The 144,179-nt window shown below is 37.2% G+C and overlaps 1 protein-coding gene across 2 annotated transcripts; it reads right to left on the reverse strand.

Annotated features, from left to right (window-relative positions):
- Positions 1-32,373: 32,373 nt before the first annotated feature.
- Positions 32,374-97,516, reverse strand: GLRA3 (glycine receptor alpha 3). Of its 2 annotated transcripts, XM_088524621.1 has the most exons (9): positions 97,363-97,516; positions 90,197-90,264; positions 66,459-66,682; positions 63,727-63,809; positions 51,570-51,707; positions 42,426-42,640; positions 40,402-40,548; positions 36,389-36,508; positions 32,374-32,943 (listed from the first exon to the last, which is right to left on the reverse strand). In XM_088524621.1, the coding sequence occupies exons 1-9, from the start codon at positions 97,445-97,447 to the stop codon at positions 32,674-32,676; spliced, it is 1,350 nt and encodes a 449-aa protein (XP_088380747.1). In that variant the 5' UTR covers positions 97,448-97,516; the 3' UTR covers positions 32,374-32,673. The 2 variants fall into 2 exon arrangements, with proteins under 2 accessions (XP_088380747.1, XP_088380748.1); XM_088524622.1 differs by lacking the exon at positions 36,389-36,508.
- Positions 97,517-144,179: the final 46,663 nt, after the last annotated feature.

A 144,179-nucleotide genomic window follows, 5' to 3' on the forward strand; every position in this document is an offset into this window, starting at 1 on the left:
TTATTTGCTTGTTGTTTATTCATATTTACTCTTGTTTATAAAATTAGTGACTTATTTATGTGATTAATACTACATAGGAGTGGAAATAAAGAGATACTCTACACATATGCTCAACATTAGCAGATAAACTTTGTCACTGAACTAAGTTAATTAAACTTACACACAAAACATCCGTTTAATAGTTATTGCATATGGTTTTGTATGTGTGGTTGCCTCTCTTTAGTCAGAGCAAAGCTAAAGACATGAACCTGGGGAAAGTTTATTATCAGTAAGCAACTGAGAAATTAGCTTGGTTCCATGTTAGATTCTTGGAAGAGAAAAGGGACCTTATTAGTATTTACTAAACAGTATAGTTTCAGACTATGGATAGGAACCAGGCTGGGCAGCAGATTCATACTGTTACCAACTCCACGCAACCGCCACTCCACAAAACATAATTACGAAAACCCCAGTCTGGCTTTCGTTACTAAGGCAAGTAAGCTTATACTGCCAGGTAATTACTACAAACAGAACGCATGCAGTGGCAAGGAACTTTAATTTAGTAAATAAATATAAAGAAAAAGGAGATAAGCCAAAGGCATAGTGCTGACCCAGTCTGTTTTACCCAAAGGCAAAACTGAAGACTCTTGCCTTTACTGAACTCAGGATCAGTCTGCAACACTAGATGCAAACCAAACAAACCAAAACCACCACCATCAACAAAAATAATCTGCCAAACCACCATTTTCTAAAGTAATAAAACAAGAAATTATCTTTACGGAAAAAAAAAAAAAAAGGGAAGAAAAGGATTCTAGGAACATTGCATGTGTATGCTTCTTTTGGAAACTTGGATAAGTCACCTGAACCCTAGTTTAGATTAGATCACTGCAGTAATATAAAGTTGCTGATTCCTTGCCAGGAAACATTCTTTTGTTTGAAAAAACAGCAACAAACCCTACACGTTCGGTCTAATTTGCAAAGTTTGCAAGGAATGGTCAAATACACGGGACCAGTATTTGGGAGGGATCTTCTGACATCCCAGGGAAACATTACTAATGATTTATGTGCTAACAGTTTGACATAAATCCTTCTTTTGTAACACTGCCATGATAAAGATCACCAGACTATTCTCAATGTGATCATTACTAGACTTTGTTTTCAGATGAGACCTAATTTAGACGTGAGGTAAATAGAGGAGCTATCTCACACATCTTGTTTTCATTGAAGCATCAAGGTGTTCCCTATTCAGTTTAGCTAGCACATGATGATTAACATTACCAGAAAGAGGTAAAGTCCTCAGGAAGATAAATCAGATGATTGTGATTTCTGCATGAATTTGGAGATCACTTACTCCTGTGTCAAATTGCTAATGTGTGACATCTGCCAATGGCCTTGTCTTCATTAGGAATTTACTAGACATTTGTTACCACAGGTGAAGATATGCCTGATTTCCTTGTGAAGAAACATCCCCCATTAAAATGGCTTCTATGGGTGTAGAGGGTTTCCCTAGCTGCAAGTGGGTCATAAAGCAGGCATACGGAGTTTAGAGTCATTTGGACTGCTTGCCTGCTCCAAGTAAAGCAGTTCCTTAACTTAAAGCAAAGCCTGATGTCTTAAAGCCTGAATTTTTGAATTTGAGATTCCCCCCTCTCCCCACACCATCTGCTTGACAGTCAAGACTTCCAGAAAATGATGTTATGCAGCTCTGTTAAGCTTTGCTTACGAGATGGTATAAGGTATGTTTTAGTTTAAGCTAGCTAATAGTTTCCTGTTTAGTGAGGGGTTGCTTGGTTTTGCTTGTTCTAGGAGTGTTTTGTTTTGTTTTTTTGGAGGGGTGCAGGGGGTAAGTACATGTTGGTGGGAAAGTTTGCAGGGCCTAAAGAGCAAATATTAATAATGCCACAGGGGAGATAGAGAACATAGCCAGGAGTGTTACGAAAAGTGATAGGAGTCAGTATCTAAGCACTAACTAGTGGGTTTTGTCCATCTTTAAAAGAATGCTAACTGAAAACAAACTTAGCAGAGGGCAAGATGCCAAGTGCTTTAGCTAGAACATGTCATAATTAATCTTATAATATTTTCTGATGCGTGACAGATAATGACTCATTTTGCAATAGCTGTATAATACAGTGAATAATTTTTCTTTTTTTTTAATGCAAGACTGAAAACCTACGCTGTAGGGAAACACCATTTGACTATGTCTGTTATGACTGTGAAAAGGCAGGGGATCCCAAAAGGGATTAAAAATGAAGGTTACCACAGTTTGGACAGGAAGAAGGGCAAGTGCCTATGGCAGAAACTCTTACTCGAACTGCATCTTTTCTACGTCTGTTGTGTAGTGGCAACTTGGCCTGTTTGTTTCTGCTCAGTAAGAGTAATATTATTGACTTCTAACAAAGATTCCATTTAACAAATACATGCTGTACTGTACATGCTTACATACATGTACAAAATATATAGACATACACATATGTAAACAATAAAGTTCAAAAGATGTTGATATTTAGGTCATATATAGCCATTGTTTTTTCTACCAGCTGAATAGCAATCATTCAACATAAATAAATGTAGTATATTGGAAAAAGGGTGTTTTAAAAAACAATAGCTAAGTATTAAGCCACTAAATGAATTTAACAGCAATTGTTAATTTATTTCATATTCACTGTAAGAATATTCTACGGTCTTGAGATTAAATGAATTGATTTTTTTTCTTCTCTGTTCTTGCAGGCAATGTGTTATGAATTAGTGGTTGCATGACAGCAGGTCAGTCTTAATTATGCATAAAATTCCATTTTATTTAGTACTGTAACTATTATATGACATTGTGAAGGGATCTGTACTAGTTTTGATGTAGCTATCACGAAAAACTCTCACATTATTGGATTATGAATCATAGGGAATACAAGGCACAGTACACTTCTTCAAGAGTCAAACCTACTTATCTTGCATTTAATTTACCTTGCTACTAGAACATATTTGAGTTATTTCCTCTCTGTGATGATAAGGGAGGGCTTTTAACTCTAAGAATAAAGACAAGAAATGTGAAATACATGGAACACTTCAAGATAATCTAGATACAGATACAAAACATAAATATTTTATAAATCTAGATCATGAGGGTTATCCATGCAAAACTGGCAGAAGAGAGAATTTTGATACCACTGAAGATACTGTAGAAACTGAAGTGGATGTTTCCATGTGCATTCGAGCTGTAGAAATTCTGCCCTACAACAGAAAGAGGTGTGTGCTAAGATAGGGCTGTGAAGTTTGAGTTCATTTAATTCCCGTGACAAGATGTGGTCTAAGACCAGCTGTATAACCTGCTCTGACTTGTATAGGATGAAATAAGTTTTAAGCAAGATCTCTGCCATATCTTATTTTATGTATCAGTAAAATCTGGGTGATACCAACCATTCTGCTTCACATTATCTCTGGGAGGAGGATGCTTGTAGAACAGTAGGTGAACAGAATCTGACTTTCTTTTTGTCCATAGTTCTGCTGTCAGATGAGTAAAGGGGATTATTCAAAACCTATGCTGGGTTTATACAGAGCAGAATCAAGTAGTATAATATGTCATGTACTGTTTTGTCAAGTGCTAGTTTTGAAACTATGACTTTAATTTGAGAACTGCTTCCTTTCCACCTCCCTGTTGCCGTTGAAATGCCAGTTAAAATCTCAGTTAATGTCACTAAGGAATAAATCATGTTCTTAATGTGTTTTCTTATCTAAGTGATCTTCTTACCAGGCCTAATCAAAAGCAAAGGAGAAATTTAGGAATGAAAGCTGCAGCACTGACTGTAAGCGAGGTATAGTGCTGCAACAATAACTGTGCTATGGAATATTGTGGCCTCTTGTAGGCAAATGATGGGTACATCAAGTCTTGCAATTACATAAATTGATCAAATACTATCCAGTATTACTCTAGTTCAAATATTTTTACTGTGATACACCCCTTGTCTATGTTGTTTGGTCACAGAATACAAGCTCCATCTATTTAAAAGTGAGGTCAGGTCTGTCTGTGTGTGTTCTGTTTTTGTTTTTTAAACGTGGTTAGCAGGTAACAAAACAAAGCTGTCTGACTGAAAGCTGCCTGTATGAACTAATCATTAGAGGTGTCACTTAAGGAGAAAATGAAATTAAGCTAGAACAGGAGAACTTTTTTGAGCTATTTATGCATTCCTCTTTAGGAACATTGGATGCTGTACTGTTATCATGCTGATAAGGTCTAGATCATTCCTTGTAAAGGAAATGAGGATACAAACATTTCATTTTGGATTTGCCGTTCTGTGTAAAACAATGGTTTTATTTCACTGCAGATTTTTCTTGACATTTTTGAAAGTGTAGCACTACCAGCATTTTATGAAGAAAAATGAGAAGATTTATTTAGAATACGGAATTCTTCCACAGTTCTTGATTAAACTTATTTTGAAATATGTCTGAACACCTTATCTTATGTGGTCACACTGCCTGATAAGCAGGACTCTCCTATGTAGGAGGCTATGTTTATCTTCACATAGTCATCCCAGGTTGAAAAATGCAGCGTAATTATCTTGCTAGGGGAGATATGTCATCTCAGTGGTAGAGCCAGTGCTGTAAATTAAAGTTCTTTACCCAGTCTTCAAAAAAAACAGCTCATGTGATGCCCAGTAGTTTGGTTTGAGTAATGGCTAAATGCTAATATGAGTCTGAATTACTGGGGAATCTCTGGAAGGAGAGAGAAGGGAGTAGGAAAATAAATGGCGTATGGGGGGAGCCTTGCAATCTGCCCAGTAAGTTAGAGGATCAGAATTTGTGTGGGGTCAGATACACTTGTGACTCTGGGCTTTTGTTTGCTAGATGAACTGCACATGCCTCCGTTTGTTTTTAATGAAAGACTTGGAGAAAATCCTTGCTTTTAATGATATCTTTGGAATTTCAGCAAAGACTCATGAGGCTTGTTTGGCGGGTTTGTAACTGTATAAACAAACTCAAGGAGAAAAACGTATGTGATACTGACTTATCCGTGCTTTGGAGCCAGTATCTAAGACCTTATGTGACTTTCACAGATTGCTTCAGTAGCAATAACATTGCTGTATGAAACCCTGAACAGGGGAAAGGACCTGTGTATGTTTTGGCAGTTTTACAGATGATAAAGTCAGAACCTGGAGCATGCCTAGTAAATTCAGATAATTATGATCTTAGTGTCAATGGGAAGGGGTGTTTTTGGTTGTGTTCTTAAATGATTTTTAATGTATATAAGAGATAGGCCATATGCTTTTGTTTGAGAGGCTAACATTGGAAACCAGCCACAAAAACAAAGAATGAAGTGTTATAAGAAACAAATATTTTTGCTTGCAATATTTCACTTTTTTTCTGCCTTACAAAACAGAGTTGCCTTTATTGACAGGCAACTTTTAGGTTTGCAATGTTTCAGTAGCCAAAAGGCATATGGAAGATGTGTTAATACAGTTGGGGATGAAAAAAGTAACATTCTCCTTAAGGGAGGGAAAATCCTCTCATGCACAAAAACAGCTTGTAATCCCAACATGTGGTACTGCACTGATGCTACCTGAATGCTACCTAACAGCAATGGTGTGCGTTTAAGACATTAACAACAAAATGCAGTGCTATCAGATTTACACATGCTGGCTACCAAAATAATTGCACAGAATCCCTGCAGAATTTGTATCTTTCACTAGCACAATCCAAAGATGATGCTATATGTCTTTGCAGTTTTGCCCAGGTAACCCTAGAATTGGTACAGATAGAAAGGTGTGACCATCTTCCTAAAAGTCTCATTCTTATTTTGTAGTGATTTTAATACTCTTGGCTTGCAAATATTTGTAATAAGTGACCTGACAAACTTACAGAATGTTTGTTACTGTGTTTAGTATTTTTTACATCTGTGAATGTTAGGCAAGAAAATAAACACCAAACACATGTTTTATCATGAAAACAATCCGTTCTAAGAAATTTTGGTGTCTCAATCAGTCCTAACCCCTGAATCCCAATCAAAAAGGATTGTAATGCATTGTTAAGCCATGAGACTCCTATTGCCCTAGATACTAAGCTTTTCTCTGATCCAAGGGAAGCTTGGAAAAGCACAAAAGATAAAACTCTAGTGAGACTTTCTAAACATACAGAAACTGTCTAGAGCTTGGAGATTTTTTCAAACAATCGGACATCAAGAATGCTCACAAAATGTATGTTAGATGCTCTTCCTGTTCCTGCCCTTTCTCTGAGCACCTGCTATTGGCCCCCATCCCGGACTGACCTTTGAAATACATGCCCCTTTGGTCTACGCTACATCTGTATCCTCCTCTGCTTTTAAAAAAATTCGGTCTGTATTTTACATCATTTTCCATGGGTTTTCCGCTGTGGGTTCAAGTGAAACCTCAGGGGTAGACTTTCTACCATTTGTGTTATGCAGATAAAATTTATGCAAAAGGATGATTCTTATGTACAGAACTATGGTTATGGGTAGTCTAAAGAATAGAATAGTTGCACACGGCCCTACACAGCAATTTTCTCATGCTCATTTTGTTAGAAAATATTCCTCTTATTGAAAAATATTTTTTTAAAAAAATAAAAATAGCTTAGAACATGTTTTTTTCTCGTTCTGGGCCAGAAAGGTCTAACTATTCCCAGAGACAAGTTTCAGCTTCTAAGTGTAATTTAGAGAAACTTTTCTTGCTTCTTTAGAAGGAGAATATCTGTCTCTGGGTTAGAATCTTTTTCATGAATATTTGTTATGGTCTTTGGTAGTAGAACTAACTTCTGATCAATTATTATGTTAAGTTCATATGAAATTAATGAATTTATAACACAGAATTGAAGGATAGTGGTAATACAGATTGGTTATTATAGCTATTACTTCACATTTTCTCAGTCCCAGTAATCTTGAATTATGCTGTGTCCAAAGATGCCTTTAGTATGGATAGGCTCTCTTTTATGTCATTCTCTTGAAAACTTAATGCAATATTTCTTTGTTTTACATCTGCTTGCTTACTTCTATCTATCATGATAAAAATGTTTCATTTCTTTATCTAGTAATCACAAATCAGATATATAACACTTCAGGGAAAACTTCTCATTAATATTTTTTCAGAAGGAAAACAAAAGCAGGCAAACATTCTAATATCCTGTTTGTCAAGGCAGTAGCTTGACAGATTTCTAAGTCAACTGGAGAAACTCTTGGCAAATTTAAGTATAAATTTAACATGCAAAAATGAATTAACTGCACTTGCTTTCATACTATACAGAACAATATGTACAACACTAAATTTGCAAAATCTTGTGTGTATATTTGTAAATTTATATATACACACACTATATTCTTCCTCCCTTAGTTGAATTTTCAAGGAGAGTGGGTTCTCCATCTTAGACAATATGAAGAGCTAGATTTGTCAGAGATGGGATGGCTCTTTAGAGACACCAAAAACTGCCTCTGAAGTAGTTTTGAGGTCACAGGATCCATCTGTCTCCTGATAGGAAATGACAAGTAGCTCAATCAACCAGGAGGATCTGATTAAGGGAATAAACCAGGAGTAAATAGTTCAGGAGAAGAATGATCTGTATCTTACTTGACTAGCCATACTCAGTTTATTTCAATAACAACAAAAACAACTTGAAGAAACGAAGTAGCGTTCCTGTACTCCAGCAAGAGACTCTTAGGGGATCTGGGAAATACCAGCTCTGCAGTCAGTAAGAAGGGAGCTCATTCAGAGTTTCTTGGGATAAAATTAATGATTAAATGAAGCAAATAATTAAAAAGAAAATAGCATGTCAGTGCAAGTTCATGCTTTCTGGAGGAACATGCACTTTTCAAGGAACCAAGTTGGAGAATTCTGAATTACTCAGAGAAAATCATTTAAATATTCAAAAAATTCTAGTGACACAGAGTATTTGATCTATATGGTTGGTCTCTTTGTTTACTTTCCGCCCCTCTTACACAGTGACTGTTTGACATTTCATAGAGTACTGCAGTGAAGCAGTTTACTTGTCAGTACTGAATAATCTGAAGAGCAAGGACCAGAAGTGTGAGAAGCAAGATTTAAAACACTAAAGATCAAAAGCTCTTTACCAACACTGCATGAGTACTTTACTCAGCCATTTTGAGAAAAGAGCCCTTCTGCTTTTTTTTGACATAAAACACTCCAAAACATCTCCATTTTATCAGGATGTGAAAAGGAATGACTTTGAAATAAAAAATATTCATGAGACATTCACATATGAGTGTTGTAGTTAAGGGAGGCAGCAGCAAGCTCAGAATACAGCTAAAGATACTAGGAGAGAAAGAAGAGTAGAAGTCGTTAGCTTTGACTACGTTGATATTGTATGAGATGCAACTTCTAAGACTCACGTGTAGCTGGAAAGCTCGCCACTGACTACATATGAGAAAGGAACCAAAAGAAGCAGCTATTCTGGCTGCAGATATAATTTTACTCAAATTTGTGTTTTTTCTATATCTTTAAGATAAGAAATTACAGTTTTGAAGTTTAGTGTGATTCGGTGAAGGCGGGGAATGTTTTCCATTTGTGAAGGCATGATGGAAGAATTTCAGGCCACATGAAGCCTATAAAAGGAGCTATATATCTGCACTTTCCATGACTTTCCGCCAGCGTTGCTTATGAGCAAGTCATCAGTTCTGACTCGCAGCAAAGCACAACCATGTTTCCTCGGTGTGTATCTAGGCCTGGTGCTTTTCATCCCATCCCTTTCACAATAGGAAATATCTCAATGAAATAACTATGGAATTTGATACTAGAGAGCTTAGGGGGAAAAGGAAATGTATGGTACTCAGGTTTGATGATGATCTATCTGCTGAAGCACACAAACTTATCTTAATCTGTAGGCCCACAGGCTCTGATTGTAATGAGTGATTTTAGCACTCCAGATAGAGACAGCTTTTTATTCTTTGGCAAGCAACAGTCTTAAGTACAAGCAGTAACATTAAAAGGGAGAGCTAGAGTGGAAAACTGATGAGCCTGCCTTTGAATAAAGGCATACAGATGCTATATACAGTGCCTGTTGTGGGAGGAATGGTTTTATCAGTGAAATGAGAAAAATGCAGATAAATCAATGCAAGCTTACCTTGGAATTCATTCTGATTTGGTATGTAGGCAGCCTCTTAAATGGCTTTTAAAGCAGCATGTTGTTTTTTTTTTTTCCATTTGGGAGTTGGATAAAACTCTTTATGAAATGGAAATGAATATTTGTTATGGAGAATGAAATTTATGAAGGGTTTCCAAAAGCTGCTTTATAGAATGACACATGATCTATTGCTGGGATTGGTGTGATCTACTAATGTCCAACTAAGACTTATTTAAAACAGCACTTCCTGCTTCAGCTCCGGACTGAAAATGTTGTTTTAAAAGCCAGTGTTACTCCGTGCAAGGTAACTCTCTAGCGAGTCATTAGGAGGGTAATGGGAGGTTGTTTATAACTTACTGAGTTTTTTGCTGAATGTTCTGTTGGAAGGGGCTAAAAGTAAGCTGCTCTGGCTGATACCAGTAAGCACAAAAAAACACAGATGAAAGCAATTATATAAAACTTTACATGAAACCAGCATTTCTTGTGTTATTGCTGCATCGCTTAACATTTAGGATAGAGCTTGATGATGTTGTTGACTCAGTAGAAGATCTTGTGTTTTTTGATTTAGCGTGTGTTAATTTTAAAATAGCTTATCTTGTTGTTTATTCATGAAATTTACATTCTTTAAAAAACAAAACTCAAAACTTCTTCTGTCTCAAAGAAAAATAAAATACACACGAAGTTGTTCAATAATGTGGTGATAAGTACTGTAGAAAAGATTATGCAACCTAACTAAATAAAATTTTTTTAAAAAATGCATGCTAGAATGCAGAGAAATCTAAACTCTTTAGTGGTGATGGCCAGATGCTGGTTTGCAGTGACACTGGTTGCTCAGCTCAGGTTTAGCTGCCTGTCTGTGCCACATACAGCAAGGTGTCCTTCTTGCTCCTGAGCCTCATGTGAAGCTTCAGGCAGTGGCTCCTCATGACAAAGGTAGTAGGTTGACTAGAACTATCTTTGTGGGGAAAAGACCTTAATATATGCTATTAAACATTGAATGCCTAAGTCTAGATCATATGATTGTTTTCCAGTAGCAGCTCTGTGGATAGAAGAGTATGCCTTAGGCCTGGACATTCCTTAGACAATCCTGCCAGCCTAGTGCTCCATCAGCTCTGCTGGTATATCCGTTCCTGGGATCTTTTCAGACAGAAGGACCATGTTAAAATCCAAATGTTCAAACTACCCCAGCTTATTTGAAGCAAAAGAACTTAGAGATTTGAACCTGATAAAGGTTCAGTTGCCCAAGCCTCAGGCTCAGGCTAATTCTCATTAGAGAAGGGCCTGGAGCAGGGACTTTTTTGTCAGCCAATTCAACAAAAAGTGTGTTTTTGCTCTACAACACTGATTTCTCTTGTTCCTTGAAACATATTCATCAATCAAATACTGTTGCTTCTTTTGCTAGCTAGTCTAAATAAGCTTTCGTTATTAAGGAAGTGGTTGTTGGGATGAGTATAGAGTGCTTTGGTTCAGGCCTGTTTGTTCATGCAGCCTGGGAAACAAAACTTGGGAGTTGGTTTCCTTGTTTGTAGTGCTGTGTCTGTACTCTGTTCCCTAGTTCTAGTCCATTTGATTGTCCTCTGTTTTCCTTGCGACTGACACTTAACCTAAAAGAACAGTAAATGCATAAGCATCTTCCAAAATGGGATGTGTAAGCGATGCCAGCTATTTATGATTATTCAAAAATACGTATATCTTTAATAAACTCTGCATAAAGCAGGCAGCAAAATTAATGCTGTTGCTACAGGCTGAGGCATGAGAATTAAAGTAATAAAAGAAAACAAAGTAGGATAACAGATGTGATGCTAGGTAGGGTAAATGGCAGTAGGGTAAATGATTCTTGCCATTAATGGCACTCAAAAGTGTTTAGGAGCCATCAGATTATTTCTCTTTTGGTGTTAGAGAGGTAGGCATCTCGCTTCAAGCATCAAATTAGAAAAAGTTACAGTAATAAACATGCTTTATCTCCTTTTTCCATTTTTTTAAAAATATGATTTAACTGAATAAACATGTATTGCTAATTATTCTACCTTACAGCTTTAACTGAAAGCTGTCAGTGATTCTTACATAGAAAAATATCTAAATCATCTAGTTTCATTTAGAGTTTTGTAATGGCTCACATATGTAAACAGTGACTAGAGAATGAATCTTTTCCTGTATGTAGATAACAATAACTAGATGAATGGCTGTTTTAACCTAAGTAAACAATGCATAATACAATAGTTGATTAGTTATTTGTCATTAATATTAAATATACCTACCAAACCATGATTTTTGAGCTTGACTTAACACACCAACTTCTCACCAGTTTCCTGTCAGCACAAGGTATCCAATCTCAAGCAATTAAACAAAGCATTTTCTATATAGTCTTGCTCTTTCCTCTCCTTATGCAGAACAGAAATTCACTGATGCCACAGGTGTAATACTTTATCATGGATTTTGAAATATGGAAAGGATAGCTCAGCCATTCATTACTTATACATTATCACATACATGCATATTTCTACCTGGAATGTTTGAAATGTCTTCCAGACATTTCAGTCTAAAGATTTATAATTTATTAGTAAATAAATGCATCTTTGGTATTATCCTGGGTAAGTCATTTTCCCTTTTTGTACATGAGCATTCTGCCACAGTGGCTGCCCGTCACACAGACTTTTCATCTCTGGAAAATTGTAGATACAGTCTCAGACTACTAAAGCACTTTAACTTTTGATCCAAGGCTGCAAATGATGTTGTACTTTGTGTTCCTTCCTCTTGACTTTGGATTGTTTGAATTGACTCTACCTTTCCTGCTTCTTTTTGTTAAGACATGGTTTTCGGCTAAATGAATGAAATTGGCTTACAGAGCAGAGGGGCCACAGAACAGGTATGAAGGAGGGGTCAGGACTATGTCTGGGGACCTGGGAGGTGAGTGGAAGGAAAGAGATCACCCACCACTGATAAATTAGACTTTGTTTATTGTGCTGTTTAGAACTATGTGGTGCACAGCATATTAAGCAAGTCGGCACTCATTTCAGCAATTCCATCAACACTGCCTGAACTAATAGTGAGTAGTTTCTGTTTGGATTTCTTATGACTAGGTAGGAAATCTATGACAAAGCAGGAATTTTAAATATTCTCTCTCTCTTTCCTTCTCTCTCTCTCTCTCTCTCTCTCAAAAAAAAAAAAAAAGTGCCCTCATGAGTCATCTCTGATTACATACTGTTTTTCAGGTGTACTAAGGTACACTACATTCTAGCTAGTTCCTGGCAAAATATATTTGTTCTTGCTTCGCTGTTGCATTGTATTTATCTAAAATAAAAACTTTGTACAGCAGCTTAAACCAATAAAAATACTGACTCAGGGCTCTACACCCAAAGTACATAACTTGCTCTGCAGTGGCAAGAGGTTATGATGTGTAATTAGTAGCCAGCCTTTCACATATCTCTACTTACTGTTCACATGAATCCAGCCAGATTAAATACATAGTGTCATAGGCAAAATGCCTTATACAGTAATAGATATTCTCTGTATGCTAGAAGCTTCAGCTGTATATACATGTGTGTTTGCACAGCAGCAGAAACAAAGGATTGCAAGGAAATTGCTTGGTCATCAAGTAAAACCCTATTCTGCTGGAGGTGGTCACATCAGAGAGTCTCTTTCTTAAAAGAAGCTCCATTTTTTTTGGAAGGCTTTTGCCTCTACATGCTTTCACAGTCTATTCTAACACTTGAGTGATCTTTAGGTTAGAGTCACTTTTTGTTTTACTAGCCCATCTTTCATTGCTTAATGTTTGTCCTTTTGTTCTTGGGGTGCATCCAACTGCAAGATGCACTCCAAGAGCACAGGACTAGGAGGATTTGCGCAGTTTATAGGCATCAGTGACATGTGCTTTGCAGCCTCTGTTTCCAGATTAAAAAAAGTACTGCTCCTGTGAAAGAGAGGTTTCCTGCTCTCCTTGCAATCTCAATAGTCCTCCTATGAATGTTTCAGGGTTTTTGAACATATGTTTTAAGCTGTTGCAGGGTTGTTGAATGAGACCTATTTCTAATAAAAATAATAAAATTGCTGCTGCTTTGTAGCACTGCATTTACCTTTCTCACCTACAGTGCACACAGCAGTTTACCATCATCCTATAATCATCTTTAGGTCATTTTTCTTGGGCATTTGCAGCTGGCGAGCTCCCAGTTTATGTCTTATTTACTTTTCTTTCCATTTTGTACTACTCAATTTCTTTGCCCTTCCACTTGAGTACAAAGCATGATTTGCTTTTGTCATCATTGCAAGCCAGTGGTTTTCAAGGTTACTGTTTTTGCTGGCATCACTAAAAAATGTGTCAATTTTATGTGCAGTTTCTTCTGGCAGCTCTTTTGTATTCAGTGGATGGAATTATCTTGCCTCCCGCTTGGAGTGGAAGTACATGTGATTTCTTGAGTTTTACTCCAATAACTGCAATGTAAAAAATAAGATGTTTTTTAAAGTCGAACTTTTATTAGTTTCAATTTCTATGTTTGTATTCCTGTATTTGTCTTGCCTTCCTCTTCATAATCTATTATATCGGCCCTACTGAAAACAGAGGTTAATCCTTAATGAATCTGTAATCTGTAGTTTTTAATGTTAGTCACCTCCATAGATATCTAAGATATTTATGTATATTTATATAGGCATCTGAATAAACTTGCTGTGTCTGCAGTATACTGCCGCTTGGTTTGGGGGAACTTCATCCTTGTCCTAAGACATGGCTTTCATGTAGTCATCTTGCTTCCATTATGACTTTGTTCTCTTTGTGTTCCAGTTCAGTCTGTTTCATTTGTATTTTTGAGATGTTTATAGAAGCTGCTTTACATATTTCCCAATAGCTGCATTTAAAAGTTGTGAAATGAAATTTTAAGCCACATACTAATGGAGAATTGCAGAAACTGCTGTGATACACTCTGTCATGATGTTCTGGCATGCTGCCTTGTGCTTTTAGAAGTCAAAGGATTGACTGGGAACTGGCAGTAAAATGTAATTTAATTGACTGTATCTCCTTAGAGCTTTTGCTACCAGAATTATAGATGCATATGATTTGATAACAGCTATGGCATGACAGGAGCCTGCAAGCGCCTGGGGAATTTCCATGTTCAGAATAGTAGTTTTCTATTGAGGTTTCGCCCTTATGTGAAAACTCAGTCAGTTATGTGTCTCTAGTCTGCCTTTTATAGTTATTAAAAAAGAAAATAGCAAAAGATTGCTGTGAAGTTGCAATTGTTTCCCAGACCTGAGAGAGCCTTGCTTGGGGCAGTACCCTCTCTGGCCTTTGGCTAAAGGGTCTGTTCCAGACTAGTCCACAAGAACAACCTGCCCTTCTCTGTTAGCTTGTATTTGAGTAGTCCTTTATACAAAGCATAGAGCAAAGTCAAAATTGCAGCTGCTTGGATAAGGTATAAGTAAAGGCATGGATGTTGTGGATAAGGTACGAGTAAACACATGGAGGCTAGAGTGTATGTGTGCGAGTAAACACATGGAGGCTAGAGTGTATGTGTGGGAGACCCAGGAAGGGGAATGCTTTCTATCATATTTTATAATGTATTTTATTTGCGTTCCTTTCTCAAAGGAACAAGGTGTATTTTTCTGTGCTGTAGGTATAGCATTGCTCATTTGCCATGGCATCACCCAATCTGCCTCATAACTTAGTGTTATCTAGTAAATTGTGATAAAGCATTAGGCGTAAACCACAGTGTGTGCAGAAAGAGCTGTAGTTCTTTCTACAGCTCATCATAAGAGCCTCGTTAGGAAAATAAATTCAGGTGAAAAGAACCAATGAGTTTGCTTAAGACTTCCAAATTCTGAATGTGGTGCTCATGGCCAACTACTGTACTTCCCAGAGGATGCACAACATGATGCATAAATGCAATTTGTATGGAACAGGGAGGCAAAGGGATGATTTGTCTTCAATCAATATTTGATACCTTTTCTTTGGAAAGCACCTTTCAGAAGAAATATTCTGCTCCCAAAACCTGGTTCAGTGAAACTGAGGGAGCCGATACTAAGTCAGTCTCCAGCTGACACCAAAGAGCTTGCACTTGGTAGATGAAATACTTAGCCTCCCCACTTTTTAATTCTAAAATTGGTGTCCTATTGCTTACATGTTTTATAAAGCTAACAACTAGATTATATGAAAGACAGTGAGAATCAAGCCTAGCATCTTATGCTTTTAGTGCTGTAAGAGAAGCCCTTAACATTGGATTAATAACATTTCTCAGATGTTTGAAATTGTATCTGCTGGACACTTCAGGATTTTGGAAGGCTATCTAGGTTTTTTTTTCTTTTTCTTCCATGTGTTGTCTGAACTAACTGTAATAATTCTTGGCATGCTGAATACTTTGGCAAGTCCAAGGAAAAATGTCCTTTAAAAATAAGTATTGATTCTGGTCATGTTTTCCTTAGCAACAGGAAGGAGGGAAGAGAGTGGGGGAAGGACCTGTAGAAGTGTTGTAAACCCATCTGTAAGGATATTAAATTTTGTGCTGTATTGAATACATTTTAGCTTGCTGTACTTATTAAACTTCAATACCTTTAAAGTTATTTTTCACTACATTACTCTTACATAATAAGAGCTGTTTGTGGCATACTGCAAGCTTCCTGAATCCAGTCTCTGTGAAGGCTTCTCTGCTCAGCATGCCCAGATGTCTTTTCATAAATGTTGCTGAGTAGCATCTAGGCAAAGCTAGGGACCGTTGTCAGGAATCTTTCCCTTATGGGCTAATGGCTGGATTTCATTTGGAGGAAAGAGAGAGAGGCTACAACAGGGTGAGGTAATATTTCCTTGTCTTAGAGCAATTCTATGCATGTGAGCCTATGACACTTAAAAGCTATGCTTGGCTTGAGTATTAATTCATCTACCTGCTCCTCCAAGCAAAACTGCCCCAGAGCACATTAATCAAAGGGTGGTGAGATAGATGCTGGGTAGTATAGGCTGAAAGACTGGTTTATATTCTGTTCATCAACGCCCCCAAAGGAAAGAAAGCCATCCCAAAAATTCCTGATACATTTATTGCCAGGTTGCAGTAGGTCATGTGATGTAAATTAATTTGGTTCACTTGCAGTTGATTCTCCTGGAGCTTTGTCAAAATACTCGCAAGAAAATGGGCTAGCATATTGCTTTTTTGTTGGAAATTAGTATTTTCTGTTTTGAGATATGAAGATATCCATACTATCTTTATCCTGTAATGATGTGTTTCTCAGGCTCTTTAAGGACTAATTTCATTTATTTATATGAATCTCATTGCTTGTCACAAGTTAAACCATTTGGTTGCTATTTCATTAAGTCTTTTATTGCATCAAGCTCTCTCGTTAAGATATTTAAAGGTAGTTCTTAGACTGCTAGATGAAATCTTAAGTAGCCTCTGTAAGAGAACAAACTTCATTGAATTTTGTAACTATGGCCTCAGAAATTCATACAGTATACTTCAGAAAGTCTACATATTTTCAAGGAAAGAGCTAATATAATGATAGCTTGTACTATTCAGGGAATCCATCCTATGCTAGATCACGTAACTAGCCTTCATCAGAAGTTATCCTAATGCTAACTATGCTAGTTCAGGAAACACTGATACTTAACCTGTCCATCATTGGATCTTTGAAGATATTCTTCAGGAATTGTTTTTTCTTCTTTGTTAATTCAGGGATGAAAAGATCAGAAGCTTAACTGTTGAGGTAGAGAGAATTCAAAGAGTATGTTCAGAGAAAGGTGTGTATCTTTAGAGCAATAGGAGGAGGAAGAGGTTTTTACGTAGCGTCATTTGCAATGGTGGTGTTTCCATAAAACTAATAGATTCTGCTCTGATCTTGAGGTATCCTTTCTGAGAAATGATGAAAGAGATTTAGCAGCAGCAGAACATAGAAACTTCCCAATTATTCCATAGAAGTCACTGCTCTTCTTGTTAATGTTCTTATTGGTTTCCTTACTCAGGATTCCTCACACATTACCTGAAAGTAATCAGCCACAACAAGCTTGTAACTTTTATTTATTTGAAATTTGTGAATAATCCAACTCCTTTCAGATTAATGGAATGAGTACTAATTTGTTTTATTGCACTGTGACGCTGTAGTTTGAATCTCTCTGGCCTCTGAGACCACTCTCTGTGGTCTCCATACTTCAATTAAAATGAATAGTTTTACATGAACCCCTGTTGGAAGTGTTCTGAATAGCTATTACAGGTATCTTCCTTTGCTTCAAAATGGTGTTGCAATCATGTAGCTGAAATACTCTGGCATTGCACCTAAAATGTTCCTCCAACTTTTATCACAGTGTTTTTCCTTTCAACAACAAAGCCTTCTCCAGGCACCCATGATATCCTGAAAGTAGCTTAGCAAGACATGGACACCTAGAATACTGCATGCTATATGGTAAATTAGTTTGTGCTTGCAAATTGTTGCTTATTTTCTGAAACCAAAAAAAGTGTCAAGTTAATATTTACTAGAAATATTTTCTTTCTTAAAAGCACTATTATTACAACATATGAGTAATATCTAGCTCAGCCATGACAGGGACAGTTCTTTATTGAATGATGGGCACAGCTCTACTGACACTGACAGTCTTAAAATTTCTTCCCCAGCTTTACAAAAATATTTTAAGAGCACTTGTTCCTTGGAGTGGATTCAAATGACTTTGTTTTCACGTCACCTCACACTAGAAGTGAGAATGTTTTGCTCAAGTGAGCAAGATAACAGGTTAACTTGTATTTGTGCAGAAAAGGGGATCTGTGTATTAGTATGGCTTATGTGCTGAATATGAATCCACAGAGGCATGCTGTTATGAAAAGGAAAGTTATAAACAGAGTGCTAATATTCAAAATATATAGAATAATTGCTTTGCCCTACTTGGCAATAGAAGGGCTTTGGCTAGAGTGCTTTGTCCAGTTCTATGTTTTACTCTCTGAGATATGATGAGAACTGGCTAAAAGGCACGTAGAAAAGAAGATCTGAACTCTGGACTCTGGAAGGTGTGAGCTGAGAAAAGAATATGCGAAGTGGATTTTTTTGTCCTAAAGAAAAGTGTAAGGAAATATGGTGTGATAAAGGCATTTGGTACATCACCTATAGCAAAGAGGACAGGAGTATTGTATCTTCCTTGTTTGTTGTGGATAGATTGAAAATAGTAGCCTTAAATTGCAACAGGATGTTGTATTACGTATCTAGAAAAACTTCTTAGTAGTCAGAATAATGGAGCCCTGGAATAAAGCCTTGGGGTACTGTGGAGTTAAAATCATTCAAGTTCTTTAAAAACAGGTTTAACAAGTGTCTGTCCAGACATACATAGCTGATTCAATCTTAAAGCAGGAGTCCCTATTACCCCTGCGATTTTATCTTACAATGCAAATTTTAGGCATGGTGAATGAATATATAAATTTGCTTCTGATCATTTGAATGGTATTTTTCAGTTATGTATTTAGACATTTAGGTACTGTAAGTCGAATTTTGAGAGTTTCATTCTGTTTATTTCAAATAATTATTTGAAAACAAAGAAAATTACTTTTTTTTCCCAGTAAAACAGTTTACTCAAGGAATTTTTTAAAAAAATCCAACTAGTAGGATTTTTTCCAAATTTTGATCTGCGTAGCATTAAGAAAAACATTCACTTGAATGGATCTATTTCATATCAAACATTACATCTCTGAACATTCCTTAGTAAGCCAGGTTACTGAGCCTGCTAGTGCCTGTGTATGTGGGTGTGTGTTAAGAGCAGAATACATTTTGTACAGTGTAAAAAATGTATTTTAAGGAAATAGAGGATTTGGAAGAGGGAAACGAAAGGAATTTTTTGCAGCTCTCTATAGCTGAATTGAAGGAGGAGGAGGAATGTCTGGCTGTTTATTCCCCATTCTTCATGAGACACTCTGGCATTTCAGCTGCAGGGGTAATGAATCAGCACCAGCTTTGTGCAGGAGTAATCATCAGTTTGCTAATATGCAAATATTCCAATTCTTAATGTACAACAGAACAATACCACAATTATTCACCTACAACAGCATCATAGTATTGCTGCATGTGCAGCACCGGCCCATACCTTACTTTGTGTAGCCCACTCTGGCTTATTGCAGCACTGCTATTTATCGTTCCTTCCTCTCCTCCTGCTGGTTCTTTTTCCAGGAGCTTGGTTACTGTTTCTGTGCATGGTCAGTCCGCTCCTGCAGTTGTCAAAAGAACCCTCTGTAGAAAAGTAGCACTGTGGGGTGGAAGAAATAAGGTATGTCTTTCACTGAAGGCTATGTTGACAGCCCTCCAAGAGACAAGTGCTAGCTTCACTGAGGAGTGTGAGGTGGCTTGCCCTGAGAAAGGCAGAATCTTACCTTCAGCCTCCCCAAATAGCTCTGTCCTTTAGTGCCTTGAAATAAAGTTATTGGCATTGTGATATTTCTGTGATATGAGTCCTGTGGAAGATTCAGTACTTCACCTTCACTAGCATGCAACCAAAATACATAAGGCATGAAGCTGTGGAGGGAGAAGAAAAGCACCTTGACTTGAAGCCCTGTAATATTTTTGTTAGTAACCACATTATGGATGTGTCCCTAGGTCTGGAAAATAGCAATAGAATTATTTTTGAAATCAGAAATGGGCTTAAGTTATCCTCTCTTACTCCTTTATAATTCCAGTTATATCATGGGAGTTATCTCAAACAGGAAAGAGAATTTAGTACATCTCTTACCTACAGTTAGGTATATAGTATGTATGTATATGTAAAACACTAAGTATTCATAGAACTAGTGTTCTTGGTTCCACATGAAGAGACTCTGTTCATAGTTTCCTTATCACTCTGTAAATCACACTAACCTTTGCATCTTTGATCTCCATAAGTCAGAAATGACTTTCATTACATAATTTCAGAACGGAGCAAAAGTTCTTGTTGAATAAACACTTCTGTTTGATTTGCTGTCTTCAAAACCATGTAGGTGCGGCCATGGAGCCTGGCTAGCTGGGTTAGGACTCCAATTAACCACCCAAGCCTAATTACCTTTTATGACTTACTTGCATGGACAAAAGGATAGGAAATGCATCTGCATAATGTTCTTCTGCGTGTTTTTCCTTCTGAATTAACAAGACAAGCATAGCAGGAGTCTGTCTCATTTCCACAGTGTATCTATAGGCTGGTAAATCTGCTAAATTCCTCAGTCTAAATATACGATCTTAGGTACATCATTTTAATGCAGCCAATGGCTACAGATCTTGTATACATCAATTGGAAACAGCATGTAGAAAAACTGGTCAGAAACAAGGTTTCAAAGATTTTGCACATTTTTCCAGAAATGTGCAAGACCAAGTTTGCTTTATCACTTCTGTAAGTTTATTCCTGCTTGCTGTCACAAACTCTAGGGAGATGTTTTCGGACTCATTTCGACGCAACAGTAATACAGTTTGCTCTGTTTCTTGGTATGTCTGGAGGAGATCCATATTCTGAAGGTGTCCTCTTCCTCTTTCTTCCCTGAAGGCTTTAATAAAGATTACTTTTAACAGAGATTACTTTCTAGAGTTCTTTCTGGCCTCCCTAGGAAGGTATGAGCTGCTGTCTGGTGCTTGCCTTGAAATGCTGATAGAGAAAACTCCATTCTAGACCAGAAAGTGGGAAGGGAACAAAAGTCATAAACTGTTTGAAATGGCTATATAACCTCTTTGTGGTAGGAGAGAGAGAGATGATATATATATATATATCAGATCACTTGGAAATTCAAGGCATCTAAGACTAGAATATGCAAGTTCTGCTTTCCTTATTCCAAATTGTGTGTTAACTATTTTCTGTCCAGAAGTGGCACAGACGAAAGGACAGTCCTGTTCCATGGGTTTTTGTCCAAGCTTGGGAGATAAAGGAGGGTAGGTGGGTGTACAACGGAAGAAATATTTTTTAGTGTGTTTTTCCTAATGCTGCATAATTATAATCTTGCCATCTCTATGATATTTTCCCTTTTTACTATCAAAATATAGCATCATTTAGACTATCAATATTACATATGTTTGAGTAATGAATCTCAAGAAGCTTCTCCTAGCCACTGCTGAGTGCATTAGAAATACTTTTACTTCAGGCAGAGCAAGATTGGATTGCAGCAGAATTAACAATAGTGAGATGGTAAATATATTTCTAGAGATATTCAAGTTCAGTTCAGCTTAGATACTGCTGCTATGAAAGGAATTTATTTTAATATCTAATTCACAGCATACAGCTGCTATGAAAGGAATTTATTTTAATATCTAATTCACAGCATACAGCAATTAAACCATGGAAAGGACTCAGTCTACTTAACTCTTTAAGTTCCGATTGTTTGCTTAAAACCTGAAGCAAACTGAAATATTATAAAATTTCAATGTCAAAGGTAGTGATTCAAATACATTTAGAAAGTAGTAATTAAAGTTCTAGCTTCAATAAGATATATAACAGCCTTTTATTAGCGCTAGGTCAGCCTGATCCAAGTGCCTTGGACGTTTTTCTATTGACTTCAGATGCACTCATAGAACAAGACTATTGGGAACTACCCAGGCAGGCTTGACAGCAAATTCTTGCTCAAACCAGATTCACAGAAACTCCAGTCACTAAAACTGTATCAGGGATATTAGCTTCTGAATGTTGCAACATCAGAACAAATTGTCATTCACTGATCTGAAACTATTGTCTAGATGATTAGGAAAACTGAGGCCTCATGAGAGGCTTATATAGGTGTGTGATGTGTAGTATGTAATATGCATAAAATTTTAATAACTGATTTTAACTGTGATTTTCCTACTGAAAGATGAAATTAGGATGGTTTACTCCCCCCAAAACTTCTCTCTATCCTCAGATAGATTTATCATATGCAGTAATATTCAGAGTAAGAATAAGCTAAACACCTTTTGTGCTGCCCCAGACTTTCTTACCAAAAAAAAAAAAAAAAAGACAGGCCTCAAATAATAGCAAATCATCCTTTTCTCCTCTAATGGGTTAAGCACTGGTTAAGTCATTTTTAATGCTTTTTATAGTAAGGGCTAGCAGTAAGTCTAGTAGCATCTTCCTCAAGAAGTGCTTATTTAAAAATCTTTGAGATCATATTTGAAGAGTAAATGAAAAACTTTGGACACAATTATTTTACATTCTACATGTCCTACTGCAGGAGTGTTATGTGCGTGGACAAGTCTGTTGGAAAGTTATCCCTTTGTGGTGCATTACTCTTACTGGCACCTGGAGTATCAAATGAATATCCTTTGTGGGGGAAAAAAATAAAAAAACACTTACAGCACTTCAGTAAGGATGGTGTCTTGCAATACATGTTCCAAAGTTTGTCTTCATTCTTGTGACAAGCTCCATTTGCTCTAGACCTGGGTGGGCACATCCAAGGCACCAACACAGGTAATAAGTTTCAGATAAAACCTTGGAGAATTCCCCAGTATCATTTTTCCTGTGGCTGAGTAAGTTTTCCCAGTGCCTTTTATGGAAGATAGATCATGCTTTGACAAGACAGTCTAATGAAAATCAGTGGCAATGTAACCTTTTATACTGTCCTGTTTAATGTGAACATTTAAAAATAGCTTGTGAATTTGTACACTCAGTTTGTTTTCGTGGACAAAAATACCTTCATCTGGACTTGCAAAGCTGTGATGTGCAAGTAAATTGCTACTGAAACATAAAAGATCTTGTAGGAGCATGCAGCAAGTTGCACTTGCATGCTTACTAGCAAACGACATTTTTGAATGCTTAAATTTGACTCTGGATTAGAAGTTTTATACATGCAACAAACATACACACTTTCTATCATACTGGAAAAATATTTTTATTTTGAATGCTTCAGCACATATCAGAAGACTCACATAGAACACGTTGCTATGCTTCCACAAGAAAAACATTCTGTTTAGATTTTAAAATGGTTAAATAACCTTGGAAAAATTCATCAGTAAACATTGTGCCTTGAAATTGCTCTGTAGATATCTTTTAAGCATTACCAAGCACGGTATAGTTGCATGACAGCAAGCAGAAGTCCAGTAGAGGTAATGAGTGTGCAGGAACAGACAGTGTTTAAAAATTTCTGTGTTTACAGAGACTTCTGCATGGCCTCCCGACATGCAGAAAGAGCCATGCTGCTCAGCAGAAACAAGGGGAGGAATAAATACATTCTGAAGTCAGATATACTTTTAAGCTTTATCCTGGAAACTGTAGCATGAAGGTGCTTATTACTGAAAGCCTTTTAGGCACATTGGAAATGCTAATATTAAAAACAGAGCTTGAGTTTTTCGCAGGATTAGGTGCTGCAGGAAGGAAAGGAATGAGGAAGAGATTTAAATGCCTAAATTTCTGTGTAGGCCTTATCCCAAGTGATTGCTCAGGGTCTCAGAGAAGATAGATTTGCATCTTAACCAAGGGCCATGCTTTCTCTTTTGGGGATAGCCAGAGTGAGAGCACAAGCATGAACGTTATAGATGAAAGTAATGTATTGGGAATTTGTCTGAAAGACAATTTAACTGTACTATGTAACATACTAACTGTACATTTCAGAGCTGTGAAACTCTGAAATGTTGATGCTTATCTTCCAAAGTCTAATACACAGTTCAGTTTCAGAGATGGTGCAGCAATGTACAGTATCTTGAATCAAAGAAGCAGGCCCAAGATGTCAGTGAGAAACAAGAGCTTTAATAAAAGATATCAGTAAGCACAGGGCAGTACATAAGGGACTATTAAGAGGGAAGATCTGATGACATCAGGACCGTGTCTGAATGCTGAATTTTCTTTGCCACAGTAGCCCTGGTGAGACTGGAATTGTTAGGTGGAGTCTTTCAAGAAGGTCCCATACTACCAAATGGTCAGATTTGCTGTGAGATGCAATGTTAGTGGAAGAAAAGATAGAAATGGAGGGAGAAGAGGGACCTGTTAGCTTTTTTCAGTTCTCTCATCTAGCCTTTGCTTTGATACTGCCTTGAAACTCTTTGCAAAGTAAGTTTTTTGGCTTTAAGCAAGGCTGGGACTAGTGAAAAAGGGCTACAACACCTTCAAAAATGTTAATGGAATAGTGTATAGGTAACTTTTTAGTTATGACCCATTTTGTTCATGCAATTTTGAAATGGAATACTTCTGTGATGTTATTTTCTCAAAAACGTGTGGTAATACAAAATTTGTATACCTCTGACCATGTTTGTGTACAAATGAGGTTTTCCTCTGGAACACTTCATGTTTTGTTGCTGAGTTTTTATTGGCAATGCAATTACATATGAAGTTGGCTGCTACATAATGAGAACCTAGTTGAGTCACCACTTGGGAAAGCAAGCCTGGGGAAAGAATATAGCAAACGCAACATTCACTGCTTCATAACAGTTTTTACAACTTAAACCTTGAATATGGAATTCTTTATCATTCGGCAAGTAATTTATTGACAAATCTTACATTCAAAGTTAGTCTTCATCATGATCTTAGTCACCTTTTCCTTGATTTAGAGTCTTTACCTGTTTTTACCTTATGAGCAATTAGGGCTAAAAAATAAATGGGCATTACTGGTAGACTGCATCTTCATGGGATCATGCCAAAGTTCAGGGTAGTCTTACAGCTGTTTCCATATTGGTTTGGTGGATACATTGAAGGGTAAAGTCTGCAAGGAGAGGGCAGTGACACAACCAGTTATCGCAAAGTAAATTGAGTTAGACTTGCATAATTTGCCAATATTGAAGTATGTGATTGCTTCATCTTAGATATGACATGAAATAATATATATTTCAGTGAAAGCCATATGTTTTTTCTTTGTATTTATTATAGTTTTACTACATACACCCCGATACAAGAATGGAGTTCACCTTAGTGACTTCAGGAGCAGAGTCTCCTTTTCTATTTAAGAAATTCATAGCTGTAGCAATAAGTATTTGACAATCAGCTGATCCTTTAAAAAAGTAAATGATTGATTTCTGTTTTAAAATGGCATTTTTATCTAATGTCCAGATACACATAGTCATAATTCCCTTGATTATGATCTCAGTTTAAGAACTTGGCTAATTTTGTTTCTAAGACAATTGTGTCACTTTGAAGTGTTTGCATCATTTCCAAAAATGGAATGTTATTTTTAGAGTGAAAAGTAGCTATCCTTTATATATTTCTGCCTTCTATAGTGAGTGTCAGTGCTTGGAGTTTGTACATAAAAAATGCCTTTTGCTGAAGTTTATTTCCTTAAATAAAATGCAAACATCTGCAACGTCCTCTAATTCATATGAGAGGGAGCCATCTTGTGGTTCAGTTGACAGTTTCTTGAGAAACAAAATATTAGCATAATAAAGCAAAGAACTGTGTGTGGGAGGAAGGTGATGAAATTCCCGTTTCAAATATAAATAGTATTAAGTATGATGTGGAAGAATTTCCAATATTCTTCTTAAATAAGTTCAGCCTAATTCTAATGCAATATAGATTTACTCTGTCTTCATATGCCTTCATAAAGTTTACGTGAAAGGACACGCATGTTAAAGGCTTATGAGCTTTTAAAAAGTCATTTGAATGTCTATACCTACTAATTATGTGTGTTTTGAAAACAAGTCAGGTGTATTTGACGTAAGAGAGAAATTAAAACATTGTATGTAAACATTGACAAAAAGTTTAGTATGAAATATAGATGTTTGCTAAAGGTCTGAAAGTGTTTTATTTTGAAAATTTTGAAAAACTTTGATTTACTTGCAGTTTTTTTTCTCTCTGCTTCTATTTTTGCCACTTTGGTAGATTGTTTTCCAGGATTTTAAATTCACAGGGTAGTGCTTCTTTCATGGAAAGTGGCAGCTAGTGAACATAATTCTCACCATGCTTTTAGAGTAGGATATGAGAAATGAAATCCATTGTGTGGATGAAATGGAATTAAATGTTTATCTATTTATAATATGGATAGGTAACGTGATTAGGTAATGTGATTAGGCAAACTATATCTTCTTTCACAGAATGGTTGAGTTTGGAAGGGATTTTTGGAGACTCATATTCATGTTTTTACCTTAGCAATGTGAGTTTACTTTTGATATAATACCTGTATTTTTCCAGCATGTTGTATTGAAAGGGTGGCAGAGTTTATACAGCCTAGTCACATATTGATCGGTTTAAGATCTGTTGTTGCTTCCTTCTGTGCTTCTGGGATTGCCCTGCCTGGGAATTGCTGCCTTGTTTAGTTGCTTGTTCCCTATCTCAAATGGGCACCTTTGCAGTTTTCATGTTCTGGGAACTGTGCACGTCAGCATGAAAACATTGCTATTGTAGTAGTTTTATGCTTTTGTTGCTTGTGAATTTATATGACCAAGGCCAAAGGTACCAGGTTTTATTTCTTCTTGAGAAGAAATGATGGTAAACATCTGATAGAGCAACAACTGGCCTATGTAGCAGGGAGTTGAGTGCACAGTTACAGGACTTGTTCAGGGCTCTGCGAGGGTCTTACCGTGTGCTGCTTGCATTTGGCTGTTTGCCTAAATTACTGCCATTTCATAGGCTCCATCCAAAATGTTAAAGAGGATTATTGGTAGCTGGTGGTGGAAGCACTACTTATGAGAAAGTGCCACAGTTCTTGTTTTTGCATCCTGTCCACTTGAAAAGCAAGTGGAAAGGGGGAACCCGATACCTGTTTCTGTCACAGGCAGGGGAGTTGCAAAGCATCTGCCCTGAGGCTCTGAGCCTCCTGCAAAGATTTCCAGAAGCCTAAGTGATTTTGCGTGTGTGGTTGTGTGTGTTTTTCTTCCTTTTTTGATAATGCATCTGGCAGGACTATTTTGGAGTGCCTGTTCTCATTTACATGGGCACTTATCTGAATAAGGAGTCAGTCTCTTGCCTATAAACATCCTTTGTAGAGGCCTCTTTCTGTCCACTAACAGCAAAATATGCCCTGGGAAATCAAACTTCTAATTGAGAGCCTATCCTTCTCCAGCAATCTTCCCTAAAATACCTCTTTGTATTTTTTAATTCAGAGTATTTTGAATAATATAATAATTTAAAGCTCTCAGTTCCTTCTCCTTCAATTTTTCGATCCTGAAATATTTAAATGCTAAATATACCTTAATTATTCATGAGGGCTTCATTCATCCTTCCCATAGGGTTGATAGTCCCTCCTATGACTTTAAACGCACAGCATGAAATGTCATAAAAATAATTGCGTAGTTTCTGAAAAAAATTAACTTTATTTTTTGAATAAAATATCTAGTTACATGACTGACACCATAGACTGCACATTTTAACACTTCTGTCTGCAGAGAATGTCAGTTTAAGTGCAATGATATACTGTATTACAAGAAAAAAATTAATCAAATCCATGCATAACACATTTATAGAATTTTACTAAAAAGTACTCTGAGATGAAATTGCCATCGTATGTTGTCTAGAAGGAATTTGCAGGAGAATATGTTTAAAAATCACAGACAAGTCGCTATCATTCTTGCTGTGGCCTTTAAACTGGGCTCACTAACACACAAGCTACTGTACATTATGTTAAAACTCTATCAAAAGCTTATGGCACAATTTCTTTTTTATACAGTTCACAATTACACATTCATGAAACATCAGTAGTTACTTTAGTCCATTTCATCCATTAATATCACTCTGTCATACAGTAAAATACAAACAGAAGAAATATTTCTTGCATATTTCACAAAGATGAAAGTGAAGAAGTGCGGTAACGTTTAAGAATGTCAAGAATACAGGATGAGCCAACATTTTTTCTGGCATTTAACCCACTGCTTCTAGCAATCTAACCTGCTTCCACGAGCCCTCTGAACTGATAACATTTCTGTAACTACTGTAGGTGATGAGTGTTGCCTGAAGGCACCTTTTTCCATAACCACTGCAAAACTGAATGCCCATTTTATTATTAACAAGTAGTTGAGTTCATCCTTTAGTTTTTCTTAGTGGTCTCAAAAAGAAAAGAAAGCCAAGATGATCTCCTGTTGTTCTCCTTGGAATAACTGTATGATTTGATCCATATCTTACTATACAATTAGTTGACTACCTTACAGGGATCCTGTAGTTAATTACTGGCTCGCTTGGCAGTTTCACAGTTTAAGGCCAAATACTCCTCTGTTGGATTGGTTGTTGGATTGGTGAGCAGAAGTGTGCAGAAGTTGCACCTAAGTACTATCACCTTTTACAACCACCCATCTCAATTTGGGCTGGGTACTGTAAAAATAAATGTATTTCCATCTAATATAAAATTATTGCTTAAAAATAATATATTTTGATTTTTTAAAGGTTAAGGAAGACTTCTTCATCTTTCCCTATTCTTATAAATATAAACTGTGTAAACACTTTATCTTCACTCTTTTTATCTACATTACCAACCTACAGTTCTGTAATTGGTTATAGTGCAAAGTGGAATCATTTCCTTATTCCTCAAATTTAAAGTGCACATCTGAATCACCTAAGCATTAAGTCATTCTAGTGATTAGACAAATCCTATCTCATACTTCAGAAAGGATTGCTTATAAATAAACCTATAAAAAAATTTAGTAAAGATAATCCAAAAATATATTCAAAGAAATATGTTATTGTACTAAAAATGTGAAATTCAACATTGTTCCTGTATTCCAGTAGCCTACTTAAATAGTAATGACTGTCTTCAGCCAAAACTCCTTGGAAACAGAAAATGGGGACAGTAAAAAGTTACTTTTAAATTTATTTCAACATAAAGTTAATTCTAGATAGCAAAACACTTCTTCACTTCCTCCCTATCTCACTCAAGTCTTTTCTAGCTCATTAATATTGTAGGGAAAGAAGACCAACTCTGACTTGGCAAGGTATCTTGGTATTTGGAGATGCATTTAAAAACAAAATGCATGTTATTATGTAGATGTTAAGTAGGAGTTTGGTACTGTAGTTTCTAGAGGATGTCTGTTGTAGCTGAGTAAGTTTCACTGGTGTACCTATGAAGCACCTTCCACATCCTCTCTCTGCACTTGAAAATTGCTGGCCTTGCTTGGGGTGAAATGCTTTGGAGCATGTACCTGTTTTTAGTGGAGGACGAGTTGTGTGCAAGGCTCCAGGCACTGCTCTGCGCTCCTCTCTCTGGCCCCAGCTCTTCCATCTCACCCCATGTCCCACTCCTCTTTCCATGCAGAAAGCAGGGGATGTGGGAAGGAAGTCACCCCTGCGCCTTCCCTGCCAGAGGCCGCTGCCCCATGGGAGCGCACACTTGGCCATGGCTCTCTTGGGTAAAGCGGTGACTGTCCCCACACACGCTGATCCTGCCTGAGCTGAGGGCATCGGTGTGGCCCGGGTGGTAAGAAAGCCTCGTGCTTCTGGCTCTTTCCTTGATAGTAACTATGCCAGATTTCTGGTACTGCTGGGGTAATCCACCAGATCCTAGAGCCCTTGCCTCTGCTCTTGCATGGCTCTTCAAACGTCAGCGTTTTTATTCTTTGAAGCTAAGCTCTATGGCAACCATGAAAACAAGACCTTGCTAGCACAGAGCTTGCACCTACAGTGAATAGTTACTGAGGTCCAGGCTGGGATGGCTGTTGCCTTTCACACAGGGGTTGCGTACACCAGAAGTTTCCCTGTGTGTCTTTGAGGACTTGAGCTGGGGCAGCAAAGCCCAGGACAACCGAGGTCACTGGCCCCCTACAGCCTACTGAATGGAATTCCTTCTCCGATCACACCGTTTCTGCCTGTGCAGCACTGTAGCGGAGGTGCCGCAGTGTGATAGATGCTGCAGAGCACCCCTCTTTGCAGCTTCCCAACCCCATTCCCTGCTGCTTCATTCCACAGCTATGGAAGAATCCGTTGGCACATGAATATTCCTAGTTGCTGACAGTAGCTGTTGATCCTGGCGTTGTGCAGAGGGCAAAAAGGCCTTTGGGTGTTTTGGGGCCTTTCCCATAATCGGTTAGTGGACAGCTGGTATTGATGCCTGGAGGTCTTTTGTAATCTTAACTGACGTCTGTCTTTGCCATGTGACTTTGTACAAAGTTGTTTAGAAGTGTAAAGGCTTCTGTTAAACTGGCGAATATTATGGTTACAGTAAAAGATAAAGAAACAGCAGGTCAAGAGAGTTCTTTCATGCCATGGCATCCAGATATTTGAAAGTATCATCTTTGAACCATTTTTTTTTTTTCCCCTCTCACTGGAAATGTTTTTATTCTTAATAGAATTACTTAATACATACAAAAATTCTCTAACTGTGGAGTTTTCATAATCTTTTAAATATACTTAATCAATATCTCCTGTTAGAGGACTGAATATGATTTTCAGTGTAGAAGTAGGATGCACGTACCCTCACTGTGTGATGGTCTATAGGTAACAATCCATTAGGGATATTAGAATTTTATGCTTTTTGTGTGTGTGTATATATATGACACAGTGTAGTTTTTACTGTAGATTATCATGTTCTCCCTCATAGAGATAGTAGATTCATACAAGTATGAGGAATATTGTCCTTGTTCAACAAATCCACGTTCCTCCTAACTCCGTATTACATTTGCCAGCACTGTAATCCAGTCTCATCACTTTCAGGACTTCGTTATCACTTTATCTGAGTACATAGATCTACTCTCACTTAAGTAGTAAAGAATGAAATTAAGGGTAATTGTTTAGCTGCTTTTACTTGGATTTGTTAATATTTTCCAAACAAGGTAATATTTGACTACTGAATGTTTGGGAAAGAGGCAGTGTGAACCAGGCAGTGAAGTGGTGTAGAATAATTCTGAATTATTCTACAATCTGGCCAGATTTTTTTTTATATGCTGATCCATTCATTGAAGAATTCCTTGATGAGAGAAACCAGCTATTTTAAATAGCTGAGGGAGAGAGGATAAGCTTGAAAGTTCATGTGATGTTTTGTGATTGCCTCTTGATTATGGGTCCAGTACTTCAAAGAGTCTTTTAAATACTTTTAACTTACTGTTAACTCAGGAAATTAACAACCCTTTTTATAAAAAATATATTTATGACAACTCTGAAGGAGATAACGTCCAACCTTTTAACTATGTTTAATTTGTAGTACCTGCTCACACAAATAAGCACATGCATCCTTTAGTAATAAGGTTTTTTTGGAACATACGTATAAAGAATTAATTAACCTATACTATATGAAGAAACAATTGCTTAAAATGAATTCCACCTAGTAAATGAAGCAAAACTGTAAAATAATACTGCTTGAAAATAAGGAAGGATTATACAGCTTCTTTCTGAGGCAGTTGAGCAAAATTAGAGAACTGCTATTTTTAAATCTCTCTAATCCTTGGAGGAAAAGAACAATCCCAACCAAACCCAAGGTTGCTATGCTAAAATCCTCAGTGCGGGGTAATGTTGCCTCTGTTGCTTCATATGCAACATGCATTTGGTAGTGCACCAGATGTTTGCCTCCAGCTGTATTTTACTTTTGTATACACACTCTGAGCAATAAGAAATCAAAAATTTAAAACATGGTCAAAATAAAAACATTTTGCAATGAGAAACAGCCTGGGCTACTGGACTCAAAATATCAAGTATTTTTAAATGTCAGATTTCCATATCTTGAGATGTTTCAGTCTTTCAACAGAGAAGAGTAGCAGGAGTGTTTACAAACTATGCAATAAATATGATCTACTGTGTTATAATTTAAAAATGCCACTCTAGGCCATTCTAAATGGGGGAAAATGTCTTAACATAATAGTCATTTCCCTATTTATTACTGTGAAGTGTAATTAAGATAGGTCACTTGGATTATTTTTTCATGTTTTAGCAGTATCTAAGTCATGTCAATAAACTTTGAAGAATGAGAGTTCCATAAACTTGTATGTCAATCTTTGACTTATGTAACACAGAGGAAATGTATATAAGCACAGTTGTACTTTTTCTCCTAATATTTTGGCAGAGATGATGCCTATTTTTATCTGTTACAGTTTTTCTGAAGCAAAAATGGGGGTATTGCAAAATTTTAATGCAGTTTGTCTATCTCCAAAGCTGTATGAATTCTTATCAGTTGGGGAAAAAAAACTTCTAAAAAAGACTTAAAAGCTTTTAGGTTTTAATTTAGCAAAGCGTAACTCAAGGTCTTTAAAAAGAAAAAAATCATTTACAGGAAGCAGTACATGACATATATCTTCCAAGTGATATTCAGACGCAGCAATACCTTGTGCTGTCTCTGAGTTGATATCAACACACACCTTCCAGTGGAACTATAATATGAAGTACTTTGAATGCGTAATATAACTTAAATGCACCATATGTGCTCATTGCCTCATATTGTTCTTAAGACAAGAAAGTCATTAAATTCTAAAATGCAAATCAGAAATTTGTCATTATTTTGTAAAACTGAAATAAGTGTTACAAATGCTAACTATTTTCTAATACTATGGGACTTACCTACTCTGTTCTGGACCCGCTTTATAATTAAAAATACACTGGAATTAAAAAAAATTTAAGGAACATTAAGTACTGTACAATTATACCACTTTATATATAAACACTTGGCAGTAAAGCTTCAGTAGAGAGTGATTTACTGTGGAAAAAGTTGCTGCTGCTGAGTTTGATGTAGAAACTTCAATAGCAGATGTATCTTTGCTGGGTGTCATTCTTCCATTCCACTGTGACTTGGGAAAGCAAGTCATGCGGGATCTTTATTTTCTCCCCTCAATGCCTGTAGTTGTCCTGGTGACTCCTGGGCATATTTCTAACAGAAACTCTCCTGTTAAACCTGCCAGCCAGAACTGTATGTGCTAAAAGCCTTAATCTTGTTATTGGTGAATGTCCTCATGCCGAATGATTTTGTAAATTACCCAGTAAAAAATGTTGAAAATCAGAAAGGCTAAAGGGAAGCAAGCTCTGGAAATGGTGTCTATTTTCTTGGCCCGGTCAATAAATACCTTTCGCATCTCATCGGGGGTTTTTGGTGCAGCTTGAATGGGGTTGTTTGGCCCCATTTGTGTCACTCCATCTTTTGCTTGCAGACATGGTCCTACTCCGTATGCTGTAAAACTAAATCGACTTTCTCTTACATCATCATCCTGTGGCAAAAAGGGTAGAGGAAAAAAAAAAGGCAAGATATTTATATTTATAGAAATCTTATCAGCTGCTATGTACCAAGTCCTGCATGTCACTGACTTCTGGAATCTGCACTTTAACTTGTTGAAATCTGGCCCTATCAATGTCTCTGTCCAAGCTACTGCAGACGCTTCAACGGTTTTATCTACTTGTTTATAGACTCTGTAATCTGTTCGGAGACAAAAGGAACTCTTGGTAATCTGGTAGCAGTTAGGAACGCAACTGCTGCTTGGTTTTGATTTTCCCCATTTACAGCTGATGCCTGTGCTCTTCAACAGGGCAAATTCCACATAGGTTTTGTGGACAGCAGGCATTAACTTTGCACGTTACTAGAAAAAAGGTTTCCTGGCCCTGAGACACAACCATCATGCCAATAATAGTGATGGTCACAATTGGTAAACAGGCGATGATCAAAAAAGCAGAATTCTCACTAATATGCTTAATCAGTTTTATGCCTTATTTCTACTCTTCCCTGTGTATGCCTTAGAGGAAAAAAATAGCGACAGTTTAAAATAATGTGAATGAAAGCTAAGGGCCTTATTTTTTCCTTACTATGTCCCCTGCTTTAGGTAAAACCTGGCAATGATGCTCTGAATTCAGAGAGCTCTAAAAAAAAAATTGAATCTGATTATAAATCATGCTGCACAGAAACAAAAATAGTTGCAAGATGTATGTATTCTCAAAGGATTTCAAGAATGTGGCTTCCACCAGGAGATGCATTTTATACCTCTCTCTCTCTCTCTCTGGTCAGAAGTAGTCTAAAGTAGTGACGGAGGTAGAAATGCAGACAGATAAATAATACATAGACTGAGAAGCCAGGCTCAGATGAGATTTGAACATACTCTAGAATATTCCTGCATTATCTATGCTACCAAAATACAGTTCTATGATTTTGATGGCATTCATATTTTTCTAGCTAATTTTAAATTCAAAAATTCCTTTTCTTTCATGTCTAACCTCTCAATTTATTTAATATTTTAGGCTTTTTATGTATGCTATATGCTACTTTTTAACTATTTTGGAAAATCATTTTCATTAATATGAAAATTGCAAGAAAGCATAAATCAGTTTTACTTATATGAGAAATTTTGCTATTTTAAAATTCTTCATAGAGTTAATTAATTTTTTTTTTTAATTTACCAGTGGCTGTTTAAATATTAACTTCCAAATTTTTCATTTTGAAAATACTAGTGCTATTCAGAAAATCTGGCAGTTTTCTGAAATGGACAGTTAATTTTAAACATCCTCGAAGTTTAAGTGATAATTACAAGGAAAAAAATCATTGTTAATTTCTTCTTTTTAATTTAAGAATTTTAATTACTACCATCAGTTGAATTGGTTATCTACAAGGAAATGCAAACAAATTGGTATTTGATGTTAACAAATTGGCAAACAGCATGAGCATCCTGCAGTGTTGTAGTTATCACCCAACCAACATAACTTTTTAAATATGCAAGTTGAATAAACTTCTAGACTGAGTTTATTGAAAGCACTATACTTCAATCCTGCATTAGAATAATTCTATCAAACTGAAAGTAATGGAAAATTAATGTGAAAGCAAAAGAGAAGAAAAAGTACTGATTTAAATGTGGACATGAATAACAGAAATACAAAATGATAGAGTTCATTTGATGACGTGATTAAAACAAAGGACTAACTACTATAATGCCATGCTTCTGTTCTTTAAAAAATAAGTAAAAATAAAAAAATATATTTGGTGAAACATTTACAGTTGACAGAAGTTATAAATCTATAGCCTATAATGATTATTCAATGTTTAAACCCCTTGATAGGGGCAAAGACCCATGAACCATGTTTGGCATCTTATCACGTTTCTGCAGCTGGTGATAGTGCTGATACCATCCCTGGTACCGAATGGCTGTGATAACTGGATAAGAGCTCTTGGTCGGGGGTGCTTTTGGTGTGAGACACCACAGTGCTATGGCTTCACTGGCCCCATGCAGGACTTGTCTCACTTGAGTGGACCCACAGTGTGGTGTTCAGGTCCAGCTCTCCGCTCAGTTTGGACTTGCCAACATCTTGGCTTTAGTCTGGGCACAGGCTGCTTGGGAATCTGGCATTGCTGAGGCAATGATGGGAATGTTCTTGTGAGGGTCTGCCTTTTCTGCCCCGTGTCTGTGGGACGTTGGATGCCCAGGCAGAGCGGTTGGCACCCACCAAGTCCAGCCCAAGTGGCCATGCAGAGATGGGTGCTGCCGAGAGGTGGGTAATGTGACAGGAACGGCCCTGTCTTCTTGCTGAGGTACCAGCTGGAGTATGCACAAGGTAATTCTGCAAGTGTTTCAGCAGACCAGTAAGGCAGAAAAATCATCAAATTGGGCCTCAGGGTTATATTGTGTAGCTACTGGTGCTAATGAAATTAACTTCTGGGAGCTTATTCTAAGCTGTTTGTATAGTGACAGTGATGCCTCGTTTGTTTTCATAAAATGACTTGGTTAAAAATAAATCTCAAAATACAGATGCCTGAGATCACAGCTGTTGAGATTAGAAGGGTCCTGTGTATCCTGACACTGAGTCTGCACAGCTAAATATCTTCTCCAGAAAAAGTTGTTGCATTTGCATTTGGGGTGAAAGTTTTCTTTTTTCTTTTTTTTCTTTTTTTTCTTTTGAATACATCTTTAGTGCATCCTCACTAAGGAAAAGCAAATGAATGATATCATATAAAGATTTTTGTGAAGTTTTAATATGAATGTGGTTTTCATACATACTGTATAGCAGCTAACTATTGTAACTATAATAAAGGTTATTAATACTTCATCAATATTCATTTAGAGAATTAGAACTTGACAGTTTGAAGAAAATAATTCCACCTAGTTTCTATGTCATATCCACGTTGTGCCATAAAATATTAAGTCATAAAATAAGAGAAAGATTTCAGTTTGTCGGCTTGTGAGTATGCTGTTTTGTATGTATGAACTTAACATTTCTTTAGTAAATAATTTATCTACAGAAATAATATGTATAACTTCTGAAAATATCTTTTGTAGCCTTTTGACTGTAGGTTGCTGAAAATTTAATTGAAGCCTTGGTATTGGCTGTTTGAATGCTAATTTTGAAGAAAAGTAATGATTTTTTTTTTGCACTACAAGCAGTTTTAAATATTTGTCTGGTAACAGTTGATTTCTCTTAGAAATGATGTCAGTGTTCCTTTAAGGTTGCAGATGGTGTAATTTTAATTTTATGTTTTAATCCAGTTTTTAAAAGATCAATAGGGATTAAAAAATTAAGAGGGGTTCCTTTATTAACATTTCACGTCATCACATACAAGTAGTAATGAAGGTTTACGGACTCCACATGGGAAGACATTAGTTCAGACAAAAGGACAGGGCCTCTGTTAATGACTGGGTATCACACTATGACAAATGGGACATCTTCTACATAATTTACCCTTAAATTTGTACTGTAGATTTGAGGCAAAGTCCCGTCTATACATCCTGCACATCTCAAGCCATTGCTATGCTGCAATGATGCATTCATTTCATTTCCATCAAGATCTCCCTCAAAATACTTTCATCAAAACGGATGGGTTGACCAAAAAGAAAACAAAAGAAAAGACGTGTGATTACCATTAAATCAATCTAGTTCTCATGTCTATTTTCCTCACTAAAGATGCTTTGATCTTTAGATTTTTGAAAATAGAATTCTATGATTGACTATTCCTGAAAAGTAAATATTTTACTCAAATGGGTAATGTAGAATCAAAGTGTTTTTCAGTATATGTATACAAATAATGTTTCTCTTGTACAGTGAAAATTCATTCAAGAAAAACAATGTCCATAAATGGCCCTATGTTTTAGTATCCCTGTATGACTTCTATCATTTTTCTTTTCCAAGAACCTAAGAGAATGTTACTTTAAATGAGTAATTAATATTTATTCATTTTGAAAGAATATTTCTAGCATCTCAGTAAGACAGTGTTTGTGAAGTTGATAAGGTCTTTGGCCACATCTCTTCCCCAAGCAAAGCAATGCTTTTCTGTATTATCTAATGAATGCCTGCTACATGCGGTTGCATTATTAAAATTTAGTATTAACATTCAATTTAAAAACTTGGACAAATCTGAAAAAAAAGTGATGTTAATCAAAAGATGCAAAAATGAGGTACTAAGATGGGAAAGACTGATCTCACAAACGAGATGAAAAGCAAAGTAGTTTCCAGTAGTTCTGGAAAAGGACTTGGGAATTAAGGAAGATCACAAGCTTGATATGGGCGAACACTATGCTGTTGTTAAAAAGTCAAATATCACATGGATTGGGGTAAACAAATGCTTTGCTTGTATGATATGTAACACTTCTGCTGCTCTTAACTGTTACTAGTTAGGCTTCATGTTGGAAACACTACAATTGTAGGGAAGCTATATGGGCTTATTACAAGAATTTGCAGGGTAGAGTAGTGAGAATGAGGAATGAGCATGTAGGAATCATGCCCTGAAAGAAACATTAAACAAACTGGAAATACTGGTTTAAAGAAGAGCAAATGGAAACGAAATATGTAAAAAGTGGTTACAGAAGGAATAGGGTAGTCTGCTCTCTGTGCCCATTTTAGATGGGCCATGAGGAGCCTAGAAAGACATGAGTATAATTGCAAGAGTAATAAACTATTGGAACAGATTGCAGGGGAGGTCCTGGATTTCTTATTGCCAGGATGAATTAGGTATAATCAATGCTGATTTAGGGCAGGAACATGGTTTCTGTGACCTCTCATGGGCCTTCTAGCACTGAACTTCAACCATTTGACTGTTGCGATAGTTGGTAAAGGTGAAATATCTCTTGTAATAAGTATGCCTTTTTAGTTACAAGAAAAAAAAAACAACTATGGGAATTCTTCAGCTGCTCTGTCACAGCAAAAATATATCATAACAATATACATATTATGCATATCATAACATATACACCCCAGTAAAATGTTTGAAGATGATAAGCATATAGGATGAAAAAGTCTACTGGTTTATTGTAACTTTACTTTTCCAAGCTACCTGGACATAAATACTGAATAGAATAATAGTTTTCATTTTGCAAAGAAAGAGGATTTAATGTCCAAGGAAACTCTTGAAAGTTATTTTAAGTCTTTCCAGGTAACTTCTTTTCATGCGTTCTTCTTTTGAGATCAAATGAGCTTAGATGATGTTACTTTAGAAGTTGAATAAAATCTAGTTTGTGAGAATTGGTAGCTCCTCACAGCATTTCAGTGTGAACTCGAGGATATTTATGGATCACAAAAGCATGCTAAATGCTAAACTTTATAATCATGAGCTCTAATAGCTGACTGAAGAAAGACAAAAGGCCGCATAAATATCTTGATTTACCAACCTAGGTTTTTGTGTTTTAAATTGTGGTGAACAAATAGTAACATTTGTGGTAAAGAAGGCTAGCTATTAACTGCTTGCTTTGATCTGTAAGACAACAGTTGTTATTTGTATACCAGAGTGTTTAGGATGTGGTCCAAACTTTTTGAAGAGATAAAATCTCCATACTACAATGTTTCTGGTATCTTTGCTGGGCAGACAATGGTTTAATAAAACATTGAGGGGAAAAAAAGAGAAACAATTAGTGGAGCTGTCTCTGGAGCCCAAGATATAGATTCTTGAAGGTTACCTCTGGTCAGGAGCTCTCTCTCTGCACAGAGCTAGAGTCAAATTTAAATCTAGTTAAATTTGTTTTGTCAGAAAAATGGCTTTTTGTCAAGATAATAACCTGGCAAAGGAACCAACCATTTTTAGGTAAACTTATGCTGTGAAAACTGTCTCATGATGAAACATAGAGACAAGGAGGAAAAAAAAAAACATGGATTCAGTACCCTTCCCTGGAGTTTAGGAAACTCATGTTCAAGGCTATGTCATGCCAGGGATTTAGTGCCTTAGCTACAAGGTTATTTGCTATTGTATGGTGAACTGGGCTCTCACTTTCTACATAGTGTTTGGAAAAATAAATGTTTCCAAAACACTGGTTTCAACCTAATGCAGAATCGATTGCTCAGGAAGAAGGGAAAGTGAAAGAAAGAATGGAAAACTAAATAAGTTAGAAAAGTAATTTTATATCCAGTTCTTTATTTTTTTTCTTTTTATATTCTAGTCTTTTGGAGTTAGTATAGGTCATAGCAACTAGGATTTTCTGCTTCTAAACAGTAGATTTCTGAAGTTCTGTAGATGCAAAGATGTTAAAAAAAAAAAAAAAAAAAAAAAAGAAAAAAGATGACAAAAAGTAGGAAGCAAAACAAGTTATTTGAAATGTTATTTGCCAACACAATGAGAAATCTGCTCCAAGTAAATCTTTCAGAGTAGCAATAAAGAAGTAAAAAAGGTTAAAACTGACAGATCAGCTATCTTTAAAACTAGTTAGCCATAGATATTATAGCCATAGCTAGCTACTTCTATGCCATAGATTTCAATGCAAAGAACAAGAAAAAGGTAGACTACCTATTGTAATTAGCTAATCAACAAATGGTGCCATAGGTGCATTCTCCATAGCTGCTATATAATGTTTCTTTGTGATGCAAGCACTAAAGCGAGGTAAGTCTCCAGAAGATGGCTGTCCAGATCCATGTGTCATTACTTGCTACAGTCAGACCATACAGTTAATCCATAGAAATTTTTTAGATAGTCATTGAAACCTAGTGAAAGATTCTTCATGATGTCAGTTACAGATACCAGGAGAAATATTTTTTCTTGGAAAAATCTGAGGTAGGAGTCATGCATAAAACCTTGCTTCAGTGCTTGCTTTAGATGACTTCAGAATTTAAATTTGCGGTGTCAAGTGCTTGACTTCGTGCAACATTTGCACTGACTTATTCTGCAAGTAGTCTAGAGGTTTTCAGTTATAAAATAAGTGTTAATAACTATTCCTCTATTAAAGTTTCTTACTAAATATGTGACAATTGACTAAGGTGAATTAACAGGACAGAAGGAAAAAACCTTAGTCAGCTAGCCCTTTAAGGTAAGATATTTGCTCTTCCATCAACAAAACAATTGAAAAAATGAGTTTTATATTAAAAATATTTACATGAAACACAGCTGTTAGGAGCTTGAACTGAACTCTAGAAGTAAGTTAGGAAATAATATTTGTTGAATTGCAATACAAGATGCTGTATGTACAAGTAACAATCATCCTCTAAAGAATAATCTGACTCTTCTAACAGAGTGAAATTCATGCCTATGCAGATGGCTCCCACATGGCCCGTGCCTCATTTAAATCCCTCTTAATCCCTCTTTGGAGAATTCAGGTTGAATTTATGCAGTGCATAGTCCTTGTAGTGACCCTCTGCCTACAGTGGATTTGATTTTGTGCTGCCACTTTATTTATATAGCCACTTTAAGCAGCACTATGTTTACCAAGGAAAGCTTGTATCGTGGCATAAATCAGTTCTTTTGACTCTTTCAAAGTTGTTAATGCTGATAGTTTTACCTTGTTCTTCTTCCTCTTCCGGCGGAATCGCAGGAGTTCTTTATGCTGCCTTGACACAAAGTTTACGGCTGCATATTCCAGAAGTGCAGAAAATACAAAGAGCAGACACACAGCCATCCAGATGTCAATTGCTTTGACATATGACACCTGTGGAGAAATAAGAGTAGAAGACTGAAAATGTAAAAACACAGATGTGAAGTTTACTATTACATAAAGTGAGGAGGGAAGTGCATTAATATCTCTGGATTCTAAGACTATGCTGATCAAATAGAACTTAACATAAAATCTAGATAGGTAACAAGAGGGCTTATGTTCCTTTATTTTTAAGTGAGTCACAAATATTTTCATCTCATTTACTTCTTAGGAACGTACTGTAGGTCATAAACCAAGTAATCCACAAGAAACACATACTTTTCCATTTCTTCCAATATAATATGTAAATGATGCTAGAGAACTGGAGAATGGGACCAGTGAGAATTCTCCTGTTCTTTGAAGAGTGAGATTTAAAGTTGCTGACAGAGAAATTAGCTTGAAGAAGGATGATAAATGCAGAACTTTGATATGTTTATTTGCTGTTAGTATACGCATGATAAATCAAATATATGGGTTCAAGTTAGTCTTAATTATGACACAGGAGAAGTATGAAAAATCAATTGCTAACTAGAGGATCTCTGTCAGGACCCTGACAATGTGGCCCCGCATTGCTGTGAAGCTGAAGGGCAGTACATAATCTCGACTGGGAATGTAGGGTCTGCTCCCTCTCAGTGTGCAAGAACTATACGCTTTACAAGGTGAAGCGGTAGCTTATCTAATGCAACATGGCTGGCATAAAGCCTTTAAAATAGGACAAAAACATCTCTAGATGCCTTTGGTAGCTTGTTGGTGGGTGCATGCTTTTCTAAGCTTTTATAGTGTTCTATTTTCTCATCTGCAGCATGACTCAGATGTTACAGGTCAATATGTTTGACACGCAAAGCCTATTCACCTGTTAGGGGTATCTGTTTTACTTGGAAAAAAATGCTACTCAGCCAACCTAAAAAAAAAACAGCTTTAAAGCTCACATAGAAGTGGAACTTATGTATTTTTATTATATACATTTTATTCCCGTTAAGTGCAATGTATACGAAAATGATTAAGGAATAACCTATAAAATACAAAAGATGTTTAAAGCAATGACGGGTAGGGGTTTCAAATGTAATAATGGAAATATATCATTCTTTAGACACTTGTTTGAAATCTATTTAGCTTCACCTTTCTTTTTTTTTTAATATGTTGATAAATCAAAAGTCTCCTTGTGGTGCTAAGTTTCCTGTTGAGAGGGAGGTTATGTCACTAAGTTGAGGTGCTTTGTCACTCCGGCTGGTATAAAAACACTTCTAGTCACCTTCTCAGTAGCTGCTCTGATTATTAGGACACAAGCTTTTTTTTTTTTTTTTTTTTTTTTTTTTTTTTTTTTTGAAGAAAAAGAGATAAGTCACTTTGAAATATTCATGTTTGAGCCACCAATCAAAAATAAACTATCATTCTCCTGACTCAACAATTTACTCCTCCTATTATGTAGGAGGTCTTATCATAGATTTTCACTATCCTCAGTCATCTTCCTTGCCCAGACAATGCCTACATTATGAATTTATCCACAGTAATTAATGTCTAAGTTAAAAACGCAGTCAATTCCTCCCCTTAATTCTCAAAATAAAGTTGCTTTAACTATCAACAGAACAGCTGTTTGCATCCAGCCAACTGTTCCAAAGGAGCAACTGCTGCATCTATTCTTTGACTATTTTCTGAATGTTACTTGCTCACAATACAGCACACACACTTGATAAGAATGAAGGAACGAAAACCATATATAATCCTAAAACATGTAAAAATACACTTTTCAGAGCAGCAAATTGATATCACAGTTGTGGAAATGGTCAATATTATGGTTGTATAATGCTGAACCATGTCATCTTACATGGTAGAGAAGGCAGTAGTCAAACAGCATTAGCCCACTGTACTGTTGCGGAGAAAATTCTGCCTACCTTTGGGAGTGATGCTCGTGACCCTGAGCTTTGTGTTGTCATGGTCAGCACAGTTGTTATGCCCAAAGCCACTCTGGCTGGAGCTGCATCCATGTTGATCCAAAATGACACCCAGGAGAGAATGACGATCAAGAGACTCGGTATGTACATCTGGATGAGATAGTAACCCATTTGCCTCTCCAGGTGGAATCGGACTTCAATGCATGTAAACTTTCCTTGTTATAACAAAGAAAAAATGCATAGAAATAGCATGTTCATTACTGTCAACACCTTGTCAAATATATTTGTTCTCTAATGAACGATGCATGTTTTGTGTTTTGCGATATATATGCTCTCCACTACAATGAGAGTATCAACTGAAAAGAAAGGGAACTGAAAAAATGAAAATGTAATAATTTGGCAAGTTCAACCCTTCTCTCAAAATCAGAGAGATAACTGAAACAAGCCATTAAGACACAGAAGAATTATGTTGTGGGATCATTTTTGTTATCCTGCATACTGTTTAGAAATGCTACTGTCTGCAAAGAAAAGGTTTACTCTCCCATGGTATAAAATCTTTATCTCTTGATTCAATTTTAAGGTACAATTTGTTTTTGAAATGCAGTGATTTGGAGGAAAATGTCATAAGACCAATGTGGGCATTAGGTTATCAATAGAAGATTATTCTAAATATCCTCCTTTATCCCCATTCCATCTGTTCTGACTTAAAAACACCATAATGGAGGTTCAAACAGAAACAGAGCATGTGGAATTAGGCTACTTCAGGAGACTACTGGAGTGGCCTAATTCTTCCAAGAAATAAACTGACCTTCTGGAGAGCAGCTCTGCAGAGAGGGACCTGGGTGTCATGGTGGATGACAAGTTGACCATGAGGCAGCAGGGTGCCCTCGTGGCCAAGAAGGCCAATGGGATCCTGGGGTGCGTTAAGAAGAGTGTCTCCAGCAGGTCGAGGGAGGTGATCCTGCCCCTCTGCTCAGCCCTGGTGAGGCCGCATCTGGAGTATTGTGTCCAGTTCTGGGCCCCACAGTACAAGAGGGATGTGGAGCTGCTGGAGAGAGTCCAGTGCAGGGCCACAAGGATGATCAGGGGCCTGGAACATCTGCCCTATGAGGAGAGGCTGAGGGAGCTGGGCCTGTTCAGCCTGGAGAAGAGAAGGCTGTGAGGAGACCTGATTAGTATATATAAATACCTTGAGGGCGGGAGGAGGATGCGACCAGCCTCTTTTCAGTGATGGCCACTAATAGTATTAGAGGAAATGGCCACAAACTGAAACACCAAAAGTTCCACAGGAACTTAAGGAAAAATTTCTTGTCAGTGAGGATGACAGAGCACTGGAACAGGCTGCCCAGAGAGGTTGTGGAGTCTCCTTCTCTGGAGATCTTCCAAATCTGCTTGGACGCAGTCCTGTGCCACGTGCTCTAGGTGACCCTGCGTGTGCAGGGGGCTAGACTAGATGATCTCTAGAGGTCCCTTCCAACCTTAAGCATTCTATGATAAACGTTCTGCAACCTCTACTATTTTAACTGTAACAGAGCAGAAAAATCTATTATTTGCTCATAGAAGTGCCACAGCTCACAAAACTGATGTTTTCTCTCATCTAGATTGCTTTTTTCCCTGTAAGCATAGACTATTTCATAGATATCAATCTACATCCCTTAGTTTTTCCTTTCTTCTAGGTGTTATTCAGAATGGTGCTGATTATAGTACTGTTAGTTAGAAAATAGTGTATATGTGAAGCAGCTTCTCGTAGTAAAAAAACACACATACATCAGATTTCTGTACTTTGAATGAAAGTACTTATCTAAAATTTAACATAGAAAACAAGGTAGTTATTTCTTAACTGGTTTGGGGTTTTTCCAAAACACTGTATTTTCCAGTGTTTTTAATAGATATTTTTCCTAATCTATCTTTATATGGTAGAATGCCATTTTATAAAAGAAACCAAATTAATGTGTTAATCCACATTAGCAGTGCTTTCATATTTATCATACCAACAGTGAGTCTTAGATCAATAATATTTTTACTGGAGGCATAATAAGTGCTTGGAAATATATTTATTAAATATGCTGTTTTCTTAACAGTGGGGCCTGTGAAGCCATTTTTCCTGTGGATTCATAGCAATTGCCGTGGCATGAAATTGTTATTTTATGAGTAACTCAAATATGTTAGTAGTTGTGAAATCCAGTTAAGTGCACATGTCCAAGTTTAAAACAATGTGCTATAATTAAGGAGTTTTATTTATCAGCTCAATTCTTATTTTTACTCCTCATCTCTTTGCTTGGTTTAACAAAGCGAGTGGGGAGTTTTGCTGTTTACTTCAGAAAAGGCCATGATTCCCCCCTCTTCAACTTTCTCTCTTCAAAACGCTGCTGTTACATTCTTTTATTTAGCTGTTCGGTGCTTCCCAGACTGTTTCATGTTCTGCACTCTCTCGTTTTGTCAAACGTTCTTGTTTCAAGCTAGTGCTTACCATGAAGATTTATTTTTTTGTCTGTGTGTGACATTTATTCTGTCAGTTCAAAGAGATCTTTGTGGGAGAAGAGACTTGTTCTGTCAGTAATTTATTAACTTTTCTCAGCTCGTATTCTTTATCTAGCAGAAAAGAACCCTTCCCACCCCTGTTCAGTACTGTCTGCTATAGTACTGCTATAGTGCTACCCCTGCCCTTTTTTCCTCCTTACAACTAATTTCTTGACACATAAGAAGGATCTTCAAAGAAAATTAACCTGTTTTGTGTGTTATTCAAGCAGTCATAACTCAGAACTGTCGTTCTTGTGTGTATAATACTTGAATTAGATGATGGCTGGCTATTGCTCTACTGTAACTGAGCTGTTTTTTCTTGGGAGCAGGTCAGTGTGCAGGACACATGTTCCTTCTGCTGCTGCCACCTGCGAGTGATGCGAGGTGAGAAGTCTGCAGAAAGAGCCATTTCCCAGCCCTTGGCACTCCTGGGCACTGCAGCATAGCGGCTGAGCAGGCGGCACGACGCCTGTGTTGAGGGGACTGCCAGGAGCACAGTGTGTGCACGGGAAATCAACCATAAGTAGTAGCTGACAGACCCCGAAGGGTCCTCCTTTTCAAAGGCTCATCTGCCTGAAAATACTCTAGAAAGTAGCTGGTAGAACTTGAATGTGTTTGTCCCCTCCCGGCATCCCTTAGGATAACCCTTGGAGGGAGCTCTTTGTACTCCACCCATACAATGTCATGGTGGTAATTACTGTGAAGGCTGAGTAGTTGTTTCTGCAGTTAAATAGAATGTTTTCATAACGCAGACTCAGCCTAGGAAATACCAAGGAGATAGTGTGCCTGAGAAATAATTAATAAAGGTAAGACTAATAACAATGAATAAATTACTACTAAATTCTTAAAAATTAATGATGCAAAATTTAAAATGGATTAGTAAGAACAAATAAGGAACTAAGCATGCAGAGATTCAGCTGTAATCCATGCAGATGGGGAGAGATCTGCTGAAGGGTTTATTTTTTGATTTCACTCACTTTGGATAGTATTAAGTGGTAGTGTAGTTTTACTATTAAGTGGTAGTGTAGTTTTTCTTATTTGAAAGGCCATTTGAATGAATGTTTAAAGCAGAATGGTTAAATGGATAATGCTAATATCTGTTCAGCTCTGGGGTGCTTTAAGTACAGCCAGGGCTGTACTTCCAGCTTACCTGGAGAAATATCACTAAGTAATTTTCTAACCATTCTAATCATAGAAATGATAAATTCTAATGCCTTGTAATGGTAGTCCCAGCAGGAGCATCAGAGCAACTAGCTGAATAACTGGAATTCTTGCAGTTCTGTCTGATTCAGTAATCACAGTTTGTGTGAATAGGCGCAAGGTGTCTGAGCTTTCACAGTTTTCTAATCATTGATACCCGGGAGTCCCAAATTCTCTGTCAAGGGCTGTCACTGCAATGTTTGAATATTCTTGCCTATCCACTGTATCTCTATATGGATAGGGGGAAAAAAAAAGACCCCTAATGTATTTTAAAAAGACGTGTATAGCAGGACTCTTGCTGAGAACCCTTGGTGGGAGGCACTTGCGTTGCTGCTCAGCCGTAACCAAATACAATCTAACTGCTGGCCAGCACAGTCTTAGTCTCAGTGGCACATCTGGTTCTGTGATAGGACATTTCAGTGTGCTGGACAGTAGGAGGGGATAAGTGAAGTTTAGATCAGTTGCGTGCTGAAAGCAAATCCTTCCTCTTTCAATAAAATGCTTTTCTTAAGTACCTCCAAATATATATGGGCCTTAGTGTTTTAAATTACTCGATATACAAGATGAAATCATCATGCTATTAACTTTAATGAAAGTGAGGGGATTTGCTCAAATGTCATCAGAGAAACTGGATTAAGGAAAATCAAAAGAAAATGCCAAATGGGATACATTCTATTTGCAAAGATATTAATGCTGATACTTCTTTCTAAGGACAATTTTGTTCTCCAGTTAAATGAACTGTTTAACTGAAGACAGAATATTTTTTCAGTATGATGCATTGTGTTGCCATAAGAGCGATGATGTACAGACCACCAGCAGTTCCCCTTCTCCCTTTGTGAAGTGCTTTTGGGTTGCTCTGCGTCTGCTAAAATAAGACTATCATTAACCTCTCACATTATGTATCCCACTATGCAGCTACCAGAAATTCAAACAGATAGCATGACAAAGGAACATGAAATACATTTCCTGACTTTCTTGTGAAGCAAAACTGCAGAATTCCTAGAATTAAATGTCAGCTCGATTTTTGAATTTTTTTTGAAGAAAAGTAATTTTCAGAGAAAAGTAGTCACTTTTTGTGAAAAATACTGGTCATTATCAAGTCCAAAATTCTGCTGAAACTTACTTTAAGAGAAATCTTTTCATTTTCCTAACTAATTATCAAATCATGCTGGATTCTGTATTAGTCTTAAGAATGGCCAGTTTTTCAGTTTATTTACGTAACAGGATAAAGGAAGATGTTCGTTCTTGATTTATCAAAAGGCAATGATGTCTGTGGCATTTTTCTAAATTTAGTATGCTAGAAAGTTTTCAAACTTTCTGATAAACTTTTTTTAGCATAGCTATCCTACTAACAAAATGGCACCTGGCTTGTATTGTAGATGGACAGACAGTGGCACAGGTACAACTATGTCCAGTTAACAGATGTGTTTGATTTTTGTGTCTGTTCTCTAGTAGGTAGCAATCAGTGGGGTATCTTTGTCTTTTGGGACAAAGGAGGAAGGGGAAGGAATGAAATTAAACTGGGGCCATGAAAAGACAAGCAATACTCTTTCAATATCAAAAAAGATCAATGCTCGAGCCACAGTTGTCGCTTTGACTTCTGCTCCTGTTTGAGTTATTATCAAATGACAATAGACAAGAGGCCTGGCCATGTTTATTATTGTTTAGTACAAAGACTTTTTTATTTCTATCAGAATGTTATACAGGCATTTGATAGGTGCTCTGCTTGTTACTGAAATATTGCTAAATATTTTCTCCCCTTCTGCTTGCCCTTTGTGGAATTTCTTAAATGAGCAATATATTCCATAAAGTATGTATGCATGGTATGTGTGGCTATGCTCATTATTTGAAGAGACTGTATCAATAAAATGAATTATATATAAATAAAGTTGAAATATTTTTCATACCTCTCTAGGAAGAAGAGAAAGTAACAAAAGACACTTAGTAAATGCCATCCCCAGAAAAACCTTTGCAATTTATGGTGGAATATAAATTTCAATTTTAGTCTATTTTGCTGCTTGGAAAATACTTCACTTTTCCTCATCATAAAACATTTAGACTGAACCTTTGATCATGCAGCCTGGCTAGAAATTATGATTTTTGAATGTCGAGGATAAAGAACGAGCCAAGTTCTGAAATATATGGCTGGTGTCTGTGTATGTAAGGCCAAGAATCACAAAGACAATGTAGGAATGTCCCCCTTTTTTTTTTTTTTTTTTTTTTTTTTTTTTCCTCCCCTTCCTTTCAAGGCAGAGCCTATGAAAGAAGGGGCCTATCAGTGCTGCCTGTCATTTACAGGACACACAAGTTCCTGCTTTGGAAGAAAGGTAGCTTGGAAATAAATCCTAGTGCAGGTAATAAAGCTGTCTGTTGACATAAGACTGATAATGACAACAGTAAGAGAAGGATGAAAAGTATTTGGAAAAGATGATCTATTCCTTTTTCAGCTGCAGGGAGTCACACTTAGAATTCCTATCTCCCTCAAACTGGAGACTGAGTGACTTTGCAGGGATCTCCTCCACAGCCTGGAGGAACAGACCAGCATCTTCCTCATGACCTTCAGCAAAGACAAATCCTAGTCTTGCACGAGGGGCAGGGTAATGTCAGACAGGCTAGGGAGGATGGGGTGGACAGGTAGCAATGCTGCAGAAAGGGACTAGAAGCCTGGGAGATCCCGCATTGAACGCAAGTCACCAGAGCGCCCTTGCGAGATGGGAAGCTTGTCATGTGCTGTGCTGCTTTAGGAAGAGCACAGTGGGGAGAAGCAGCAGCTAGGGAGACTCTAGTAGCAATCAGGACAGCTAGATGTAAGGCCTTTGCTTCCAGACAGCTGATGATATTTTATTCAGTAGACGATAAAATTAGAGAATCTCGGTCTGCTCTTCATTAGAGGAAGATGTCCTCCGGAATCAAGCAGATTTGCCTTCCTAAAGATACAGAGGTATCAAAAATAGCCCTAAACATAGCCAAGTCACACCAGTTAGTATTCAGGGTATTTCAAGTATTTCAGCTGGTGTTTGCTAGCTTTTTTTTTGCTAGCTAATGCTATGTATGAATTCATATAATTCTATGTTAATCTTTCTGCAGCCACTGGTACCTGTATTTGAAATTAAGGCAGAGTGTTGCCTGGAAGCCCAGGAGAGCAATACAGCATAGCAAGTGAATGAAATAGTTTAGTTAAGCATGACCATCCTTGCAATGTCAATGGGACATATGTTGTGTTTTTTTCCAGTTGTTATGATTGCAGTTCACTTCCCAAATATGTCATTGCAGATAGGCATGTGAATGCAGACAGCTGAAGGGATCAGAAATGTTGTTGCGTCACTTTGGAACTTAGGACTTGATGAGCCATTCTGCTGCGAATTGTTTTGTCCCTATATTTGGAAACTGTTTTCCAAGCTACGGGTACAGAGATGCACTGTCAGTCGGGCACAAAGCTCTGATAAGACATGCGCTGATGAGTTTCCACATGCTGTGCTGAAGCATCATGTTGATTTGTTTCACAGGGACTTTTGCCTTTTTCCATTTTACAGGATGTCTCAGAAAAGCTTTCTGTCCTGTACTGGGACTCAATTTGTAATGAAAATGGTTAGTTGGCCACCGACTGTGCACCAGCTGCAATTGGTAGCATCCTTTTTAAGAATCCCTTTTAATGTAATGTCTTGTGGGCCAGAGAAATAGCTTGATCTTTGTTTTTTTTTTTAAAAAAATGTGTTTTTTCTTGTGGATTTTCTTAAAGAAGTGTCAGTCAGCAGCATCTCATTTTGGGAACCTTAGACAAAGGATATTAGTTACCACATACCAGAATGGTGTAATGGAGGAAAAGAAACACTGACTTGTCGTCTTTTAATATCATGCTTAGTGTCTTTCAGCCAAATAGAGTAGTTAACACAGGTCCTAACAGAGAAAGCTAACGCTCTCCCACCTTCCCAGAACTGAACTAAAGCTCTCTGGTTTGGTACAACTCACTTCATGCTGAAGAATAATGATAAGAAAAACCCAGCTCCCTAGAACCTCAGAGTTATCTCGTAGAGGAGGATGTCCCAATAGATACAGTCCCACATGACCAACATGAGCTGTCTGTTCAGCGCTGCCCTGCAGGTGTCCTTCCTGCTTTGGGGATGGTGGGACCCTCGCAGGGTGTCCTAAGCACACCTTTCCTCCAAATTTTCCGGCAATAAATCCCTTCTACCAAAATGTGGCAGTAGTTCACAGGGATAAGCAGCCATGCTTGCCCAGAGGCCCTGTGTGCTCTCGCTAACATTTATTCCTCCCTCTTCCCTTTGTGCTTTAGGGCCATCGTGGCCAACATGTGAGATGCAAGGTGAACCCATGGAGTCTAGCGAGTTAGTCCTTGGTCTGGCATGTTTCAAAGTGATGGCTTCTCATGCCTTTAATAAAACCAAGCTTTTTTTTTTTCCTAGTAAAGTGTTTGGATGTCACTGGGAATTCTGACATTTTAAAGCAGTATCCCTTCAGTATCAGATAAAGTCCCACAGTAATGCTTTAATTCCTGGTTGAGAAATTTCTGATGCATTACACTTCAAATGCACTTTAGAAAGCTGAAGAGAATACTTTCTACAGTGAATGTTATTCTAAAAATGCAATTAGCACAGCTTATAGAAGTACAATTATAGGCACACAAAGCAGGAGCCCTAAACATGAAGCAGAGATTGTCTGCCTTATTAGAGAGAGACAGAGGAAAATCATTAAAATAAGGTTTGTCCTCTTGTTTCTTGCATGGATTTTAGTTAAATGGTGAAATAATGTTAATTACAGTATTCTTATTAACAAAGTGATGTCTGAGTGAAAGAATTATGCTCCAACAGGGCACGTATCTCCATTTTTGGAAGCTTTTTGAGGATTAGCCACATACTAGTATTTGTAGAGTAAAGGTGTGCATGTCAGGTCTGCTCAATTTCTTTTAGGGAATGCTTCAATATATCAGTGTTAATACCTCCTTTCTCTAAGTAGAGTTGAGGGATCAATTTCCTTCCTTAGGGTATCATGGCAGCTGTGAGAAACTCAGTGTTGAAAAGTGCTCTGCCTTAATTTGGATGGCAAAAGGACAGTGTGTTGGGTCTCCCCCCTAGTCCTACATGTTCTTCCTGACAGAGCCAGGACAGCAGGTGAATGAGCCCCAGAATCCAGGCAGTGCCTCCAGTTCTACAGTACAGACATGGCCATGGCACCCCTTGCAGGAATAAATAAATAAATAAATGTATAATGAATTGCTTCTCAGCTACGTATTTTCTTAGGCTCACTAGTTTTGCTTCATTGCTCTAAGTATTTTATTTATTTTGCATCCTGCAAAACGCAGGTGTATGTCTTCGTGCGAGTTTGGTGAGAATGCTATTTAAGAGAGACCTCTACAAAATAGTAGGAAATGTCTTTCCAGTTTCAATCATCAAAATGTTCTCCTACCTGTGTTGTAATGCTTGGTGCAGTAGCATAAATCCTTTTCTTCTTTCAACAGAAACTGTGGCAGGGTGAGCCCTTCTGCTACTTGGACAGCTCCCTTTTCTTGCCATTCAAAAATGAGATCATTCATTGTGTATCCAACTAAAAAAAGAGGGGGAAAAAAGAAAGAGAAAAAAATTAAAAAGCAAATAAATTTGAAGTTAGCTGCAAGTTGTTAAAGCCCCTGCTTTTTTTTTTGCATTCCAAATAATGATGATATAAATAAATATCATAAAATTAGAAAACGTAGCAGGTCTCCTTGTAAAAGTTAACTAAATCTTCCTGTGTATTGTTTGCATCTGCTTCCAAATATCTTCTGATGAAATCCCACCCAGTTATGACAAGTCAAAAGGACTTCCTGTTCTCATTCAGCATTCATTAAAGCCTTGCTCCGAATCTAAGAGATTTGGACAATAATGAGGTTTTAAAATTGAAATCTGCATCTAGCTTCTGTTGTTGTAACAGCTAGAACCACAAGGGTATACCTGGACCACAGATAATAGCTTGAAATACTAGGATAAGAATGGAGTCATTTTTACATCTATAGTATATAGCTTTCACCCATTTGTTTTGCTGCTTTGCTACGCCTGTTACATCAAGTTCATTTCTGAGATATACACTCCATCCTTTCTGAGGTATCTCTAGTGAGGACACCTGCCAGTTAAGAATGATGAGTGATTATAAACTCAAAACTCTTTCCAACCCTTCTCTGTGCTTCTAGATTCTTTATGTATCTTTTGGAGAGTATCTTATGCAAACTATTGATAAGACAGGATGACTGTCAGTTATGTACCTCTTGATTTTACTAGGGCTGGATGGATATTCTAAAAACAAGACCTCATTCCTTTAAATAAGCATTCCATGACGGCTTAAGTTTTATACAATTTATGCATGCCTGCATTAAACATGTATGGAAAAACTTACTTTACTGTCTTCCTCTATGCGATGTTGTAAAATCACTATTTTAAAAGTCACTATTGAATGCCATAAAAGATGAAAACTCAAATGTATAGCTCTTATCGAACTTTGCATGCATTCAGACATAAAGCAGTTGTGTGTAAAGCAGATTATCATCTGAAGCATGTAGATTATGGCCAGAAGTGATATCTCCTGAATAAATTTAATTGAACTGACAAGAAACAACTGCTGTGCCAAAATGTATTTCACTAAATCATATTCAGTGATATCTAATGCATCTTTTTAATTGTAATTTTTGACCCTGACCACTAATTCTAACACTGTACATGCTATTAAAAATAACAACAGTGTATGCAAAGTGCTGATGTAGTAATTTTTTTCTTGTGTTTGCATTTTAAGTAGTATTCAAATATAGATTTAGCATTCAACAGAGTAGTTTCAGTTTCATAAGTTCTTACTTATGGAGTAAATGTGTCTCAAAATATAAAAGAGCTAATGGAGGTGACCATTTTTGTTCCATCCAAGAAAAAAAAATCAAAAATAATATTATTTCTCCTGTGTAAGTATGTTAAATTAACTTAATCTTCATTAAATTTGTGGCCCTTTATTATAGGTAAAACTCCCGACCCAACCACATGCTTGCTGAGTTAAGGAAACGTAAAATCCTGTAACACTCATGAAATGGGGGAACTAGGAAACTAAAGTTATATTAATATATGAAACTTTTTGATAATTCTAAGTTCTTTTTGGGGCAGTAAGCAGTGTCAACCATGGCGAGTATCCTGGATTTACTAAATGAAAGTATATCCTTATTTGGGGTAGTTCCAAAGAATTAATAAACTCTTCCTTAACGCCCTCCCCCAAGAAATTCTCTTCTATATAGTTCTCTCTTGTTGGCAGGGAGAAAAGTAAGAAAAGTGAGAGGTCTTTTCACTGCATGCATAAGGCAGAACCAGAGAATTTGTAAGAATTAAATCAGTCATTCCAGAACAAACTGAAATAAGTGTTCTAGGGCTATCCCTGAAAATTCTTTGCACTGAGGGTCTAAAACTGCATTACTCTTCTGGGTTAGAAAATTTATGGAATAAATATCAACAGTGATACAGCCTGTGTTTTCTTAATATATAAGAAAGGAAAATATTTTTATTTCTTAATTTTGTGAAGAGCTGCTGAATAACACACCAAACGAACCTAAATGCTAGTTATATCTTTGCATGTATTATGCATAGAGAGGGAGGCAAAAAGCATGTCTCTAGAAATGGCCACTAAAAATTTAGCAGTTACCGTACATACAGTATATGCTATTATAAGTTAATGCTGTATTTGCAATGGAGCTTAAAATCAGTGCTCCAGCCTTGTAATTTTGGGAGCTCTGTTGATTAACATAATCAGTCTCTGCTGTTGAAGTGGCTGAGCTCCCTGCAGCCTGGGAAGATGCCATGGTGGCTTCTGAAATCACCTTCAGGCTCCACCTCAAGAACAAAGATAAGCAGAGGATTATGATCCTGGTAGGGATAAGGCACCACAGTGCTTAGTGCCATTGGGATTTGGGTGAATATGTGTGCAGCCAGCAGCAGAAGAGTAGGAGCTTTGCTAAGGAAAATTTTGAAGTCTCAAGGGCAAAACTTTGGAGCTTCAAGGATAGATGAGTGTTATTTTTTAGATTTATGATTCTGCAATTTCTGATCATAAATGCTTACAATATTGGAATTGTGTGAATAACTTAAAAATCTGGTGGCCACTGCCTGTGTTCAGTTGGACTGTATGTAGCATTCATACATATATATATATATTTGCATATATATTTGGTCTATATTTTCAAAGTGGAAATCTGGTTAGATATTTTAAAGCAGGTCTCTACTAAATTACCTTTACCTTACTTATCTAGCAGGAAAAGAAAAGAACACGCTCAGCTGATTGCTTCTAAGTATATAGAAAGAGATGACCCAAAGACAAATCAGAGTCCCTCTTTTTTTCTTTTTTCATTTTTTTTAATCACCTACACAGAAGTGTAAATGCTCTGTAAGTCTACTTACAGAGCTTATCCTGAAGCAGATGGAAGTACTTCTCAGTTCTCGAATCCTAAATTCATCTTGGAATAAGACTTGAGTGTAAAATGTTTCCCTCCTCTCCCTCTTGCTCTCATCATATCTGATTTCCATGGTAAGAAAACTTGGTGTGCAGGACCAAAGGGAGACTCAGTCTGTGAAGAAAAAAACTGTGGATCTATTTCTGAGTGCACCTGTGCACACCTCTGCTCCATAGTGGTTATCCTTCATATTTGCAGATTCTTGCTATTCAGTCTTACTGTATTTTCTCCATCCTTTCTTGCTCTTTCTTTGCGAACAGAATAGAACAGAATAGAAATGTTTGTGAACAGAATAGAAATATCTTGCTTGCTTCTCCTGAAGCCCAAAACAATATTCAGTTTCTCAGTAAAAAGGTGGTGGTATTTTTTGTTTTTGTTTTGTTTTTTTTTTTCTTCTTCTTCCCACTGAGATGGTTTTAATCACTACTATACCAGATGTTTTTTATTGTTGTCGATTAGGAAATTCAGTGTTATGAGGGAAGGTCCAAGTGACTATATTCTCTTTATTTATTAGACATCTCTTGTGCATGAGGTTACAACTCTTCTGGAATGAATAAGGATGCATTCTTGAAAGATGTAGAGCTGCCAGATTTTGTACATTATGAGACTCAAGCTACTGAGAATAATTGAAAATATAATATCACATTCTAGTTTATCTCATTTTCCTGCATATTTTACCTTCAGTTACTGAACCCACTGTGAAGTTTCCTGCCATGTGATTTTGAAACAAGGAAATTGCTTGCTATTGTTTGTTTCTGATGTGATGAGGAAAATGGGATTTGTACAAAAAGACTACAACAAAGAAAATATCTGTCCTGAAGAAACTTTTTCTCCTTGTAGTGGAAAGAACCATGCAAGAGCCCTGAGGGAAGCCACATCATGTATGTCTATGCATAGTATCCTCATCCAAATAGAACTGCTTTGTATCATAACTTTTACAGATTAAAAGCTGGTGTTATGAATTTTTCATATTTTCCTAATTAATGTTACAGCTAAAATTGTTTAATGTAATTAACATTTGCTTTTTCATATAGCAATCACATTTACATAATAGCAAATTACTTCCACAAGAGGGCTAGTTAAAGCCTTCCAGGAGTTACGTACTGGCAGTAGGTTTAGTTGAAGTCAGTATATGTTAATACTTAAAAGGTCTCACCAGGTATATGGGAATTCAGTGGCTTACTGAGAAAAGTTCAGAATTCTTTATTGCAAGAAAAAATAGAAAATTCATGTATGTTGAAAATTGTAATGTATATGTATATATGTAGAGTATACAGTAATATATATTAATATGTAATGTAAATGTATAGTATGTAGTGTAGAGTACAGGTATGTAATATTTTTGCACATATTGCATGCAAAATGAGATGGTAAATTGCTGGTGGTAATATAGCAAGGCTAGAATCCCAGAAGAGAAACAAAGGACTGAGGGAGGACTGTGTCCGTGTGATGCTATATGTCTCTGCGTGTAGTTCATATCGTAAAGAAACAGCTCGGATGAGGAGCCTGAAGTCATTCCTGCTAATTAGCTCAAGAGGCATTTGCTGGCAGATGGAGTCCTCCACCTGAGACCAACAAGGCTCATCCCTTACTTTGAGTTATGACTCTCAATATTTGTGTCTGGAGTAACAGGTTAACTACGAGTCAGCAATGTGCCCTCCTGGCCAAGGTGGCCAATGGGATCCTGGCCTGCATCAGGAGAAGCGTTGCCAGCAGGTCGAGGGAGGGCATCCTCAGCCTCTGCTTAGCTCTGGTGAGGCCGCAATTGGAGTACTGCAGTTCTGGGCTCCCCAGTACAAGAAGGACATTGAGCTTCTAGAGAGGCTCCAGCGGAGAGCTACAAAGATGATTAAGGGACTGGAGCATTTGTCATATGAGGAAAGACAAAGCGACCTGGGCCTGTTTAGTCTGGAGAAAAGAAGGCTGAGAGGAGATTTGATTAACATGTTCAAGTACCTGAGGGGTGTTTGTAGGGAGAATGGGGCCAAGCTCTTCTCTGTGTTGGCTGGTGACAGGATGAGGGGTAATGGGTACAAGTTGAAACACAGGAAGTTCCACCTCCATATGAGGAAGAACTTTACTGTGAGAGTGACAAAGCCCTGGAACAGGCTGCCCAGAGAGATTGTGAAGTTTTCTTCTCTGGAGATACTCAAAACCTGCCTGGATGCCACCCTGTGCCGCGTGCTCTAGGCGTCCCTGCTGGAGCCGGAGGGGTTGGACTAGATGATCTCTGGAGGGCCTTCCAAATTCAACCATTCCTTGGTTCTGTAATAGTTGGTGGAAGTGACAGTCTATCTAAATACCTCTATCTAGGACTATACCATACTTTTAGGCAGAAAGTGAACAAAGCAGATGGACAGAAGATTTTACAGTTAGTCTATTTGTGTCTTTAGAAAGCGTGAAGGATTGCTTAGAGTGAGCTAGAATGCATTTTCAGGATGCATTCCAGGTTGTATGACAAATCGAATGGGCAAAATGATCTGATCTTCCAAAATGTTTCTAAATAGCGAGAAAATGTAAATGTCTGGAAGAAAGAAAACTTCCTGTGTTTCCAGCAGCTCAACACTGAAAAGAGTCTGGTCCTATCTGCTTTATACTTTCCCTTCAGATATTTCAATGTGTTAGTAAGATCCATCCCCTCAGCCTTCTCTCTTCCAGGTTAAATAGTCCCATCTCTCTCAGCCTTTCCTCATGAGAGTTATTCTAACCCCTCAATGATCTTAGCTTTGACAGGACATCCTTGTTCATCGATGCAAATCTCTTGGCTGCTTTGCTTTCTTGCCCGCTGGGACAGACCTCTCTTGAGCCTGGATGAGATGATCCTTGAAGATCAACCAGCTTTCTTGGACCCCTCTTCCTTCTAAGACCCTGTCCCCTGGGATTCTTCCAAGGAGGCCAAACTGTGCTCTCTTATTTTCTCAAGAAAACTCTGGTGCTGTCTTTTCAAAAATGGCATTTGCAAGTTATTACCAATAATTTCTTTAAAGAAATCCTTGAAAGAAAAATATTACTTATTTGTTTTATTTTCAATACTATTATTAATCTTATTAATATATGTAACTATTCTGTTTATTCAGTTTGGAAGGATAAGAACAAAACCGACCCTAAGCAACTAAGGTGTCCATTCAACTTACGTCAATCCATGTAGTTCTATAGATGGTATCGAAACCAAGCTGTGGTTTCAAACTTTTCTCCAGGCTACTCCATGGGACTACCCCCATTACAGATAAATAAGGTTAGTTATTCAACATAAGCAATTTTCAGAGTCTTCATACTTTTGAGTCAGAATTGTCTTGCAATTTCAAGATTTTTTTTTCTCACTTATGCTGTTGGGGTCATAACCACCAACATTGTAGGGCCATTCCAAGCCATGAAGAATTAAAATTTGAGCAAACTTGTGATCCAGTTGGATACCAATTCACCCAGAAATTTTCTACTCAATCTATTTTATTCCAGGGAACCTTTTTTCATCTTATGTCTTATTGTACTAGCTAGAGACATATTAAAACCTCAGTCTTTTTCTCTGTTCAATAAACAAGCACATAAATGGCATGAAACAACTGAATTGAATATCTAGAATTTTTGTACAAGAAAATTTGACTATGCTTTTTTTAATACTTCTTTTAGTCTTAGTGATTTATCTAAATTCCATTCTCATTTTTTATATTTACTGTCTAAGGCACAGGTCCAAGACTAACATTGGGTTTATTCAGCCAGCTGAGCAGCTCTTGAGATACCCAGCTGAGGCAAGGGCTACAGTCATGCTGACTGAAGTGCTTTTACTACTTCTCTGTTAGGCAGCCCAGCAGAGCACCTCCAGGATAAGGTGCCCAGATTAGTAGGCCCAAAAACATGACAGAGAGATTGAGTCCTAAATTATAAATAATGTAGCATGGGGAACCTCTCGTGGATCTAACATACCCAACTTCAGCCTACGGGATAGAATAAATTATTCTAATACATGTTAGCCATTAAAAATGTTAGCTTGAGAAATCTCTTGTGCTGCATTTGAGGACTGAGTCTGTGCTGGAGCTCCAAGAAAGCAGGATTTATTTCTATGGACTTCTGAGCTTCTTTACAAAAGGTCTTTGCAATGCCCTCTAAGTCATTTTGACAGGATCTCTCCCTTGGGAGTTATGGATTTATCCTTCTTAGCCCTTCAGATAAGAATAACATTTCAGGCCCAGTTCTCTCTATTCCTTCCTGGAGCCTATAGATTTTCAACTATCACTTGAATACTAGCTTCTGTGGGGTCAGCAGCAGCTGTAGAGCTACTCCTGCACTTTCTTGCTGTGTGTGATGGTGAAGACTATGAATATCTAGCCATTTTTAGCTGTATGCCTGATCTCCTTTCAGATACATGGTGGGCTGAGTCACCCTTTGGCAGAGTGGAGTCCACAAGGCGAGGATTTGGCAATGGCAAATTTGTACTACTGAAATGGAAGGTAGAGAAGTGCTTGAGCACTCGGGCAATAGCAGACATTGACCTAGGGTGCCCGCATTGACTCTCACTCAGGTAGACACCCTGACTTCCCTGCCAGGGAAGAAATACCGTTCAGTTCTGTTAACTGTGCAGTTGTGGGAAAGCAGCCAAAAGACAGAGTGGTGATTGTCTAGAAAGACCAAAAATCCCCCACAAAAAACAGGAGAAAAAAAAGATCTTCTTTTTCGAAGTTAAATGGTCTATAATTATCAAAATAAAGTGTTCTGTTAGGTAAGGAAGTGCTTTCCATGGTATATTTCATCTTTCAAAACTGATTTAATATGTTCATGGTACTATTGTTTGAAAATCTATGAGTATTAAATTGCACAGATAGGTACAACTGTAATACATAGGTAAGGGAATGTACTGAGATAAAAGTGATATTCAAAAAGACTCAACAAGCTGTAATACATAAAAACTTTTTTTTTTCCTTGGAGATAGGTCTCAGAAATAAATATGTATTTAGCTGGCATTTCTCTATATTTTATTCAAGCAGAATAAAACTGAAATTCTCACATCCCTGTAGACTACCCTGGTGTAAAGAACAAAAAATGACAAAGATTTTCACATGGCAGTTTGATTTCCTTACTTTCTAAGACATGAAAATCATTTGTTTTAGTTGCTAAGAAATCATTTATTTTTAAAAAATCATTTAAAAATGGAAGACGTTTTAACTTTGATATTTTCCAGACACTACAATATATGTCCAGGGGAAAATCCAGCTGCTTAGAGTGACCTCGTAATAACCATTGCAAGAGCTGGTTAAAAATAAAAATTCTATTAAGGGAGAAAAGCTATAGATTAATTTTTCTCTAAGAGCTTTCTATGCAGGAACAACAGTATCAATACTGGTGAGGAGAATGTATTACTAAACAAGATTATTTTATAGCAGGAATACAACACACAGTCTGACCTTTTTAAGTAATTGTGAGTCTGTTCTAGAATGGTGGTGAAATGATTAAGAAAAAGATGAGTAATTTATAGGTAATTTCTAATTTGCTTAGTGTCACATGCAGAAACAAGACTTGCAAGATCAGAGACAATTTAAAGAAAATGAAATAAATAGATGATGGAATCTCATAATTGTTCAATGGTCTTTCTAATTTGGCATGCAGTGCAAAAGGCAGCGGTGACTGTCACTTTAAAGAGAAACATCTGAAAGTCCCAATGTTGCTGTTTTGCTCCTGCCACCGATTTACTTTTTATAAAATATCCTGATGTTTAGATGATTTGCCCAGGATGCCAGCTATCTGTTTTGAAACCCACCTCTTCCACTCCTCTGGACAGAGGAGGGTATCAGCGAGGTGTTTTCTTCACTCCCCCTGGTTAAGCTGTTTCACTGCACCAAAGAATATTAGACAGGCTCACATGAGAGTATGACACTGTAGCCTGGAAACTGAAATAACCCGAAAAGCCTGCATCCATCCAAGAATCTCTTTCGTGGATGGATGCAGACTCTTTGGGTTATTTCAGTTCTTGCCCCAGGAGATTTGATGTGAAGTGGATAAGCATTGAGAAAATACTAACTGTATTTATCCTCCTTTTTTTTTGTTTCCCTGGTAATGCTTGTTCTCACCTGGTGACTGTGGATCTTGGATGATTGCCTTCATCTCTTTCAAAGTTCTGGAAAGGGGTCAGTGTTCATTTTAAGCATTTCCTAACCTGCCTGGCATGTATCCTTTTTTATAACTTTTCTAAAGTGTCTTATTTTCTTTCCTGTACTCACTGTGTAGAAAAGTTGGTTTTGGACGGATGACTTAGTGCCCTAGAAGACCTATGCACTCCAAAATTGCGTCATTGGGCCTCCCTTCCTTTGGTCTGTCACAAAATTGTTTCTCTCTGTTTCAAGGAACTGCTGTCAAATTCTTGCAAACCTGCCTGGTTATTCTGCTATCATACATGTACATATTAGCCAGAGCTCCTGCATGCAAAATTTTCTGACTGATAATTTTCAGCTAATTTGGCCATAGTCCCTGTTTTTCAATAACTGGAATTATACTTAAAACAGAGTCAGACAAGGGGCTAAGGAGAAGGTTTTGTTGCTTCTAACTTCTCTGTGGAATCAAATATGATTCTTCTGTATAACTCTAATACTACGATATCTCAATCTGAAATACTCATTTCTATTTTGCTAAGCTCCTGTTCTGTGAACATTGCTCCTCTGTACCACGAGTGTGCAGCAGGAAATTTGCTACCACTGAACTGGATGATTAAAAACAAGACAGCAATGCAAAATGTTCAGCTAAAAAAAATACAGTAGAACATCTACAGTGCTATTCAACTAATAGGTACTGCTTCCCTATGGTGGAGTTTGTGAACTCCTGCAAGGCTTCTGTAAAACAAAACAGATGCCTCTCTTGTTCAAGAATGCTCAGCTGTTATATGACCTGCCCTTAAAATGCTTGAAAGAGAGGAAAAATACAGCGGAGTTTTATGAAGTTGTTAAAGTCACTCATAATTTTCTAAATATAATTTTAGAAAATTATCTTTTATTGTTCAATCAAATATTATGTACATTCTGTTTGAAACATAATTATATAGACTACCTGCCATATGCATGTACTTTGTTACTTTTTCTTTAGTCACATTAATTATAAATGTGCCTTTGTTTATTAGAATTCTCTCCTTAGATTAAATGTGAACTTTTAGTTAAATGATGATGTACAGCATGTTCCTAAATTCCTTGACATTGGAACAAATATTCAATTTTTGTCAAGAAAATCTCTGCTGTCCAGTTGAGCCATTGACTTTGTATTAAAAGCCTTCTCTGTAATGTTACTGTATGTTCATCGTAATAAAAAGTAGATCTGGCTTTCATACACATCCTGTAATTATTTTGTAAAAACATATACTATTATCCATACACCATATAGTTATGACATACTGACTGACATATCACCTCCCACTTTTCTCTACTCTTACTTTCCGTTAAAAAAAACAGGCAAGAAATATTTTAATTAAATTATGTGCAAGGTATTTCTATTCTGTAATAGATTTCAAACAATCCGGTATGTTCATTCTATGAGCCAGAAGCTTTTCCTGAGATATTTTACATATTTATCCTAAAATCATAAACATAAATTTATCATTAAGATGGGTACTTGTTAGTTAGTTGATTTTTTTTTTCCTATCATCAACTTTTACAAACTCCAAAATAGACAAAATCTTTCAGAGAATGTTTTTTATTATTTTTGTTGTTTCTGCACCATGAGGAGGATCTCTCTGCTAAGAATCAATCTAATATTAAAGTGAAAAGGCAATTCACGAACCAGGGAAGATGAGAATTTAATGCATATTATGCCCTCCTCCTCACATATACTGTGCTAGCTCGGGTCCCGGCACCTGACAGAAGCTTTGCCTTTCTCTTTTTGTGCACGGGTGCCTTGAAATGCCATAGTTTCTCTACACTTGTCATCCTGTTTTCTGTTTCAAAGGACAGCTCAAGGTAGATGGTAAGGGCAATATACAGTGGGTTGGGTTAGTACATGATAGCTTTGTTTCACATCTAAGGTGTTGCTCTTAATTTAAAGATAATTCTGTAAAACTTGTGTCTCTAATCTGGTTTTACCCTCACCTCTGCTGTCCTCAGGATATTTGTATTTTCAAATAGGACCTTACATAGAGAGTGTTCATATCATCTGGAGTTGTAATTGGCTTTTCCCATTGAGTGCACTGGGTTTGGGCAATCCATTGGACCACCTCTGAGAGAAGGCCATCAGGTGTTTTTTTTGGCCCTTCCCTATCTGCATTTTGCTAGCTGTTTTCAATGTCAAGCTAGATGTACTATTACAAATCACATAAAGCCCAGGCAGCTTTCTGAAGATGCTAAAACCTGCTTGTGTTATGGCTGCTGGCGAGATCATCAGCCTTGTATGGATTTTGCTGCCTCACACCTGAAGGCCCTGCAGGCCTTGTTATGATTTTCAGGAGGGCCTTCCACCAACCCAGGGTGCTGCCCTGTTTGAAGAGTGAGCAGGTGACGGCTGTGTAAAGCACGTAGTGTGTGCGTGTGTGTATATATACATATGTGTATATATCTATACACGAATGCATGCTCTATAACCTTTTTATAGTTTTCCCTTGCAGTAAACCCTCTTCCCAATTCTTCCTAAGATGGTCATATAAAAAGTACAGATAAGCAGCTATAACACAGAGGCATGTTAAAGGGCAGATACTCAAAATATAATTACCTTATATCCATTTTTTAAGGACCCCAAGTTATTTTGGATTTTAGGGTGTTCACATAAATCAGATAGATCACTCCCTTAAATTCTCGTATTTCCTTTCCACTTTCCTGTATTACTGGCCCTTGATCACATTCAGATGTGAATGTGTGAATGCAGGGAAGGATTTATGGTGAATCTCTCTATGCATAATTTTTGCATGATAAAGATAAGTTTTGAGCCTGAGTACTTAGGTTTAATATTAGCTTTATATTTACATGAAACTGTTGAACGTCAGTGCAAGTAAGGTTGAAAGTATCTCTATGCTTCATAGGTTCTTTTGATAAATTCAGTGATTGCTTTAAAAAGGCTAGTGCTCCTCTCACCACTGGATGTCTTTCTATCTCCTGTGTGGCTGTTGAAATCTCTATGAAAGTATTTATAGGAGAATACATTACTCAAACTTACAGCTTTCCAGCTGCATTATACATGTTTGCACATCCATTGGAAAATTTTTGAGATCCATTGGACAGGACAGTATTAAAGTCAATCTGAAAGAATACAAAACATATATTAAAAATATACCACAAAAATAGCGCAGGAAGAGTGCATCGGAACAGTTGGAATCATTAGAAACTGAAGCAAACACAATTTTTCCATTAAATAACTCTGAAAATGGCTAGGAATTAGATGACCCTATTTTATTTCCATAGTCTGTGATGACAAAAACTGTGGAAAAATGCAGAAAAAGCCAATTTAATACAGACTTTCAGAAGAATACATTTTTCAACAGGGTTGCCTAACTTTTTGGAATGGCTGAAGGAATGCAACAACAGCATGCTGCTTTTTTTTTGTGATAGAGCAGAATTATTGTACTTTTACAGTATTTTAAATCCTTGGCATAAAATGTACCCAGATTTACAAGAATTTTACAACAGATGTCAGCTGCAAATCATGCTGGCAAAGTAATTTATGTGTTATTGTCCTAAAATAAGGTGCTTATATCGTCAACACAAAGGTTTAAGGTGACTTCTTAGGGTATTGGTGGTAGACTGAAATATGCCTGCAATTTTGAACAGCAGCTGTGTTTTGTGCTAGCCATGATATTTCTTGCTGAGTGCTTTGCAGTCTATAGGGAAAGAAGATATTTTTACATTTTATGTCAGTACAGTAATTCATCCTCCGAGTGATACATCTTGGAGGAATGAGAAAGAAGAATATACGAGGTAAAGGCATATATGCTCCTTAATAAGAACTGGTAGATGCCTATTCATTATTTAGTCATGACTGAACCTTTCTTCTTGCTAGAAAATGGACATTTTCCTCAAAAGTTCAGCTGATACAGCATTCTACAAATTAAAATTAATTCCTTATATATATGGCCATTTTAGGAATGGCAGTGCTCTTGCTTCCTTCTCTTAATTCCATTCCCCTGTGTTTGGCACTGGGGTACATGCTGTGGGCAGTAGGGAGCAAGCACAGGGATGTGTCTCAGTCTTTTTACCTCCCCTCTCCAAGGCTTCCTTTGCTGCTATAACATCTGTTTAACTTGCCAGTGACAGAGCTGAAGGGGAAGAGACAGAGGTAGAAACTAGGCCCTTCCTATTGGAATAGTCCCAAATTCCGAAGGGCAGGTGTTGGGTGCACGTAATGGGTTTCTCTATGATAGTGACGTGGCAATTCATCTGAAAGAAGAGACACCTGGGTTCTACTTTGCGCTTCAATAAATATTTTAGTATTTTACATTAAGGTTTTATAGGAGCAGGAATTGAACTTTCTCATTTTTTTGTCTGAATATTTTTTCAGATGTAATTAAGGGGAGAAGGGGAGATTAGGAAATAAAAAGGAAAAAACATTTTAGGCATTTCTTCCTTTTTTTCTTTAAGCATTTGCTCTTTAGGAATATGCATGTCTACCCTCATTAAAAGCTAAACTCAAATTAACAACTCAACCTTGTGCCAATTATATAATTTTAAGTCTTTCAGAAACTGACCCTCTTGGTAAAATTCTTAATTAAATTGTGGCACCATAAACATTCTGGCTTTGAAAAAAAAAAAAAACACACAAGTGCAATCTGGCATCTGCTCACATCACAGTAAATGCATGTTTTTATAAATTTACTAATGTTTTGCATGTGTTTATAAACATATGACTATTAATTTAGTCAAAATTACACTGAAGTTGTTATCCAGACTTTCATCAGAGAGGTTGTACCTCTGCTGTGTGTACCTTGTGTATTTGGAGGGAGCCGAGTGAGGAGAAGGAATTATTTGATCATGTGGAGCAAAGTTGTAGTAGCTGCCAGTGCATCTTGGAGTGACTCCCATAAGCTGGGGAAAAATGATGTAGCTCTGCTTTTTACTTTGGTCTGGAGAAGGAGTCCTTTCTGTTTGTTCTTCAACAGTTTCTAGCGCCAAAATGCATGTGATGACACTAAGGAATGTTTCTTTCCCCAGACTGGCAGACTAAGCTCCTTTTGGATATGAAGTACTCCTAGGAAGTTTAGCGAGACCCTTGTGTAACCTTGACAAGATGCTGCCTGCTTGCCCTGGAAGATGGGAAGAAGAAGACTCCCATGCCACAGGTACATCCATGCAAGTCACAATCTTTTTCTCTTAGTGTACAAACTGATTTGCAGCCTTCTGATGTCTCTTCAAAAGAGCTGAATTACCTATTAGTACAGTCTCATAAAAGCTTGCAAAACTAACAGAGGAAGCTGCTAACAACTTCTTAAAACTTTTCAAAAATTTACTTTCCACTCCTCTGCCCCCACCAGTAAGTGAACTGTTTTTTGAATCTCATGCTTCCTCAAACAGGTCCCATTTTCATAATGAAGGGCAAGTGCAATATGCAAAATGGCAAGAGGAATAACAGCTGATTGTACTGCTATTGGAAGTGAGTGAAAGAAAGAATTCGAACTCATACACAGGCCTGCTGAAATTATAATATGCCAGGAGTATTTGCTCTGTGTAAATCTTCTAGCTTGAACGGGTTTCTTACTTTCTGTTTTTCACAATTGAGGTGATACCTTTCTTATTATTTTTACTATCCATACAGCTAATTATGAGTCATTTTCTGTTGTTGTATTAATAATGAACAGTAATGATGAAAAATTCACTATTGAAAATTCTTTCAGGTTATTATCAGTAGGTACACTTTTAAGCTTCATACCCCAAAAAAAAAAAAGACTGGAGACTTACCTGATGGAATAAAGTACATTTCCATTTTTGAAAATTCGCAATAACTTATTGTCTGTTGTAACTTCGTGAAAGTTGGCACCTTTCTCATTAGCAAAGAACAAATCAGGTTTCCAAATTGAGTCCAACATGGATGGATCTAAGTCTAAAGAGTCATCCGGATATTCACTATATGCAAGGCGTGGATCATTCCAGTTCTGACGGAGAAAGATGTTCACTCGGTAATCCTGAATGAAAGAGAAAGCAAGCAAAGCTTTATCAAGCAGGGGGATTTAGCTTTTATTTCATTTCTTAGCCATGTAATCCTCTGTCCATCTGTGAATGACAAAACAATTACTTTGCTGAATGCCAGCATGATACCTGTTTGTATTAGTGGAGATACAATGGATAAGAATAAAGATGTATTTCAGAGCAATTGAAAAAGTCATAAGGAAATCCAAGCTCCATGTACAGTTCATGTAATGTCATATAATTCTACTCCTTCAGTAGCTCTGTCTAGAGATCGAAATGACAGAAGCATAAAATGATTTTTATGGTATTATCTTTTTCTGCTCAACTCCTGGCAAAGACTTTCCCACCACCCTCTCCTAGGTGGTGAGATCCTGTCCCACTGTAAGAGACCCTGAATCTCTTCTTTCTCCAGTCCTTGTATGATTTTTAGATACCCCACTTAGTTTTTCCTGCGCCTCAGTTCACAATGGCAAAATTGTGTTGGTAGTGCTTTGCCATGCAGCTGTATGTGGAAGAGAAAAACTGTTCAAATATCATGGGGATCCTGGGTAAGTTAGCTTATGTACAAGTGAAGTCACCTAAATTTCCATGGGCAGTTCTGTCTTAACGAAGGGCACTTTTGTAGAAAAGATGAGTGATTCAAACTTCTGGCAGTCATCGCTATCAGAGACAATATTGTGAATTTATGGCTGCACACATTACTGAAGCTTTGGAAGATGAAAATATTTGTTTTTAACTGAAAGTGAAGATTAACATCTCATTTGATGGTATCATGAACTGAGGGACTTGAGGGTCTATTTTTAAGACCATAGGTCTTATACTTTAGATGGTGATAGTATGATTTTCTTCATTATTTGCACTACCAGATTGATGTCAGAAGATAAAAATAAAATGGAAAAAAAGACCATGTTGATGCATGCAAAGAGGAAATGGAGCAGGGTGTCAGAACTTACTTTAACACTGCAGACAATCATTTAAGTAAGTAACATCACTATTTTAATGGTAAAATGTAATGAATATTAACTTCAGAAAGGGAACTTTTTGAGACAGAATGAGAAATGAAAAAATATTCAGTGCTCAGCAATAGAATTTTGGCAATAATTAGGAGTACCAATTATTAACAGAACAACTAGTTGAATCTCCACTGCTCTAGAAACTATCACTGCAATTCTAGTACAAGTGTCAATATTTTACAGGTATTTCATCTGTGAAGCTTGCAACAAGTGACAATTATGAGAATAATGCTAACAGTATTGTTATGCATGTATAACTGTATGCAATGTTTCCTCCTGAGAAGTAATTATATCTTGAGTATCCTGCTGTTGGGGTGGTTTAATTAATCAGCTTACATAAGGGTAGCCAAATAGGCTGAAAACATATTTATCAAGCATTTGTTGCTTGATAATCAGAAAATACAGTGTATACCATATAGAGGCAGTCTATATGTATAGAAGATTTTATATGTGTACATATTGTTATGAATTATATAGATAAATATGGTAAGTGAAAAACTAAACCTGAAGCATGACATTGATTCACAGTGTTGTTTTGGACATCTATTGAAAAGGCTCTTTTCCTTCCTTAACATGGCTAGCGACAGCCATAAGAGACATGAAAAATCCCCACAGAAACTGAAGGTCTCATATCTGTAAGAGGGAACATGTGAGAAATACACAGCAGAAGGTTGCAATGAGAATGGCATATATAGGAGGAGAAATGGAGGGATCTCTCCCAGCTTACATTAAGCTATTTTGTATATCAGTTTGTCACAAAAGTCCTACACTGAAATCTTTACTGGTTTAAATGCCTTTCAGCCTTTATGATTAAAAAAAAAAAATCCCTTGGTTAAATTGTACTGCAGCAATTTTTCTTTATTCTCTACCCTAAAAAGAATGACTTAAATTGGCTCTCATTATTCATTACAAAAAATTATAATCTGTCAAAATGAGAGATACACGTTTGGCTACTGTTGCATGAAGGACAAGTGTTCATTGTCTCAGCTCATGGTTATGTGGTGTGAGCATAAAGCTTAACTGCTTTAACCCAGTAGCTTTGTTTTGTGCAAACACAGAAAACAGAATTAAACTGCTAGCATTGATTGGTTCTCCTGTAAGAGGATTACTGTTCTTGTGTGCTACTTCCTTGTCCAGAGCGGTGACTCTTAACTCAAGTATTTAACCCATGCTCTTTCCTAGAGAAAGGAATCTTCATTTAAGTAGTGGTGACTGGCCCTGGTTCTGCAAATGAGAATAATCTATGCTCCTGCTCTTGGTCCAGCTATCTTTTCCCTTAGACAGAGATTAAACTTTCTTGAGGTTGTTCAGGATACCTGCTATATAGAGCTCAATAAAAGTAAGAAAGAGCAGATCAGGAGCTACTCTGCTACTCTTCAGGCTGAGGCTGACACTACCATGGAACTCTTTACTGATATTTTTATTATCAATCTTCAAGACACTGTGAAATCTAAAATATTTATGGAGTATATAGACTTCTTCATTGTACTGGTATGGATAGAGCTATATTCCCATAATATGCTGTACAAAATATAGTTGGACAGACTTCTTGAAACTTGGGCATGAATCCCCAAATATTCGATGCCTGAGTCTCACTGGTTATGACTGGGTTATGACTGTTATAACTCAAAGAATTCATCAGTATAGGCAAGGTACTATCTCTCTCTATTACTCCTCAAGAAAGCGTAGTGCGGCACCAGTTATATCACTTGTACTTGGTTCTTATTTCATATCTTACTCTTCTTCCTGTATTGACTCTTATATTTTGACATAGCCAATAACTTTTCAAGACTATTCTGTGCTATTTGCTTTCAGAAAGAATGCAACAGAAAAATTATAACTGACCTTGTGTTTACAGTAGATGTAATAAGGCACTGAATTAGTTTAAATGCTTTTTAAACGGACATTTTACTACTCTTGAGAATTTCCCATATAATTAAAATAATAACCAAGAAGTTCAGCATGAGGGATATTTTTCCTAGCTTGGTGAGTGCCTCAAATACAGATACTAATATAGCAGACTGTTTTTAACTAGTTTCTTTTACTTTCCTCTCTGTTTTGCACCCCAGATTAGTTTATGCTGTTAAAACAACTTGCATCTCTGCCATTTTCCTCACATATTTCAACTAGAAAGGTAATGGTTTTCTCAGACTCCACAGACATCACTTTCTTAGTTTGTGAAATGCCGACACTGTAATTTGACTTTTTTTTTCTCCTCCTAACTAGAGACAACAAGTAAAGTTGCTAGAGGCACCAAGTAAATAACTGGAGAATCACATTTATACTTAATGTTACATAGCCTAGGTATTGAGCCTTCATTTGTTATTGTCATTCTCTGTGTGTGGCTAGGAATTTGACAGAGAAAGCTTTTTTTTTTTTTTTTTCTTTTGTAATAAACCAGCCTGCTCTGTGCCCTTCCCATGAATTGCCATATCTGTCATTCTGGACTGGAAGAAGAAAGAGTGGGAAGTTAATGGAAGATTATAAGCACAATAATTTAATCTGATATTTCATCTGGGGAGGTGGTCAGGCAACATAACAAAAGGTTTTAGCATTAGACTGCTCCATTGGCTAAGTTGAGTTAAAAACCTCTCTTGATTGAGCTTAGATTGTGTGTATAGCTCAAGCGATATATGTAATATCTGAGTAAGTACCAAAGCATCACTGAAGTGAAAATGTTTTGTTTGGTTTGCCATTTAAGATTTTATAATTTCTGTATTTTAAGTACTGAATACCTGCAAAACTGGTGCAACAGCAGCATCATTTGGGAACTTAGTGGATGCAGATTGTCCTAATTTTCATCTGTCCTAAATTTGCTTTCTCTTTCTATACATGCAAAGCTAGTGTGTTACACAGCACATTAATATGTTTAAATGGTACTGGTAGGATTTGTTGTATTTGCTGTATTTCTTGTGTACAATTGTGTTTACAGCTGAGATAAGTTGCTGTCTTAGTCTCTGAAAAATTTCAAATTTGACATGCTTTTTACTGCTACTTTGATTAGTATGATTAGATGGGATGCCCTGTGGCCGATTAGGACTTTGTGGTAATAGCATCCTTCCATTTTAAATTTGTTCACTGGCCTAAGCACTAATGCTCGGTTTAGGTAACCTAATTACTTAGAGTAAATTGATGGAGTTTCCCTGGTTTGTGTCTGAAAATTTCAGACTGGACCACAAGTTTATTCAGCTACGTTTTCAATGTCTTTGATGAAATTTCTTAAATACAGGAACTCAAGTATGCAAGTTCAAGCAAGTCCCTCAAATCTACAGGTCATTTTGCATGAAATGGCAAGCTGGTTACCCATGTGATTCCAAAGTGGAGGAGAATATCCTCGAGATTCACACTGAGATCTGAGAAATGTAAATGTAGATTCTATAGAATCTTAAAGATTTTCTTATATTCTCTTATGCTTAAAAGGTGGATGAGAGATTATTTATGGTGAGCATTATTTATTGAGTCATTTATAGTCCAATAAAAAGATTACATAGAAGAACGTGCAGGAAGGGATAAGCAGGACTAGCTACCTAGTTCTAGGAGAGGAGAAAGGTAAAGCCTGAATTCTTTAAACTGCTGTAAAGATGAGGAGAAGACAGGATTACTGGCTCTAAATATAATAGAGGGTAAATACTAAGGGGTGAAAATCTTTTAAGCCAAAGGAAAAGAACATCCTTTGTTACAAGAAAATTAAGGTGGATCTAAATTTATGATCTTGCAAGAGCAGTAAATTTCAGAACAGCTTCTGAATGCAAATTAATGAAAGTGAAACTGCTCTCCAAAATAAACAACGAGTGCATGTATTATGTCTGTGAAAGCAGAGTCTTGATGGCTCAGGAGGACCCATATGCTGATTTATCTAATTAATTAATGTTCCTTGCCGCTTGGGAGCAAATTGTGTTGAACAGAAAAGAGGGAACAATTAAAGGCTCTGCGGTTATCCAGCCAAATACAATTGAGAGCTATGGAAAGGAACAGTATTTTCACCAATACTGAAGGATGGAGATTTTTCTTTCTTCCCCTGTGCTTTAGACAGAAAGTGTTTACATGCTGAAAACTGCCTGAAGTCTTCTCTCTGTGAGCCACTTTTGCTTACCACAAAAACCTAACTACGTATGACTGATAAAACTAAAGCAGCATCTTTTTATATTGAAGCTGTTGTTTTGATAGCCGTGTGGTACATGCTGTGTGAATGGGCTATAGCAAGCAAAGAAATACACTGAACTTTTCTTCTGTCAAGTATTTTTGAATCTCTACTATTCACTACTGTGTTTGATTAATATATTTGCCCTAGATTCCTGGTCATGTAGTATTAGTAAAATCTTAGATTCAAGCCAAATGTTGCTCTTTAAATTCTAATTCCAAGCTTTATATATGCAGTTTATATGCACATCTGAACTCTTCACATCAGAAGCAATCCTGTGCTTTCTGTAGAGTATCTCTCTCTCTCTCTCTCTCTATATGTATATATATATGTGTGTATATACATATATGTTTCTTCAATCACAAAAGAAAATGGATAGTATTTCCCTTACAGGCAAATAAGGTGTTTAGATAAAGCAATCTTTAATGTATTTCACAAGAGGATGTGAAAATTTTTTCAGATTAACTGGCTGTGGTAAATTAATTTCCTTTAATTTTACATAAGCCTCAACTAAATATTGTCTTGAGTGAAAGGAAATGCTATATTATTAGACCCTGATGTTTCAACAGCTGTCATTAACTTCCTGAAAAAGAAGGTGAACTTTGGGTAAAGGCTTTTGGAGCTACCCAGCTATAACACAGCATGGAGAGAATGTGTAAGTGCTGATAGCAGCAATATGGCTCTCAGCAGGAGAGCAGCATGGGGAAGAAGCCAAGGCGCTCTCCTATTCAGACCTGCTAGTGAAATAGTTAGATGCCAAATAAATAAAAGCATTTTCCAAAGCAGTTGGATTTTGTCTGCCAGAATTCATACCAGAATTGAGCCTCGAAGTGCTGCTTCCATATTCGTTTCCTTCCTTGATATGCACTCCAGTTTTAAAAGCCAATATATACAGTCGTAACCATTAAGCACAACCAAGTATGGTTCCTTGAACTATGAGAAAGTGAGAGTTCTTCCAAGGGTGCTACCAACATAAATTTATTTCTACCAGAATGTACTTATTTCATTCCTCTTGGCATTCAAAATTCCATTTATTTTAATAAGATCCAATGAGGAAAAAAAGCAAACCAGGGCAGACTGAAACGCAGACAGTTTATTCACTGAAGTGAATAAGCACTCCTCTTATGAATGTTTAATCAATTAAAAAGAAAGAATAACAGATAATCATTCCAATGTCGAGAAAAGCATGGAAAAGAGCTTGATACAGGAGCTCTAGGACTGAGGAAAGGAAGAAGTGGAACCAGAAAAGTGATTCTCAAGTGTAGCAAGGCTAGTAGTAATCTGTGGCTATAGGGCAGTTCAATTAGTGAAGAAAAACTTGTCGTGGACTCCATGCCCCACCATTAACTGTAATTTGTTAATCTTTCAGAGATCTAGTATAACAGCTAAAGAGAAATCATCTGTGATTTAAATTGATCACTTAATACTTAACTTTAATCGACACGCCAAATCTGCCAGAGTAACAAGATTTGGCAGAATGCACTTTTCTGTGCCAGATATCCATAGGGCATTCATGTGGAGCAATGTAGATATGCTGGTGCTCATGGTAAAGAGTTTCTCTGACTCATTGAATCCTTCTTGTTGATATCTCCTGGAGTAATTCCATAGGTGGAAACTCTTGTTCCACCATTAAGTTTGGCAGCAATTAAAATTGAGGATGACCTAATTTCTCCCATTCTTGCATTAGACATTCCAAATAGAGAGTCTGGGAGTAGCTATGGTACTTCACTATTCTCTTAATAAGAAACAAATTTTAAATTTTCTAGAACCCCGGGTTTTCATTCAAAAGGAAATATCTTTCCCGCCCCCCCCCTTTCTAAGTCTGTGACCTTCACAATCCTGCTGCTTCACAATCCTGTTCTGCCTTAAGTTAGGCTGCAAAGCTCTTCCTTGGCAACTGGGATCTGTTGCAAGGTGAGGATGTGCTATAACACTTGTCATTTCTGACATGAATGCTGAAACCCTAAATTAGTTTGGAAATGGTGGATGCTTTTACCTCCATTAGGTTTTCCTTAAGTAGGACTGGTCAGATCATTTGGGCATCAGGGTGAGGGTGGACTTGCCTCTGATCTCAGGAAGCTTTAATAGGGGAGACAAGACATTATTTGAGCTGTTTGGAAAAGATTGCTGTGTTTGTGGATAAAGATCTCTCTCTAACCATGTGTATATAAGATCAGATTTGAGGTATTTTATTATTATTTTTAATATTTTCATGTTGTTTGTTGGATTTGATTTCGTAAAACTTACATATTAAGAACTGCTAAGTGTCTAGGTGGTTTCTTTGTAAATACTTTTGTTACAGCTAAGCTTTGCTTAATTCATTAACAGAGTTTGGCTGTTTTTTTTTTTTTTTTAGCAGAAATCACTTAATGATGCTTGTGTTGAAGTCAAAAGAACTGAAATTTACTTGGAGAAGAACTAGCTTAATGTCTAGGACTTTGAAATTATTACCTGTAATATCAGAAGTCTCAACTTCCAAAAATGCAAAGTTCGCTATAGAGGAATGGTTAGAGAGCCGCGGACATGGCTGCCCAGCAGGTCTGCTCAAAATGGGCTTTCAGGTTTCAGTGAAAGAGCAAAGAGACTGCTAACTAGGAGATAAGGAAGTGGGCCAAGGTCAGAGGGAATAAAAGAGCTGTTGAACTAAAAGGCTGAGCTAAACAAGTAAGGGGGGGCTGTAAGGGTCTCAGTCACATCATTGTCTACCAATTAGGAGCCTGTGTAGTTACATCACTAACTGCTAGAATCATATAAATGTCCTGCATGCAAGCTAATAAAGGAACAAGATCTTTTAACTCACACTGAATGTGCATCTGGACTCCAGCTGACCTCCTGCATTTGGCGCCTGAACAGGGACCTTGGGACTATCACTTAAATGCGGACGGGGAAACCCCAGGTAAGCTGGAACTCGCCTAAAACGCGGAGAACCCTTGGATCTGCGTCCTGAGTTGCCAAGAAGCAGAAGGAAGGGTTCAGGAGCAAGACTCTCAAAATCTGCAGCCTGGAGGGGTAGCGTCGAGGATTGAGAAGGTGAATTGCCTAAAACGCGGAAACCTCTCAGGTAGGCAGCCGTCAGAGAGGCAGAGGGAGAGGGGAGGGCAGGGGGCAGGCTGCCAGCCCGAATAGCGCGCAGAAAGTTGGACCTGCATTTTGAAGACTGCCGGCGACTATGGAGGGGGGGCGGCACTCACTTTGCTGGGAGAAATTCTCGCTAAGCGAGAGGCCAGTGTGAGTGCAAAGAAACTCTATGAGTTGTGTAAATGGGCACAAGAGAAGGGACATCTGCCCCCACAAGAGAAGGGACATCAAGAGAAGGGACATCAGCCTGGAACAGGCTGCCCAGAGAGGTTGTGGAGTCTCCTTCTCTGGAGATCTTCAAAACCCGCTTGGATGCAGTCCTGTGCCACGTGCTTTAGGTGTCCCTGCGTATGCAGGGGGGTTGGACTAGATGATCTCTAGAGGTCCCTTCCAACCCTAAGCATTCTATGATTCTATGATTCTATGATCTGCAAATTCCGGAACTTATGTTTAATGCCACCGAGTGGTAGGAGATAGGGGACTCTCCCTGCGACGCCACCATTGGGGGTAGCAAAACAGCTAAGGACCTGGGTTTTACGTGGCGAGAAGTAATGATAGTGAAGGTCCTCCTCACTCCCGCGCAATATCTGCTATGGGAAAGGGAGTGGGAGAAACAAATCCAAAAGGTGGTGAACGCACATAACATCCCGGGAGATCCGTTGCATGGTGTGACTGTGCAGATGCTGATGGGACGGGGTCTTTATGGTGGCCCTGTGGCCCAGCTAACCTACTCCATGCCCATGTATAATGCAGCCACGGATGCTGCGAAGCAGGGGCTGTTTTTAGTGCTGTCAGAACAAAAGGCCTCATCATTTACAATGGTGAAGCAAGGTTTGCAGGAGTCCTATGGAAATTTTGTGAATAGGCTCGTGCAATCCCTGGAGCAAGCTACTGATGAACAGACCCTCTGCAAGCTTTCGATCTGGTGCAGAGAGAATGTGTTCAAAGCGGAGCCCCACCTAGTATTCGAATCCGATGTGAAAGCCGGAAAGAAAGTGGCCGCGGGAGCCACGTCCGCCTTTGCGAGCACTTCAGGACCGGGACCGCCACGCCACCGAAAACCACTGGTGTTTGGAGATCCATCGCCAACCCCCCTGCCCGTGTCCTCGCCTGTGCCTGTGGCACCTGCACCGTCTGTGCCCCCACTTCCGGACCCCCCCTGGCGAGCCTGAAGAATGGCCCGGCAGGGTCCAGAACTTATTAGATTGCCTTGAAAAAAAAAAAAAAAAAAAAGAGAAGGGGGGCCGAGGAAGAGAAGGTGAATGAGATCAAGGAGACTCATGTTGCTGAGAGCTTGACAACAGCCAGGGGGGAGGTGCAGAGGAATTTGATCCGTCTTTTAAAGTGGGAGTTGAAGAATTGTAATGCTTTAAGTGAGGACAGAAACCGTTATTAGGGCTATTATTTCTATTTGCTATGTTCATCTCTATTATGTGTTGTATCCTTTGTATATTGTTGCCGACACGAGGTATGGTTGAAAGGTGGAAATTTGTATGATCCGTAGAGTCATAAAACTATTGTGCAAAATAGAATCTAGAGCCTGAGAAAGAAGATGTTTGCCTGCCCAAGCTGAGAGATAAGGAGCGCAGAGACAGCTGCTCAGCCAGGTTCACAGCCGACCTCCTCCAAAAGCAGTTGAAGGCGGCTGCTTGACCGGGCTTGTAGCCAACTTAACTGCAAACATCCTCTGAACTAGTTTGAAGGTCAAACACCCGAGAGGGAGGGAGATGAGAAAGGCAGGACCCTCAGACTGACGGCTGGGACCACTTACTGGTATGCGCACCTGCGCAGCCGGGAGGGAAGGTTATGTGACTGAAGGTGGAGTTCCCCCCCGGTCTACCTGCTGACACGTACTGGCCCTACGTGGCAGGATGCACCAGGCTTAAACAGACAGTGCAGAGAGAGTGGGGGTGAGACTCCTAACACTGAGGCCTACATTGTCTCTGCAGGGACGCCTGCCAAGTTGGGAGCCTGTCAGCAACCCTCTCATCTGCCAACTCGAGAGAATGTTCAGTTTCAGTGTCCTGCCGACAACCAGTGGAACTCACTAGCGGAGTGCACAACTACGTGAGGTCATGCCACTGAATGGAAATTGTGTTTGTGCTGTTTGTGAGTGTGGTCTTTAGATCTTTATTGTGTAACATATATCAGCAGAGAGGGCTGAATAAGCACAACAAGAAAGTGCAGAATTCGAGAGCGGGAAAGCCAGGAATAACTCAGACTATGGCGTTCCCCCCCCACCACCAGTGGAGGACTGGGAGCTGTACTCTGACTTGTATCCTTTGAAAGCGACCAGGGAAATACTTCAGCATGGGAAACAAGAATGAAGCGACAGCCAAGGTCCAGTGCGACTGGCATGGAAGGACCTGCAACAGTCCTTACGAATTGTAAAAGTCTCAATTGCTACTGGAGTGGAGGCCTCTCTAATATATGGAAATCCCAAGCAATTTCTGGAGAGGAAACCAAATTGAAGCTGTGCAAACATAAATAGAAATGGAAATAGAGAACCTTCCAAAATGATTGGGACATTTTAATAATTGATTTAAAAGATTGTTTTTTCACCATACCATTGCATCCTGAGGACCATGACATAGCGGGACATATGAACCAAACGCTGAAACGCCAGCTACAAAAAAAAAGAAAAATTGGCAAGACCAGTATATGTTTTAAATTTTTTGAGATTACCCCAGGACAGCCTAGTCCCTCTGATGGTCAAACACAGGGCTGGGCTAAAGGGAGCCCTGACAGAATTAAAATCGGGCCCTTGTAAGGCACTGCTGAGAGACTGGAACACGGGAAAATGGATGGGACCTTTGGACTTGATAACCTGGGGAAAAGGGTATGCTTGTGTCGTTACAGATACTGGAACCAGAGGGGGGACAGAAAAATGGGTGAGACCTTGGCTGGAAGCAAACTCGCATACATCAGCCGTAGCAGGCAAGCAACCAGTACCCTAACTGTGGAAAGTGTGAGCCTGCAGAACAACAACATGGGAGGAAGAAGTGTTACTGTTATTATTAGCTGTATATTGTGGCTTTTAGGAGGTAATGTTGCTTTTAGCGCTATTATAGAAGCTGATGCTACTTTTAACACTAATGGATATGTTATGCTTCTTAGGCATATTGTTAATTATACCCAAATTAAGAGTTGTTTGCTTTGTGGGACAGCAGCTTGATGCCCTGGTGTTAGGTATTCCTCTAAGCAACTGGACAGACCTGAATCCATATAGCCTACTCAATACACCATATCAGTGTAAAAAAGGGGGAATTGCGGGAGCATATCTAAGTAACGGAGGCTTCCTGATAGAAGATGGATACAATGAGCCGGACTAAGACCAAGGCGAAAAGATCGTGGGAAAGTCACCAACTGCAAGAACACAGAAGTAGGAGAGGAAGAACCTGTAAACAAGCTTATCAGTGCAGGATAGAGACTGCATGCGGGCCAATCATGTAAACGTGTGCCCCGATATCCAGGAACAATGATCCATCGCCTAGGACAGCTCATCTCTCCACCCGGTGGGCAGGACAGTGATGCCCGGAGCTTCTGATACACCTCATGGTCGTCTCCAACCCAATCTCCGTGTTTGCCCTCATCATGTGGTGGCAAAAGGAAAAAGGGGGAGAAGACGATCATCACTACACTCATCACTTTATCATTCTGGAATGGGTATTTTTAGCAATGCAACCAAAAAAGAGTGTTCAAACTCGGATGGAAGCACGCAAACTCTCCAGCTGGTCAGGCTACAGTGGAGCTCACAAGAGCTCACAAGCAAGACACTCAAGGACTATTTGCAAAAGTTCAATTCAATAGTGGACCTAAGAGAGCATTTGGATAAGGTTCTATTTGTATTAAATCATCTCTGTGTGTTCGGGGACAATGTCGATCCACCCATTGTAATCCATGCCACCTGTGTTAATGCGGGCACTCGCACTAAAGAAATGATGGTTAATTATCATAACCCTAGGATGGGGATCTGGGAGGGCCCCGCCACTGTCATATTTAACGGTCAAGGGCATATGTGTGTTTCCATCCAAACAGGTCTGCTGTGGGTACCCAGCAGGTGGACCCGAGCCGAGAACGGAACGACCATCCCGAAGTCTGCCACCCCTTGACAGAGACCACGCCATGCGTCGAGAGCAAGGAAGCAGAGAATGGACTGCAAGGCGGGGAGTCGGGTTTGGAGGGGTCTGGGGGGTCTGGTTGATCCTTGCGGAGTTGACTTTAGCTAGTAATCCTGGACTGAAGGTATTACGGGATGCCTATTCGCCAAAGTTGTTTGATCCTCGTACAAATGTTTGGGTGACGCTGGCTCATGCCTTAAATACTACCAGTTTTTGTGTCAGTATGGTTGCACCCAGTACGCCCTTATTGACTTGTTTGGTAGGAGTGCCATTAAATGAATCCACCTGGGATGGGTTTAAGGAAGGGCTACAGCAGATGGGAATAGTGACGAGTAGGTCTGCAATCCCAACACCACTGCCATTCTGGGAAGGGCCCACACCGCCAGATAGGAGCCTGGATAGCATTTCTGATGGTTTTAGGAAGTATGATTGGTGGGAGGATAGGCTACCTATAGGGCCTGAGCCGCAGGAGCTGGAACTATTAGATTCCCTCAATGCCTCCCACTGCCTCTTTATTAATGCATCGGCAACTTGGAAAAAAAACGTTTCAAATCCAACTCTTCTAAACCCAATTGGGAGTGCCAGTAGCTGGGAGTCATGGTGCAAGAACATTGAGAAAAATGCATCAGCCCCAGCCACCGGCCCTGAGCTCCCCCGAAGATTACCCACAGGATATTTCCTTATCTGTGGCAATCGGGCTTGGTCCGGAATTCCATCAAAACCTATAGGGGGTCCATGTACGGTAGGCCAAGTAAGTATGGCTTTGCCCTGGGTTCATCCCAACAGCACCAGCGTCAAGAGAAGAACTCGGCGAATGGCACGTAACATAATCCAGACGGAGGACTGTGGTGACGAAGTCCGCCTCTGGTCCAAGTGGGAGGCCATTTTCGCATCTTTTTTCATTCCAGGGGCAGCAGCAGCAAGAGCCCACAAAATCTTAGACACCCTGCCCTGCTGGGTAGTTAAACGAGCAAATGTCACCAGTCAGGTCCTCTCTAATCTGGCGCTAGACTTATCAAAAGTACAACACGCGGTGCTACAAAATAGGGTGGCTATTGACTTCCTGCTACTGGCCCGCGGAAATGGATGTGAAGACTTTGAAGGAATGTGCTGCATGGACCTACAAGACCACTCTAAGGCAATCCACCAGCAGATTCAGCAGCTGATGGAGCACACCCAGAAGATACAAAAGGACCTGGGTTTCTTTGGACTGGATGGGTTAACAGATTGGTTGGGTATTGGTGGGTGGCTCAGATCTTTGCTTAAGATGGGATTAATGCTTTTGATTGTTGTGCTTTTTGTCCTGTGCTTATTTAGCTGTGCTTTCACATGCACTAAACGAATGTTATTCTCTACTACCAATCAGGCCCGGCTGGTGCAAAAGAAAAAAGGGGGAATTATAGAGGAATGGATAGAGAGCCGCGGACATGGCTGCCCGGCAGGTCTGCTCAATCCCGGCGTTAGGGTTTCAGTGAAAGAGCAAAGGGACTGCTAACTAGGAGATAAGGAAGTAGACCAAGGTCAGAGGGAATAAAAGAGCTGTTGAACTAAAAGGCTGAGCTAAACAAGTAAGGGGGGCTGTAAGGGTCTTAGTTACATCATTGTCTACCAATTAGGAGCCTGTGTAGTTACATCACTAACTGCTAGAATCATATAAATGTACTGCATGCAAGCTAATAAACGAGCAAGATCTTTTAACTCACATTGAGTGTGCGTCTTGACTCCGGCTGACCTCCTACAGGTCACTGAATTTTAAGTTCACTGTCTTTAAAATGCAAAGTTCCCTGAATAAGAATACAGATTCTTTGCGCACAAAGCACTTCCGTTAGGTTTTTCACCTGCTTTCAGGACTTTGGAATCTAAAATGATACAGTTGGTGATTCTGCTCGAGATACATGAACATAGATTTTTTTCTCCTGATGGATTAAATAATTTCACATCTACGATCAGTGCTAATGGTTTGGAAAATGGAAACTCCTTTGTTGATATTCCAGTTAAATGTGTTCATGACCTACTAGAAGTAGAGGTCATTTCAGGATGCTTGTTAGCATTTTTGGTCTTTATCATTCAACCCACAGTTAAAAGAAACCATCGTTGAAGGAAGAAGATTATGGGCAATATTTCTGTGAGGGATCGTTGCTTTTTAGATTTTAATTTTCTTCTCCTTGTTTTTAAAGCATTCAAAATCTGTTGAATTCAACAGTTTGCTGCAAAATCTACTATTTTCCCTAGATTTTAAGATGAAAACATATCAAAATGGACTGGTTTATGTATTTTTAATCTGTGGATAATTGTCAGTAGTAATGACCATATTTAAGCTTCCGTGCTTACAAATAATAATTGTATTGAGGCCAAATCACCTAGTTAACATCTAGGATATTTACTCTAGCAAAGAAATAAACATAGTACTGACATGTTGTATAATAAGCTTTGCCACAGCTGTCATAGGTTGGTTATTAGTTACAGGCTGAACAAAATGATTTCCATTATTAATGGAACTTGTATGTCCTTAGCTCTTCTGCACTACACAAAAATCACATTTTGTGACTTGCACAAGTTAATTTAAAGCTCTTTTTTTAGCTCAGGAACTTTTATGTTATGCTTTCACTTTCAAGAAATAAGGGTTTAGATGAAAATGTTCATGAATATTGCATGAATAAAATGGGAAAAAACATGACAATCTGAAAATCCTTAATTTTCTTAGTTCAGGTTCAATTCTGCATTTATTTTTAAGTTACCGTAGCTCTGGTTTCTGTAAAGGGAATTTTAGTAAATTGCCGTAAATGCAAAAATGAAGGCCCAAAGCTATATTCTTATATTGATAGATAGGGATTTATGGACTTAACTCCTATTAGTGTTAATGGGAATTAAGGCAAAATCCCAATGTATCATAGAAAGATTAATTTCCATTAGCTACATACACATCCTGAGGCAGAAAATGGATTTCTTTTGGCTTAATCTATTTCTATATATATCTACTTCCATATATCTTGAGAGTTATTTTATTATTATTATTATTATTTTGTAGTAAACCTTTACATTTGTATCTGTGTCCTTAGGCATTGAATAAAAGTCTGGAGTGTCACACGGTATTAACCCCTGTGCAGTTGGCCTTCTTTTGTATTACAACAAAAGTAAAACTTTACAAACAGCATACCTTGTAAAATGTGATCAGACCTATGTAGTAATACCACAAAGATCTTCTAAATAATAATGTCAAGCCACTCAATCACTGAGAAATAATTCAAGAATTAGATAATGGTCTTATTTTCACAAATCCTGGTATTGTAGTAACTGAATGGATCTCACCTTGCAAATTAACTACCTTCACAGGCCTGTGTGAGAAATGCTGTAATTGTTATACACGATAAGGATTTTTATCAGCAGCTGACTGTTATGTGTTATACAGACACAGTAAAAAGACTGTTTCTAATATAAAATTAAGGGAGAAAATGCTAGAGGGAATGCAGTAATCCCACAGCCTGTCGTAATACACTGCTGTATACAATAAGGTTTGTTACTTAAGCCAAAAGAGCTGTCAGAGGAAGAAGAAGAAAAGGAAGCAAACGCAGATAAAAGGTGATGGGAGGTACGAACTTTCCTCTAGCATTTCTACAACAAGACCAGGTGGGCAGAGGTAAAAGCAGGATGTAAAAATTAGGCTAAAGACTAAGTCAAGAGTGTCTTGGTAAAAGGAGATAAAGATTCTGGAATAACCTCTTATGAGAGTTGGGGTTTGAGGAAACCATTTAGGTTTAAAAGAGCTTTTGAACAGCTGATGAATGGAACTGTAAAGCAAACTTGTCTGCTGCAAGGAGGGGTTTGCACTGATGATCCAGGAGGTCTATCTACAGTCTGTTTAATCAAACCTGTTTTTCAAATAATAAAATCACATTCTATTAACCGGGGCATGAACATTACTGCATGAACACTGTTCCTTAATAACATGCTGGAGAATTGCTTCTGAAAACAGTTTACAAACCACTGGTTTGTGAGGCCAAGGGAAGAAACGTGCTATCAACTCTGCAAAGGCCGTCAGCTCCACTGAAGGCCAAACTTCTGGCTATTTTCTGTAATCAGTGCTTTTAACCTTTCTGCTAGTCAGGGAAAGATTACAAACATAAAACATTTAACAGTCAAAGATGTTTTCTTCAGTGCAAAGCCCGTTTGCTACTTGAATTCCTGAAACTTACTTCTGGAATAATCCCACCCAAGTTTTATCTATTGCTTTTGTTCTGAATCATTTATAAAGCATCAAAGAAAACAAGAAGGAAAAAATTGGCCATTTTTTCTTTGCCTTTTTTTTTTTTTTAGTCATATAAGAAACTCCAAAGCCTGGAATTATTTCCTGAGTTCCTGAACATGAACTCCAGTATAGATGTCAGGAAAGATTACAAGGTTATTTTCATAATGTAGTATAGCAAGAAGATGGCAGGAAAAGCTATGAACTATTGTATGCATCCTCATAGTAATAATAATAACCAGGGGCCAGGTGATCTGCACAGTGAGTAAAGATTTTTTCCCAGAGTACTCCAGAATTGATTCCAAATTCAATTATTGATATTTGATAACTTCTATATGCAGTATCATCCATAATAGCTGCTTGTGTGTGGATCTTCCTTATCCAACCCATCTTACTCTGGTACTGCCATTGCAGCTCTCACTACTCCAATTTATCTCTGTAATTGTAGCTGTTGTTGTTTTCTTTTTTTTGGCACAATTTAGTTGCATTCCATAGAATTTGTATATATTATGGAAAACATGTGCTGTTTCCAGGAATGATGATAGGTTGGTTTAGGATACTGGTTCAGCAAGGGGATTTGCATGGATTAATCTGGTCATGTAACAAACTGGACAGCTGCTGACCCAGTAGAATTTGAAAGGCTTCTGTCTGCTCTGACTTTGTGACCGATACTCAGAATGGCAGAAGAAAGTTCATAATACCACAGGTCATGCTAAATAAGCCAGATTCCAATGTTTTTGTCATTTCAAAACTGCAAGGTGGCTCTTACTGCAGGTTCACTCAACTGAGAGAAAAACTGTGCAAAGTAGTTTCTTTTTTTCTGCTAGTTGCTTTAAGTGTTAACAAGTTCTATATTCATCAGAGAGACATTCAGCATATTTTTACATGAAAGGCACATATTTCATTGTGTTTGAGATCATCTAAATGCTTCATTTAAGAAATAGACATGGTGAACTGCTTAGCTTAATGCTTTGCAATACACAAAGGTGAATACTCTTCAAATGTCCTATTTTAAGACAACTTAGAATATTTATAGTAGAACATAAATAGAAAAGCTCATGTGAAGACAGATTAAGGTAATAAAATTCAAGAACTATGAGTCATTGAAGGAGAATAACTATGATGGCTTAAAATGGGTTAATATGTGTTAAAAGACCATTTCATTTTTAAATGTAAGATAATCTCATTATTGCTGGGAGCTCAGAACGTTATATCAATCACCTGCTTCCAAACAGTATTCAGCATAACACAACTCTGCAGACTGAGTCAAGAAATACCCATCAACAGAAATGTGACAGGAATAAATAATAGGCATGAGCTTTTTAATGAAGTAATTGGTTGCATTCATGTTATTTGCCATTAGGTATTCATGTTCCTTTCAATGCACTTTCAGTACATGCATTATGCTAAGCTTGTTAATACACACTTAGAATATACTGTTGTAATTATTTATTAGGATTACAGTGTTGCTCCTGACCTTTAAAACTTAGAAAACCAGCTCTGTTGGATTGAGGTGAGAGATGGGCAGACTGACAGATAGAGGCAGAAGAAATCGCCAAATTCACCTCAAACCTGCAGCAAGTTTTGTACTAATTGCATGTTGTAGGAATTAACTAATATCAACTAACTTAGCATGTAGTTACATGCAGTTGTAGGTGTGAAGTATATTGTCAGTAAAAGGCAACTTGTACTGTTACTTATCAACACATACAATACTTCTGGGGAGAATGTGAAGAGGATGGGGCCAAGCTTTTCTTGGTGATGGCCAGCAATAGGACAGGGAGTAATGGGTACAAATTGAAACACAGGAAGCTTCATCTCCATACAAGGAAAAACTTCTTTACTGTGAGGGTGACTGAGCCCTGGAGTTCCCATTGCACAATGTCACACTTCTGGTCTTCCTGACTGATACCAGTAAGGTTCAGTAATGCAAATTTAGTGCCTATTGCTATTTGGCAACCAATCTTGGTTTTATTTCCTTGTCAAGGGTCCTCTGTGTTATGCATAACTGAGGCAGCAGGGGGAGCCCAAAGATTTTGCTCATCAGACAGAATGACAGTGACAATAACAACCGCAGTGACAATGAAAGACATTGGTTCTTTAAAGACTTCTTTAAAACTAATATACCATATGCATATCCCTTTATTATTTAGCTGGTAATTTTAAATCCTAGAGTTTTTTTTCAAGGCTAATGGCTAGGTTTGGTTTTGCTTACTTAAAATCCTTTGTGTCAATTCAGGGAAAAAATTATATATATATACACACATATATATATAAAATAAGTTGTTTTAATAAGTTGTTCACTGTGTAATGATTTAGAATACATATCAGGACATAGGTATCTGAACTGTAAGGATTAAAGTAAGTAACAGTTGGTAAAATACTGAAGAGCAGTTAATAGACTTTTGTTCAACAACACAGAAATTCAGTTATATCACAACAGAAAACATGATTTTCATTGTAATTTTTAGATGAAAAGATTTTCATCTGTTTTCAAACACCATTCATTTTCAGTGCTGGGAAGTAGGAAAAAAATAAATACACAATAGAACGTCTTATCTATGCACCAGTATTTGTTGTTTTAAAAAGCCAGATTTAATTCTTTGAGAATTCAACTGCTGCTGATCATAAGCAAAAGTCTGATTTGAACTGTGTCAGTGAACGTGTTGTAGAGAGAATATCGCTACCATGAAGTCAGCATTTGTCCTAACATCAAGGTAATGTTCAATTGTCCAGACTTGAAATGAATATAATAATAGAAGTCCTGAGATTTTGTCCATGTTTTGATATTTTCTCTGTATTTTATGTATCAGGTTAAATTTGTATCTTTAGTGGCATCCATTTTATGTGAAAGCCCCTTTTACTTTATTGACTTTTCTTTCCTACTGTAAGAATTTTCTTTTTTTTTTTTTTTTTTCCCAGAAATCCAGTCAAGGTTACATAGTTTGTAACATCTCAATGTTTTTTTTTTATTGGCCTGTTTTCAAGGTAACGTGGACTAAAGCATAATTTCATTATAAATGGGTAACTACTCGGTAATGTAAAATAACCTCAAGGTAAGGCTCAAACGGAAGTGATGAAACCAACTCAAGGGACGCACAGCTCATGTTCGTTTCATTTACAGCCAAATTCCTGTTCTCCAAAGACAGTGGCTACAGCGGGAAGGTGATTTTTCCAGAGCCTGGTAGTGTAGTGTATATCACAGCAACAAAAGATACTCAAGTTATGATCCGATTGACCCAGGGGTGAGCTATTTTGTGTAAAGGAAGGAATCTGTGTAATTACCCTGCATTGCTCGGAATTTTTTAGCCAGCTGTTATCCAGTATAAACACCCACCTCCACCATAAATGCCACTAATGCCAGTGCCAGAAGAAGCTCTGGTTTTGCTCGCATCTGGATACACTCTCTTTGGAGAGCTGTGCTCCCTGAGCACTTAACCAGTCTGCCTCATCTTGGGTTCTGGTTTCAAGCCACTGTGTAGGATGTTCATATAGGGCACTTAAACCCACTCAAAAAACTGCTCTTGTTCAGCCTAAAGATCAAAGGCAATTTCATTTGCACTCTGCTAGCAACTGTGTAGAGATTTCAGAAAGCTTTTATAATTACCAAATTATGTTGTCAAATTGTTAAATAAATATTCTACTTGTACAAATGTCAGAAGTGGCTTGCCAAGGCCAGGTGCAGCTTGGCAGATTAGAGCTCATGGTTTTTAGCTTGCAGGCCTGGCTTTTTAGAATGAAATCATTTAGCTCTCCAGATTGAAAGTACTATTGAGCAGTAAGTGCTTAAGATGAGCCATATACTGAAGAATGCAAATATTCTACAAATATTTGCCTAAGTCTGTCAGTCTTTTGTCATACTAAGTATAAATACAAAAAAGACGTGATGTCTGGATTTATAAAGTGATTACTAAATTGTACTGGAAGGCACTGTTTACCCTTCTAATTTCTTTTCCACATTGAAGGTGAACTCGGTCAATTTATTTCCAAATCTATGGCAATTTTTATGTATGAGCAACTTAAATTTGCCAAAAATCCTTTTTATACTGATTTAATTGTTGGATCTTTGTGCTTCAGTAACCCTGTGCTCTGTCTTCTGCTTTGCTCTAGATCTACACATTCAGCGAATAAAGAGTAGCTGCTGTAGAGCATTATTCTAATTCTGTGGGTATCGCTTAATCCTCTGATCAAACCTGAATAAATCTCCTTGAATGCTATGTCAATCTGTTTGGGATTTGCAATCTGGCAAGGCACCCAAGTTGAAATACTAAATTAAATCAATTTTCTACCTGGAAAGAATTACATGCCTGTCCTAATAGCATCTACCACGATGTTTCAAGATTTGTAAAGATCAAGTAGCTATGAGTATCACTTCAATGATAAGGGTGCTAAATATGACTTTTGAATTGTTATTTATTTCCTAAATTGGCATTCCTAACTATGACTTTGGCTACGTTCAAAGGTTTCGTTTTGTTCTTAAGTAGTAGTTCATAAGGATGGCTTTTGCTCCGTATTATTCCTTTATAGAATCATACGATCATAGAATGCTCAAGGTTGGAAGGGACCTCTAGAGGTTATCTAGTCCAATCCCCCTGCACACACAGGGTCACCTAGAGTACGTGGCACAGGACTGCGTCCAAGTGAGTTTGGAAGATCTCCAGAGAAGGAGACTCCACAACCTCTCTGGGCAGCCTGTTCCAGTGCTCTGTCACCCTCACTGTTAAGAAATTTTTCCTTAAGTTCCTGTGGAACTTTTGATGCTTCAGTTTGTGGCCATTACCTCTAGTTCTGTCAGGGGCCACCAGGGAAAAGAGGCCAGCACCATCCTCCTCACTGCCTCCCTTGAGGTACTTATAGACACTGATCAGGTCCCCTCTCAGCCTTCTCTTCTCCAGGCTGAACAGCCCCAGCTCCCTCAGCCTCTCCTCATAGGGCAGATGTTCCATGCCCCAATCATCCTCATAGCCCTGCGCTGGACTCTCTCCAGCAGTTCCACATCCCTCTTCTACTGCAGAGCCCAGAACTGGACACAATACTCCAGATGTGGCCTCACCAGGGCTGAGTAGAGGGGCAGGATCACCTCCCTTGACCTGCTGGAGACACTCTTCTTAACGCACCCCAGGATCCCATTGGCCTTCTTGGCCACAAGGGCACACTGCTGCCTCATGGTCAACTTGTTGTCCACCATGACACCCAGGTCTTTCTCCGCAGAGCTGCTCTCCAGAAGGTCAGTCCCCAGCCTGTACTGGTGTCTGGGGTTATTCCTCCTCAGGTGCAGGGCCTTGCACTTGGCCTTGTTGAATTGCATGAGTTTTCTCACCGTCCGGTTGTCCAGTCTGTCCAGGTCCCTCTGGATGGCAGCGCAGCCCTCTGGGGTATCAGCTACTCCTCCCAGTTTGGTATCATCAGCAAACTTGCTGAGGGAGCACTCTGTGCCTTCATCCAGGTCATTTATGAATAAACTGAACAGGACTGGACCAAGGACTGACCCCTGGGGGACCCCGCTAGCTACAGGCCTCCAACTAGACTCTGCACCGCTGATCACCACTCTCTGGGCCCTGCCATCCAGCCAGTTCCTAATCCACCTCACTGTGCACTCATCTATCCCACACTTCCGGAGCTTGCCCAGGAGGATGTTGTGAGGGACGGTGTCAAAAGCCTTGGTGAAGTCGAGATAGACGACATCCACCACTCTCCCCCCACCTATCCAGCCGGTCATTCTGTCATAGAAGGCTATCAGGTTAGTCAAGCAAGATTTCCCCTTGGTGAATCCATGCTAAATAGAATCATAGAAAATGATTGATGATCATCATCATCTTCTCTTTTGGCTACACCAATCATTTTTAGTTCATCTGTGTTCTGTCTTTCCAACTATATATCCTGATCTCTGAAATTGTTGGTTTTTTTAAGCATTTACTATACCTGGGTCTTTCAGACTCCAACAGCTTCTTTCGTCATCTCTCTCTGTTAACTCTATTTGTCACCAAATTACTATATAACTACTCTCAAGCATGTTTAGTTTCCTTGACTGTTAATAGTTTTGCACCTCTGGAGCCTGATGGCTTGCAGTAATCATTCTAACACTAAAATTTGTGCAGGAAAAAGTGAGGCACTTGCACGGATGCCTATATCTCCTCTGTTATCAAGCTGTATCAAGGATACTCATTGCTCTAAGGTACTGAGGTTCCTTATTAACAGAAATGGTTTACCTAGTAAATACGACTGTCCAGGTGATTCTCAGATCAATATTTAATTCTACTGTCTTTCAACTTTGACCTCTTTCTTTTTCTTTCTTTAAAATATCCAGTCTTTATGTACTGTAGCTTCTGAGTTTCCCTTTTAATAGCCATATCATAGATTTATCTAAGAAAAGCTTGTAATCCAATTAAATTTACCCCAATCTGAGAATTCATAGAGAAATTTTATACACCACCACCCCAGTTTGGTTATGGTATTGTCTGTATGCATTAGCTCTGTGGAGAAAGGGCTTTTCTCATAAAGTTTACATCCCAGTCTTCACTATATACAATGAAATTATAAATACTGTTTACCAAGTGACATAATAAGTTGACATGTTTGAGCTTGGAGAGCTGGAATTCTATAAAAGACTAATAACTTGCTAATTGAAAATAGTGAATTCAGTGCCACAATCAAATAAAACTTAGAAATAATAAAAAAAAATCTTGTCTTTATTTTAACCAATATATTCATTAGTATGACAGTGTATTTTCTGTTAGAGAAATGAGTTGCCAAATTAAATACTTTCACTCTCTGCTTATAGCTGTGTCAGGAAGAGATTTAAGGCTTTCCTTCTCTGTTTTGTTCCAAGTGAAGAGAAGCCCTAACTTGCTTTTAAGCTCATTGAATTTTCTTTAACTTGAACTTTAAATATTGTTTCAGGTAAAATATCTTACCATGGTTGTCTCTGCAATGGATCCAAAGCTGTTTATAAATATGTTGCATGTGACATTAACTGGAGGGCCTGCAAAAGAAAAAAAACACCAGTCCCTGTTCCAGAATCATTGCTTATTGAGTGACTCTAAAAATATATTAACCCAGTAAGCTATTATGAAACAAAGTTTCATTGACTTAGGAAGAAATAATGCTATATGCAGGACTCATTTAATAGGAAATTGAATAATTTATAGTAATTAATAGATTTTTCCTGTTGATTATTCTTAAAGGTACGCTACTTACTAGCCAATTCTAGAATTAATCTAGCATAACGGGATGCTATGAAAAAATGAACATATTTTTTGAAGTATATAGCCAAAAGTATTGTTACAGGAGTTTTCGTGCACAACCTATGTCATTTCTCGCAACAATTAGGGGGAAAAAAGTGACCTTTTTCATTTGAGACAGCTGCTATTTTTAATGTTATCTGTCATCAGTGGTAACAGAAATAAATTATTGCTGCCCTTATCTCTACCATGCTGACAAGAACAAATGTGGATAAGAGAGAATGACTTGGAATTCTATTATCGTTTATTTTATATCGATAAAATGGTTAAGAATCCATTTGGGCTGAGTTTTCTGTTACCAGGAGTCTTCAGCCAACTGTTGTTCTGCCTTATCCTGAATTTGTGAAGCATCAGGAATGGCAGAGTAGTCACGATGACAGCTGAACAATGAATCAGGTCTTCATGAGAGAGGTCTTAAATTACTTTTTATCTGAAAGTTTCTGTAAAAATGGCGTTGCGCTGTTGTATGATAATTTCCCCATTACTTCTTATCAAATTCAGTCAATGTACAACGGAAACAAGTTTTTTTTTTTCTTTTTTTTTCCCACCAGAAGTTTTTCTGTCACCCTCTTGCACCTTGATGTTCTTGCATTGATAATGCAGCTCAATATTGGAGAAGCTGATTTCATTGTGAGCAGTCACTAGTAGTGAAGGTTCCATATTGGGAGTTTGAGGACTGGACTTGCAAACATTTATGTCATATTTATTTTACAGGGTCACTGAAGCAATAAGCCACTATGTCGCTGCTGATGCTTCACAATCAGCAAACTTGACAAATCAGGATATTCATTAACACTTTTGCTAGTAAGACACAATTTGCAATATCAACTTCCTTTCTTCAAGGTGATATTTTTTTTGCTGTACAGCTATTGCAGCAAAAAAATGCTATGTGTACTTTTTTTTTAATACACAACTAAAGACTACACACATAAACTGAATTTATCAGGTCAGAAAGTAACACTTTAGAGTCACTTTGACACCATCATGATACTTGCTTAATTGTTTAGAGCTGCTGACCATATTCGATATTTCTTAGAATCGAAAAAAACTTGACACTGAGAACATCCAAATGGAATTGCTGAAAAAGGGTCAAGGGAAAAGGAAAGAGCAGGGGAAATAAAGGTGGAGGCTAATACAAACCTGGCAGACAGGGATTTGTTCTCACTGCCTGTCAGGTGATTTGTTTGCAGGCTAGTTTCCCTTTCTGAGACCTTTAGTCTGAGACCTTCAGTAGTACTTATTTCAAAGTTAGGATGGTATTGTCATGTTTAAAACAATATTTTGTTTTAAAATAGTGTAATGCTATATCAATTTTTTTATAAAAGAGCCCTAAATCTTGCAACTCTGGTGCTTAATTTCAAAAGCAGCATTACAAAGAGATAGTTAATAGCTAGTTAAAAAGAAGGTAACAGGAGAAGCTAAAAGCAGCTTGCAAACAGCTGAGGAATTGGCTCAAAGTAAAAATGAACTCCCCCAAACCATGGTCAAGTAGAAGCATAAATGAGGCTGTTTAAACTGGAAGTCATTTTCAAAAACATGAAATCAGGCAAGTAAAAGTAAATTTATAATAAGGTAGGCCAAAGTTTAAAAATTGAGCTGAAACTCACCGACAACAGAAAAGTTATCAACTGTCTACAAGGCATTAAAAATAGGAATCCTGCCAAAAGTTGGGAGATTAAGTCAGGAGAAGATGATTAAGACATTAAAGTATTCATGAAAGTAAAAAGGGTCAGAGGAAAAAGACTGGATGAATTCTTTGTATAGGCGTTCGTCCCCGCTGGCTACCATGGCCAGATACCAGAGCTGTGAAGACTGTAGCAGATGTTTCAGACCAAGAGAGTGTGAACAAATGGTCATGAGGTAATATCAAGCCAGAGATTATAAAAATCTTAGTGAAATTGTGAAAATACTAATCACTGTGAGTCAGCTGTCACCTGTGCCAGTTTTGGTATCCATGGAAAGGAAAGTCTGTTGTGTCTGACACCTAATTAAAAAAAAATAATGGTTACAGGGACTATGCTGGGAGCTGTATCCTTGTTAGTCTAACCTCTGCACTAGCTGTTTACACTGATAGAGATAATGAAAAATAATACATTTAGGAGACATGGATGAATATGATACTTTTCTGTTGTTGGTAACAATAGAAAAAGAAAAGGAGAATGCAAATATATTAAAAAAAACACACAAGTACCATATAAGTACTTGAATACTTCAAAAGTTCTCCTCAGAACACCTTAGGAAGATATACTAGAGGAAAAAAAGAGATGTCAAAAGGCAGTCAAGGATGACAAGCTCTTTGAAATGCTGCCATACAAAAATACATAGATAGAAAAGGACTCTTCAAGTGAGAAAAGAAATGTGATGAGAGGGGGCAGATATAAGTATCTTCAAAGCTGTAAAGATGTATAGGATCCACTTTTTCTCCATTTCTTAAAATGACAAACTGCAATAAAACATATAGCAGCAAAATGGTCAGTCACTAGACAAACAGAAAAAGGATACTTTGAACAATTCTAGAACTTGCAAAATTAATTGCCATAAAGCACTTTAAAGTCCAAAGTATAAATGGTTTCTAAAAGTGATTAAAAGAACATACTTGTCTAAATCAGTGGTCTGTATGCAAGTCCTGGCTTAAGAAGTTCCAAAACTAATAACTGCTAAACACTGTTTGCAATTACCAAAGCAAGGAACACTTTAGACTTTCCTATACAAAAGTTCCTATACAAAAGCTTATTTGATTGTTACCAGAGATTACATTCTGGTCGGTATAGACTTAAAAAATAAACATAAACATCTCTTCTGTGTCATATATTGAGCTTGATAATGGAGTCAAAATATTAGCTGAATTATGAATATGTCAGTAGAGAAAAAAAAAGAACAAAGTGTAATAGAATTTACTAATAATTCAATATAAGTAGAAAGTAATATTTCTATTAAAAGTGAGAAAAAAGAAAGTTGTTCAACCAATTCATGAAGTGATGTTCCTATGTTTTATTTAAGTACTGAGAAAGCAAGCATTCTGCATTTCTACGAAAAAGCAACATCAGCAAATTTGTAGGAGAAAATAAATGGTGATTAAAAATTCAAAGAAAGTGAAAGAAGTACAAGTATTTCTTCATAGCTCCATATGGGTTTTTTTTTTTGGCCAGATAGACACAGCATTGTGCATTGCTAGATTATACTAGGTGCATTGGAAATTATATGTATAAAAATCATCTACATTTGTGAAGACTAAAAATGAGACTTTTTAAATTAAATTCGCTTCCGAATAAATAGTAAAATGAGGAGATTCTCTGAGGAAACTAACAAATTGTCAGGTTTAATCCTCTCTAGATAGAACAAGTCAAGTCCCAGAGCAGAAGCTGTGGAAAAGAGAAGGATCTGTCACTACTACGGTCTAAGATTGATAGGCCTATTGCAGCTGCCTGGGTTGAAGAGGGCCACTGTCCACCATCGCTCTGGAAGGAATGATTGTGCAGCAAGAAAGCCTTAAGCCTTTAAGCCTTTAGCTTAAAAGTTCCCTGGTAAGTGCTCTAGATGCTCGCACAATATGGAGGCTGCATTGCTGTATCGTTGTGACTGAAGTTAGAGTCATTAAATTGAAGCTATTGTAAATATGCCTAAATCCATTGCTTCCTCGTTTACTGACAGACAGCATGCAGACTGAGGTAGACATCTCCCCCGCCATTTCCTCTCTTAACTTATAGAACCTTCCTGTGCAAAGTCTGTCCAAGGTTTGTTGTTATTAGAGCTTCCAAAGGTGAGAGGAAGCTCCCGAGTGTCATCTGGGAGCGAGTTACCTGCTTAAGTGCCTTGGATGCTATGATGGGTAGCAGAGCTGGGAGGCCAGTCTGGGCATTTTTTCTAATGTGAGCACTCTGTAGAAGACAGTTAACATTGCTGGAAAAGTGAGAAATTGTTCATGCTGTCTTTCTGATTTTTTCTATACATCTCAGCATTGCTAGACATATTTGCCTCTGTTTTTCCTATAACAGTAGGAGATTTATGAGGGATTACCCTTTGTGCGGCACTATGATTAACAGAGCCACAGTGGGAAGTGAAGAATTCATCAATGACAAACTGGGACAGAGTCCCCTAAACCTAAATATCTCAGGGCCATTAGTACCAGTGGCTTCATTTCATATGGCATGTTCCACTAATGGATTTAACAGATTTGAAAAGTAGTAAAGCACGATTATCCGTATTGAGATCACAGTAAATGTAATTATATGAGTCAAAATTAATAGCTTACAGTTTGTCATGTTTTCAAAGTGCCCTCTACTGAGTGTCAAGGGGCAGGTAACAATGTTTTCTAAGCATGATGGAGAAGTGCTTATTGAGTAATATAAGGCTGATATTTTCTCTTTGAAACATAACTATATGAAGGAATTCAGTATTTCATTTTATTTGACCGCATTGTACTACTGGAAAATTTCCCAAGATGTCAGCAATAAAAATGAGATTATTCTCATGGGTGAAAGAGCTGCAACACAACCTTCACCTTTTTGTTTGCATAAAGCTGTTCTTAAGAGTCTAACTGGGTCAATAACATTTTTTACATAAAGACTTCATATTTTGGCCTAAATTTGAAAGATAGTGTATGCTATCCCCATATTTTAATGATAGTGATATCCCCATATTTAGACTGTGATATCCCCATATTTTACGGAGAAAAAGTACTATAAGATATGGACTAAGTAGTAAAAGCGTCTCGATACAGTTTTGACTTGCAAAGAAATAAAACGTGAACAAAAATTTTACAGGAATTCTTCCTTCATAGCTAAATAAATACCAGTAGTCTTCTCTTTAGTCTGTTCTTTCTATTGGGCAAATATAAATAAAGTGTATCTCTTATCCAAAACCAGAGCAGTCAGGCAAAATATATAATGATGTGTTACCTATCAAGATTAAATATGACAGAAAGATAGAAGTTAAAATTGTTGGCTACCTAGGAATTTTAGGAAAGTGACAAGTAAAACAATCTAGAGGGGCTGATGAGCTGACTGACATCTCTTAGTAGTAGTTGTTCTGCTTCTTTAAAACTGTTGATAAATTAAGAAATCAAGAAGGCATAAAGATCCAGTACTTGTACTAGGAATAGTAAAACTAGCCAGAAAGTGGCAAAGTCACTTAAGGAGAGACTTATTCTTTGTGATAGATCTGAATCATTTTAGGCAGATTTGCTCAAACTGCATAGCTGTCCAGAAGATTTAGAATGTGCACTTTTTGAAAAAGAACAATGTCAAATTAGGTTTTTATCTCTTTAAATTTCAACGGTTACAAAACAAGGCCCTTGAATCAAGGCGAGTCTTTTGAATTATACATTCAAGAAGCACTATGTTGAATTCACTAATCTCGAAACCATCTGGCTGATCTTCAGTGTAACCCCATCAGAAGATTGTGATTGCATGGTGTCCATGACAAGCTCCAAAATCCAATCCCCAAATGAACTGCTAAGATGTAAGTGCCTTGTTTTTAAACACTTGTTCATAGCACTTCAGGAGACTCACAGACGAAAGAAGAAAAACTACAGTGCTTAGACTTTGCCTGAGGTCTTCTTTTGCCTAGCACAGCTTTACCTTAGGTTGAACTTGCAGCTTACATTTTAAGGAATGTAGTGTGGGAACAAGTCAAGATAACTTTAAAAGAGAGCAAAAATAATTTCAGAGATGCCATACATATAAAAGAAGCCATTTTAGAAGTAGTGTGTTGCATTACTGTGCAAATATTGTTTAATACACCAATTTTCCCTTCCGCTCAAGAAACCTACCATCGGACTTTTCTTCAGAGTGCTTCTGAGAAGTATTTCCAAAGGAGTTTTTCTGTATAGTCATGGTGAGTGTTAATCAACAACGTAAGTCTTTTTGGTGATATGTTTCCAATTTGTTTTTCTTCTTTTTGAGAAATATCAGCACTGCTAACATTGAAAGCTATGCATTTCCAGCTGTAGTAAATCTTGAATATAAAGTTTATATATATAGCACTGACTTTTAAAGGCATACTGATGAGGAAGTAATTTTCCCAACTGCTTGTTTTATCCTTGTGAGTCAGAAAAATTGTGGCAAAAAAAAAAGAAAGAAAAAAGAAAAAAGAGGAGCAGCAAATAACAATGGCTTTAGAAGCATAGCTACATAAGTTCTGAGACCCATAGGTATAAAAAGACCATTAAGTTCAGTGCTGAGCAAGAATTAAGATGGAAACAGTGATGGAAAAGCTTCATAGCCCATATGGAATAAAACCTGGTATTTAGTAAAATATATGAGAACCTCCTGGATTCAGGAAGATACACATAGGAGGAGGCACCTAAGGCAAGAGTTATTTTTCATCACAGTTGTTTTATATTTTCTAATAATATTTTTTTTTCCTGAAAAATCTAAAAACTGATAATATTATTTAAAAATGCAGAAATTTTGAGTTTGGATGTGATGGTCATGTGATTAACACTTTCTAACTTTTGATTAGGATTAGTCTTGAAGATTAGGCAATATCTCTTTCACAGAGCTTGCTTCCTGGTATACCTCAGACTATGGCTATAAAATGGAATTTAAATCCATTGAAAATCTGAGAAAAAAATAGAAAAAAACAAAGCTATTGATCAGCTAAATTGTCCAAGGACTACATTTGGCCACTGTGAGGACAGGGTTAGAGCATGTTATTGCTGAAGTTAAAGACTGTAGCAAAAATAAGGCAAGTAAGGCAACATTTTTTCAATGAGACTTTATATGTATGTGTGTGTGTATATATATATATATATATATATGTATATTTACAGTTGTTCCAGAAATTGCATTTGTGTGAAAGGAATACTGAATTACATGACAGGTTATATTTGAAGTTACCTTTGAAATTTGGTCTGATCCTTGCATCGTATCCTGACATGCGACCCATTAGCTTATCCAGGAAATCAGATGGTGACATTGGCATACTACGAGATCTTGCACTGTCTGTTTCCTTTGTGGCTACCAAACTATCAATAAGGGGGAAAAAAAGAACAAAAAATTAATTAACTTAGATTTTTTTTGAATAAAACTTTTTTTTCATACTTAATCACTTAATAGTGTATGAACAAGAAAACAGCAAAGCTAAAATTGACTTTTTAACTAGCTTGTACTTAAAAGCTAATAATGTGGAAGATCATAATTTGGAATCAGCTCTAAGACCAGTCTGTTTAACTGGGTGTGATTTGGTAGCAGCCTATGCCAGAAAAGAATAGTCAAGATCTTTTATAGAATAGCATTTCCACTACCATTTTTTGGGGAGTGATTGTTTTAGGATGGTATCTACATATATGATACCAAATAATTTTGTGGCAAATTGTATTCTTTAACATCGTTTTTGAGGTTCATTTTCCACTAAAACAAAAATGACTACTGTGCAGGAAAAAAAAACTTACTGGAGGAACTATCTTAGGGCAAAATTTTCGTCTCAGAGCCACATGGCAAATGTCATCTCATATAGCCTCCTTGCCACACATATGCAGAACTCCCAGTGACATTTTAAAGTGTGTTCTGCACACGTCAGGAGAGAAGAATATCAGCACTGAGATCAACCATGTGGATTCCCCCCCAGAAAGGTCTTTTATTGTAGAAAAAGCCTGTTTTTGTAGAAACCTTACTTGAGTGCTGGCCAATGTATTGAAAAATGAACATAGTTAATAACAGTATGTATTTAAAGTGCAAGTAATATCATCTTACAACATGCAAATAAAATCATAAATGGTTTTAAGAGCCTGAAGAAAGATACAGAACTCATTGTTATGCTGATGTCTACTCAAAATCTATTGCCAAAACAGGAAGGTATCTTTCACTTACCCAATTTTAAGACAATTAATTCATACTAGCTCCAGTTAATTCTTCTAAGTGTGCTTAAATATATCTTTATTTTGAGTTACATACAGAAAAGAACAGAAACTCATAGTAATTTTCTAACACAAAACTCATAGGAATTTTCTAACTTATTAAAATGCTGAATTTTACTTGTTAGCAATAGATAATGTTCAGAAAAGTCTGTTTTATCTGCAGATGTATGTTTTTCTGCACAAGCCACATTCAGCATGGACTGAGAATACTGTTTTTTCTCCAAAAACTGGGAGGGATATTTCCATTTCAAATTTCTTTTGATCCATATGTGTGTTGGATGGTTACATAGCTCTATAGCTACATATTTTCAGTCATCTGAATAAATATTTTCAGTAACTAAAATTAATTTTTAGTTACATGGGTTATTCAGGTCATGAAAGTTACTATTCCATTATAAAAGAGTAGGTGCGCTAAAAACTGTCTTCAAATTGGAATTTGGATTTAATATCTTAAAACATATAATTCTACTTTATTTTGGCTTTCGTATTAAGATTTTTTTTTTGTAACAAGCATGGGAGGCTTGCACATATTGACATATAGACATACCATCATCTAGACTGTTTTGGTATTATATTTTTAATTAGAAAACAGCAATTAAGTCCTTTAATTCTAATATTAGCTAAAATTAGAAAGTTAAAAATTACATTTATCCCTCTTATTGCTAATCTACTGTTTATTCTTTAGTAGGTTGATTGCATATTTCTAAATTTTTTTTGAATACTTTGGTATCTGGTTTCAGTAAAGATGCTTCTTTAGTGTTCTTTAGCAGCTAACCTGGTTCTGTATTTCTTTTTGTGGCTGGATGAGGTATTTGTCTCTGATAAAGCAAGTACTCAATATTTTCTTTTCTTAGTGCAATTTAAAGTTACTGGGACACATTTTATTCCTGCTGGCCTCTGACATTGTTTTCATCATTGAACCTTTTGAGCGGATCTGGTTCTTTACAGTCCTGCAACTTGGAGTCATTTTTATTTCTATAAGAGGTTATACATGGTTATAAAGCGGGGGAAAGAAGGCAGGAAAACCCAATAACAGACAGGCATCTACTTCACTGCACTGTATATATTTGCAAGGCTGTGAGGAACCAAGTTCCTGTGCATATACTGACCTATAAGCAGATATGTATACATATATATATGTATAGGCATAGCAGATATATGTGTTTAGACTTTTTTATACTATTAGGCCTCTGTAAGCTTCAACACTGATCACTTTCTCTGAATGGGGAATTTGTTTTTCACATCGCTGAACAACTTCTAGAATCCTTCTGTTGTGGCATTTATTGCTGTTGTTTTTAAAGGCTTCCATGGAGTAAAGTACTTTAAAATTAAGATCATTCAGTATTACCATTAGCTCATGCTGAGTACAGAAAAAAAATTGTTATCGGGACTACAAATTTTCCAAATGTAGTTTTTGCAGTTTTGTGACATCATGGTATTGTCAATTGATATTCAATATAATTAGTCAGTTTAAGTTTAAGAATATCTTGAATAATTTTATTGCCTGCTTCTGAAAACAATATATTCAGAATAATTAATATTTTTTCCATAAGCAAGTTTTATTCTAGCAATCTCAGCCATAATTCGTAATCAAAACTTTCTTCAAGGAAAATTTTTCTTTTCTCTCAGCTTGATGTGTTCCTGAGTAAAAGCTGATTGTGAATTGGAGATTTCTGCCCTTACAAATTCCCTTTACTTGAAAACATGTATCTCAAGATACTGTTGGGCAAATACTTCTTGATCTATCTGAGCTGACTTGTGGACTACTCTTCTAATTTAAAGGACCAAGACTTGGTAGTTTAGTCAAGATCAGTATGGCAGAGGATTTTAGGAAAGCCAATCTGGTAAAATACTGTCTTTTGTATACAGATTATCACCAAAAGATCTTTCAATTTTGTTATACATTACCTCTGAAAGATAAGGCTTGGCTAAGCACACAAGGTTGCACTGTTTTTGTGAAGTATGAAACTATCTTCTTTTAGTTTTACTGGGAATTCTCTGTATAGCCTTTCTCTTCCATACACATTACAGTTGTGTAATTTGAATAAGAGCTTTCTGCACATCTAGAGGGAATCTGTTCTGAAGTGTTGCAATTTTTTTTAAGAATTTTGTGCATGTATTCTCCAAGAACTTAGTGGCATCAAAACTTTTCACAATGCATTCAAAAATAAACTACGACAAGCGTATGGGTAGCATAAATTATTCGGCTTTAAATTACCAAGCAGGACAGTTGTTCACAGGCAAGTCAGTGAAGGTTTCCTATTGCCTAAGGTTTTTACTGGACTAGACTAACTGTCTAGTCTTCTGGTCTATATTTCACCAAGAAAAGTTGTCAGCAAGGATGTTAGCTGTTATAGTGCATTTGTATTGTGGGTATCTTGTGAGTTACTGATAAATGTTACTATCAGTTTAAGAGATTTAAACCATTTTCAAATTTCAGACTCAAACCATTACTTTATCTCTTTTTCTCAAACATTTTAAACCTGCTTGAATTAAAGATGGTTAAACAATCAAAAAGAAATTTGTTAACTAAAGCAGAGGATGAAAAGCAACCAAAAAAAAAAAAATCCATTTCTTTCCATTGTCAAGCAATGTGTTCAAAAATTGTTTGTGAGCAGCTCTATGTAGACCATCAAAATCTGGGCTGAAATTTTTTGTTCCAAATAGCTTGTCTCATAAAAATAAGCATCAACAGAAAATTGGAATCACCAAAACTATGATTGCTACTGTCCTTGAACCATTCTGTCTAATAAATCACTGCTCACCTAAAACAGAATCACAGAAAGGTTGAGGTTGGACGGGACCTCTAGAGATCATCTAGGCCAACCCCCCTGCACAAGCAGGGACACCTAGAGCATGTGGCACAGAGTGGCATCCAGGCAGGTTTTGAGAACCTCCAAACATATTCCACAACCTCTCTGGGCAGCCTGTCACTCTCACAGTAAATGGAACTTCCTGTATTTCAACTTGTACCCATTACTCCTTGTCCTATTGCTGGCCACCACCGAGAAGAGTTTGCCGCCATCCTCTTTGCATTCTCCCCAGAGGTATTTGTACATGTTGATAAGATCCCCTCTCAATCTTCTCCAGGCTAAAAAGGCCCAGCTCACTTAGTCTTTCCTCATGAGATAGATGCTCCATCCTGTAATCATCCTCATCTCTCTATGCTGGACCCTTTCTAGAAGTTCGACATCCTTCTTGTACTGGGGACCTGAAGAGAGGTGGGCTTATGCTCCTGATAGTGCACAACGGACTAAAAGTTATACTTGAGCCAAGGACTGTTAGCTCAAGCTTAGGACATTTACAGTGGAATGTCTTAGAAATTAAGAAAACACCTTGCATAGCCAAGATATAGACTTCTGCAGATTGTACCCACACTTTAAATTCTAGCCAAAAAGCTTGTGTAGGGAGCTGCAGTAAAGATGATATTCAGCAGTTTTCTGTGTGATCTAGGAATAAAATATAGAGTCACTGTTGGTTCAAACTTAAGAATCATAAAAAAAAATGGGAGAGGTATAAATACTGATGAGGGCAAGGAAATAAGTTAAGCTAATTTAAGTAGAATACTTTAAAAGAGAGCGAGTAAAAATACTTATAGATATATGAATTGAGAATTTGGGCCACAACTACAGAGTTACAGACTGTACCTAGGAAAGTAGAGTCTGAAGAAAGATTCAGAATTCAGTCTGAACAGCTCAGCACTGTTGTGGTAAAGTTTTCATTGCACTACTGTGTTACTCAAGGGTATACAAGTGACCATGAAGGTCACTTCATTATTTTATGTGCTATTAATGACACAAGCTCTCTGATATTGAATCAAATTCTGTGTCCAAGTTTTAAAAAGGACATTAAAGTACTAGAAAAGGTATTGAACAAGCCACTAAACCATGATCTAAGAGACAGAGAAATTTCCTTACAGTAAGGGACATTAAGAGTTCAATCTGCTTAGCTATCAAAAAAAAAAAAAAAGATTGAAAAGTAACATGATTGAAGTATATAAATATCTCAAAGCGGAAAGTACTAGACATTTAATCTTAAGAAGAAAGGCAGAAGAATAATCAATGAGATACAGACAAATTCAAGTGGAATTTAGGCACAGAGTTTTAATAATAATGTAGAACAAACTGGACCAGTCACAACGATATGACTTTCTGGAACAAACAATTTAATAAAGTACAAGGTATAGTTTTTCATGTATTAGTAGCTTGGTGAAAAGAACTGACAAAAAAAAAAAAACAGGCTAAAATAGCAGCTGGTATTACAGACCTCATGTGAAAATCTTCAGACTGCCAAGAGCCAAAAGCCACCTTCTGAACTTGCAGAGCTTAGGGAAGAGAAGTGATGGGAGTATTTAAAAAGTGAGAAATGGTGTCTTCCCAGTGTTATTCTGCCCTGGGGCTGGGTAGCATATTTGCAGGAACCAGGAAGGTAACCTGTACCTTCCCAGATGCGCATTATGCATGATAATGTTGGCCCATTTTGCTCAATTTCTTTCACAGTTGGGTATTTGGCTTGTCCAGCAGCTCCTCTCCCTACATAGCATGGAATTAGGCCCCAGAATGGAAACTGCATTTGAGTCGCTGATAAACTACAGCCAGTACAAACATAAGAGATTAACCAGTGTTGTGAAGGAATGAGCTAATGTGCTATCTATGACATCCACCTGCAAATAAGAAAGAAATTTAAGGGAATGATAACCTTGGCATGAAAACAAATGGATGGAAAGTGTCCAGAAACAAATTTAGATTCTAAATTAAAAGGTTTTCAAGCACAGAAATACTTCGGGAATATTATAGCACTGGGAGTAGGGTTATAAAAGCCTGTTTCAAGGCGAAATTTGATAAGGACATTTGGATGCTGTGAGAGGTATGACTATTATTGCAGGCAATAGATTCAGTTTTCTTTCAATCTCTCTTTAAAACACTACAGAACTAGAAAAACCAAACAAAACAAACATATAGCTAGGATAACTATGTAGCAAGAACACCCAAGACCTACAGAATTTAAATGAGAGATCTCAATTAACAGTATCGGTAATTGATTTTGCAAGAAAAGGCACAAGTCATTGAATTTACGCTCCTGAACTAGGCATGTTTGTAAAGAGGAAACCTAACTCTTTCATTCCTCCAAAAGAAAATGATTGAAGAATTCTTCAAATGGAATTTCACAATCTCCACAAATGAATATATATTTCCATTTCTAAGTCTTTTAGAGGAATACAAGCTGAAAGCTACTCCCTCATCTTTTTTAAGAATGATTGTATTCCTACTCTTGAGTTGTCATTTTCTGTCTGCCCCAAATAGTGAAAGCACATCTACAAATGAAGATGTTTTATATGCATTTTTTAAGTTACAGTTTGGAAATTCATTTAAATGATATTGTCTTTGAGAGTTTCATGTCACTCGTGTGTTACTGAAAGTACTGATTTTCACTGATTTCTCTCATCAGATACTATTACGGATTCAAGCTTTCTGCACTTTTCATCTTCAAGGTAATTTAATCACTTTGAAACACAGTATGTTGTTTCAGCCCTGAAAAATGTAATTAGTTACTTGAAAGTATCAAAGAAAAGTAGTAGTGGGCTACTGAGAATACTAATATGAGAAAATTTATAGCTTTCCAGAAGGGCTAAGTATGAATATTAAAAAGATGAGGTGCAGGAATAAACTCTCTCACTGACTCTTCCCAGTTTGTTCCTGATTCAGCAGGATGACAGAGATGAAGGAATATGGTATACTGTAATGATCCCTTCTGCTAGACAATTTTACCAGGAAGATGCTACAAACATGTACAAGTTAGAGCACTGCCATAGTTTATCTAGCTTATTCTGCGCATTATCTGCAGAGTCTCACTAATTTAATATTGAAAATATTTGACAGAAATTACCTTTGGCTTAGATAATATGCTCATTTTCTTCCTTCCACGGCTAGAGTACCTATGTATTTTACCTTGAAAACCTTATGTTAATACTGTTCTTGAAAGTCAAGTTGAAAGTCAATCTTTGCTTTGTGAATTTTCTCATGTAATAGTAATTCTTTCTTTCCATTAGCACCTCAAATACAGACCGTTCGGAAGTTAGAAATTTTGTATTTTATCTTAAAATTGATGCTACAGAGCTTTTTTATGATGCTTTTCATGCATTGCAATGGTCCAGTAGCTCTTTCATTTCATTATCTATTTTATTCTCTGAGACAGCAAGTGTGGCCAAATCCCTGGAGCAATCGTATCTTGTGTATGTGGTCCATTCTATCCAGCTGATCTTTGGATGCTTTTAATGCACTTTACATTACAGAGCAGCTCAAAGAAATTAATTACACACTCATAAGGAAAGCATAAACTGTAGCCAGCCATTATGTGCTCTGCTGCCTCTCGCAAACAGCAATATACAAAAGCATTTCATTAAATTGATCTGAGTTGGTACTTATTCACCGGTTCACCACATGAGTACAATAATGGTTAGGGGATTTAATCTCAAGACCACTTCCCTTGCTTCTATAGCTGTAAGTAATATAATGGTGATAGAATTTGTTATTTTTAAAACAAAAATTATTCGGTATGACTACTTAATTAACAAGATCTGTTAAAATGATCTTCAAGTACCTGGTGCTTAATCATATGATGAGACTATAATACTTGAAAATTATGGCAGTAAGTTCTGTGATATTTTAGGCCCACTAATAGAAAGTATTTGGTAAGCTTAATGTGAAAAGTGAACATTACATTTTAGGAGATCAGAAGCGATAAGATTTCTAAAGGGAATTAATCTAATTATCTAATATAAAGCTTTAAAAATGTTAATTGGTTTGACATTTGTGGACAATACTATTTCCCAACATGTTTTCAAGTTTTCTGACAGTAATGACAGTTGTCATTAAAATGCATTTACTTAGTTGAGTGATACAAATGGTCTTCCAAGGTGTGAAATGTCTAAACTGGCTACCTGAAATAATTGTCAGAAGATAAATGCATTTCACTGTTTTTGATTTGAACAAGATTAATGAAACAGGAAACAAGATTAATTTCTGAAAGATTTTCTGATGATGTAAATATCATGGGATGCGAGCTCAAAAGAGACACAAATACGTTGAAAGCAAGTATTTTAAATTGCAATAAAAATCTCAAGAGGCTCTTCAAAGCAAACTCTATTGAAAATGAAAAGTCCTCAGAGTAAAAGAAAGGCAAATGCCTTATTGGAGGCAGTTCATCACCAATTTTGATTCATAAAAAGCCCAAGCCAATCTGGAAAAGTAGGAGCTCTATCAAGGAATTACAGTTGCACTGATCCAGTCCTGGAAGTGACCCTCAGACTCTGCTGTCCTTGCCCTGCTGTTGTAGCTCACATGGAAAGGGTTACTCCTAAGGGGTAAGTTAAGACTCAAAATTAGTCTCTTTCTGTGAAGCAGAATCAATTGCTGTCTCTTCTTTAGCTGAATTGTGAACTAAATTCCTAACTGAGGCACTCGAATTAGGTAACCTGACCTTCTCATATAGTTCAAGGTTCATGCTAGGAGAAGACAGATTCGCTCCTCCCAACTCCTCCTTTCTATTCTAGCACGAAAATAATTCTACTTGAGCTTTCTTGGTGAATGAATTAATTTCAGCCTCGGGTAGCAAAAAAAGAGAAGTGAGTTTACACTGCTGAAAGAATAAATAAAGGAAGAGGGCAAAATGTACTGAATGCCAGCAATGCCAAATGAAGGAGAAAGATTAAATTTGCAGCGACTCAAAAATGACTGAGATTCCAGCTGTCTTTCCTACAGTTTTTGTTAAAAATGACAATAAAGTGCTGCTTGCTAATTAAATATGAAATTTCACTTGTTTATACTTATTTGCAAAGTCACCAGTACCTAATGCAATCAAAATGCAGATTTTCGTATTTTTCATGTTTTGGATCATAGTGATTTCATTAGCTCAGAGACAAACACAGAATTCTAAACTATTTTTTGCCAGAGAAAAGACTGTCAGTTCAACAACAGAAGCAGAAGCATTTCATTGCCAATAAGAGGTTAGGTTTCTTCACTGATTTCTCATGTTCTTTGATTTTTCTAGTGGCCCTCTTATCCTCTAATTTTAAGGAAGTTCAATAGGTCAGAATAATTTTTGATAAGAGTCATTCTGGACAAATGACAATTCTTTATATGCAGCAAACAGTAAATTGCCAATTTAAGAAAAGTAGTAATCCATTCTTTGTTATTTTAGTGGTTAGAAAAGAGAACTGCATGAAAAAACATGGCATTACGTCTCAGTGCACCTAATAAAACTTCAGGCCGTTACTTCAGCTTTAGAATTCTTTATATTTTTCTGTTTCAGTGACTGAAGCAATACAACATTTTAGCGCTCTGCATAGGTTAGGCAATAGGTGAATTACCTTCATTTTGTTATGATGTTCCTGATACCTTTGTAGCAAAATATTCTTTTCTCTTTTGTCAATATGGTTGAAAGTTGCTCCAGCCCTGCAGACTTCCTTCAGCTCTATTTGCAATGAAAGTAAATTGATGTAATCTCTAGCATATTTATATACTGTAGCTTGAAAAACCTCAGGATCACTATAGTGTGTTTTAGCTTTTTCTAGTAGAGACAGAGACTAGTGAATAATGAGTTTTAAAGTATTTTTAAGTCTTTTTGATCTGATCTGCATTCTACATGTCAAAGGGCTGTATATTCCAAGTCAGGCTTAAATACATATGTAGTTGTTTGTGTACATATACTATATATGTATATATATATATATGTGCACAATGTTTTCTTTTTTTCTCCTTCAGAAAAGCATTTACTCTTAGGATAAAGAAGAAAACTGACTGTAAGCATTTTTCATACATGTACAGATGTGGCTTTCCACCTTAATTAGGTCTGGATTCATAAAACTAAAGATTGTCTCTTTAATTTCATTTTCATGCTTATGGCAAATTTATTGATGCCAAATTTAGCATGCAACATTTGATTTTTTCTCAGGACATTTTATGTCTGGCTCTAATTCTGCTTATAATGAGTATTTTTTCATAACTTTCTCAAAACAGCCTCATCTCTGAATAGTCTCTTGTGTCTTCTCTGTACCTGATTTTCATAATTGCTTTAAATTCAGGTTTTGGTGTCTTAAAGTTTCATAATTTTTCTCTACCTACATTTCTGGGGAGAAGCTGTCCCAGACAGGTAGAAAAGGAGCAGAGAAATGTTTCAAATAGTTAAATTGAAACATTTGATAATTTTCAACATTTACTCTCAGTAATGAGCAAAACCTTATTGTTATGTTATTAACTCAAGACTCTTCCAGACACTGACTGCATGGGTTAAATTTCTGTTAGCTTTGATCTTGTATCAAAGGTAGTCAGATTTTCTCAAAATTCAATTACCTTTTTCTTTTTTTTAAAGACTGATAAAACCCAACTGCAGTGAATGGAATTTCTTTAAAAATAGAAATTATAAACCCCTAATTTATAATAGTTTGAACTTGCATTCCTATCTCACTATAAAGATTAATTCACTTATTAACTAAATAATGGAGAAAAGTTCTTGGAGTAATGTATAGTTTCAGAAGACTCCAAGTAAAATAATTTTACAGTATTATCTTTTGTAACACCAGATATGCTACTATGGGTGCTTGTCAGAGCTGAACAATTAGATTTATTTTTGTGATTAATGAACAATTCCACTAACTGACTGAATATATTCGGGAACTGACTGGTATCTTTCACCACTGTAATGAAGAATAATTGATATCAACAACATGACACTAATATGAAAGGAGAATTAATTAAAATGAGACTTTTTCCTGGGTTGGACTGCAAAACATTTTTTTAACAAGATAAACTCTTTCTAAATCTAAGAACAAATTTTAAGAATAGAATTTTATAGGTTACAACTGTTAGGATGATCCTGTATTTTAATTGCGTCTCAAAATGTTCTTTAAATAATGCAGCTGAAAATTGCTAATTTTGCAAGTTTTAATTTACTGCCTAGATTTTTAACTATTGCTGTGCCATTACCCCAAAAGCTTATTTTGTATTCACACTAGATTCTGTACTGTCATTTAATATCTTTAGGTACAATGCCAATCGAGATGTATTGCAGAAATCATCAGAATAATAACCATTAATCATCAGTAAAGACCATATATAATTTGACAGGCACACTGTTTCTCCCTTTGCTTTGCTTTAAAAATCCACCTTTATGAGTTGAAAATTGTAAATGAAACTGAACACATCTGGGAATTTTCGGGTCTTTTTGTGTGTTTTCTTTCTCAAATAACTTTTTCCTGTTCACAAGAAACTTTATAGAAAATCTTAGAATTAAAGGATAGGACTTCATCAAGCTTGATAAAAATTCAGTTCTGAATTAATGCTGTAGGGCCTGTGAAGGCTGAAGCATAATTCAACTAAACACTATTCCATTTGCCTTAGGGAAGTTCTGCTTGTATTGGTACAACGATGTTGTCCTGTATCTTCAGTGAACATGTCAGCTGTTTGGAAGATGACACTTTTTTCCAATTGGATATAAAGTTATATGTAAAACTGGAGGGAAGCTGAATAGAGCTTGGAGACTGACTTACCTTAAAACAAAATATTTCAGTGGCAGCTGCAGCCTAAATAAACCAAGACTTGTCAGTAAATAGAACTCAGGGATATACAGGGTTCTTTCCCAAAATGCTGCTCGTGAAATTGTTTGTTTTGATTAGTCAGTTAACTATCTAGTTAATGCTGTGTTATTACTACTGTTTAAGAATTTTCAAGTGAGACAAAATATTTCTAGTTGGAGAAATACCGATTTATTTAAATAGAGTCTTATAGAAATACATCTGTTGCAATGTCATTTTAATGAAAAGTATACATCCCTGTGTGGGATCTTGCCTGATGTCCTTTCTATTCACTCAGGATCAGTTAGTTTTCTAGTGCTGGTGTGGAACTGCACATGAAGAATGTCCAAGAGTGTCCAAGGTGGAGTCCCAGGTGCTCGTCTTCAAAACCTTCCCTAAACATCTCCCCTAAAACATTGACAAAGATTCTTCCTGCTTTTAACAGCTTAAAATTCCTGCTCTTAGCTAAAAAAAAGCAACAAAACCCTTTCAGAATTTTGGATTTTCTGTGAAAAATTAATGTTGATGTTCAATCAGCCATGTTGATTTATGTGCACTACATGAATGAAGTAGTTTTTTCTTCTTTGTTAGTTATATGCAAATCAACACTGCAGTCCTCCTATGTATGCTGTTGTTTAAGACAACAACAGGGTTGATCTTAAGGGTGATGATCAGAGTGGCAGGATTCATCCCACATAATGACAGAGCCCAGTGTTTCTAATGCATGCGCTGAAGCATAGGCCTTACTGAATAAGTCATAGAAGATAACATGAAAGTTAAAAAAACAGGGCTCCTAACCTTTCAGATTTCCACCAAAATTATCTTGGTCCACTACACATACACCGACACCGGTGGCTCTTTCACAAACAGAAAGTGATGTTTAAAATTCCTCTCAGATACACATCTGCTATACATTTGCTATGTTAGTCTTGCCTGTGCTATGTTTTCCATGCACTCTTGATTCTCATTTCAGTCTTCTCAGCTTTGTATAGATGAATTGAAATAGGCTGGGTGAAGGAAAGATATGCCTGAATGTATTCTGGTCTTGATTTTCTGCAGGACATTTAATCACCTGAAGGACTAATTTCTGTTAAAAAAAAAGGATGAAAAGGGCTATTCTGTTAACCACTGAGTACGTTTCCTGTAGGAAATCTAAACATATGCATTTGTCTTCACATTTTGATTTTTGATTTCAGGTAAAATTGGAGTACACTTATATAGAGTACGGTATAGTATGTTAAGACTTCTTTTTGTACAGTGTTAAAATTTTGAGGATAAATTTGGGAGATGAATTTTGCCCTATAAGTAAAGAGAAACTGAATGTAAGTATTTCCAGTTTATTTCCAGTTCTCCACCTCACTGTACTCATGTGGGTGCATTTCACATTCTCTTTGTGTAAAAATAAATTACAATATCAAGTTCAAAACAGCTGAGAATCAGATCTTCAGTGTGGGAAAAATGAAGGAAAACAGATAGAGGTTTGTTTGTCTTACTTTAACTCTTGAAAATGCTTTTTCACAACTAGCATCTGATAAATCTTCATCTTTCTGTTTGCAAAAAAAAAAAAAAAAAAAAAGATTGTGTAAAGCATGTTTTTATCCAGATGCAGCAGGAAAAACAATTGCCCTAGTTTTTCAAAAATTATTTTATGGGATCTAGGTCCAGATGTGATGCTGAAATCTGACCACTTTGTTTTTAGTTCCATTACTAATGGCATCAGCCGTAATGAATCTGACCTGGTGGCAATGGGGAAAGCATCTCTGAGAAACACATGTTTTCATGGAGGCGTTGTATAGAGGCTTAGATACCAAATTAAAATTTAACTTACAGTACTGCATTTGCTCATATTTTAGCCATTTGAAATCAGTGTTTTACATAAAATATACAGCAATAGTAGAGGGGCACAGGATGGACTGGTATCTGTGTACCACTTATTAATTCCCTAATCTTGCGCTGGTTGTGCACTGACTACCTGCTCGACATGCTGCTGTCCTGTCTCAACGCTACCCGGTTGCCTCCAAGGGCCTCCAAGGAGCGATGAAACTTGAGGGGAGTTTCAGTGTCCTTGGTCACCCATCCTACTTTACTTGTGAGTGATCAGGAGCACAGAGATTTTAGGTTGATTCTGTGGCTTTGCTCAGTGCCTCTTTCCGCTGGGCACTTCTCTTGTGTTACAGGCAGATGAGGATGGGAGTTGTTATAGGCAAGATGTCCGTGATCTGAAGTTATACTTAAGTAATAAAGATGTGAGTGATCTGCTTTATGCAAGTATGTAGCTTTTCATATACTTCATATATACTTCGTATATTTCTCTAGAAAGTTAGAAATCATATATATATATGTGTATATAAATATGTATATAAAATACAGATAACAAGTACATATAACATAGAAAAGAAAGTGTAACTTTTCCATTCCTTTGTACTAAATAACCTCACAAGACATACCAGCCAACCCTTTCTGGATTAAGTCTCTAGGTTCTGCAGTCGCCCACTAAAATGGACTTAAAGTAGTAATAATTAAATATAATCACCTTCTGAAGAAGTATGCTGGTATAACTGTATTTATTAGGTGTTTCTGCTGAGGGGTTAATTGTGAAATAGTGAATGTCAAAAATTAAACAAATTTTAATCAGTCAGTTCATAGAAAGTCGGATACAACACTCTGTGGTACCTGTGAATCCTCAAAGAGGATACTAGTTATATTAATTTGGATTTATAATTTATTTTTCATGATTCTGAATAAGAAGAAAAATGTATTTTTACAAGAAATTGGAAATAAGTTCTACACGTGATATTGTGTCCTGCAAACTGTACATAAGATGTGAAGCCTTGGGCAATAGTGAGCTGAGTAGCATATGCCAATGCATCTTTTTGAATGTTTAAGTACTTGTGATGTTCTAAATCATAAGACGAGCACAAGTGACAAGAGGCAATGCTTGTAGTTGAATAAGGGTAAGTTTCTCTATCAAAGGCAAGAAAACATGGAAGGCAACAGAAGAAATCTTAAGACAGTAGGGTATATAGTCATAATTGCAGCATGAATTTTTCTCAGGCAGACTGAAAAAATAGTTTGCTTTTGTAAATGTAACAGCTGTATTCATTTTGCTGGTGATATCCTTCCTACTTAGTTTTACTGTAGGACTTATGTATGGGCTAATAGCAATAAGCCTCACAGTATAAGATGATTTACTACTCATGTAATGGCTCGCTTTAACGTTTCAGTGAGTTAATTTTTTTGTATCCAAGTGTCTGAGCTCTTTTTCAACTTCCCTACATTTTCTGTCCTTTCCTCTGGCAGCTACATTCTGCCCATGTTTTACGACCTCAGATGAAAACTTCCTTAAATAATATTGACAAGGACTAATATTTTTAGGGGAGTTAATGCTTGGTAATAGCTCTGACTTTCTTTTTCTTTACTCGGTCTTGTACATCCCATGCTAGGAGCTAGGGGAATACTAGGACACCACGTGGTGCAGGAAAATTATATAGGAAGTGTTCAATATATAGAAAGTTCATTGCAGTGTGGAGCAATTCTTACCCTGTTTGCTATTGGTTAATTTCAGAACAATTAACTAGAGAGCTGAATGGAAAAATAACAATAATTTCCTTTAACGTGTTCTTTTACTCTTTTATAATGACATGCTGTCTCCTTTTGCACTCTTTTCTCCTTTCTTTTTGTTATTATTTAGCATTCATAAAACAAAAAATAATGCATTGTAGTCTCTGATGGAAAAAAAAAATGGTTAGTCTTAAAGACTGTCCCCTTCTTTTTCCTCTGCATTGCTGGGTAGACTGCTCTGCATCCTGATGCCCTTCTCAATCTTGTGCTTTGGTCCTGCATGCTTGTTACACGTTTTCTGTCTGCGTCTTCTCCAGCTCTCTGAGATGTTCCTTTGCTGCTGGTAACTGATACTCTTCCTCAGAAAGGTATCTTTTATTCTATCTGTTCACAATATCTCTATTTCAGTGACAGTAATCGACTTCTTTCTTGTTTCTATCTGCTTTTATTGATTCTTCCAAAAAATGGAAGACCAGTAAAAAAAATAAAAAATAAATAAAAAGAATGCAGAAGGACTTTATATTGTTATTAACTGAGCAAAGCTGATTTTTAGGAATCGATTGATAAAGGTGTTATTACGTAATACTCAGCAAGGTAATTTAAAGCTTGTATTCTGTATATGTTAAAATGAGAGAGCCCAATCTTTCAAAAATTTTCATTTTCTTGAATTCTCATGAATCCTAGAATATCTGGACTAGACTAATCTGATAGAGGAGCTCTTACATTTTTCATCATGCAGCAGCACAGCACTCGTCTCAAAACACTACTTGCTTTCAGTTGTTGTTAGCATCATTTCACTAGCGATGAATTAGGAAACGTTGAAAAGAAAATGTCACTACACAGTAAGAATTGAAAGATTTATGCTCTTGATTGAATTGCTTTGCAATTTAATTTTATTTACTTACAACTTATAGCATTATAAGCTCAAAATTCTTCACTTCTTCCTCAAACTTGTAAAATGGTGGTCACTTAGGAAAGTGACCTTTTCTCAAGTAGAAAGAAGGAATGACTATTAAAAGGATGGACTATTAAAAGGGATGACTATTAAGAAGGGATGACTATTAAAAGTGCTGATCAAATTCACACTGGTGACAAAACTCTTACTTTGGTGCAAAGGGATTTCATTTCTTTCACTGGCACATTTGAAATACAAGAGAATTTGAATTACATCTTCTCATATAGGAGAAAACTTTGCCTGAGTTTTGGAATTTCAGCGCCTGCCTACAGGCACATCCTGCAAGGGAACCCCAATGCTCTCCCCCTGACATTTTGTAAGAGCCCTGAGCACACTCCCCTCAGCCCGGGGCTGGGCTGCCTGGGCTCCGTGCCAGCTTTGCTAGTGCAGCTCTCCAGCTCTGAATCAAAGAGCAGTTTGATAAAAAGCTGTGAGAAGCCTCAGCAGGGCATCCCCTCCTGCCTCTCCAGAGCTGTGGGGTTTTTTTCTCCCTTTTTCTCCATATTGTTTTCCGAGAGATGCTGGGGACTCGCTCTTGGTCTCTGCTCAAGCAGCAGTGCAGGTGCAGGTTTACCTGGTCCACCACCTCCCTGATTCTGAACCTGACTCTGAGCTGCTGACTTGCCTTTTTGGCTTGACCTCAGACCTCCCGTATGGCTGCAGACTTGCCTGACAATCTGAACTTGTGCTTAGATGGGATCTGCTCTGCTCTTGTGCAGGTACTTGGTGCAGACACGCTCCTGCCTGCTCCCTGTGGCTTCCAGCTCATCCAGCTTCCCTTGCTGAGCATGAGTAGGCTGCCCTTGCTGCTCCCTGACACTGCTATCAAGGCTTTTTCATTAGGATCTGGAGCCTCTTGGCTGATTTATTCCATATTACCTTTCTTTTGGAAATGACACTGGCCTTAAGAGGAAAGGTAGTTTTGCTCTGGAGCTATATCTTAACCTTACTGCTTTTTTTTTTTTTTTTTTTTTTTTTTTTCCCTACACACTATTCTTAAGTACAGTCAGGTATCTCTGTAATACTGTTTCCTGTAGTATGGACTAGTGAACAGGATGAGGACATGAGGACAGAGGTGATAAACCTAACTGTAGCATGAATGTTAGTGTAAGTAATGCTAATATGGTTACCTAAGAAATATCATACAGGGGAAATCTATTTTTCATTTCCACAGTGCCGCCTACCTTTCCATACACATATATCCCCACATATAAAATGAAAAGGAGAAAGCAGCATTCCTGTGAAGTCCCTGACGGGGGTAGTTTGACTGGAGCTATACTGGAACACATGCAAGTTTGCGAGCTGTCTTCAAACTGTCTTAAAACTCACAAGTACAACCTGTGACTTAAAAGACTCACAAGTATGACTCTACAAATAGGATCTTGCTCTCAGCATGAGCTCTTGGAAGCCAGGCAAACCCAGAAAAACTTATGCTAATGATATTACTTAAACAAAACTTAGAGGAGTATTCAATGGTAGAGTGATTGCAATTTCAAATTCAAAGTGTTTGCTGTTCTTGTGTAGTGGTTAATTACATTTATATTCAGGCTCTATAAAATTCCTTTTCTAGTGCTTATCTTCATGTGTGCACCTCTGTCCAGTTCCTAATATCACACTGGGTTGGCAGTCATTAATAAATGATAGTATTTCACACCATTTATTTTGGGTCTGATGCTAGCCTTTCTCTTATTCCTCAAGTATATTACTGGAAAACATAATAGAGTGTTATCTGCTTACACTCTTGTTTTCCTTATCTAAGATATATTAATCTATTAGTATGTCATTAATCTAAGATATAGTACTACAAGTTTGTGTAATATCATGAAATGCAATTGGGGATGTTTTCTCTGCAATATTTTCAGAAATCAAAATAACAATTGCATCATACATCATCCAAAATACAGTTTATTTTAATCAAATGAATGCGAAGAACCTTCAAAAATGTTTTTTTTCTTCTCATAATGTTTGAGCAGGTGGAAAATCTGGAGTCTGATTATTCCTAGGAATTCCTCTACCTCTGCCTTTTCTCTGAGGGTGTTATGTAGGTACTCAGAGAGAAGACTGGAAGACTGTGTCTCGCAGAGTGGAAATAGCATCCAACCATTTCCTGCTCTAATGCAAATAAGGCTTAAATCTGAATAAATGGCCTCCAAAAACTTAGGAAATTTACAAGTTTAAATATAGTTTTTAGACACTTCTTCAAGCTGTGTTGGACATGGAGACTTCTGTGGATCTGAATGAATATCACTGACTCTGCCTTTCCTCAGTTTGTATTGCTAGATCTGAAATCACAAGCAGGCTTTATGTAGAGATTCATATCAAAAATACATGTGGTCTCTGAGCAGCTTCCCAAATGCTTTCTCTAACATTTCTATAATGTATGCATGGATCTTTGAGCAGAATAACCATGTTCTTTGTGGAGAGGTGATAATACTGTTGAGATTGTTGTAAGAAAACAGTTGTTTGAGCATTAAAAATAATTTAAATTTGTACAAAACAAAATGCCAGCACACATTCTGAATTAAATGTTAGTCAACAATTCTGTATTGCAAAATAGCTGTGCCTTCCAAAACATTTATTTTTCCACATTTTTTTCCCCTTGGAATATACTATGTATATTTACGTTATTAGAAGCAAAACTAATCATTCAACATAGCATTTAAACAATATTCTGAGGAAAAATAGCCCTGAAAATGTTACATTTCCTAGGAAAGCGCAGATAACACCCAGTACATTGTGATAAAATAATAATAGGACAGTACTGAGTGTGCTCCCTACAGTCTACAGGGGTTTGATCTTCTACTTTGGGTATTAAGTATTCAGTGCAAATAGAAATTTTTAACTGTAATATATGTGCATTTACTCTCTCCTCCCAATACCAATTAATCCCATAGCATATGACCCAGCTCCTTAAAAATCTCTTTTGCAACAATTACAATAAAATCACATGAGAAGCTATTTACATTAAGTGTGTAGATACAAAACAGATCATTTACTTTGAAAAGAAAGAAAAGCTTCACTCTGAAGCTGTGCTCAGCTGTGAGGGGATGTCATCGGTGTGAGGCAACACACGGTGCTCTTTCAACTTTCCTGTGTGGCTATAGATGAATAATCATGAATAATCCCCAATCCATGTCATAATCTATTTATCGTAATACAGAGCTAGAATGGGTGTTGATAACAAGTGTGGTTAACTGCATCAGCAATGAATGTGATGGCACTGAAGTCTGTTTTGCATGTCTGTTTTTTTTTTGTTTTGTTTTTTTCAAGGTTTATCTGCACCTCTAGAATGATCTGAGTACTCAAGCAAGTTTATTGCAGCCTGTTATCTCCACACTTGCAGAACTGTGTATTATAAGAATACTTGCATTGGGATCATAACATTAGTAGTTTAGCTAGAAAAAGCCTGCTGGGCAGAAAGAAGAAAAAAGCTTATGAGCCTCGGTCTTCTACAACAGCTGTAATTTATGGATATATTGGCTGTGTTTCAGAATACAAATGCTCGAGTACCAGGTATTCCCTTGTAGTTAAACCTCCCGAGAGAAATGCTGCAGACCATTTCCTCTGTCCACACAGCTATTTTCTTCTGTTTCTGCATTAGTCTTTTCTGACTTAATGTGATCCCTGCCTTTCCTTTTACTGACCCGAGCTGGTAGTAATAGCTGCTCTGTGTCTTTCCCAATTGAGATTATTATCCGTAGCTCACGCATGCAGCTCTTTTGCGCCGGAACACCTGTCAGGATCGCGAATGTTACATTTCCTAGGAAAGCGCAGATAACACCCAGGGATCGAGCGGGACGCCCCGACGGTCGCCCCGGCGCCCTCGGTGCGATCCCGCGGCTCCGGCGCCCCCCGCGGCCGCCCCCGCGCGGATCCGCACTCACCTGAGCAGCAGGGCCGCTTCCCACAGGCAGAAGCCGGAGACGGTGGCGCGGAGGCAGCGCGCGCGGGCCATGCTGCGGCACCCGCCGCCTCCGCGCGCCGCGCAGCACCCTGGAGAGCTCCGGCGGCTCCCGCGCCCGCCTAGCGGCCCGCGCCGCCGGGCGCCCCCGCGCCGCCCCGCATGGCGCGGGCGGAGGGAGGGAGGGAAGGAGGCAGGGAAGGACGGAGCGGAGACCGCCCCCCTGCCCGGCTCCTGCCCCGGGCGCCGGAGCCTCCCCCGGGAGCGCCCGGCCCCGAGCGGAGCGGAGCGGGGAGGGTTGCGGAGCCAGGGGCGGGCGCGGGGTGGTCCCGCCCGGGGCCCTGCTGAGCTCGCAGGGAGCCGAGACCTCCCTGCGGCCGCCGGCTCCTCAGCCACACGCAGCACTGACACCCACCGCCGTCCAGTCCTGCTCTGCTTGATTTTGATGCCCAAATTGGTGGGTCGTGATGTCCGCACAGGGACTCAAGAGCTAGGATTGACTTCCGGAGACGCAGGATCATGAAGTTTTGGGGAATGGGGGGTCTTCTGCTTCCCCGCATTGGGTCGGTGACATGTGTTGTCTTAGGGAGTGAGTAGGCTGGGGAATACTGCATGTTTCCCTCCTGTTGGAAAGTTCAGCCCCAGTGGGCGCAGGGAAAATGTGTCATCTTCTGTCTTTCTTGAGGGAAAGAGAGAAGGTCCAGTGTTATGGGATCAATTGACAGGGAAAGTTTCAACAAGGAGCATCTGAAAGCTTGGCTGGAGGAGACCTGGGAAGGAGGGAAAGAATATTGTAAGAAGGGCATGGGATATTTATTCCTTGTGAGACAAGGAAAGGAAGAATGAATTTACAAGCACAGGTGGCCATAGGGAAGTGACATGATTGTGGTTCCTGATGGTGGGTAGAGAAACCCCAGAGGAAATCTGACACAAGCCAGGAGCTGTTTTCATTAAAAAAGGGCAAGTATTTATCAGTCGATACTGATATGTATGTTTGAGAAAATCAGGTGGGAATCTGTATGGCTTTTATATGAGGGAAAGTGACAGGTATGTGAGCAAGGGCTGTATCTGGAGGGAGACAGAAGGAGGAAAAACAGTAGATGTGGGGATAAGGCAAAGGTTCAACAAGATTAGGAACATGAACAAAGTGTAAAAGAAACTGAAATAAAATAAACATTACAGAAGATGGAAGAGCGAATAAAACATAGAACAACTTTTACCCAGAATAGAACAAAAGAGATCAGACCACTGATTAAAGGAGATGCAGTAAAGAAGTAAGAAATGTGGATTTTATACACTGCTACAGATAGCAGGTGTGCTAGAAAGAGATTATTTCATTATACATCTTTAGAGGTGATCACACGCTCCACCTCCAGTCCTTTTCTGCTTCCAAAAAGAAAAAATATTCCCACATGTAGCATTCGCCTCAGTCCTTAGCCTATGTTTTCCATTTTTCCCATGCCCCCATTTTTCCAGCTGTTCTTGGGGGTTGTTCTGCCAAGCATAATAACTAAATAACCACTACTGTCATATTTTTAGGTCCAGTTTGGCTTGCTTTGTAAGGCATCAAATATATACAGGAGACTATACTAGAATGTCACTTACTTCCTTTGTTGCTGAAGCTTTGTTTTTAGATAGTGTGGTTATGTAAAAGGAAAGAACAACTCAGGGACACTTTCTATTCAGTGCTCTAAGGTCACTTCGCAAGAAATTTACCTTTTTATTCTTGTCCATCTCTTCCTCCCCACTCTTTGCCCTGGTGCTAACAATGACAAGAATCTGTTTAAATATCCTATTGAAAACATAATAAAAAAATGAAGAATCTCTCTATTTGCTCAAGGTCAATTTGGCAATGAAGGTGCTGTACTGAATCAGTGCCCTTCCTTTGTATAGACAGAACAGTTGATTCTCATCTTTTCTTTTAAAATAAGTATTTAGTGAGGCTGCTTCTCGAGGCAGTGCCTTATCTTTGTGCATTGTGTACTTGAATTGGTCTTCATTTCCCCAGGGCACCGAGGCAAGTGCATTTTTCTTGTGATGCTATTAATTAATATTACTGGCATGAATTCTCCAGTTCTCCAATATGAACAGTTCTATTAATTATAAATATGAGCTCTACTTTAGGTATGCAGAGTTCAAACTTTTGAAATCTGTTTGGGGAAATCATACACTTGCTTGTGCTTTAAGTAGTAACCTCTCTGTTGCATCACTTTCTTCCGCTAGCTACAAATGCTGTCTTCGATTTTTAATTATTTCTAAGGAATACTGTGCTTTAGAAAGATATCACATAAGTAGTGTTGAATATTAAAATACTGTCTTCTGAGCAGATTCAAACAGCCCTGCATGAGTATGAAAAGTTCCAGTTCATTAAAGCACTCAAACACATACTGTTGTCTTCAGTAGGATTAAAAGCATAGAAGTATACTTAGCATTTAATCAAAAGCTTTGACAAAATATTCCCAGTTTTAAGAGCATTAATTCATTGTTGTTTTAATTACAGTATTTTTATTCTTTCTGTATGACTTGAGTAAAACCTACCTTATACAAGGCTGAACACATGGTGATGTCCAGTCATAAGGAGAAGTTTATGGTATTAATACTTCTGTTAAAGTTTGTGAATTGAAAGGTAGGATTTGTTTGAACATCCACTTTAAACTTGAAATCCATAGGATTTGACCATGATATGACCTTGTCTCAAATGTTAATGTTGTTGGTTTATATATATCTCACATCATAAAATATCACTCTTTGAAACATGATAAGTGATGTGTATACATGAAAGCTAGTGTCGGATGTCAGAAATTATTTAAATATTAATTAATTCAAGTACAAATTGAAAACACAGCTATGTTTAAATGAAGTTTTCACCAAAATGTGTTAGTTTGTGTCAGTCTCCAGTTCTCCTATACAGAATATTTAGTCAATCAACACAATATAATTGGTAGCTCAGAATACTGGCCCTCTTAGTATATAAGCACCTCACTTACAGTCTTTCTTCATCCTTCCTACAAGAAGTACAATAAAGTTATCTGTATCCTAGCTAAATGCCATAATCAGCATGTTGTATAGATAGTCTTTTTCTGGTGCAATTCATATTTAGGTATACTTGCAAAGTAAAGCACTTGTACATATGAGCTTGAGAGATGTTCCCCAAGAGTAGCTATGTTACACGTTAGCTGTCAGGTTGTTGAAGATTTAGTTTAAATTCCCCGATGTTCTAAAAAATCCTGAATAAGTGCTCTGGCAATTTTATTATTGGCTATTTTGTATCTGTGAGTGGAAATGAATGTCTAATTTTTCACTAGAAGAAAACATTGATAGAATGTCACTATCATTCTAGTGGATGTTGTTTTTGTCCCTGACATGGGGAAACTTGAAAAACTTAGAATATTTGGCCTCAATAAAAGATTATCATAGGTCAATTACATAGAGTAGTTCACTTTAACAACATGCAATTTATACAACTGAATGCAAGATTGTGCAGCCAGTCAACAGCAGTAATATGAAGAAGTCAATGTGCAGAAAGAGGGTGAGGGATTGCTGAAAATAGCTTTTGATGTGACCAGACAGAGGCCTTGTGGAATATTAAGACAAACCAATCATAGCAGTAATGAGAGGTGTTATTATCATTTTAATGTGCACAATCCTGGAACACATATTCAACTTTCAGTAAGTTAAACTAATCATGCTAAAAAGGTTTCTGTGAAGGGCTACAAGAACATTACAGTTTAGGATACCCTTCTCACATAGATTAAAGCAATTTCATCATTTAAAGGCAGAATGGTTTAGAGGTGTCTTTATATATCTATATGGGAGACAAGATGTAAAGTGAAGATAATTCTTTAAATAACTAGGTGTAATGATCTAGAATGGCTGGAGTATGACAGAAGATGAATTCAGAATAGAGAAAATCCTACTTAAAAGCAATAAAACCGTAAAAACATAAGGGACGAGTAGAACTGATTGCTCTTTGAAGTCTTTAAAGTCTTTAAATATAGGTCGGGCATAAGTCCTGATCCAGAAGACACTGGTAAAATTTGTTGAGCCTTGTTATTCAGAAGTTCAGACTAAAGGATATTTCCAGTGTTAAAACATGTGAATCTTTAATACCATTATTTTTTTTTACCAAGATATATTGAATTACGCAATTAAAGATACAAAAATTAATAAATGACTTTGTAAACACCAGGTTGGCTTTCCATCTGTCAGAGTTGAAAACCATGTATATGACAATGTTAAGAAATAAAGATCTCATGTACGCATTTTTTTCCATACACCCTGTGCCAGATGTGGACATTCCAGAATTTTAAGAAGGTACTGTGATGAAATATGACATCACTGTAGTTTTAGATCCTAGTTTTACTGAGACATGTTTGATTATGTTAATTAATCTGACTTTCTCCGTAAACAGGATTCCCCAAGATGTAACTCACTCAAGTGTGAAACCCCAGAGGCTTTGACCTATTATTAAATACAAGGCTACAAATAGAATAGATTTTTTTATGGTAAGAACAACCCTGAAATAGAAGGACCAGTGTTAAAATATGGGAGTAACAGTCACTGGAAAGAAAAGCAATTGTTCAATATACCTCAAAAAGCAACAACAAACTTATCAATGTATTGCAGTCTCTATTACAAGAGCTTTTGCCAGTTTTCTTTGTAAGGAATATAGGTGCTGACCATAAGGTCATAATGTAATATTCTTCAAAATGTATTCACAAGACAGACTTGAGGTGACTAAAATAAGTAGATTTTTGCCTAACTGTTGGCTGTTGCATTTAATTTCTGGGTGTATAAAAACTAATTGTTTTTATTTCATGGATAATTAAATTACCAGAATCTTAACAAGCTGAGGTATAACTGACATGTTGCATGCATTTTTGTTGAGGTATTTTTTTCTTTTCCAGCATAGGGAGGATTCTTAATTCTCAAATGTAGCTGGAATCCTGCAGTTCCAGTGGTAACTGATGATATTACCGTCATGTTCTTTATATCTGTGCTAAGCTATATGAGAATTTAATTCCTGGGGAGAATTACAGCAGTTAAGAGAAATTAAAATGCAGATAAATGGTCTCTACTTTACTCTCTCACTGCTAGAGCAGTTCCATTATTAATAACAGCGGTATATTTTAGGTTAGTAATATATCACATAAAATATACATACAGCATGATGAAAATATAACAACAGAAGGAAAACAGATTAAAAACTACAAGCAAAATACAGTCACATAAGGTGACTTCATCTCTTAAAGGCAAGGTATATACATAAAAGTATCACTGCTAAATTGTCAAATCTCTAAATATAGAATTTCTATTACATATCAGTCACAGTGTTTACAAAATGTATGATTGTGTATTCACTTTGTATGAAGACAACTAAGCAAAGATATAAATAGAATGTTAATTTATACTCCATAAGTAGGCACTACTGGAAAGAAATGCTGAGGTGGAACTGAGAGGTTTGTATTTACCGTAGAGCCTTGAGTACCTTGAAGCAAAATCTCATCTTTTGTGCTCTTAAACTAGAATTTGGTGATGAGGCTCAATAGAATTTTAGTATTTTCTGCCTTTGTTTTCCAAAAATAAGAACAGTGATCTAAAAGAGGGGAAATTGCCAGTGTGCATGGAGGTATCAAAATCAAAAAGATTTTCACACAATTTTTGTTCTTTGTTATTAGCTCCATTTATTAATCAAGGCTTCAATCCGCTAAACACTGTGTTTAGCTTAAAGCAAGTGAGCTGTTCTACTGGAATTAGTGGCCTTATTAATATTTTGCTGGCTCAAGCCCCAAGGGAGACGGTTCCTGCTAGGTAGTGAGCATTTGCCTTTTTTATTTAATTACTCCTTGTAATCATAGCAGAGTAGTGCTTAAACATCCAAACTGGCATTCTGTCTTCCCAGAGTGAACCCTATTTTTAGGACACTGCAGTTTTTGCCTGTAAGATAGGTTTGAGTATAGAATTAATTAATAGAATAAAATTAATAATATAAAAATTAATTACATACACTATTAACTTAGATAAACAAATTGTACTCGTAAATTAACTCATGGATTTTGATGCTAGAAATATGATTGTCTGCATTTGTAAAATGTAGTTTGGGTTGGGATAGTTTTAATAATACAGCTGAAAATGTTTGTGGATCTTGTAAAGAACTAAAAATGATTATGAGGGCACCACGGTGTTTTGTAACTGAGGTTGTATTGATGTTTGCACCTGAGGCAGGGATTAAATAATGACATTTTTAAAACCTTCTGGTGTTGGACTAACTTTGTTTCTATTGGAGTCTTTAAAATTTAAAAAGAAAAAAGCAAATGCTGTAATAAGAGTCTCTCAGTGTCCACAAACAGATTCAGTATATGAAAGTAAGAAATCAAGCCTGGCTGCTCTAGGCTTCTTCAGGTTTCCTAGCCAAACTTGACAGTGATTTTCTCACTAGCTCAGGAGAACATGCAGATTTTTAAAGCTCCAAGTACTGATATAGTCCAGATACATATGAATAAAAAGGATTTTCTGACATACATTTTGAATACACATCTGGTTGTCTAGTAGTTTTTCATATAACTCTAATATATAGAGATGTATAAGCTGTCAATGACCCTTTAAATTCCTATATGACTTAAATAATTGACAGGGTATCTTTTATAATAATCAGTGACTTGATTCCAAAAATATAACACCTGAACTAGCTCTGATTTTGATAACAGGCTGTTACTTTATAAACACCATTATTCAAAACTCTTTTTCAGAGATGTGACAGAAAAACAAACTATTTTTATCTGCTTTTTTCATGAGTAGCTCTGCTCAAATGCTTACATTTCGACATCTGTTGACCAAATGTTTTTTCAAGTAGTTATTTTGCTGAAAATATGATTTCTTACAGTGATAATTCATTACATAAAATTGTTTTTTATGTATATTACTTCTCTGTGGAATGAGTGGCTAACTACTTAATTTGACTTGTTTATAAGGGATTGGACCACTGGATCATTTGCCTTTAGATGTAAATTGCCTGTTTTTCTGGTCCTCCCTTTTCATCAGCCTACTCAACAATCCTGCATCGGAAAGCTCTTTCAAGAATTGTAACTTGAACATTATTCCTGAAACTAAACAACAGAACTAAATTCTCCCTTACTGTTCTCCACAGTGACTGAGCCATTTCCATTCGGGTAGAATATGAGCTATTATAATTTGTAGAATGGATTTAGTATGCAAAGTGAAATTTTATGCAGAGAATATATTGCAATAACACACATGAATTTACACTCTTTCTACAGAAAGTTAGGCCTTACTGTAGAGAAACCTTAGGGTTGTGCATAATGTCTTCATGTGAGCAATCCTGCTGAAGAAAATTATGCACTATTCTTTAAAAGTACTGATGTAAACATCAGTACAAAGGAACTTTGGAGTACCAGTGAGAACTTTCTCAAAGGCCAGTGAGTTCATGTCCCTCAAACTCGTTCCAATACAAATTAAAAGAAAATGAATGAATAGCAGTTTAGGCTTGGGCTTAAGACCCAATTTCAGCTTTGATGGTACTCAACCCTTGTAAAGCCAGCTCATAACCTTATAGCTCAGCAGATGCTCATCAGCCATAGAATACCTCATAGTCCTCAAGATTTTCAATATATTCATATTCTAAGTCTGGGATAAGTTATGGTTTACTCAAGCTTTCTTATATCTCCCTTTTCCTTTTGGGAAAATAAACCATCACCTGGACCTTAATATAAAGTTGGTAACATCCTGAATTGTAGAAAGATTCATGTTTCCAATGTTATTCAATGTCATAAAATCATTAAGAGATGTACTCTGCCATTCTGAGTCATACTGAACAGCGCTTGACATTGTGCATAGTTCCAGCTAGATCATGGAATGATTCAGAGACTACGTTGTAACTCAGCAAAATTAATATCAATGATCAATAAATTAAACAAAATCCAGTTTCTGTAAAAGGCAGTAGTTGTTATTTGATCTGAAACCATATTTTCAGAGAGAAAAAAAGTCAATGGTGCATGATGTTTTGAGATTTGTATGTAATAGTCAACAACACACATATTTTTGTTACTGGCGTCACATCTTGAGGATAAGGGGTTGCAACAGTGTTCACAAAAGATAGGATTTTTTCATTCCAGAGTAAATGTTCTACAGCTAATAACTTTCCTTTTAGCAGTGATTTTAGTACAGTCTTATGATTGGACAATTTGTTAATGGATTTTATTATCAATGCATACTATTTATTTATTATTAATTGTCAAAGGTCATAAGTCAATGCACTAAAATCTGCAAGCGTAGCACAGCATTCAAATGACAGCGATTAGTCACAGTTATGATAATCTTAGATTATTTTATCATTATTTTATCTTAGTTAAGTTTGTCTTAGTTTATGTTATGTTCTTTTAGCTTCCACTTAACCATTTTCATACAGAGTGCTACCAACAGTGTTAACTATGAATGCGAAACCACACCCTGGGACACAGAAAACTGCTCTATACAGTTTGCAGTCATTTTTTTTTAATATTATTTAAGATTCTACATGACTTAGTATAGTACTAAAGATACCTTCCTATTTCAGGCAATCATACTAGCATGGGTTCCAGTATAAAATTATGTAAGCCATTTTTGCCGCTACCCTCAGAAGGGTAATATCTCATTGCTTTGATGATGAGAAACTTTTTTTTTTTTCTAATTTCTGACATTGATTAATTCCCAGCAAGTTTATATCTACTTGTGATTTTCTGCTTGACTGTGCTTTTTGTCAATATTATTATTTTCTTTCAATTGTGTTTACTTCAGGAAATGTACTTAAAAGGCTTTTATTTTTTATGACCAAATGGGGGTGAGCTCCTTCAGTCTCCTGAGAAACTTTTCTCTCCTTTTTCTTGTTTGCATTCCTCTTTCTTAAAGTTAAATGATAAGAAAGAAATGGAGTATACTGAGTAAGCACAGCCAAGGGCTTTACAGAACGGCACTACTACTTTCCTAAAAAATAACTGATGCCAAAGTTAGTGTCAATATAACCTCTTTATTGAGTTTACTGCATCATTTGGGGCAGGGTAAGCTCTGGTGTCTGTTCCTACCCTGCGATGACACCAGGCAAATGGGCCATGCAGAACTGGGCAGCATACACTTCTTTCGCTTTAGCACATGCTTGCTGTTTTGGTCTACTGCAAACAGCAGATCTAGAATGAGTACGCATACTGATGCTGTTATAAAGGGGAAAAGAATAAAAGGAGGGCCAGCATGCAAAATGATGGATTCTGCTTCTTTTAATGCATATTCCAGATTGCAATGAGGGCAGTTCTGCATAATAGTGCCTGCTACTTAGCCTTCCAATTACTCAGAGATTGATCAGCTCACTTCAATCTATTCATGTAGTTCAAATAGCAGTGAGAGTTATGCCAGGAGTAAAATTTCAGACCCCTCAATACACACCTCCAATGATGCATTGCTACACACTTATATCAGGACCCTGAGGACATAATAGACCTTGGGGATCCAGACCTGCCTCACCTGGAACCTCTGCTGACTTAAAGGTATCTTACTGGCCCTGACTCACCTCACCTGGGACCTCCCACACACCCTGTGCCCAGCACCCTATTTCAGCTGAGCCCCAGGGCTATCACTCTCTGGGTGCTCAAGGATGAGTGATCCAATCCTGCTGCTTCTTGTTGGACTGTGTTGTAGCCTTGTCTCCATCTTCTGCTGTTCCTGGGTGGACTCCAGGCCTGGTTCTTCAGTTGTTGTTTTGGGAGCTGTCAATGTGCCCTGTTGCTGGCCCCTGGCTCTGCAGAGGCTGCTCAGGTGTGGCAGGATGGCACCCGTGCGTGCAGGCCCAGCACGGGCTGGGGTTGCCCTTGGCCCTGACCTGCCTGCCCTGAGGGAGCTGTGAGCTCTTGCAGCTCCCTGATAACTGGCTCCATGTGCTGAAAATCCCTCAACTTCTAGGAAACTGAGGTGTCTGTCTGTCTGTGAGAGCACTTTCAGAAGTGGGTACAGACAGCTTCTGTCCTCACATGGTATTAGCTTACACCTCCTTTGAGGTGTACAAGTCTACAAGTGCCTGGGCTTTGAAGGCTTAGCACCACTGCATGCAGTTTATTGTACCCATGTCTATGCAGGTGGATGGCAGAAAATAGTCTTTATTGTCTCTTTTCTCTCCTGTGGTATGGAATCATGTCTCGTTTTCAAAACCTAAATCATTAAACAGTTGATATATCTGGTTGAACTATATATTTTTTTTAGTATTAATACATATTTATTACAGCTAAAGCGTATTGTACAAAAATATGTGAGTTTATGAATACTATTGTTCTACTTCAAATGCTGATATATTCTTCATAAAGAAGTTAGATAGCCACAGCCTGATGGTGGATGCTACCTTAAAAAAAAAAAAAAAAAAAAAAAAAAAAAAAAAAGTAAAAATATAAGCAAAGCTTAGGATGCTTCTACAAAACATGTTTAAAATTCATTAACTTACTAAAGCAAAAACTTTTTGATCTCCTACAGGGCAAGAGTTTGAAAAATGCACCAGATAATAAAATCTCTGAAAAATAATTCGTGTTTTCTGGGGTTTAAGGGAGAGTTAGTCATTCTAGGTAGACTCTCCTCAAACACAGCCCCTACCAGTCTGCTCTAATTCACACGCCAGGTAGAGGCTGGTATAACTGCAAACAGCATCAGACATTCAGCAGGTGAATTAAATTATTTGATTGAGCTTAACAAGGTAGCTAATAAAAGCTGGACCCAGGTGCTGTTGCTGTTCTTTTCCTTCCTTCAAGGAGAGTGGGTCAGGTAGGTCGTTGCTCTAACTTGCGGGAGACATACAGATATTGAAGACTCAAAAGGTACTTAATTGAAGGGCTTCATTCATGCTCCCTTCTTTTTCCTTTTGTTTATGAGTTGTTTTTTATTATTGCATTTATTTTTTAATGAAGGCTGTGTGGGGTGGCTTGTTGTTTCCTTATGAAGGCTGCTCTTTGAAGTTGCCTTAGGAAGAGCTAACTTTGTGTATTTTTTTGTTTCTTGTTATGTTAAATTTTTTAGTTAATGATTAAAATTAAGTAGCTTCTTAGGTGTAGGAGATCTACATGTAGTAATCATTCTGAGGTCAGGGAGCATGATGATGTTAACTTTTTATGCTCTCTTGATAATGTTTGACAAATTCTAAGGGGGTGTTGAAATCTTGAAAAAAAAATCCTTTTGAAGGCTTTCAGATTTCTTTTTTACCTTAATTGTTGTTTCTCCTGATTATTATTATTCCCCCTGGAAGCACTTGGAGAAAGTCTGTGCTTTCATGCAGCATTTTCTTTCTTTTGCAGTCTCCAGTGTGGAGCCTGCTATGCAGAGAGCATGAGTGTGGGAGGCTGGGCTGTGGAGAGCTTGCTGGCCTGCAGCATGAGAAAGGCTGCAGGGTTTTTTGGACTTTTTCCACTCGTGTTATTTTCCTGCTTGCACTTTTCATTGTGTTCATTCTCAAATCATTCCCCCTCCTGGCTTTTATTGACTTGCACATAAGCTGTTATTTTCAGTATCCCTAAAACATGTTTGAAATGTGTGTAGTTATCTGATCTTTCCTGAAGCTTGAGTTGATTTTTTTTTTCCCCCTTCTGTAATGGCTAAGGGTTCCCAGCTAATGCTGTTCTTCACTAGAATACAGGTGCTTCTGAGCACCGTGTTCTGCAAAGGGTTTGGGCTAACTGTAACATTTCCTAATTTGGTATTGGTTTTATTCCTATATAACACCTTGATGGCCCAAGTTGAAAATTGTTTATGATTATTGATAGGAAGCTATGGTCTGTATACAAAAATGATATTGTAGAGTGATTCATACTTCCAGTTTGGAGATGCAGAGCTCAATTAGTCTATGCTGGGTGAATAATGCTTGGTGGATTTTTGTAATCTATTTCTAGAAATAAGAAAAACTGAATGAAAAACTGCAGTCTGAATGTGTGAATAGCCTTGCATGACAAATGTAGCATGTCAGTTCCCCAGGTAGGATTTCCAGCAGCGTAAAACCTAGTAGTAGGCAATGGCAAAAAGCACATTAAGCTGTGCCTCAGTAGAGTTAGAATAGACTCCAAGAATATGAATTAAAACTGATGCTATCACTGCTTTTTTCCTTGCCTTGATCTCTGACAGTTTCATGTCCTCTTAGGGAAACGGAATGAAGTATTTTAGTCAACAAAAGATTTTGAATGCTGTTCTCAGAAGAAAGTCTGCATTTTGTGGAATATGTTATATATTAAAAAAAATCTGTTTGATGTAGCTATTTGCCTGTTGAAAAATTTTAACATCAACTGGACAGTATTTTAGCAAAAGATGCTGAAATAGGATGCATGCTGAAATCTAGATGAAGTTCAGTAACAGGGAGAGTCTGTATAGCTGTTTGCAATCAGCTATAATGCATTTTTTTTCTTCAAACCCTAAACTGGAGGAAAAATATCTTTTATTTTTAATCTGCTAATTGGCATAGCTGGCTGATCAAATATAGATATAAAACCAGTCCGTCTTGTTGAATACACTTTTAGTGGGGGATGCAAAGCCATTACTTATGAAATTTTCGGCTAGCGTTGACAAGTTGGAAGCATTATCCAGTTTACATGAATGCCAAGATACTTTTGCTGGAGGAAGATCTAAAGTATTGTTGATATATGGAAGTCAGCAAGAATAACTCATTCAGCAATAGCTTTTAAAGGGTTCCTTGGATGTCTTTTCAATAGATAGAGAAGAAATATGCATTTAAGTAAAAGTTATTGCTTCCATTCAGTCTGAACAACATTCAGCAACAGTTATAGCAGATAAATGTTCATATGGATTAGAAAAACTTTTCTACTACTGAAGAAAAACTGCTTATAAGCTGCATTTGTGAAGAAGTGCTAATATTAAGATATATACGAAACTGATTCAAAGCTGTCCATGCTGTCTGTCTTTAAAGCATTTCAATTCTACATTTCCTCAGCAATTAGTAGATTTCTTACCTGTTTTATGATCTGCTTCAGTATCTTACAAAAAAAAATTGCAGTGGTTAGAATGAAAACTTAAAAATAAGATGTGAGAATTTTTGTGTTCAGAAATATTTGAATGAATATGTGTCAGGAATATTGACTGCCACTATCATAGTTATTTTCTTTCAACATTAAAACATCAGGGAAAGCATTTGTAAGCTATGTAATCAGAATTCTGTAATGGCTGCAGGGAAAGGAGGAAGGCTCTGTAAATGTATTTAGACTTGGCAGTTATCCAACAGCAGACAACCTGAGAGGTTATGTTTTTACAGTGTGTATGTTGTGGGCTTTTTTTCTTAAATCATTGTATTTAACATTGCAAAGAAGAAATATCAGGCAGTGAGCTCTGAAAAGACCTTCATTTTGACAGAGCCAGCATGACCCGTGTTTCATAGTGCCCTTTATTAATGGTAGTGCATTTTAGCTTACTACTACAGAACATGTTTTCTAGCTGTCACGCATTTCTACCTACCTGTGGGAGCCTGCTTTGAATAAATGAAGGCCTTAAGGTGAAACAAATGTAAAATAAAGAGACCTGGATTATTAAAGCTAATAACAAAGCTACTTGGTGGCTGTTGGCTGTAGGTAGCTGTAATAATCTTTGCGAAAAGAATGCAAATGTGAATGGCATCCCTAAGTTAAATACAAAGCAGACTTCTTGCAAAGTCAAGAGAAGAAAAGATAACAGACTTGAGAGAGGTATTTTTCCTTTGGAAGTCCTGAGACACTTGGAAACTGGCAAAAATTATTTTTACTAATCTACAGAGATTAGAAACAGGCTTCTTGGGTTTTGTTTTAGTGAACCAGACTCTTCTGGACATGAGAGGCACAAGTTTTTGAAATGCTTCTCAGCAATAAGCTGTTCTCAAGGGGTTTATCTACCAGGAATGAGTGAGCCGTCTTCCTGACATCAGTGCCTTGCAGGATTTTTCAGCTTTATGTTCAAGGCATTTGTGGTGTTTTGTTTGTTTTTAAGGTACAACTATACTATGTAAATGTTTCAAGCTGTGTGCTGGTGTTTGTTTTTTGAGTATTGAAGGAAGGTAAATCAAGCACTTTGAAAGAGCTATGAATATCTTGGTGTGAAAGAAAGTCTTTACAAGACTGTTGTGCAGGGATTTAGACTGGCCACTTGCAGATGCTTCGTGTCAGGGCGATTTCTGAACAATCTGTGTTTATTGCTTTGCAACTGAGGAGCTGGGGCTAGGGGATTTTATTTTCTATTTATTTTAAGAGAATATCTCTGAATTTTTTCCTTTTTCTCTTTTTGGAGGTGGTGCATTGTCATAAATTAGGATCAACTTTGGCTAGTAGTGATTGAAATACAAGATTTCACTCATAGGAATCCAGGTAAAGCCTGAAGTTGCTTTTCAAAGAAGCTTATGAAATAAAAAAACTATTTAGCAATGAGAAGCGCAGGGCCCATAGTTAAGTCTTCACATATTACATTACTTCTACCATGAATTTTCATCTGAAGCTAAAATGCATAGTCTATTTCCATGAGGATAATTCAGTATCCTCAAAATCTGACTTGAGGGCTTTTATGTCTGCATATATTGTGCGAACTTCCAGTAAATGCCATTTGAGTAGTCAGTGGAATTGCTTTACATATATTTAAACTTCCTTAATCTGGTGAAAAGTTGTCAGCTGGTTTTGTTATATTAGTTGCGTATGAAATGAAGCATTATTCACTTTTACAAACAGATACGAAGAGACTCCTGAATTCCTCTTCTTTTAAAAAACGTTCTTTTCCTTTTTTTTTTTTTTTTTTTCTCCTCTCCCCCTGCATGATATTCAGAGTATTAAAAGTGTGTGTGTGGTGTATGTGGGTTTTTTTGTTTGTTTTTAATGATATGAACCTTTTAGCAGCGTAAATCTTCACTGTAGCATTAACCAAGTTTTCACCCCACGATGTTCCCTCTGCCTCTTGTCTTGGGTAAGAATCTTCTACTTTCCTAAAAGAGGGGACAAAGGCTCCAGACTCATCTGCTTGCCAAGCTAGTTGCTGGACTTTTCTATCTTGAACTTTATTTAAAAACACAGTAAGCTATGGAGGAGGATTTAAGGGATACTCCTAGAAACATTTAATTTTTGCAAGCGTGCAGATGTGAAAAATCTATTGAATAAGCTTAGTGTTGAGCATCAATATTAAAAACAAAGTAAAACCTTCACCTGCACTGTCCAACACAGGAGGAGGCAGATGGTTCTGCAGGTGCTTTGGTCAGGCTTGCTTCTTGAAAAATGCTTCATGCTATGCTGTTCTTGCACTGACTACTAAGAGCACTGAATTAGTAGAAATTGAGTGTCTGCATGCTTGCCAAAGTGAACTGGCTAGGAAAAAAACTTGCCATCTTGGTAGATTTTCCTTGGTACTGTTATTTTCATCCAATGGGAAACAGAAGGTGAAGAAATAAAATTCTTTTTGGCTTTTGGTTCTGACACATAATTATTACTTCTGTTACGTGTGAAGGCAGTCTGCTGAGGAAGCTTGCAAGTGGCTTTTTTTTTTCTTTTTTTTTGTTAATATATTTCTGATTCAAACTTTAGAAGGAAAAGACATGAACTCACTATGCGTAAACAGATTAATTCCTTCATTGTTTGCTGTCTTTCAACCGAATGCTAGATTGGTGTGGGGAGAAGAGGAATGTAGCAAAAAGTGAAAACAGCAATGGAAGGCAGAAATTAGAATGTTTATTTTAGGAACACTACTGCTTGATGTGTTTCTCTCTTCTGATATTACTCTTTCTTGAAGAGAAGATGTGATCATGCAAAAAATATCTACCATCTTCAAAGAACTTTCTCTCCTGAAGAGAAAACCATGCTGCAAATTTTCATGACTTGCAAACCCTGTGAAGAGAATTCCCAGTACAATTGCACTAACCTGTTAACTAATGGATAGAGGAAAATGCAGACCAGGCACTTAAGTTTTTATTTGTGTTTTTCTTAGAATGGTGTGTGTGTGCATGTGATGTGTTTTTTTTTTTTTTTTAATACAAAAATTCACAAAGGTTTTGGAAAGGTTTCTTCAAAGCCTGGAAAATTTGTGCATACCAGCTCCTTTGGCACATAAGAACGTGTGCATCTGAGAGACTGTAAGCATTTATCTGTTGTTATTCCTAATTCTAACAAACTTCTGGCATATGGTGTGACACTTGAGATTACTGCCATCAAGTTGCCTATCGGCCAATTTTGTGGTAGTCTTAACAGGAAAACTGTTAATGTGCTAAGAATTTGTAAAATCTACATAGAAGGATGGGTGTTATCTGAAGTGATTTCTCCAATATGTTCAGCAGGATGTCTGGTCAACAGTGTTGGCTAAGTAGCATCTGTACTGTTGAAATAGAAAGGGAAGCTTTGTGGCAATACATATAAATGGCACTTCTCACCAGCAGCCACATGGACTCAGCCTTGCAAAGTGACTAGTGGTAAGTCCTAGAGCTAGAACAGGGGTTACTGTACTTCCAGGTTGTAAGTTTTTTGACAAAATTCAAGCGAACTCTTAATTGGGTAGCTGAAATCTCTGCCTTCCTGTCTCCAGAATGAGAGACTGGACTGTAGTCTAGGCAGATAAAACCTAATGAATTCCCAGAGCTGGGAAGTGTAGTGGTTTTGAGATTCTATTTAATTTGGTGTGATTCAGATTTATTAGAAATAGCACTTGTAATAACAGACAGCCTGATCACGGCTTCAGGAGTAGGTACTTGCATTCTGGTCACACAGACGTGGTTGCATTACAGCCTAAGGTAGACTGAATAGCTCCTGTATCAGCAGACAACTCCTGAGTGCAAAGTTTTTCCTCCTTTTTTCTTTTTTCCCTTTTTTTTTTTTTTCCCCTCTTTCTTTAAAGGAAAAAAAACCTCAGAAGTATAATTGAAGTATATGCCTTAAGACCTTCCTGGATTAGGACTGCAGATCATGGTGTAGAGATAAAGGTGTGCATGTAAGAATTATGGAGAGAAAGGACACATCACACTAGACATATTAATAAACTATTAGCTAATATTTTTTTGCGAGAAGGCAAATATGCAGCATCATAACACTTCATTTTTCAATTTCAAGAGATTCTTTGTACACAAAATAAGAAATGAACCCATCAAAAACAGGTTCATGTTTTCTAAACAGTTTCCACTGAGGTTGTTGGACTTCATAACAGAGTGAGGTGGATCTCTTAGCAGGTATATCTGCAGAATCAGAGATGTCTTGCTTTGATGCCAACTGTTTCTTGGGGATGGATTGGAGGGGTAGAGGAAGAATGTGATTTTTTTCAATTGGCAATAAAAGCCAAATTCTGCCCCCTACATAGGATGTTAACAATTATTAAATTTCATTTTTTATGGAATTTATTGGTTTCTTACTAAAGACTCTGTGACATCAAACCCTGTGGTTTAATGTTCATATGAATGACATGTTCATATGTAGCATAGATTTAATATATAATCTTTATTTTCTAAAGCAGTATGTGATTTTACAGTAGCTGTAAAATAGATATGGTAGATTTTTATTTGAATTTGGTTTAGGTTTTAGAAGGAAGTCCTTTTGATTATAAACTTCTACAGAGGTTTCTTTTTTGCCACCTGAATATAGATGTGTTTGGCACTTGTGAAATAAATAAATAAATGCTTGCATTCTTCTTTGAGTCTTTCTTTTATGTTTTATTCTTGCCTATTTTTCTTAGCCTTTTTAGTGTGTTGGTGTTTTCTCTACAACCTTCTGTCTACCCTACAGCACTTCTAGCAGCAGATCTGTTTTCATAAATCACTTTGAGAGAAGCCAACACTCATAAGGAAAATATATGTTGATTTCTGCACTGTCCTGACATCACACTTAAAGTTAAAATAAAGGCCACAGTAAAATTCCACTGTGCTTCATATTATATTTGTTTTGTGCTCTATGGCTGTGCAATTTTTCTTTTAGAACAGAATATCGTTCTGATTTTAATGGACTTCTTTGCTTGTGAAATAAGATGCTAATGAAAAGAAGCACAACTAGGTTCCAGTCCTGAAATCCTTTCTCACTTTTTCGTAAAGACAGAGCATTCGCTGACGTCAGTGACAGTTTTGCCAGACTCAGAGCTGCAGGACTGGGCTGATAGTGTCTGACTTAATGAATTTCAAGTAGATTTCATTTCATGACCAGACAGGTCACTTTGGAGCTTCTTTCACAGCCAGTGGAAATGCTTTCTCTTATCGTGTTTTGTTTTTCATTTTGTTTTCATGCTTCTTTAAAGCTTTTTTCCCTGGGAGATGATGTTCTAACAAATGAACAGTGTGTCTCCTTTGAAAGGAATTACAAAAACATTGCAGGCTCTAAGTGCATTTTTGCATGAGTATTTGAAATGCAAAGCTTTAGTTCTTCCTGAAATATTTTTTTTTCTAACAGAACTGGAAAAGATCTTATTGCAAATTATTCTTTATAATAATTTGTATGGCTATTTGGTAGCTATGAGGTAAGATCTATCAGAGGGATTCCCCATGTCTTTGAATCTTCTTAATACCTCTGAGATCAACCCGAAAAGAGGGAATTCTCATCTAAGCCAAGGCGGAATTTGAGAGCTCTTATTAGGCAAGCAAAGATCACATTTTCTCTCTCTATTTTGTCTACAAATATTGCTGTTTATGGAAATAATAAATGCAGCCAGTGCTAACTTGAAATTGAGCTTTAACTTGTAGTATGAGACAGGAAAATGCTTGCTTTTAGTAGACTTAATATTTAGAATTTCTTACGATGGGTCTTCCCTCTTCCGCCCCCTTCTGTAAGTACCTCCAGGCTGTATTTGTATATGAAGCTTTTCACAAAGCTTTGCAAAATGACCTTATACTAAGGTTTCCTCTTGCTGAAGTCAAGCAATTCATTCACTATAGCTATTCTGCCACTGGCAGTTTCATAGATTATACTGCCTGCTAGTGTGAAACTGATGACTTGCCATGATATTTGGACTTGGGTTGTAATGAGGAGACTCTTTTTTGCTTGCACATGCAAGTGAAGAAAACAAATGTGTTATTCTTATTTAAATAGGTAGCATTTTTCTTCTAAACTTCACCTTCACACACACACACACACACACACACACACACACACACACACACACAGCAGCTTAGTATATGTATTATTTCGAGTAGTGTTGGCACAGAATTGAGTGCCAACCCAAAGTTGCTCCTCAACTTTGCCTTCACAAATATTTTAATATTTCTGTGAAGCTACTGCTAATGTGTAGGAGGTAGTTTTGCAGAACACATGTAAAGAGAGAGATTTATAAAAGCAAAACTTTCTGAATTAAACCCCATCAATTTTCAGGGAATTTGTCCCTGTCTTTTTGGCTTTAATGACCATCAGTTTAAGCTTGATGAAACTGTTTATTCTATGAGAAATACTTCTTTTTCCCATCATGGTTATAGGGATACTCATTCTGTGATAACACATTTCATGCTCAGTCTGATTCTGCTCAACTAATTTGCAAATCCTATTCCTGCTTTGTAAAGGGAATCACCTTCACGGTGACACCAGTGGAAGTGCCAATATTGATACTTTTTTGACTTTTCAGTGGTTAATTTTAGGTAAACAAATTTTTGTTGCTGTTAATAATGTTTAAGATCTTCCAAACTACCCTACCTACAAATACATCATTTATAACAGCCTGGATTTCCAGGTGGCTTTGCTAGAGTATGTGATGAGTGAGTGGCTGTATTACACTTCTTGAATACATTCCTACAGTATGTCGTGTGGCCTTATACTAATGAAAAATTTTGTTGAACAAGTGTGATAGGTATAATAGAAAGGTATACATTGGGAAGTGAAGAGATTTTCTTTCTCTTCCCCTGTTGAGGCTAGTACAGGAAGAAAAAAATCATTTTCACTGTCTGCATGGCACTGTCTTGCTAGAATACAAGTATTTTCTTTAAAGGCAGTAAACTTTAGAATGAGAGAAAATTCTATATATTGCTTTTTTTTAAATTACACCTGCCCTTCAAACAATGATGCAATGTGAATGCTTGAGTGGTTGCGTTTCAAAAGCCTCCTAGGTATCAATTCCTCTCTGCTTTGGCGTGTTACAATGGATATGTAACTTATTATTCTGAGTACTTCTGTATATTTTCTTTCTTACAAGGCAGTCTTGAACAAAGAAGGAGAATAAATCAAATGGCAATTGTATCTGTGTGTCTGAATTTTGGAACTATTTGTTTGAATTAAAGAGAATATAGCTGAAAACTGACTAATAAGCAAGCTCAGGTACATTTGTTCCTGAAAGTAAAGTCTGTTTTGCAATGGGCCACTTTATTTGTGGTGATGCCCTTAGTGCTGTTATTGCATGCAAAAATCTTGATAAAGTATTAGCTTTCATGGACCCCATACTCAACCAATATGCAATTTCAGGTTGGTAATTCGTTCTCTGGACTGTTTGAGCTGCTCCTTGTTACTGACAAAATCAGTGGTATTTATTGCAGTAGGGTTTTTTTGTTTGCTTGGGATTTTATTTTCCTGAAAATGTCCACATGTTAACAGAAAGCACTTTCTTTTCTTCTTCTGTTAACTTGTAGTATAGTAGTCCAAATGTTTACTAATAAGCCTTGATCTCAACAGAACCTTAAGGTATGCATCTGAATGCTATAGAAATGACCGGCAGGCTTTTCCAATGCTACCTGGTTTCAAAGTGCCAGTAACTTGCTGTCAGAACAACTTTCTGGCTAGAAGATTTGCTATATTCCTTACTAGCCCTGAAACTAGTAATGGAATTGGTGAAATCTATATTTCAAAATAAAGGGGAGAAATATCAGTATATGTATCTCTGTATTTGCTCCTATCCAGACTGATCAAAATAATCTGAAGTGGCTAGCAACAACAGCAGAGTGAATTTCGCTGTAGTATGGGTTATTAAATGCAGCGTGTGTGTGTCAGACTGACAATGTCATGTTCTGTCTGCATTGCCTGACCTCATTTGCTATAAGGCTAGGTCACATCTCTTACGGGGGGACAAGAGGGAGTTTTATAACTTGCTTCAGGGCAGATTGAAAATGGAAAGGTCCACTATGTCTTGCGCCAACTAGGTGCTTTAGAGCTGCGCTTGAAGAGGACTGCCTTCCTTTTGAAGTGTTGTCTAAGTAGTTATTGAAAGGTGTGCCCCTTCTGACAGCAAAATCTAGGCTACTTTTTGAGTGCTATTACATAGTTCATTAGTAAATCTTTGCAGTCCTTCTGTGGTGTAATGTATATGGTCCTCTAGAATAAATGAAGAAAACTGTATGTTATAAAAAATGACACATGGATATCTCCTGGCCTGATGTGTAATCTATTAAATCATTCATGCTTTGTAGAAGAACAGTTTGTTTGTGATGTTTTTTTTTTTTTTTTTTTCCCCTCTATGATAGTTCTGGAAACCTCATGTAACCTCTAAACTAAACTATGTCTAGAGAGTTCTTATGAGCTCTTGAGTTTTAATTTTATTCTTGATAAAGTTTCACTATGATATCTTAGGAGAAATGATAAATTCAACAAAATATTTCTGTTTTTCAGCCCTACATCTGCAAGCACAACTCATTTTAAATTTTGTTAGATGGTTTTATGAAGATGCCATCTTTTTCTGAAAGATGCCGCCACAGAGATAGGAAGTGTTTTATGTGCAAGCAAGGATTAATCCTTTCATCAAGTAATCTGGGTTAGAATGCTGCTGCTCCTTTTCAAATACCACTTTTTTTTTCTAGTAGATGTGGGATTTGGTGGTTTTTTTATTTGACCAAACCGGTAGCTCTGCGTGTTACATGGAATTGGAGAAATACCCAAGATACAGAAGGCAGTTTCTTCTGATTTTATCCCACTAACCAAGACATGGGTTCTACTAGAAATACATAGTGTGAGCCAGACACGTGGATTGTTGAGTTGAATAATGTCATCCTAATGTCTTAATAGCAAATACTAAACATGCTGAATTTGTATTCTGAAATTCCTAAGCACTTTCTAATGAAAAATAATGCAATGTCTGTAATAGACATTTAAAGCATTTTGTGTTGGAAAAAAATATTTCCAACTGATCTCTCAGTCTTTTAGTAACTAGTTAGCCATTTGAGAGGGATATCAATTTGAAGTGTGAGAATTTTGTGGCAGATCATCATATTCACTCTTCATATTAGCGAGGGAAAACAATTTCTGAACATAGACTTTGAGTAGGGAGGCTGTTGTCTTCAGGCTAATATTTCTACCAATGGGATTGCCAAGCAATTAAGTCTTACTACAAAATAACTCAAAGCTAGAATGAACAGCAAAAGCTACTTGGTAATAAAGAGTTTTCAGAAAAATAACCTAAACTGCTACTTATTGTTGATTTGAATTTGTGATAAAATTGTTAGAATAATAGTCTGCTTTCTAGATGCCATTGGGAGTTAAAAGTTGGAGTGTCTGGGACAGTAAAATCAGATGGATTAACTTACATACCTGACTCTCAGATGTATCTTATTTGTGGAAGGGAAGAGAGAGCATCTTTTTCTGCAGACAAGATGGTTTCTGACAGATTGCTAAACCCTAGGGAATTGATGAGAAAGCGATAAGATAGAGAAGAGAAGATGCTGTTTCTGGAAGTATTTTGCCAGAAGATTTTAATGGAGCAGGTGTACTTTTACTAAAAATGTATAAGATCAGATACATGCAGTCTTTTACCTCAGCCTTGATATTCTGCTTGTGTTCTTAAAACATGCTTGTAAATACACTCTTCCTTTTTTTTACTGTAATCTGACCCAGTGCTACACAAAAGTGATGAATTGCTAGTCAAGCTGTGCTACTAATTCTTGCAGATTTACTCTGAAGAAGGTATATCAAAACTGCATGCGGTTTATAATTACACATAAAATAATAAGTATTTCTAAGAGTGGATAAACTAAACACACAATTCCTCTGGAGCTTTGAAGTGCAGTAATATATGAAATCGAGAAGGCTTTTATGGTACTTCGAATAATTTGTCTTGTTTTATTGCTGATTTTGCTGTAATAATTCAGAATGATTCAAGTTTATTCACTGGTCCTGTGAGTAATACCTTGGAGGGAATCGAAATGAATGTTATGGTCTGTATTTTTTTTATTGAAACTGTTGTGTTTGTAAAAGCTGTAAATGATAGTGCCGAAAGTGCTTTCATATGAAGTAAGCATTATGTCTCCTGAACTTCCTACTTATGATCAAATTTGTGACCTGCAAAGTTTACCTAGTTGCACTAGCATCCCTTTCTAGGACTGGAATTATAGAAAGGCATAAAGACTCCCTTATGCAAATACACAGAAATACTTAATCATTGCTGAGGTAAATAGCTCTGATTCTCCTCTCCTACCTCTTAGGACTGTGCTAAACATACTGATTACTATTTTTCCTTAAGACATTTGAACTGGAAAGTATTGCTAGAGTAGAGCAGACCTAGCTCTGTATGAGATATATACAGGCAAAAATTGGCTTTTATATATATTGAGAGGAGGTTCAATCAACTTTTGCCTCTGTAGTTAGAAGTCATTTGTGATAGAACTGCTCTTTTTTTAATGCTTGCTTTTGCCTTTATTAACATTATTTAATTAAAATAATTTTGTGCAAGACTAACAGACAGAAGTGAGCATGAACAGGATTAAGGTAAACATTACATGATAAAAGAAGTGAACAGAGAGGCTAGAATTTTTCAATCATTTCTGCTTATAATTATCCCTTTGTCAGATGTCAGTGGACTAGACATGAGGATAAGGTCTAGAAACTATTGCTATTGCTGCGGTGGGGGGAACATTTTATCCTGGTGTTTTCCTCCTTGATCTCTGATCTCCTTTCTTACATAAACTTGCTCAGAAAGTGGTAAAAATGTTGTGGATTGGGTGATAAAGCAAGATACAACTGGAAAATTTTCATGCCCTTGTATGCATAAGATGGGGGACAGAAAAAAAACCCTTCCTCTTCCAGTAAACAACACTAGAGCACAGTTGGGTTAATTTAGAGATGGGCTAAAACTGTTTTTCCAGACTACAGGTACAGTAATGTATATGATGGGGGAATATACTTTCTAGCTATATAAAATTCTTTGGCAGAAGAGATAGTGATATGAAGACCAAAACTTCCTTTCCTTGTGCTGCACCACTTTGTAGTGAAGAGGAGGTTGCTTCATCCAAGCACATCTGTTTCTGCCCAGATTTCTTATTGGTCTTACCATCTCAAATTTTAAGTGTCTATTTCTTCCTTGTGTTCACAGTACCATCTATATTTCAAACAAATGGCCTTCACACTGCTTTCTAGTATGAAGCATGGCTTTTATTTACCTAATACGAATACTTTCCTGAATTTTACTGCTGCTTTTTCTTCCATTTATCAGAATTTATCTCTATGGTGTGGGCATTAATTTCCTTAGATTCTTGTTGCTAGGAGTTACTGGAGTTTGAAGTTCTCCTACACGGTTTATCCTGAGATAGAGGAAAGTACTGCTAAACTTTTTAAGGAATAACTGGAAACTGAGGAATTACTTATTCTAAAGACCATGCTCAGTCTTAAGTAATAGAACGGGATATTTGCTGAGGCTTGGAACTTTAAAAGCAACTTTTATACCTATAAACATGTGTATGCTAAAATACAAAGTCTGTATTTAGTTTAACTGGACTCCATGCATCTACTTTTGAAATGTGTATATTTAGAAATGCGATTCCTGCTTACTGAGGGTCTGAGTCTTATGATCTAAGGGTAGTCATGCAAGGATACTTGCTATGCTAGATGAGATTTTTTCCAAAGGGCTTTGGATTGTCTCTCTCTTTACGATGAGTTTCTCCTCTCAAATTTTTTGATTTTCCATAGCATCATATCTGGTCTGGATGTGGTATTAAAGCTGAACAAATAGGTGTAGCCTTTTCAGTAGTTTTTAGCTATTTTATATGCAGCAAGCAATCTAAACTATTTTACTGTCAAACTTCAAAAGGAGATTAGATAAAAGTTTTGCTACCATGCATGTCAGTTCAGGAAGAAAAGAGTCTACTTCCTTTTTTCTTTGGAGTTTTAAGCCTGCTCATGTTAGCTATTTATTTTCTGGAAGGTCATGGATTTTATTTTACCTTCTCACCTATTTGAAGCTTCAGTTAGTGTAATCTCTCTAAGAACAACAAGATAAAAGGCATTGCTATAAAGTATCAGCACAATCTAAAAGCTTCAAGGAATTCAATTATGTGTGTAATAAAGGGAAGACTAATATTACACTTTTCTGAGCCAGAAGTGAGGAGTTTCATGGTATATTTTGAGTATTTCTTGGCATAGTATGTTGTTTAGTGCTTTTCAGATGTTTCACTTCTGAACCTTAATCACATCAATCCTGATTAGACATATCTTAACGGAAAATGTAAGAGCATCATTTAAGAGCCCCTTGTCTGGGGCATGTCTGGAAAAAGGAATGTCGCAACAGAAAAATCTCCTGCTTTTAGGCAGACTGGGTGGGAGATCTGGGTTCATGGAAAGGAATAGCAAAATATATCCTTCTCTATGCACACTTACAAAACACTCAATGACATGAGTTCTAGTTTTTCCTGTTGATAGTTCTGCACTGTGTGTGGTTGTAGTGTCTTTTAAGCTTGTTCCCAAATTTTCACTTTTTTTTGTAAATAGATGTTTCCAGTTTTCTTTTGGGAATTTAAAGGGTTTTTTATATTTGAAACTCTTAGTTTGGAGAATGGGAGGGAATACTACCAGAGTAGACTGTCATAGGAAAAGCATCTTGGCCTGCCTGTTTACAAAGACATGATGTTAATCAGTGACTTTGTTTTCTGTAGGACTTCTGTTTTGATGTTGTGTGTGTATTATCTGTAAATGTCAATTTAAAGAGTGCTTAGAAATATTGAATGTGAGTAGAGAGGGCAGTGTACCCTTGTGAACTCATGTCATAAAGCCAAAGTTGTGGTATGCCTCTACTGCCCCTAAAGATGAAGATGATTAAAGATTTAATCAACCAGTGACTTAAACTCATCTAATATGCTTCTTTCACCAGGGTGAAATCCTGCCTTCATATATTATAATGTATGAGCTAATTGCTGACAAATGTTTCCCTTTGTTTATTTTGATCTGTCTTTATTCAGTAACTATTTTTCAGCGTTACCTTATAGTTAAATACAAAGAGTTCTAGCAGGGGAAGTTGAATAGAGAAATTTCTTTTGATACCAGACTTATACAACACTGGACTTTGCTTTAGATGTTTCTCTTTGATTAGCAGTAGCAGGATACATACTTCATGGACTTTGCCCAGTGCAATCTTAACATTCAGCATAGTAAACATGTAACTATTCCTGGCTCCTACAGTATTCAAACATGAATTTTAATGTTACCAAATTGAAGTTTGCAAATGAAAATATCGTCATAAGGAAATAGGAAACTTGTTTTGGCCTCACTTTCTGCAAATCACATTACCAGAAGAGCCCCACTGCATTACTAGTTCACTGTCCTGCCAGAGTCATCAAAGTTGATTGGTTATGCTCCCAAGGGAAAGGGAATTAGCTTGCATCTAAGATGGTCTGGTGGCAGTCTGTCAGATCTCAAAATTCAAACCTGCAAAAACAAAAAATTGTTCTTCTCTTCTTGGAAAAATCAAGACACAGCAAGCACATATTAGAAATGAAATTGCATGTATTTTGTTAGCAGAACCTACACAAGTTCAACAAAACTCAGCTGTCTTTCTGGAACATTTCATAGGGCAGAAGCACAAAAACAGAAAAATATCAAGTTATAATTATTGCATTATACTAATTGTATGGTAATCAAGTAGCTAAAATTTCTGTAGTACTATCAGATGTTATCTACATATTACTGAAGAGATAATCTATATATGTTA

Source organism: Tinamus guttatus, unplaced genomic scaffold, assembly GCF_059628265.1.
Source record: "Tinamus guttatus ecotype Peru unplaced genomic scaffold, ASM5962826v1 Tinamus_guttatus_pri_ptg000213l, whole genome shotgun sequence".
Lineage (NCBI taxonomy): Eukaryota > Metazoa > Chordata > Aves > Tinamiformes > Tinamidae > Tinamus > Tinamus guttatus.

What these genes read in the sequence shown, in the direction of transcription:
- GLRA3 (XM_088524621.1), bottom strand. Translation starts at nt 97,447, where the DNA reads ATGCCAATGTCACCATCTGATTTCCTGGATAAGCTAATGGGTCGCATG. An exon ending in GATCAGACCAAATTTCAAAG is followed by an intron (nt 90,265 to 97,362) that starts GTAACTTCAAAT and finishes TTTCTTTTGCAG; the next exon opens with GCCCTCCAGTTAATGTCACA. An exon ending in GGAAGAGGAAGAAGAACAAG is followed by an intron (nt 36,509 to 40,401) that starts GTAAAACTATCA and finishes TTTTGATGAAAG; the next exon opens with TATTTTGAGGGAGATCTTGA.